This window comes from Pleurodeles waltl, chromosome 4_1, assembly GCF_031143425.1.
Source record: "Pleurodeles waltl isolate 20211129_DDA chromosome 4_1, aPleWal1.hap1.20221129, whole genome shotgun sequence".
Lineage (NCBI taxonomy): Eukaryota > Metazoa > Chordata > Amphibia > Caudata > Salamandridae > Pleurodeles > Pleurodeles waltl.
The window spans coordinates 60,033,063-60,177,241 of NC_090442.1; the positions used below are offsets into that span (position 1 = coordinate 60,033,063).

The window sequence follows — 144,179 nt, forward strand, 5'->3', positions numbered from 1 at the left end:
GCGATTACACGACTGACCTTTGGCTGGACACCCCGCATTCTGTCGATGTTCATAGCCACAAATCCCACAAACTCCCTCACCGGGTCTGCTGGGGTTCAACTTGCGAGGTGTGGCCGGACGTGTCTGGATAGCCTCTACTTGTTCCTCCTTGATTTGAACAGCACGAGTCGAAGAAGCAGCAGCCAACGACTGGCCTCTCACCGCCGCCATCGCATCAGCTCGCACTGCCGACAACTCATGTGACCTTGCTAAAATCAGAATATCGTCAAGGGACATGCCCTGTTGCCGAAGGATAAGCTTCCTTAACGCATTGGACCGACATCCTTGAATCATCTGCGCTCGGATTTCTTCTTGCTGGTTCAGTCCTGTGCACGAACTCGCTAGTTTCCTCAATCGAGCGTAAAACATATCCATAGACTCTACTTCAGTCTGTTGCGCCTTTCTCAATTTGAACCTTTCATAATCCGAGTTAAGTTGAGGATCAAAATATCTATTCAACGCCGTCACTGCTGCAGGAAAATCCGACCTGTCACCTGTATCCGGCAACGAATCAAACAACTCTTGTAACTCGTCTCCCCCCATCAACAGCATCACTGACCTGCGTACTTCACCATCCGTTTCTCGGGTAGCAGAAAAATAGTTTTCTAGGCGATTAATCCACAGACGCCACCTTGGCGCAGCAGTGGCGGGGTCAATCAGCTGGCTAAACGGTGGTAAAGAAGTAATCGAGGAGTGAACGCTATTGTGTAGTGGAGCTGGCAGACGGGGATTCCCTGGTGGTGGAGGGGGATTGGCATTATTTGCATTGTCTGGCGGTGGCGCACTCATTTTTACACCCCTTCAATGTAGGGTTTTACACGAGTCACTAATGTTCCTTACTTATTTTTCTGTTGTACAAGTCCTTTGTTTATTTGTTGCCTTTTTTTCAAACAACCAAAAAACCTTCTCTTTTTTTTTTTTTTTTTTAACACGTTCCCATATACGTGTCAATTACAGCTGAGGCCCTTTCCTGGGCAGCGCTCAGCTTGCCGTTCCTCCTTCAGCACATCCGCTGCTTCCTCCAGCAAGCGGAGTGCTATATGCAGCCTCGTGGCCCCACGTGGCAGACACGCTGTCTCGCTCCAGCGAGCAGAGCCCTTTTCGGGCCGCAGAACCCCACGTGATGGACGCGCTGCTTCGCTCCGGCGAGCAGAGCGTCGTATCAGGGCCTCGGGACCCCACGTGACAGACGCGCTGCTTCGCTCCCGCGAGCAGAGCGTTCTTTCGTATATCAAGAATCGCTGCCCCACGTGGCAGTACACCAAGGCGGGGCCAGGCCGGGCTTCCAGCTACAGCTGCTCCGGCAGCCGCAAGGACACGCCCGACGGGGCGGGGCTGGGCTCACCGTCTTGGGCTTCCCCGATCGGGAAGCCAACCGCACCACCTCCGCCGACAGGACTCCGCACGAGGCGCCCGGGCACCACCCGCGGTCTTCGCCTCTTCTCAGCGCCGACACCGCACCACGTGGTCTTCTTCGTGTTTTTTTTTTCGGGACCAACGCTACACCACGTTTCAGGTACGTGTTATGCGTGAATCATCTCTTGACTTTCGGTTAATTGTAACACCATGTTCTTGGATCCCACCTTCGTCGCCATTGTAGACACGTGGCGCCGCGCTGCATGTAAAGACCACGCACAGACCTCGTCGTGTTGCAGCCACACTAGGAACTGCGTCACCGCAGTTCCGTCCTTTATTTATACACTCGTGCTCCGTGCCCCTCCCGGACACGTTGAGCACGTTAACATAATGCAGAGAGCCCGTATGGCTCTCTGCTCCTCTTTACACCTGGCTTCACAGTGCAGAACCCCACCTTCCTCCTGTCAGCCGAAGGCACCTGAAGATTGCCATTAACCATCCAGGATGGTTTTCTTCCAGCAAGAAGTATGGGGAATGTGCTTGCTAATTTAGAACAGCATAGGCATGTGGTTCCCCAAAGAGCCTGCCTACTTTGCTGTCTGGGCAGCATAAAGTCAGCATCTTGGAAGTGTTCCACCACAAAATTAGTTGTTTCTCCACCATACTGGCTATACCAAGTTTGGGAGGATAGGTACCATTCTCAGCAGAAAACCTTTTCCAGAAAATGCAGTTTGGATCTCTGCTGGAGGAATTGCATCTTCCAACTATGATCATGTTTATTTCCCTAAGACGATGGGAATTGTTTCCTAGCACTCAGTGGACACCATTTAGCTTCTTATGACAGATTGTTGGATAAGCCACCCTCAGACATGCAGGTGATCAGCCATCTTTTATGCCGCATTAACCTCTAAATCATAGTGGATTCATGGGGATGTCCGCTTTGTGCGGTGGTGTTGGTGTAATATCTAGCAAAAACCTGTACTTTGCCTATGCACTGTGTGCTGAGCTTACTCCCAACAGGGTTTGTGAAAAATAAGCACATGTGAAATTTGAATCACACCAGTGTATTTTGTGTAATTTTGAGAATGTTGTATTACTCTTGATATGTAAAATTCCATAAATGATGCCAATAAGCCAGTTGTGCAGTTATGATGCTGTTCAGAGTTAAAATATCATGGAGGAGCGTTGGAACAAGCAGAAACAACCCAGACGCGATTGACCCAAACACCTTAAGCAACCACAAGCCTATATTACTTTGATCTTTTTCTGTAAAAATCCAAGAAAAGGCAATTAACCTTATATCATGCCACACACCTTACCACACTAAACTATACCAGACCCCATAGTATACCACACAAAAGACACCATACAGTAGCACACGCCATACCATCCCATACTGCACACCATACCACGCACCATAACATACTAAACCATATACACCATGCCATACCATGTCGTACCATGTCATACCATACCTCACACCATACCATAACATACCATACCAGACCATAACACACAACATATCATACCAAACACCATAATGTGCAAAATATGCCATACACTATGCCATGCATTACCATGCCCTATTAAGCCCAGTAACATGCCAAAGCATATACACCATACAATACCACACAAAATTCCATACCATAATAGACAATTAGAGCATACTATACTATACCATACTATACCATACAATGACATATGACACCCTACCATACTGTGAGAAATTGGGTTGTTGGTTGACTGGGATGTGAACCCTGGTCAAGCAGCAACCACATTCCTTGTCAGGATGAGACACAAGCCAACCCCAAGTCAACCTGTGCTCACCCTCTGGTATCTTGGCACAGAGCAATCAAACCTAACTTGAAGGCAATGAGTAAAGAATGGGTGCAACACTTCAATAAGTAAAACAGTGAAAACACCACACAAAAAGGACCCAACACCAGGTTAAAAAATAGAGCTTAATTTAATAACTAAAACAAGACAAAAACAATAACGCACCATCCAGTAGAACTTTAGATATGATTTGTTTAAAGGATAAACTGTAAAGTACTGCTTAGAAACACAAAGCGCCAGCTGGGGATATCTGGTCGCACTGGACTGGGGTAACATCTAAAATTCAGGCCGACCATGATGGAGCGCAGGCCGGTTGCAAGGACCCAGTGAGGCCCACTGAACAAAGTTCCTTAAATCCTGGTTGCGGAGCGTTGCGTGGATCCGAGGTGAAGATGTGTTGCGTAACCCATGTGATGCGTTGGTTCTGAGATGCAGCATGGCTGCAGTGCAAGGTCGTGTTGCGTTGTCAACTATCCCGTCGACAGGACTTTCAATGCGAAGGCCAGTGTCAGGGGTGTGTTGCGTAGCCAAGGCGATGAATCAGTTCCGATGAGCGGTGAAGCCGTTATACGGAGTTTGGCATCGTTGATGGGGCTGCCACCAACCAGGGATGCAAGGACCTGCTCCAAGGAAGCATTGTGCAGTGGAAGCTCCAAGAGCATTGTGTGGAACTCACGATGCAGGATGCGGCAACAATGTGAGTCATCTGTGCTGGGTCCAATCCACACAGCAACAGCAATTGGCATTGGTTCTGCTCGAGGATGCACTGTTCAGCCAATAAAATGCATCGATTCTGCTCGGGTATGCACCACACCGCAGAGAGGATGCATTGGTTCCACTGGTAAGCACCTTAGGCTCACTTCCAAGGGTCCAGGACACTTGGCAGGGAAGAATCACAGATAGAAGAGTCCAGGTGCAGAAGCAGGATGGATGGAAATATTTTGTCTACCTGAGACTTCAGACCAGGTGGATAACCAAGTAGCCATTTGAATCAGTTTGGGTCCTGGTTTGGAGAGATGTATGTCCACTCCTTCTCACTCCCAGGTAAGAGGGTAGGCAGGCAACAGGTCAGCACAGCAACACAAGAGTCAGGCACAGTACAGCCCAGTAGAGTGACAGTCCTTCAGCAGCACAGCAGTTCTTCTTTCTGAAAGATTATCCACAGGTCCAGAAGTGTACGGAAGTGGTTGTGTCTGAGATCCACTTCTTATACTCAGTGGCGCCTTTGATATGGAGGAGAGTTCAAAGACATGCCTTTAAAGTGCACAGATGTCCTGCCCTTCCTGTCCTGGCTCCAGACTAACTACATGGGGTATGCAACCCTTTGTGTGTGGGCAGGACACAGCCTATTCAAGTGTAAGTGAGGCTGGGTCCAGCTCCTTCCTCCTATCCTGCTCAGAATGGCCCATCAAGTCACACCTAAGCCCCCATTGCGTGTGGCTGTCTAGGAGAGTTGTACAACCCAACTGCCATCTGCACCCAGTCATGTGATCAGAGACAGCACAAGTGGCCTGGCAGCTTTCACTGCCTATGGCCCTGGTCTGAACTCAGGCCAGGGCCATAGGCAGTGAAAGAAAGCTGCTGTTTCAGGCCTCTTGTGCACCGGCCTGCCCCGTGTGCACTGCACATGGGACAGGCCGGTGGACAAGAGGCCTGAAACAGTAGCTTTCACTGCCAAGACCCTCTCCTGAATTCGCCCAATCTCAGAAGAGCTAAGCAGAGTTGGGCCTGGCTGAAGTTTTTTTTCAACTCTGCGGAATTCTGCAGAGTGGAACTCTGTGAACTCCCCCATGCCTACTTATGAGTAAATTAAATATGCCAATTGGGTATATGCCAATATCACCATATTTTAGTTGAAAAGCACAAGCACTTTAGAACTGGTTTGCAGTGGTAAAGTGTGCACAATCCTAAGGCTAAAAAAATGAAGTCAATAAAAACAATGAGGCAAAAAACTCGGGGAAACCCTGTCAAAGATGCCACTTCAAACACATACCATACCATTAACTTGACATAACACACTATAGCGTACCATACCAAACATTGACAAGCCATACCATACCACACCAAACCATACCAAACCATATATACCTTAAATATCACATGCAATACCATACTGTGCACCATACCATACTATACCTTACCATACCGTTACCATACCATAGCACACAACATTCCATACCACACACCGTAAAATGCAAAACAATTCCACATTCATATCATACCCTACCATACCATACATACAATACCATTCAATAGACAGTAGTATGGAAAATTATACAACACACCATAGCAGGCACCATACCATACCAAACCATATACAGAATCCCATCCCATAGAAGACCACCCGTTCATACTACTTTGACAGTAAGGTGCCACACTGTTAGACTTGGCATCCTTGGCGTGGTCTCCCTTAACTTTTTGCCTCTGTTTCCAAAGTTGTTGATGTATGCTGGACTATGTTTTTGCTGTTTTTGTTGCTCTGGGCACTTTACCACTGCTATACAGTGCTAAAGTGCAAGTGCTCCTATGTAAAATGTATGTGTAATTGACTTTCCATGATTGACATACTTGATTCACTAGTAAGTCCCCAGTATGGTGCACTAGAGGTGCCCAGGGCCTGTAAATCAAATGCTACTAGTGGCCATGCAGCACTGGTTGTGCGACCACATTCATAGCCCTGAAAACATGGCTCAGACCTGCCACTGCAGTGTCTGTGTGTGCAAATTTAAACTTCCAATTTGACTTGGCAAATGTACCCACTTGCCACGCCTAAACCTTCCCTTTTTATACATGTAAGGCACCCCTAAAGTAGGCCCTAGGTAGCCCCATGGGCAGGGTGCAGTGTATGTTAAAGGTGGGACATGCACTTATGTGTGTCCTGACAGTGAAATACTGCCAAATTGGGTTTTCACTGTTGCAAGGCCTATCTCTCTCATAGGTTAACATGGGGGCTGCCTTTAAATATTATTAAAGTGCAGATTCCCTTTGGGAGCAGATAGAAATTTGGAGTTTAGGGTCCCTGAACTCACAATTTAAAAATACATCTTTTAGTAAAATTTGTTTTTAGATTGTGTGTTTGAAAATGCCACTTTTAGAAAGTAGGCATTTTCTTGCTTAAATCATTCTGTGACTCTGCTTGTTTGTGGATTCCCTGTCTGGGTCATTTTGACAGCTGAGCTGTTTGCACCTCTCCTCTAGACAGTGACACAAAGGGAGCTGGGGTGTACCCTGCATATCCCGTTGGGCCAACTGGCCTCGAGGGGAGGGGAGGAGTAGTCACTTACACCTGAAAGGGCTGTGCCTGCCCTCACACAATGCATTCTTCAACCCCGTGGTGTGTGTCTGGGGCCTGGCCTGGGCAAGGCAGGATCTTGAAAACAACTGAGACTTCTCTTTGAAGTAGGCCTACTTCAAAGGCAGAAAGGGGTTTAAAAGAGCACCCAAACCCCCTGAAACTCAGATCACTTCTGGAATCAAGAGGAACCTCTGTCAAGGAGAAGAGCTGAAGAGCTGAGGAGAAGTGCTGCCCCTGACTGTGCCTGTGCTTTGTTGGGCTAACCTGCAGTTGCTGCTAAAGCCTGTGAATGGGACAAAGACTGGACTTTGCTGTGCATTCTTGCTTGAGAAGAATCTCCAAGGGCTTGAACTGAGCTTCCTTCCTGTTGTTTAAGTCTCAGGGCCATCAAAGACTTCCCCTGCCAGCACCTGGACTCTCTGCTGATACTCCTGCCCTGCTAAGTCGTGCCCTATCCGTTCCCTGGGCCCTTGAGAGGTGAAGCTGGCAGCTAAGAACTGAAATTCCATGCAAAGACCGGTGTGCATGGAAACTTTCGACACACCACCCACCTTGTGGCTGATAAACGAAGCACCACCGGCCTTGCGGCTAACGTTGTCACTCCATCCACCTGCATTGAGGCTGGAAGATCGACGCAACACGGCTGGAGAAATGACACACAACACCAAGAGCGACTGCTGTTAACGACGAAAGCCCCCCGGCAGCGCAGTTTCTTGTCATCGTGCGACCGGATTTCAGCGCAACATCGATGGGTGCGGAAAATCAACGCAAAGCCTGCCCGGACCCAAGGTGCCCATCCGTATCTACGCATCGCTGTCTTGCGGGAGAGAAGAAACGATGCACGCCGACCCGACCGAAGGAGGAACGACGCACATTCTCGACACATAGCTGGCCTTTTTTGATGCACACTCGCCTGTTTTGACGCTACCCAGGTACTTTTGTTAAATAACAGCGTTCTCACTGTTTTCTAAGGATTAAGACTCTTTTTCTCTTTAAATTCATAACTTGACTTTGGTATGTGGGATTTTTGTCGTTTTAGTCTTGTTTCATATTGTAGGAAAGTACCATCTTGCCTGGCATGTTACCCCCATTTTTCACTGTATATATGTTGTTTTAGTTGTATGTGTCACTGGGACCCTGGTAACCCAGGGCCCCAGTGCTCATAAGTGTGCCTGAATGTGTTATCTGTGTAGTGACTAACTGTCTCACTGAGGCTCTGCTAATCAGAACCTCAGTGGTTATGCTCTCTCATTTCTTTCCAAATTGTCACTGACAGGCTAGTGACCATTTTTACCAATTTACATTGGCTTACTGGAACACCCTTATAATTCCCTAGTATATGGTACTGAGGTACCCAGGGTACTGGGGTTCCAGGAGATCCCTATGGGCTGCAGCAATTCTTTTGCCACCCATAGGGAGCTCTGACAATTCTTACACAGGCCTGCCACTGCAGCCTGAGTGAAATAACGTCCACGTTATTTCACAGCCATTTTACACTGCACTTAAGTAACTTATAAGTCACCTATATGTCTAACCTTTACCTGGTAAAGGTTGGGTGCAAAGTTACTTAGTGTGAGGGCACCCTGGCACTAGCCAAGGTGCCCCCACATTGTTCAGAGCCAATTCCCTGCACTTTGTGAGTGCGGGGACACCATTACACGCGTGCACTACATATAGGTCACTACCTATATGTAGCTTCACCATGGTAACTCCGAATATGGCCATGTAACATGTCTATGATCATGGAATTGTCCCCTCTATACCATCCTGGCATAGTTGGCACAATCCCATGATCCCAGTGGTCTATAGCACAGACCCTGGTACTGCCAAACTGCCCTTCCTGGGGTTTCACTGCAGCTGCTGCTGCTGCCAACCCCTCAGACAGGCAGCTGCCCTCCTGGGGTCCAGCCAGGCCTGGCCCAGGATGGCAGAACAAAGAACTTCCTCTGGGAGAGGGTGTGACACCCTCTCCCTTTGGAAAATGGTGTGAAGGCAGGGGAGGAGTAGCCTCCCCCAGCCTCTGGAAATGCTTTCTTGGGCACAGATGTGCCCAATTCTGCATAAGCCAGTCTACACCGGTTCAGGGACCCCTTAGCCCCTGCTCTGGCGCGAAACTGGACAAAGGAAAGGGGAGTGACCACTCCCCTGACCTGCACCTCCCCTGGGAGGTGTCCAGAGCTCCTCCAGTGTGCTCCAGACCTCTGCCATCTTGGAAACAGAGGTGCTGCTGGCACACTGGACTGCTCTGAGTGGCCAGTGCCACCAGGTGACGTCAGAGACTCCTGCTGATAGGCTCCTTCAGGTGTTAGTAGCCTATCCTCTCTCCTAGGTAGCCAAACCCTCTTTTCTGGCTATTTAGGGTCTCTGTCTCTGGGGAAACTTTAGATAACGAATGCATGAGCTCAGCCGAGTTCCTCTGCATCTCCCTCTTCACCTTCTGATAAGGAATCGACCGCTGACCGCGCTGGAAGCCTGCAAACCTGCAACATAGTAGCAAAGACGACTACTGCAACTCTGTAACGCTGATCCTGCCGCCTTCTCGACTGTTTTCCTGCTTGTGCATGCTGTGGGGGTAGTCTGCCTCCTCTCTGCACCAGAAGCTCCGAAGAAATCTCCCGTGGGTTGACGGAATCTTCCCCCTGCAACCGCAGGCACCAAAAAGCTGCATTACCGGTCCCTTGGGTCTCCTCTCAGCACGACGAGTGAGGTCCCTCGAATCCAGCAAGGCTGTCCAAGTGACCCCCACAGTCCAGTGACTCTTCAGCCCAAGTTTGGGGGAGGTAAGTCCTTGCCTCACCTCGCTGGGCTGCATTGCTGGGAACCGCGACTTTGCAGCTGCTCCGGCCCCTGTGCACTTCCGGCGGAAATCCTTCATGCACAGCCAAGCCTGGGTCCACGGCACTCTAACCTCCATTGCACGACTTTCTAAGTTGGTCTCCGGCGACGGGGGACTCCTTTGTGCAACTTCGGCGAGCACTGTTTCACGCATCCTCGTAGTGCCTGTTTCTGGCACTTCTCCGAGTGCTACCTGCTTCAGTGAGGGCTTTTTGTCTTGCTCGACGTCCCCTCTCTCTTCAGGTCCAATTTGCGACCTCCTGGTCCCTCCTGGGCCCCAGCAGCGTCCAAAAACGCCAAACTCACGATTTGCATGTAGCAAGGCTTGTTGGCGTCCTTCCGGCGGGAAAACACTTCTGCACGACTCTCCAAGGCGAGGGGGATCCGTCCACCAAAGGGGAAGTCTCTAGCCCTTTTCGTTCCTGCAGAAACCTCAGCTTCTTCTGTCCAGTTGAAGCTTCTTTGCACCCGCAGCTGGCATTTCCTGGGCATCTTCCCATCTCCGACTTGCTTGTGACTTTTGGACTTGGTCCCCTTGTTCCACAGGTACCCTAGATTGGAAATCCACAGTTGTTGCATTGCTGGTTTGTGTCTTTCCTGCATTATTCCTCTAACACGACTACTTTGTCCTTAGGGGAACTTTAGTGCACTTTGCACTCACTTTTCAGGGTCTTGGGGAGGGTTATCTTTCTAACTCTCACTATTTTCTAATAGTCCCAGCGACCCTCTACAAGGTCACATAGGTTTGGGGTCCATTCGTGGTTCGCATTCCACTTTTGGAGTATATGGTTTGTGTTGCCCCTATCCCTATGTTTCCCCATTGCATCCTATTGTAACTATACATTGTTTGCACTGTTTTCTAAGACTATACTGCATATTTTTGCTATTGTGTATATATATCTTGTGTATATTTCCTATCCTCTCACTGAGGGCACACTCTAAGATACTTTGGCATATTGTCATAAAAATAAAGTACCTTTATTTTTAGTATAACTGTGTATTGTGTTTTCTTGTGATATTGTGCATATGACACTAAGTGGTACTGTAGTAGCTTCACACGTCTCCTAGTTCAGCCTAAGCTGCTCTGCTAAGCTACCATTATCTATCAGCCTAAGCTGCTAGACACCCTATACACTAATAAGGGATAACTGGGCCTGGTGCAAGGTGCAAGTACCCCTTGGCACTCACTACAAGCCAGTCCAGCCTCCTACATTGGTTGTGCAGTGGTGGGATAAGTGCTTGAGACTGCTTACCACTCTTGTCATTGTACTTTTCATAAGAGAAAAATATACAAAACAAGGTCAGTGTATATACACATAGCCAAAAAGTTTTGCATTTCCTCTTTTCACTCTTTTCTAAGTGCTGAAAAGTACTTCTAAAACTTTAAAAAAGTTCTTAAAAGTTTAAAAAGTTTTTTCTGTCTTTCCAAAAAGTTCTGAAAACTTTTTTCTCTTTTTCTATCACTTTAACTCTCTCTAAAAATGTCTGGCACAGGCCAAAATGTTGAGCTGTTCAAACTTGCATATGATCACCTTAGCTGGAAAGGAGCAAGGAGTCTCTGCATAGAGAGAGGTTTGAGTGTAGGGAAGAATCCTTCCTTAGAACTGTTAATTAACATGCTTAGAGTACAGGATAAGGCCATAAGTGCCCAATCTGTTGAAAAAGTAGCTAATGGTTCTCAATCTGATCCAGGGACTCCCCCAGGAAAAGATTCAGGAAAGAAACTTCTCAGCCTGCCCATTACTAGACAGTCTAGCATAGTTGGTACAGAGGTTGAATCACACCATACTGATGGTGTGCTCTCACATTATACTGTTAGCCAAGCTGTTAGGGTGCCCTCTGTAAGGGACAGATCTCCTTCTGTTCATTCCCATCATACCTCTGTATCTAGAAATGTCCCTCCCACCCACCCTGATGACAGATTGTTAGAAAGGGAGCTCAATAGATTGAGAGTGGAACAAACCAGACTGAAGCTCAAGAAGCAACAGCTGGATTTGGATAGACAGTCTTTAGAATTAGAGAAGGAAAGACAGAAGTTGGGTTTAGATACCCATGGTGGCAGCAGCAGTATTCCCCATAGTCATCCTGCGAAAGAGCATGATTCCAGGAATCTGCACAAGATAGTTCCCCCTTATAAGGAGGGGGATGACATTAACAAGTGGTTTGCTGCACTTGAGAGGGCCTGTGCTGTACAGGATGTCCCTCAAAAGCAGTGGGCTGCTATCCTATGGCTATCATTTAGTGGAAAAGGTAGGGATAGGCTCCTTACTGTAAAAGAAAATGATGCTAATAATTTCCAAGTTCTTAAGAATGCACTCCTGGATGGTTATGGCTTAACCACTGAACAGTACAGGATAAAGTTCAGAGAGACCAAAAAGGAGTCTTCACAAGACTGGGTTGATTTCATTGACCAGGCAGTGAAGGCCTTGGAGGGGTGGTTACATGGCAGTAAAGTTACTGATTATGACAGCCTGTATAACTTGATCCTGAGAGAGCATATTCTTAATAATTGTGTGTCTGATTTGTTGCACCAGTACTTGGTGGACTCTGATCTGACCTCTCCCCAAGAATTGGGAAAGAAGGCAGACAAATGGGTCAGAACAAGAGTGAACAGAAAAGTTCATACAGGGGGTGACAAAGATGGCAACAAAAAGAAGGATGGTAAGTCTTCTGACAAGGGTGGGGACAAATCTAAAAATGAGTCTTCATCAGGCCCACAAAAACACTCTGGTGGGGGTGGTGGGTCCAAATCCTCCTTTAATCAGAACAAGGAAAAGAAACCATGGTGCTATTTATGTAAAATAAAAGGCCATTGGACAACAGATCCCAGTTGTCCAAAGAAAGGCACCACAGCTCCTACCACTACAACCCCTACTGCTACACCTAGTGTCCCTACTAATAGCAGTGGTGGTGGGAGCAAACCTACTAATAGCCAATCCAAGGGAGTAGCTGGGCTCACTTTTGGTAATTTAGTTGGGGTTGGTCTGATTAGGGAGACCACAGAGGCTACTTTAGTCTCTGAAGGGGCTGTTGATTTAGCCACTTTGGTTGCTTGCCCCCATAACTTGGAGAAGTACAAGCAACTAACCCTAATAAATGGTGTTGAGGTCCAGGCCTACAGGGACACAGGTGCCAGTGTCACAATGGTGATTGAGAAACTGGTGCACCCTGAACAACACATACTTGGACACCAGTACCAAGTAACCGATGCTCACAACATAACACAAAGCCACCCCATGGCTGTTGTAAATCTCAACTGGGGGGGGGTATCTGGTCCAAAGAAAGTTGTGGTAGCTTCAGATTTACCTGTAGACTGTCTATTAGGGAATGATTTGGAGACATCAGCTTGGTCAGATGTGGAGTTGGAGGCCCATGCAGCAATGCTGGGCATCCCAGGGCATATTTTTGCTTTGACAAGGGCTCAGGCCAAAAAGCAAAAAGGACAGGGAAGCTTGGATCCTGGAACAATGGACCAAGTGCTCCCTAAAGCTAGGGCTAGTAGAAGCAAACCACTTCCTACTATCCCTCCCTCTACAGTGGATTCTACTTCTGAGGAAGAAGAATTCCCTCCCTGTGCAGAACCTACACCAGAGGAGCTGGAAGCAGACACTGCTGAGCTTTTGGGTGAAGGGGGGCCTGCCAGAGAGGAGCTGAGTGTGGCACAGCAAACCTGTCCCACATTAGAGGGTCTCAGACAGCAAGCTGTCAAACAGGCTAATGGGGATGTCAGTGACTCTCACAGAGTTTACTGGGAGGACAACCTCTTGTACACTGAGCATAGGGATCCTAAACCTGGAGCTGCCAGGAGATTAGTGATTCCTCAGGAGTACAGAAAGTTCCTCCTAACACTGGCACATGACATTCCCTTAGCTGGGCATCTAGGACAAATGAAAACTTGGGACAGACTTGTTCCCCTGTTTCATTGGCCTAGGATGTCTGAGGACACAAAGGAATTTTGTAAGTCCTGTGAAACCTGTCAAGCCAGTGGCAAGACAGGTGGCACCCCAAAGGCACCCCTTATCCCACTGCCTGTGGTTGGGGTTCCCTTTGAAAGGGTAGGGGTTGACATCGTTGGCCCCCTTGACCCTCCTACTGCTTCAGGGAATAGGTTTATCTTAGTGGTAGTGGACCATGCCACAAGATATCCTGAAGCTATTCCTTTAAGGACCACTACAGCACCTGCAGTGGCAAAGGCCCTCCTGGGAATATTTTCCAGGGTGGGCTTCCCAAAGGAAGTAGTATCAGACAGGGGAAGCAATTTCATGTCTGCATACTTAAAGGCCATGTGGAAGGAGTGTGGTGTAACGTACAAGTTCACAACACCCTATCATCCACAAACAAATGGACTGGTGGAGAGATTTAATAAAACTCTCAAAGGCATGATTATGGGTCTCCCTGAAAAACTCCGCAGGAGATGGGATATCCTTCTACCATGCCTCCTTTTTGCCTACAGGGAGGTACCCCAGAAAGGAGTGGGCTTCAGCCCCTTTGAACCTCTTTTTGGACACCCTGTTAGGGGTCCACTCACACTTGTAAAGGAGGGTTGGGAACAACCTTTAAAAGCTCCTAAGCAGGATATTGTGGACTATGTACTTGGCCTCAGATCAAGGATGGCTGAGTACATGAAAAAGGCCAGTAAAAACCTTCAGGCCAGCCAAGAGCTCCAGAAGCAATGGCATGATCAGAAGGCTGTTTTGGTTCAGTACCAACCAGGGCAGAAAGTGTGGGTCTTGGAGCCTGTGGCCCCAAGAGCACTCCAAGATAAATGGAGTGGTCCCCACACAATTTTTGAAAAGAAGGGTGAAGTCACCTACTTGGTTGACTTAGGCACTGCCAGGAGTCCCCTTAGGGTGCTCCATGTCAACCGCCTGAAACCCTACTATGACAGGGCTGATCTCACCCTGCTCATGGCAACAGATGAGGGACAGGAAGAAGACAGTGATCCTCTACCTGATCTCTTTTCTTCCACAGAACAAGATGCTCTTGTGGAAGGTGTAGTTTTGGCAGATTGTCTTACTGCTGAGCAGAAAGACAATTGCATAAATCTCCTAGGACAATTTTCAGAACTCTTCTCTACTGTGCCAGGCACCACTTCTTGGTGTGAGCACACTATAGATACTGGAGACAGTTTACCTGTCAAAAGTAAGATCTATAGGCAGCCTGACCATGTCAGGGACTGCATAAAGCAAGAAGTTCAGAAAATGTTGGAACTAGGAGTAGTTGAGCACTCTGACAGTCCATGGGCTTCTCCTGTGGTACTGGTACCAAAACCCAATTCTAAAGATGGAAAGAAGGAAATGAGGTTTTGTGTAGACTATAGAGGTCTCAACTTGGTAACCAAAACTGATGCTCACCCTATACCCAGGGCAGATGAGCTCATAGATACACTGGCATCTGCCAAGTATCTAAGCACTTTTGATTTGACTGCAGGGTATTGGCAGATCAAATTGTCAGAAGATGCTAAACCTAAGACTGCATTTTCTACCATTGGAGGACATTACCAGTTTACTGTAATGCCTTTTGGTTTGAAAAATGCACCTGCCACTTTTCAGAGGTTGGTGAACACAGTCCTGCAAGGGCTGGAAGCTTTCAGTGCGCATATTTGGACGATATAGCTGTCTTTAGCTCCAGCTGGGATGATCACCTGGTCCACCTATGGAAAGTTTTGGAGGCCCTGCAAAAGGCAGGCCTCACTATCAAGGCTTCAAAGTGCCAGATAGGGCAGGGTAAGGTGGTTTATCTGGGACACCTTGTTGGTGGGGAACAGATTGCACCACTTCAGGGGAAAATCCAAACTATCATTGATTGGGTTCCCCCTACCACTCAGACTCAGGTGAGAGCCTTCCTAGGCCTCACTGGGTATTACAGGAGGTTCATTAAGAACTATGGCTCCATTGCAGCCCCTCTTAATGACCTCACATCCAAGAAAATGCCTAAAAAGGTATTATGGACAGCAAACTGTCAGAAAGCTTTTGAGGAGCTGAAGCAGGCCATGTGCTCTGCACCTGTCCTGAAAAGCCCTTGTTACTCTAAAAAATTCTATGTCCAAACTGATGCATCTGAATTAGGAGTAGGGGCAGTCCTATCACAACTTAATTCTGAGGGCCAGGATCAACCTGTTGCTTTTATTAGTAGAAGGTTGACCCCTAGAGAAAAGCGTTGGTCTGCCATTGAGAGGGAGGCCTTTGCTGTGGTCTGGGCTCTGAAGAAGTTGAGGCCATACCTGTTTGGCACTCACTTCATTGTTCAGACAGACCACAAACCTCTACTTTGGCTAAAACAAATGAAAGGTGAAAATCCTAAATTGTTGAGGTGGTCCATATCCCTACAGGGAATGGACTATACAGTGGAACATAGACCTGGGAGTAGCCACTCCAATGCAGATGGACTCTCCAGATATTTCCACTTAGACAATGAAGACTCATCAGGTAATGGCTAGTCTTATTGTCCTTCGTTTGGGGGGGGGTTGTGTAGGAAAGTACCATCTTGCCTGGCATGTTACCCCCATTTTTCACTGTATATATGTTGTTTTAGTTGTATGTGTCACTGGGACCCTGGTAACCCAGGGCCCCAGTGCTCATAAGTGTGCCTGAATGTGTTACCTGTGTAGTGACTAACTGTCTCACTGAGGCTCTGCTAATCAGAACCTCAGTGGTTATGCTCTCTCATTTCTTTCCAAATTGTCACTGACAGGCTAGTGACCATTTTTACCAATTTACATTGGCTTACTGGAACACCCTTATAATTCCCTAGTATATGGTACTGAGGTACCCAGGGTATTGGGGTTCCAGGAGATCCCTATGGGCTGCAGCAATTCTTTTGCCACCCATAGGGAGCTCTGACAATTCTTACACAGGCCTGCCACTGCAGCCTGAGTGAAATAACGTCCACGTTATTTCACAGCCATTTTACACTGCACTTAAGTAACTTATAAGTCACCTATATGTCTAACCTTTACCTGGTAAAGGTTGGGTGCAAAGTTACTTAGTGTGAGGGCACCCTGGCACTAGCCAAGGTGCCCCCACATTGTTCAGAGCCAATTCCCTGCACTTTGTGAGTGCGGGGACACCATTACACGCGTGCACTACATATAGGTCACTACCTATATGTAGCTTCACCATGGTAACTCCGAATATGGCCATGTAACATGTCTATGATCATGGAATTGCCCCCTCTATACCATCCTGGCATAGTTGGCACAATCCCATGATCCCAGTGGTCTATAGCACAGACCCTGGTACTGCCAAACTGCCCTTCCTGGGGTTTCACTGCAGCTGCTGCTGCTGCCAACCCCTCAGACAGGCAGCTGCCCTCCTGGGGTCCAGCCAGGCCTGGCCCAGGATGGCAGAACAAAGAACTTCCTCTGAGAGAGGGTGTGACACCCTCTCCCTTTGGAAAATGGTGTGAAGGCAGGGGAGGAGTAGCCTCCCCCAGCCTCTGGAAATGCTTTCTTGGGCACAGATGTGCCCAATTCTGCATAAGCCAGTCTACACCGGTTCAGGGACCCCTTAGCCCCTGCTCTGGCGCGAAACTGGACAAAGGAAAGGGGAGTGACCACTCCCCTGACCTGCACCTCCCCTGGGAGGTGTCCAGAGCTCCTCCAGTGTGCTCCAGACCTCTGCCATCTTGGAAACAGAGGTGCTGCTGGCACACTGGACTGCTCTGAGTGGCCAGTGCCACCAGGTGACGTCAGAGACTCCTGCTGATAGGCTCCTTCAGGTGTTAGTAGCCTATCCTCTCTCCTAGGTAGCCAAACCCTCTTTTCTGGCTATTTAGGGTCTCTGTCTCTGGGGAAACTTTAGATAACGAATGCATGAGCTCAGCCGAGTTCCTCTGCATCTCCCTCTTCACCTTCTGATAAGGAATCGACCGCTGACCGCGCTGGAAGCCTGCAAACCTGCAACATAGTAGCAAAGACGACTACTGCAACTCTGTAACGCTGATCCTGCCGCCTTCTCGACTGTTTTCCTGCTTGTGCATGCTGTGGGGGTAGTCTGCCTCCTCTCTGCACCAGAAGCTCCGAAGAAATCTCCCGTGGGTCGACGGAATCTTCCCCCTGCAACCGCAGGCACCAAAAAGCTGCATTACCGGTCCCTTGGGTCTCCTCTCAGCACGATGAGCGAGGTCCCTCGAATCCAGCGACGCTGTCCAAGTGACCCCCACAGTCCAGTGACTCTTCAGCCCAAGTTTGGTGGAGGTAAGTCCTTGCCTCACCTCGCTGGGCTGCATTGCTGGGAACCGCGACTTTGCAGCTACTCCGGCCCCTGTGCACTTCCGGCGGAAATCCTTCGTGCACAGCCAAGCCTGGGTCCACGGCACTCTAACCTGCATTGCACGACTTTCTAAGTTGGTCTCCGGCGACGGGGGACTCCTTTGTGCAACTTCGGCGAGCACCGTTTCACGCATCCTCGTAGTGCCTGTTTCTGGCACTTCTCCGGGTGCTACGTGCTTCAGTGAGGGCTCTTTGTCTTGCTCGACGTCCCCTCTCTCTTCAGGTCCAATTTGCGACCTCCTGGTCCCTCCTGGGCCCCAGCAGTGTCCAAAAACGCCAAACGCACGATTTGCATGTAGTAAGGCTTGTTGGCGTCCTTCCGGCGGGAAAACACTTCTGCACAACTCTCCAAGCCGAGAGGGATCCGTCCACGAAAGGGGAAGTCTCTAGCCCTTTTTGTTCCTGCAGTAACCTCAGCTTCTTCTGTCCAGTCGAAGCTTCTTTGCACCCGCAGCTGGCATTTCCTGGGCATCTGCCCATCTCCGACTTGCTTGTGACTTTTGGACTTGGTCCCCTTGTTCCACAGGTACCCTAGATTGGAAATCCACAGTTGTTGCATTGCTGGTTTGTGTCTTTCCTGCATTATTCCTCTAACACGACTACTTTGTCCTTAGGGGAACTTTAGTGCACTTTGCACTCACTTTTCAGGGTCTTGGGGAGGGTTATCTTTCTAACTCTCACTATTTTCTAATAGTCCCAGCGACCCTCTACAAGGTCACATAGGTTTGGGGTCCATTCGTGGTTCGCATTCCACTTTTGGAGTATATGGTTTGTGTTGCCCCTATCCCTATGTTTCCCCATTGCATCCTATTGTAACTATACATTGTTTGCACTGTTTTCTAAGACTATACTGCATATTTTTGCTATTGTGTATATATATCTTGTGTATATTTCCTATCCTCTCACTGAGGGTACACTCTAAGATACTTTGGCATATTGTCATAAAAATAAAGTACCTTTATTTTTAGTATAACTGTGTATTGTGTTTTCTTGTGATATTGTGCATATGACACTAAGTGGTACTGTAGTAGCTTCACACGTCTCCTAGTTCAGCCTAAGCTGCTCTGCTAAGCTACCATTATCTATCAGCCTAAGCTGCTAGACACCCTATACACTAATAAGGGATAACTGGGCCTGGTGCAAGGTGCAAGTACCCCTTGGCACTCACTACAAGCCAGTCCAGCCTCCTACACATATAGATAAATATTAACTATTTTTCTACTGTGTGTGTTAGCACAAATACTTTACACATTGCCTCTGCTCATGCCAAGCTACCAAGAGGGTGAGCGGGGGTGAGCTGAGGGTGATTCTTCTTTACCCTGACTAGAGTGAGGGTCCTTGCTTGGACAGGGTGTAACCTGACTGCCAGCCAAAGACCCCATTTCTAACATACACCTAATGGCTTGCTATATTCAGCATGTGGACAAGGGTGGTCTGTGACTAGAAATAGATGTACGGTGCATTAATTACATTCACTGTGCAATGAGTTACAAAAGGCTTCATCTGCAATAAAGACACCTAACCACTGCTAACCAGTGCTAACGTGCTTGTGGCCTCTCCCTTAAACCTGGTGAAATTGGCTTACACCCAACTGGCACATTTAATTTACTTGTAAGTCCCTAGTGAAGTTGTACTATATGTTCCTATAGCCTGTAAATTAAATTCTACAAGTGGGCCTGCAGGATTGATTGTGCCAAAAACTTAAGTAGCACCTTTAAACATGTCTCAGGCCTGTCATTGGAGCCTATGCATGCAAGTTGACATCAAGCTCATTGACCCCAGAAAGTTTGCAAAGGAGGTGGATCTCGGAATTAGTACCAGAGTGTCCAAGAAGGTACCTGGGAGTAACCCCAAAAAGGGTGGCTCAGGTTTCCCCCAGCAGAGTGAGGGGGTGGTTAAGGAAGACAAAGACAAGACCCAGAATAAAGCAGGTGGAAAGGGGTCCCATGCTTCTTCTGAGAAACAGGGGTGGGGGGAGGGGGGTTTAAGGTTCTATTGGGCAATGGCCCTGGGCCTCCCATTTCCAACTCCACTGCTTTGAGTGTTCCCAGTTAGGACACCAGAAGAGGGACCCTGTCTATTCTAAGAAACCACCCATGGGTGGAACTCTACAGGGATTGCCAATGTGGCTTTAGGGGTAAGTAGCCCCCAGGGGCAGATCATAGACCATGCCATGAGGGTGAGCTGGTGAAGTGGGACCCATCACTTCCAGGTGGAGTCATCACTTTCAGGTGAAATGAATGGGATCCCTGTTACTGCTTTCAGGGACACCACGGCTAGCCCTATCATGATAGTGGAAAGGCTGGTTTCTCCAGACCAGTACACTTGCCAGGTGTGCAGGGTAACTCAGGTTGAGGACTTTTGCTACCTCTTGGCCCTAGTATCCCTGGAGTGTGGTGGGGTGAATACCCAGAGGTCATAGTTAGTCCACAGATGCCCAAAAACTGCATTCTGGAGAATGGGTTGCCCCTAGTGGCAGGAGAGCTGGGAGGTGCAACTGCCTTGGGTGCCCCGACATGTCAGTTTTCTGGTGGGATCACTTGCAAGCAGAAGGTATGGGAGCCGAGATGTAGGGGTAGGGTGAGGAAAGACTCACACCTGTCCCCGGTCAGCCTCAGGGTACAGGCCCCTGCAGTGGATCCAGCAGAGGACTCCATCTCTGTGGGCTCCCCCCTCTCCTCTGGAGCCATTGCCAAGTCATTTCCTTCCTCCTCCTTACCATTCCCACGGCCACAGGCCTCTTGGTGCCCTCAATCTGGGGTCAGGAGTAAAAAGGGCCCTCCTTCCTCTAATCCTAAAAGTAAGCATCCTCCTCAGCGCCATCACCCTCTGGGTCCTCTGGGGGTATTCCATACCAGAGTTTCACCTCAAAATCATACAGGGCTGGCTAGAGGTCTTGCTTAGTGGACCCCTTCTCCATAACCAGCTCCCTCTGGTTGCAGAACCTCCTCAGCTCCTTCATTGTGGAATAATTCAGGCAGTGGGATCCATTTCCATTCTGGCAAGGTATCACAAGTGTAACAGCAAAAGTGTCCTAAGTGTATGAAGGTGAAGCAGGAGTCAAATCTGGAAAAACATTTACCAAATGAGAGAAAATAGAGAAATAAAAAAGTTCATAATAGTCTTAAATATGGGATGGTAGTGGACACCAAATCAGTGTATGGCACTGCACAAGCACGATTCCCAGTGCTTAATTTGTAAATTAAAACATGATGGTGCCCAAAGCTCTCCTCTTAAACACATGGCTGCTGCATTTGAATGTGCAAGCAGAGAATACTGAGGCAGTGTAATCCTGAAGCCATCTTGGGCCTGTTTAATCCATTTACAGCCACTCCCCACCCCTTCAGCTTACTCTGGAAGATTTATGCTTTCTCCCTTTGTGACGCTTTTTCGTTTTTCTCTTCCTCCTTCTTTCCCATTAGTGTCTTTTGCTCGCAGTAACTGTTTGATGCAGAAAGATGAGCCGGCCCTCAAAAATAGGTGCCGGTGCCCCGCACAGGAAACTACAGGCTCAAATTAAGCACTGATAACTCCTATCCTCCCTGCTGATCGCTAATGTTAGAAATTGGGTTATTAGTTGACTGGGTATAAGCCCTGGTCAAGCAGCAACCACACTCCAAATCACGGTAGGACACAAGCAAACCCCACATAAACCTATGTCCAACCCCCTGGAAGCTTGGCACAGAGCAGTTAGGCTTAACCTAGAGGCAATGTGTAAAGCATTTGTGCAACAATGGAAACAGTAAAACAGTGAGGATTCCACACAAGAATATCTCACACCAGGTTAAAAAAATAAAACTGCCCATGCAGGGTATGAAATGGCAGGCCTGAGATATGTTTAAGGGGCTACGTAAGTGGGTGGCACAGTCAGTGCTGTAGACCCACTACTAGAGTTTAATTTACAGGCCCTGGACACATGAAGTGCCACTTTACTAGGGACTTATAAGTAAATTAAATATGCAAATTGAGTATATTCCAATTCCACCATGTTTAGAGTAGAGAGCTCAAGCACATTAGCAGTGGTAAAGTGCACAAAGTCCTAAAGCCAACAAAACAAATTCAGCCAAAGGTAGGAAGAGGAAGGCAAGAGGTTTATGGTTGACCCTGCAAAAACAGCCAAGTCCAACACCCCACCTGGAGGATTCACCTGGCAGTTAATGGTTGGGCCTGACTCTTAACACTGACAGCTGTCAGTGGCTTCTGTTGGTTGCTGGCTTTATGGGCAGAATTTCGTTGCGTTGGGGACAGAAGTCTGATCCAAGAGATAGAGTGGGCCACATCACTTTGTTGGCCATGGTGCTACTGTCTGGGTACAAGGATGCATCTGTGAACAAGATAAGGTTAGGTGCTGCACAGATGGGGTCCACAAGTGAGGAGAAGGGTTCCCCATGGGTAAGTCCAGTGGGACAGGAGAGTGTAGCGAGGGGGCTCTAACTGAGTTTAGGGAGGCTTAGAACTGACATGTGCCCCTACATATCAGGGCCTTCATTCATGTTCTATTGCATAAGCAGAGAAGCCCATCAAGGTATGGATTAGTCTACCTTGGCTTTTGGCTGGAGGGAGGCATGTTGGACTTGGCCTTTTCTGCAAGGCCATCCCCAAAATGTTCTACCTTCATTCTCCTGTGCTCTGAACCAGTTTGTGTTCTATTTTTGGACTTTGCACCCTTTACCGCTCACGTGCTTGTGGTCTCTCCTTTAAACCTGGAGGAATTTGCTTAGACTCAATTGGCAAATTTAATTTACTTGTAAATCCCTATTAAAGTGGTAATACATGCACTCAGGGCCTACTACTAGAAGGCCTGCAGCACTCATTGCACACTCACTTAAATAGCCCTTTTAAACATTTCTCTTATCTGCATTTACAGCCTGTGTGTGCAGTTTTAAACTGCCATTTCGACCTAGTGAAATAAACCTTTTGCCAGGCCTAAACCTATGTCTGTAATACATATAACTCACCCCTAGGGTTGGCTCTGAATAGCCCATAGTGCAGGATGCAGTGTATTTAAAAAATTGGACATGTACTTTTAACTTCTATATGTCCTGATAATAAAAAACTCTAAAATGAGGTTTCACTATGGCCAGGACGGCCTCTCCCATAGGATAACGTGGGATAACGTGGGATTCATTTATTACATTTAATAAATGATACTTAATTGTGAGCAGGTGGGAATCAGAGTTTGGTGTCTAAAGAGTTACAATTTTAAACCCCTCTTTATTGGTAAAATCGGATTTTAAGTCACAATTCTGAAAAGTTTTAGAATGTTGGCATTTGTCCCAAACATTTGGTGCCTGCAGCCTGTAATCTGGGTCAAATGACTAAGTGTAGCTGCCAGCTGCTCTTTGCGTATTGCTCCCAGACAGTGAGACAGAGGGGGATAGGTGTTGGCAGGATGGGCCAGCTTTGACTTGGTGGGAGTAGCTGTCACCTAAAACAATTGCACGTCAAAGAGGCTTTGCCCAGCACACTCACAAAGGCTTTTGTCACTAGTCTTTTTTGACCCCAGGCAAGCTGGGCCCAGGGCAGGGAGGCAGGAAATTCGAAACATCTCTGGGGTTGGAAACTTCCAGAATGTTCTCTTACTTCTAAGAGGGCACAAGGTATAAATAATGGACCCTCAGATCCAACTCTTCAGTACACCTCTGGACCTGCAGAAGACTCAGAAAGGCCTACTGCGCTGTTCTGCAAGGACAGCGACTACTCCACTGCCGTACCGCCTGCGAGAGAATGATTGGACTTGTATCTTGAACCCAGGACCACCAGAGTGCCTCCAAGGGCTAGTTGGCTGGCCCTCTGATCAAAGCCTCAGGGTCTGAAAAGGCTCCAACCACCTTGTACTCAGCACCTGGACTCTACCTGCTGTGAGCACCCTCCCGCCCCAAGTGGTGCCACCCCAGTGTTGGACCCTTGGAAGTGAGCCTGAAGGTGCTCTGCCAGCCCAGCTGTGGTCCTGTAAACAGGACCGAAGCAGCGTGACGCACCTCCTAGCAGCCACTCCGGAATCGCTGCATTGCGATGAATCCCTGACACTGGCCCTCGCATTGCTGCTTCCTGGAAACATTCCGCAAATCAGGATTCAAGGTAATCTGTTCAGTGGGCCTAACTTGGACAATGCATCTGACCCAGACTCCATCACGGTCAGCCTGAATTTGTGACCTTGATCTGGTCCTGCGTGACGAGATAACCACAGTTGGAGTGTATTACTTATAGGTACTATTTTTACTTAAAACTTTGAAATTGCCTATCTTCAGTAGTACCGATTGGATGTTTGTCATTTTTGATTTTTCAAAATTTTTCTAAATTTTTCTAAATTGGTGTGGAATTATTCTCATGTTGTGATTTCACTTTATTACAGTTTGAAGTGCTGCATAAATACTTTGCACACTGCCACGCATTGCGCCACTTTGTAAACCCTTGCGCCACATTATACCTGCACCAGGCATAATGTATGCAAGAGGGGTGTTCCCACGTAGGGTGGCCCAGGAAAATGGTGCAGTGAAATTTGCTAGATTTCACTGCGCCATGTTTAGTGTCATTATTAACTCCGGCCTAAGGCATTTAAAACAATGGGCCTCCCTGTGCTTTTGCTGCATTAGCGCTATAATTTATGGTGCTAATCCAGCAAAAGTGCCACATTAGCGACATAAATTATGGCGCTAAGGTGCACAAGACCGCCGTGGTGCACCCTATTGTAAATACGGCGCACACATGGTGTTGATAGGGGGATGCAAATCAGATGTGGTAATGTTTGTTACCAACCTCAGAAGGAGGAAGAACTGAGTCAGTCCAGCCAAGACTCCAAACTAGAAGATGCAGAGGCCTCTGCAATGAGTGAATGTAACCAATGAACTACTCACAAGATGCGCACACGTACAGCTTCCGCAGGAGCCTCGAAGCTGAAGTGAAAGTTCCATACAAAGGGCTGCAGGGCTGTTGTTGTATGCACCTGGTTGTAACATAACTTAGTGTAACATAATGTAACACGACCTAATGAAACATGGCAATGACATGGCGTAAGTCAACATACCTCACTCAGAAGCCTCATACTAGGTACCATTTTGTCTACTGTACCTTGGTCTGGGAAAGTAACTTATTTAAACACAGCTCCGCTTCCCGACCTCGTGCATTGTCTCCCCACGCCCAAGATGCATTGCAAGCTTCTCCCTGGGTTTGCACCATGGAACACCTGCTTCTAGCATCAATTACTCCAAGCAAAAACTCCCAATAGTTTCAGAGGCCGCGATTCCCAAAACTATTTGCATCTGAAAATTGGGTTTCACCTGCAAATAGCATTTTAACCAGCGAAATAAGATTTGGGACTGACACAAATTATTTTGGTATCCATACATGGGCTTATGCACGCAAAGGTCTGTGTAGGTAAATCCATGAACAGGAGTAGCGACTGGGCCCTGCGGGGCATGCCTGCCCTGGGGGTTTATGCACACTGACCAACATACTCACCTGTAGGTACTCACAACCCTCCCCCCGCCCCCCCCGCCCCCCCACCACACCCTACCCTAGATACGGTCAGAACTTTACTTCTGACAATGACAGGAGTAAATCCATTTTCAGGAGAGAAAGGGAAGGCAACAACAGTAAAACTAATGGGGAAGTAAAGGAAGTAATTTTTCTACAGAGAAAAACATTTTCTAAGTGGAGGGAAAAAGTGCCATTGCATAATGCTACAGCGTGCACAAGTGCTTGTGCATTGTCACGAATAGGAATGCCAAAATTATTTTCTAAAACTGCTCTGTCGCAGGCTTACAGGCGGGCTTGTGGGGAACCGCTGAAATCCTGAAAGTCACAGCTATTTGTAACACGATGTGTCAGTTTATAGGCACTTATGATGAGTGCTCATATAAATATGGTAGTGCCTTCCATATGACCTCTCAGAGATCGTCAACAATCACAGACACGTTTCACACTGCAAGAGGCCAGTGGTAGACAGTGGAATGTCTGTGACATTAAAGCTCATTGACTGGAAGTGAAAAGACTCCAGTGCGCATGTCCTGCAGGGAGCAGTCAGATCTCTGAGATACCAATCACATTTAATCTCTCTTCTCTCGACAGCTGACAGAAATCTTAAGCAAACAATTTGGAGAAACCTTGCAAGAGGTACAAGTCGTAGGATTCCGGTAAGTGTCACATGTACTGCGTGATTGGAGGCTGTTGTGATTCCATAAACCTCCTCTTACCCCACAATATGTGATCGCCCCTTTGTTCCTCCTCAGGAGATCTCTCCCTAGCCGAGTCTCCAGTACTCAGACACGCTTGTGTTGTATGTGATGGGTGAAGTCGCGCCCTGGGCGCTTACTCTCTGGAGCCTTCAGCACTGATATTCTGTTGAATGACATCCCCCCAGAGAGGGCAGCACTCCAGTCGTATAAACACACTGCTCTCACTTAGGTTTTTAGAAGGTTGGACTCAACCCTTAGAACATTACTAAATGTAGGCAACAAGGGTTCCATGCCTCCTGGCCCCCACCACAGCCCCGAGGACCACCACCTTCCCTGGGTGACTTTTGCCATATATGTGGAGGGCCTGCAGCACCCCACAGCCCCGGGTCCCTCACCTCCCTGGGTAAAAGACTAAAAATATGGAAAGGGGGTCTCTTTCAGACCCCCAAGCTCCAGAGATCGCCACCTCTCCGGGGCTATGTGCATGTTGGAGGGGGGCCGCCTCATGGAGCAAATAATGGCTCTGGGCACCACCACCACCCCCTAGGGCCGGCTCCTGCTATGTCTGGGGTGCCCACCCCTGGGACATAGCTGTTTGCTGTGGCTTGGCTGCAGCCACGCCACAGCAAACACTGTGCTGTTTGATCATGGGCCTGTCAAACAGGTCCGGCTCTCAAACAGCCGAGCTTTCATCTCTGTTCCCTGCTCAGAGATGAAATGCCTCAGCAAGCAGGAAGCTGCTGTTAAAGCAGCTCCCTGCTTGCTGAAGCAATGGCACCGCAGTGCCAGATAGCCTGTAAAGGGCATCTTGTAAAAATTATATTTTAAAAATAAATGAATATGTAGAGAACGCGGGGGAGAATTTGAGGGCGCCCTAACGGTCCCAGATAGCCCATAAAGAGCTAAATAATATAACGTCAAATTATTATATTTTTTTTAAATGCAAATGCATGTATTTTTTTAAATTGTACACAAATATCTCATTCTAAGTATATCAGACATCAAAGCCTAAAAAACTCTGTCTCTCTCTCTCTCTCACATTTTCTTTCTGTCTTTCTGTCTCCTTTTCAATGAATGTCTCCCACTGATACACCCACTCAGACACTTATGCACCCACTCACAGACCCACTCAGACACTCACGCATCCACTCACAGACCCACTCAGACCCTCATGCACTCACAGCCCCAGTCAGACCCTCACACACCCACTTACAGACCCACTCAGACAGTTATGCACCCACTCACACACCCACTCACAGACCCAGTGACACCCTCATGCACCCACTCACAGACCCATGCATATACTGACACACCCACTGAACACTGATGTACACACTCTCAGACCCAGACAGACACTCTAACAGCCACTTTCACCCCCAGATACAGCCTCTCACACCTATTCTCACACCCAGAGAGGCCGCGGCTAACTTCTGACATGCATGCACAAAGGGCCTTGCACGGCATAGGGTTGGGTGGTTAAGGGGGTTGGCAGCAGGGACTGGCTACAGGCCAGCCCTTGCAGACAACCCCTACTGCACACGGGAGAAGGCCCTCCACGGTGCAAGGTTGGGTGCCTATAGGGAGCTGGCCTCAGGCCCGGCCGCCGGCCAGGCCCTTTGGCCAACCGCCGCCACGCAAGGCCGAAGTGGTTGGATTAATGTATAGTGATGAAAATTACTATACGTTCAAAAAGCCATAGAAATTCACTGAAAAAAAAAAAAAGGTTAGAGGGACGTTATAGTTAGGTTCTGAATTCACTCGTACAAAGCCATAGAAATTCAGCAGTTATAGTTAGAGTTCTTCCAAGTAACTATAGCTTGCGTCCTAAGGTAACTATAACTCGGGCCTTCGACACGCACAGCTAATTACTCCATATGTTAAATCATTAATGACATCTTCGACGCCATCTTTCATAGTCTCACTACAACATTTGCAATAAAATTATTGATGAGAGAACTGTGCGTGGTAAGGGTGTAGGAGGCTGGACTGGCTTGTAGTGAGTACCAAGGGGTACTTGCACCTTGCACCAGGCCCAGTTATCCCTTATTAGTGTATAGGGTGTCTAGCAGCTTAGGCTGATAGATAATGGTAGCTTAGCAGAGCAGCTTAGGCTGAACTAGGAGACGTGTGAAGCTACTACAGTACCACTTAGTGTCATATGCACAATATCATAAGAAAACACAATACACAGTTATACTAAAAATAAAGGTACTTTATTTTTATGACAATATGCCAAAGTATCTTAGAGTGTACCCTCAGTGAGAGGATAGGAAATATACACAAGATATATATACACAATAGCAAAAATATGCAGTATAGTCTTAGAAAACAGTGCAAACAATGTATAGTTACAATAGGATGCAATGGGGAAACATAGGGATAGGGGCAACACAAACCATATACTCCAAAAGTGGAATGTGAACCACGAATGGACCCCAAACCTATGTGACCTTGTAGAGGGTCGCTGGGACTATTAGAAAATAGTGAGAGTTAGAAAAATAACCCTCCCCAAGACCCTGAAAAGTGAGTGCAAAGTGCACTAAAGTTCCCCTAAGGACAAAAGAGTCGTGTTAGAGGAATAATGCAGGAAAGACACAAACCAGCAATGCAACAACTGTGGATTTCCAATCTAGGGTACCTGTGGAACAAGGGGACCAAGTCCAAAAGTCACAAGCAAGTCGGAGATGGGCAGATGCCCAGGAAATGCCAGCTGCGGGTGCAAAGAAGCTTCGACTGGACAGAAGAAGCTGAGGTTTCTGCAGGAACGAAAAGGGCTAGAGACTTCCCCTTTGGTGGACGGATCCCTCTCGCCTTGGAGAGTTGTGCAAAAGTGTTTTCCCGCCAGAAGGACGCCAACAAGCCTTGCTACACGCAAATCGTGCCTTTGGCGTTTTTGGACGCTGCTGGGGCCCAGGAGGGACCAGGAGGTCGCAAATTGGACCTGAAGAGAGAGGGGACGTCGAGCAAGACAAAGAGCCCTCACTGAAGCAGGTAGCACCCGGAGAAGTGCCAGAAACAGGCACTACGAGGATGCGTGAAACGGTGCTCGCCGAAGTTGCACAAAGGAGTCCCACGTCGCCGGAGACCAACTTAGAAAGTCGTGCAATGCAGGTTAGAGTGCCGTGGACCCAGGCTTGGCTGTGCACGAAGGATTTCCACCGGAAGTGCACAGGGGCCGGAGTAGCTGCAAAGTCGCGGTTCCCAGCAATGCAGCCCAGCGAGGTGAGGCAAGGACTTACCTCCACCAAACTTGGGCTGAAGAGTCACTGGACTGTGGGGGTCACTTGGACAGCGTCGCTGGATTCGAGGGACCTCGCTCGTCGTGCTGAGAGGAGACCCAAGGGACCGGTGATGCAGCTTTTTGGTGCCTGCGGTTGCAGGGGGAAGATTCCGTCGACCCACGGGAGATTTCTTCGGAGCTTCTGGTGCAGAGAGGAGGCAGGCTACCCCCACAGCATGCACAAGCAGGAAAACAGTCGAGAAGGCGGCAGGATCAGCGTTACAGAGTTGCAGTAGTCGTCTTTGCTACTATGTTGCAGGTTTGCAGGCTTCCAGCGCGGTCAGCGGTCGTTTCCTTATCAGAAGGTGAAGAGAGAGATGCAGAGGAACTCGGCTGAGCTCATGCATTCGTTATCTAAAGTTTCCCCAGAGACAGAGACCCTAAATAGCCAGAAAAGAGGGTTTGGCTACCTAGGAGTGAGGAAAGGCTACTAACACCTGAAGGAGCCTATCAGCAGGAGTCTCTGACGTCACCTGGTGGCACTGGCCACTCAGAGCAGTCCAGTGTGCCAGCAGCACCTCTGTTTCCAAGATGGCAGAGGTCTGGAGCACACTGGAGGAGCTCTGGACACCTCCCAGGGGAGGTGCAGGTCAGGGGAGTGGTCACTCCCCTTTCCTTTGTCCAGTTTCGCGCCAGAGCAGGGGCTAAGGGGTCCCTGAACCGGTGTAGACTGGCTTATGCAGAATTGGGCACATCTGTGCCCAACAAAGCATTTCCAGAGGCTGGGGGAGGCTACTCCTCCCCTGCCTTCACACCATTTTCCAAAGGGAGAGGGTGTCACACCCTCTCTCAGAGGAAGTTCTTTGTTCTGCCATCCTGGGCCAGGCCTGGCTGGACCCCAGGAGGGCAGCTGCCTGTCTGAGGGGTTGGCAGCAGCAGCAGCTGCAGTGAAACCCCAGGAAGGGCAGTCTGGCAGTACCAGGGTCTGTGCTACAGACCACTGGGATCATGGAATTGTACCAACAATGCCAGGATGGCATAGAGGGGGCAATTCCATGATCATAGACATGTTACATGGCCATATTCGGAGTTACCATGGTGAAGCTACATATAGGTAGTGACCTATATGTAGTGCACGCGTGTAATGGTGTCCCCGCACTCACAAAGTTCAGTGAATTGGCTCTGAACAATGTGGGGGCACCTTGGCTAGTGCCAGGGTGCCCTCACACTAAGTAACTTTGCACCTAACCTTTACCAGGTAAAGGTTAGACATATAGGTGACTTATAAGTTACTTAAGTGCAGTGTAAAATGGCTGTGAAATAACGTGGACGTTATTTCACTCAGGCTGCAGTGGCAGGCATGTGTAAGAATTGTCAGAGCTCCCTATGGGTGGCAAAAGAAATGCTGCAGCCCATAGGGATCTCCTTGAACCCCAATACCCTGGGTACCTCAGTACCATATACTAGGGAATTATAAGGGTGTTCCAGTAAGCCAATTTAAATTGGTAAAAATGGTCACTAGCCTGTCAGTGACAATTTGGAAAGAAATGAGAGAGCATAACCACTGAGGTTCTGATTAGCAGAGCCTCAGTGAGACAGTTAGTCACTACACAGGTAACACATTCAGGCACACTTATGAGCACTGGGGCCCTGGGTTACCAGGGTCCCAGTGACACATACAACTAAAACAACATATATACAGTGAAAAATGGGGGTAACATGCCAGGCAAGATGGTACTTTCCTACAAAGGGCACGAGTTATAGTTACCTTAGGGAGCAAGTTATAGTTACATAGTTACAGAGTTACAGATTACAGGGACGTTATAGTTAGGCTCACATTTTAAACATACAAAACCATAGAAATTCACCTATTATAGTTACGGTTAAGGTAACTGTTGGAGGCTGGCCTGGTTTGTAGTGGGTACCAATGGTACATACACCTTATAACAGGTCCAGTTATCCCTTATTAGTAGAGTGTAGTAGTGTTCTAGCAGCTTAGGCTGATAGAGGTAGCTATAGCAGAGCAGCCAAAGCTGAACTAGGAGACATGCAAAGCTCATGCAATACCACTTATATCATATAGGTACTATATCATAAGAAAGACAATACTCATAGTTACTAAAAATAAAGGTACTTTATTTTAGTGACAATGTGCCAAAAATATCTCAGTGGATATACTCCCTTAGGATGTAAGTAACATACACAAAATATACACAACTAACCAAATCAGGTAAGTAAAACAGTCTGAAAGTAGTGCAAACACTGTAAAACACAATAGGATGCAATAGGCCTAGGGGCAACACAAACCATATAATAAGTAAGTGGAATGCGAACCACAAATGCACCCCTAGGCAAGTGTAGTGTGTAGAGGGTTGCTGGGAGTGTAAGAAAACACCAAGGGTGTAAAGAAGACCCAACCCCAGGACCCAGGAAAGCAGGAGTAAAGTACTATTATTTCCCCCAAAACACACTAAAGTCGTGATAAAGGATTTTGCAGGGACCACAACAGACTGCAAAGCACTGAAGACGGGTTCCTGGACCTGAAGACCTGTAAAGGAAGGGGACCAAGTCCAAGAGTCGCTAAAGTGTCCAGGGGGGCAGGAGCCCACTAAACCCTGGATGAAGGTGCAAAATGACTGCCTCTGGTTGGAAGAAGATGCTGGTTTTGCACCAACGAAAGGAGGTAGGAGGTTCTGCTTTGTACAGAAGATGTCCCACTGTGTGCAGGTGGATGCAGAGTTTTTTCCTCAGCAAAATACTGCAAACAAGCCTTGCTACCTGCAAGAGTCGCGGTTGAAGAAAAAGGGTGCTGCCCGGGCCAAGGAAGGACCAGGATGTCGCTACTCAAGAGAGGAGACAGAGGGGGCCCTCAGCAACATAGAGAGCCCACTGAAAGGAGGAAAGCACCCACAGGAGTCCTTGAAAGGTTCCATGACACCGGAGGTCAACTCAGGGAGCTGAGCATCGCAGGACAGAGTGCTGGGGACCTAGGCTCAGCTGTGCATGCAGGATTTCTTGGAAATGTGCACTGAAGCCCTTGTAGCTACAGATCACTGTGTGCACAGGATTACTGTCTGGGGAGGGGAGGCAAGGACTTACCTCCTCCAAATTCGGACAGTTGGACCACTGGACAGTCGGGGTCACTTGGGTCCACCACCTGTGTTCCAGGGTCCATGCTTGTCAGGATGAGAGGGGACCCAGAGTACCGGTGAAGCTGTTGTTTGGTGCCTGATGGAGCAGGGGGAAGATTCAGTCGACCCACTGGAGATTTCTTCATGGCTTCCAGTGCAGGGTGAAGGCAGGTAGCCCCCAGAGCATGCACCACCAGGAAACAGTCGAGAAAGCCGGCAGGAATAGGTGCTACAATGTCTCTGGTAGTCTTTTGGCTACTTTGTTGCAGTTTTGCAGGCGTCCTGGAGCAGTCAGCGGTCGATCCTTGGCAGAAGTCAAAGAGAGAAGTGCAGAGGAGTCCGGATGGATTCTTGCAAGTCGTAATCTGATGAGAAGCCCACAGGAGAAACTCTAAATAGACCTGAGAGGAGGATTGGCGACCTACCCAGGTATGCACCTATCAGGAGGGGTCTCTGACGTCACCTGTTGGCACTGGCTACTCAGAGGCCTCCAGAGTGTCCTCACACCTCTGAAAACAACATGGTAGAGGTCTGAGACACACTGGAGGAGCTCTGGGCACCACCCCTGGGGTGGTGATGGACAGGGGAGTGGTCACTCCTCTTTCCTTTGTCCAGTTTCGTGCCAGAGCAGGGACTGGGGTTCTCTAAACTGGTGTAGACTGGCTTATGCAAGGAGGGCACCATCTGTGCCCTTCAAAGCATTTCCAGAGGCTGAGGGAGGCTACCCCTCCCCAGCCTGTAACACCTATTTCCAAAGGGAGAGGGTGTAACACCCTGCTCTCAGAGGAAATGCTTTGTTCTGCCTTCCTGGGACTGGGCTGCCCACACCCCAGGAGGGCAGAACCCTGTCAGTGAGGTGGCAGCAGCTGTAGCTGCAGTGCAAGCCTCAGAGAGCTGGTTTGGCAGTACTAGGGGTCTATAGTGGAGCCCCGAGGATGCATGTAATTCGCTCCCCAATACCATATTTGGAATGGGGGGACAGTTCCATGATCTTAGACATGTTACATGGCCATATTCAGAGTTACCAATGTGAAGCTACATATAGGTATTGACCTGTATGTAGTGCACGCGTGTAATGGTGTCCGCGCACTCACAAAGTCTGGGGAAATGGCCCTGAACTATGTGGGGGCGCCTTTGCTAGTGAAAGGGTGCCCTTACATTTAGTAACTTTGCACCTAACCTTCAGCAAGTGAAGGTTAAACATATAGGTGACTTATAAGTTACTTAAGTGCAGTGAAAATGGCTGTGAAATAACGTGTGCGTTATTTCACGCAGGCTGCAATGGCAGTCCTATGTAAGGGTTTGTCTGAGCTCCCTATGCGTGGCAAAAGAAATGCTGCAGCCCATATGGATCTCCTGGAACCCCAATGCCCTGGGCACCTAGGTACCATATACTAGGGACTTATAAAGGGGGACCAGTATGCCAATTGAAATTGGTAAATGTAGTCACTAGCCTATAGTGACAAATTTAAAGGCAGAGAGAGCATGAGCACTGAGGTTCCGATTAGCAGAGCCTCAGTGACACAGCTAGGCACTACACAGGCATACACATTCAGGCCACAAACTATGAGCACTGGGGTCCTGGCTAGCAGGATCCCAGTGCAACAGGCAAAAACATACTGACATACATGTAAAATTGGGGGTAACATGCCAAGAAAGATGTTACTTTCGTACAGTAACTATAACTTGTGCCCCCCACCTGCACAGTTTTCTTATGAAAAATTTTAGAACAAATGTTACAGTGATATTATAAATGATGTAAAAAAAGATGTCATGAGTTCTGTGCTATCACGGGTATTTAGCAGTGCATGGTGAGAGTGTGAGTTATAGTTACCTTGGGCACGAGTTATAGTTACTTGAAATAACTATAACTATAACAGGTGAATTTCTAATGTTTTGTACCTTTAAACTGAGATCCTAACTATAATGTCCATGTAACCTTTGTGTTTTTTAAAGTGAATTGCAATGTTTTTTAATTCTATTTCCTAACTATAATGTCCCTGTAGCCTTTGATTTTTGCAGTGAATTTCTAGTTTTTTTTTAATGCAAAGTAATTTGAATTATTATAGTTTAATCCAACCACTGCCGCGCACAGCCCTTGGCCGTACGTGGAAATTGGCCGCAGGGCCTCACCTGCAGCCAGGCCTACCAGCCAATCCCTACAACCACCCAACCCTGCAACATGCACTAGTTTTGGCTGTGCACTGTGAGGGTTGGGCCTCAGCAGAGGTTGAAAAGAAAGAACCCACTTGTCACAGTCACTATAAGAGATATTGTGCTAGAAAAAAGCAAGGATGCAAACACCTCCATCAAGGATAACAGATAACTTTTCAAGGGGGAAATGCAGAGAAAAAACACATACTTTGCCTTGAACATGTGCATTCAATTGGAACGATTAGTACCTTACAGAAGTGGACCTCGAACATTGAGGCACCTGCTGTGTTTATATTTGTAAGTGCTTTCCACAGAGGTTTGATTTCTGTCAAATGAGTATCATGCCAGAATTAATGCTGCCCTGTTTATTTATCTAAGAAGAGGCAACCATTTTGTGCAGAATGTCTAGCCAACTGGAATACTTTCTACTAGGTAATTAGTAAGTGCTACCTTATTGGGTATATGTATAGCGCATCTCTTCTGCTACAGCTACTGAAAAGACGCTGTGGTAATGTGTTGTGTGACCTTCTGTACCTGTAACTTTGCCAATGTTATTGTTCTTTGAGCTTCTTTATCAGATACATTTTCAAGGTGGAACTGCAGATCTGCACTTCCACCTTGAAAATATTTTTCTTTTAGTTTTTCTTCTCTGGGACTGTGGGGGGAGCCTCAAAGCCCCCTCGGCCCTAGCCGGCTCCCATCGCCACCGGGACCTGACGTTGCTCCTGCATGCAGGGAGCTGCTTTGAATATCAGCTCCCTGCTTGCGGGAGCAATAATTACATCTATTTCCCTGCATGCATGTTAGCATGCAGGGAAAGAGATGACAATGTTGCTTTCAGCAAGCAAGAACTGTTTGACAGTGCCTGATTTCTGAAAGCAGAGTTATGTTTGCGTGTGCCTGACAAGAGCTGTCAGCTCTCCCCAAGCAAAAACAAACAGCTTCCCCTCGAGGGTTGGCACCTCAGGAGGTAGCAGGAGCCGGATGTGGGGGGTGGCTGTCCCATGGCCATATAAGGCTCCACAAAGGGGCCACATGGAGGTGGTGGTCCCCGGGGCCTTGTAGGGTGCACAGGCCCCTGCATAAATAACATTTATTGCCCCGGGGAAGTGGCAGTCCCCAGGGCATGGAAGGCCGCATGGGCCCCACTGCATACATAACAATTGATTGCCCTGTGGAGGCGGTGGCCCAGGGGCTACCACGCATTCCCCCCACATACATTATATGCATTGCCCAAGGAGGTGGCGGTCCCTGGGGTGCAGGGTGCTGTTATAGGTAAATGTTGACATAGATTAAAAACGAATATTTATAAACAAAACAAACACTGACATTTGCAGTTACAGTTCAGTGATCTAACTGTAGCTTGCACCCTGCCATGAACAGCTTATTACCCCATATATTACATCAATCATGACATGATAAATTACTTCATGGATGACATAACTGATGACATCTCAAATTATATCATTGATGCCATCTCTAATGAGATCACTTATGACATCTTCAAACCTAAGGCACCTCAAATTACTCATGCTGGATAACACTGTGCAATGGTGGTAAGCATGTGAAGGGAAGACAGGGTGTGACGAAAAGGTCTATATTAAATCTTATAGTAGAGTTTTAGGAAAAAGTGTGAAAAATAGACAGATTGAGAGGTTATGGTTCCCACAGGTATCCAAACAGAGTGGTGGTGAGCCAAGGAAAGATATAAAAGGTGAGAGGGAAGGGATTCTGACAAATCGCTCAAAAGAATTATTACAAGTGTGTGGAAGGTAAACAGGGTGAGAAGGAAGGTGGTAAGCTTATGAAGGTCAGATACTGTGACAATACAAAGTTCCTTACTGATCCATCCCATAGAAGATAACCCTTATATAGATATGAGTCTCCTCATGCCATAATTAAACCAGCCTTTTAAAATCTTCTTTTCCCAGGAATGGTTCGGTAATTGCTGATTTCAAAATGGTCTTTAAAAATGGCACAGAAGTTCCTCTGCCAAAGGAAATTATGGAGTTGATCTATGAGGCGTATAAAAGTGGTGCATTTGGGGACTTGGTGATTGATCCTTCCAGCATCGTGTCCGAAGGTAGGTGAATAAATGGCCATATTGTTTTTTCTCTTGCAGTGTCGATAAAAAGGAGACAATGTGGTAGCTAAATGGGTATGAAGCACACAAAGGCTTTAGATCCACCATCTATTACATCAAAGACCATACTAACCTACAATGACAAGCTTCTGACACACTGATATAAATCTTAGGCTTTGGACATCTGCGGAAGAGGAACATGAGGAAGATCCTCCTTCCAACATGTCAAGTGTAATCAAAGTGTTTTAAATATACCAAAAGAGTGGCCCTCCAATCAAAGAACAAGATGGGAACCAACAATAAGACCCTCAGTCTACCAAGTCATGGAAAATCCGAGTCAGCAGCCTGACAACCAAAGACCATGATGGAAACCAGCAACAATAATTTGCAGATTTCACATGCTATTTACAACCCAAGGCAGCGGCCCTCCAACCTAAAATGAGATGGAAACCAACAACAGGAAGGCTGTGATTCTACATGGCATTTACAATCCAATACAAGACAGCAGGACAAAAACCAAAGAACTAGATGGAAACCAACAATAAGAAGACTCTGATTAAACGTCATTTACATTCCAAGGCAGCAGCCCAACCACCAAAGACCAAGATGAAAACCAGCAACAAGAAAAAGTTTATTCCACAAATCATTTACAATCCATGATAGCAGCCCTCCAACCAAAGAATGAGATGGAAACCAACAAAAAGGAGGCTCTGATTTTACATGGGATTTACAATTGAAGACAGCAACCCTCCACCCAATAACCTAGAGGGAAACCGCCACCAAGACGACTCTGATTCTACATTTCATTTACAATCCAAGACCGCAGCCCTCCAACTAAAGAATAAGATGGAAAACAACAACAAGAATCTGATTCCACATGTCATTTTCAAGCCAAGACAGCAGCCTAACAACCAATGACTGAGAGGGAACCCAACAACAACAAGAACCAGACCATGACATGGCATAGTGCACATTCACACTACACCCTTTTTTGAACAGGTTAAGCAGCTCAATAAAATAGAGGGCTGTGACATCATCAGTCTCAGCATCTGAACACCTCCAATTCAGAGACAGAATTGACAGTGTCAAGCTACGCAACTTACATGCCAACATTCCTAGAACAGGTAAGAGGGAGATTTAGAAAAAAAGCTTGGGGAATTTTATTTCATTTTTGCATTTAGAGTGGGAGAATGGTAAAATACATTGTTTTATTGCTTAAAAACTCAGCAGCCTCTCTAGCAGTAACCACACCTAGTAAAATTAAATGCCTCAACACTGGAATAAACCAAAACTTTAAGATTAAGAACATTTATTTGAATCACATTGAGCACGTCCTCAAAAGCTGTCTTTTACCTCATGAAGATGGGCGTGTGCTGTATAAAGCAGGCCACTGGCTCTACATCACATCACATGACCAGTCCAATGGATAAGAAGGAATCAACAGCCAGATATAAGAATATCTTGTCATAAGTTACTGGTTGTAAATTCCAACCAATATCTTTATGAACAGTACAGATTTTTAAGAACGAACGTATGTACTAATATGTCAGTCCTCAAAATCCAAATTGTAATAAGTCACGATCCTACCTACTATTCGAATATTAATAAAGTTGGTCACAAACTATGATGCACTACGGTTGGAGGCCTTCACATCAGACCACCATGTCTGTGACTCCTTTTAAATAAAAGAACCTCTTTTTGAATACATCCCATTTCCCAAAAAGGAAATGGGACTGTGTTTAAAAAGAATATTTTTTTTTTTCTAAAGTTTATTTGAGTTGTTAGTGGGCTCCTGGACTACTGCCTACTCTTCAATAATCATTTTTCCTTTAATTAACAAAGGGGAAGGGGTCTCAAGGGGACTTCTTCCCTTTTGCAATTCGGCTACTGTAGGAGGCTGGACTGGCTTGTAGTGAGTACCAAGGGGTACTTGCACCTTGCACCAGGCCCAGTTATCCCTTATTAGTGTATAGGGTGTCTAGCAGCTTAGGCTGATAGATAATGGTAGCTTAGCAGAGCAGCTTAGGCTGAACTAGGAGACGTGTGAAGCTACTACAGTACCACTTAGTGTCATATGCACAATATCATAAGAAAACACAATACACAGTTATACTAAAAATAAAGGTACTTTATTTTTATGGCAATATGCCAAAGTCTCTTAGAGTGTACCCTCAGTGAGAGGATAGGAAATATACACAAGATATATATACACAATAGCAAAAATATGCAGTATAGTCTTAGAAAACAGTGCAAACAATGTATAGTTACAATAGGATGCAATGGGGAAACATAGGGATAGGGGCAACACAAACCATATACTCCAAAAGTGGAATGCGAACCACGAATGGACCCCAAACCTATGTGACCTTGTAGAGGGTCGCTGGGACTATTAAAAAATAGTGAGAGTTAGAAAAATAACCCTCCCCAAGACCCTGAAAAGTGAGTGCAAAGTGCACTAAAGTTCCCCTAAGGACAAAGAAGTCGTGTTAGAGGAATAATGCAGGAAAGACACAAACCAGCAATGCAACAACTGTGGATTTCCAATCTAGGGTACCTGTGGAACAAGGGGACCGAGTCCAAAAGTCACAAGCAAGTCGGAGATGGGCAGATGCCCAGGAAATGCCAGCTGCGGGTGCAAAGAAGCTTCTACCTGACAGAAGAAGCTGAGGTTTCTGCAGGAACGAAAAGGGCTAGAGACTTCCCCTTTGGTGGAAGGATCCCTCTCGCCGTGGAGAGTCGTGCAGAAGTGTTTTCCCGCCGAAAGAACGCCAACAAGCCTTGCTAGCTGCAAATCGTGCGTTTGGCGTTTTTGGACGCTGCTGGGGCCCAGGAGGGACCAGGAGGTCGCAAATTGGACCTGAAGAGAGAGGGGACGTCGAGCAAGACAAAGAGCCTTCACTGAAGCAGGTAGCACCCAGAGAAGTGCCAGAAACAGGCACTACAAGGATGCGTGAAACGGTGCTCGCCGAAGTTGCACAAAGGAGTCCCACGTCGCCGGAGACCAACTTAGAAAGTCGTGCAATGCAGGTTAGAGTGCCGTGGACCCAGGCTTGGTTGTGCACAAAGGATTTCCGCCGGAAGTGCACAGGGGCCGGAGTAGCTGCAAAGTCGCGGTTCCCAGCAATGCAGCCCAGCGAGGTGAGGCAAGGACTTACCTCCACCAAACTTGGACTGAAGAGTCACTGGACTGTGGGGGTCACTTGGACAGAGTCGCTGGATTCGAGGGACCTCGCTCGTCGTGCTGAGAGGAGACCCAAGGGACCGGTAATGCAGCTTTTTGGTGCCTGCGGTTGCAGGGGGAAGATTCCGTCGACCCACGGGAGATTTCTTCGGAGCTTCTGGTGCAGAGAGGAGGCAGGCTACCCCCACAGCATGCACAAGCAGGAAAACAGTCGAGAAGGCGGCAGGATCAGCGTTACAGAGTTGCAGTAGTCGTCTTTGCTACTATGTTGCAGGTTTGCAGGCTTCCAGCGCGGTCAGCAGTCGATTCCTTATCAGAAGGTGAAGAGAGAGATGCAGAGGAACTCGGATGAGCTCTTGCATTCGTTATCTGAAGTTTCCCCAGAGACAGAGACCCTAAATAGCCAGAAAAGAGGGTTTGGCTACCTAGGAGAGAGAATAGGCTACTAACACCTGAAGGAGCCTATCAGCAGGAGTCTCTGACGTCACCTGGTGGCACTGGCCACTCAGAGCAGTCCAGTGTGCCAGCAGCACCTCTGTTTCCAAGATGGCAGAGGTCTGGAGCACACTGGAGGAGCTCTGGACACCTCCCAGGGGAGGTGCAGGTCAGGGGAGTGGTCACTCCCCTTTCCTTTGTCCAGTTTCGCGCCAGAGCAGGGGCTAAGGGGTCCCTGAACCGGTGTAGACTGGCTTATGCAGAATTGGGCACATCTGTGCCCAAGAAAGCATTTCCAGAGGCTGGGGGAGGCTACTCCTCCCCTGCCTTCACACCATTTTCCAAAGGGAGAGGGTGTCACACCCTCTCTCAGAGGAAGTTCTTTGTTCTGCCATCCTGGGCCAGGCCTGGCTGGACCCCAGGAGGGCAGATGCCTGTCTGAGGGGCTGGCAGCAGCAGCAGCTGCAGTGAAACCCCAGGAAGGGCAGTTTGGCAGTACCAGGGTCTGTGCTACAGACCACTGGGATCATGGGATTGTGCCAACTATGCCAGGATGGCATAGAGGGGGCAATTCCATGATCATAGACATGTTACATGGCCATATTCGGAGTTACCATTGTGAAGCTACATATAGGTAGTGACCTATATGTAGTGCACGCGTGTAATGGTGTCCCCGCACTCACAAAGTTCAGGGAATTGGCTCTGAACAATGTGGGGGCACCTTGGCTAGTGCCAGGGTGCCCTCACACTAAGTAACTTTGCACCTAACCTTTACCAGGTAAAGGTTAGACATATAGGTGACTTATAAGTTACTTAAGTGCAGTGTAAAATGGCTGTGAAATAACGTGGACGTTATTTCACTCAGGCTGCAGTGGCAGGCCTGTGTAAGAATTGTCAGAGCTCCCTATGGGTGGCAAAAGAAATGCTGCAGCCCATAGGGATCTCCTGGAACCCCAATACCCTGGGTACCTCAGTACCATATACTAGGGAATTATAAGGGTGTTCCAGTAAGCCAATGTAAATTGGTAAAAATGGTCACTAGCCTGTTAGTGACAATTTGGAAAGAAATGAGAGAGCATAACCACTGAGGTTCTGATTAGCAGAGCCTCAGTGAGACAGTTAGTCACTACACAGGTAACACATTCAGGCACACTTATGAGCACTGGAGCCCTGGGTTACCAGGGTCCGAGTGACACATACAACTAAAACAACATATATACAGTGAAAAATGGGGGTAACAGTCTTCATTGTCTAAGTGGAAATATCTGGAGAGTCCATCTGCATTGGAGTGGCTACTCCCAGGTCTATGTTCCACTGTATAGTCCATTCCCTGTAGGGATATGGACCACCTCAACAATTTAGGATTTTCACCTTTCATTTGTTTTAGCCAAAGTAGAGGTTTGTGGTCTGTCTGAACAATGAAGTGAGTGCCAAACAGGTATGGCCTCAACTTCTTCAGAGCCCAGACCACAGCAAAGGCCTCCCTCTCAATGGCAGACCAACGCTTTTCTCTAGGAGTCAACCTTCTACTAATAAAAGCAACATGTTGATCCTGGCCCTCAGAATTAAGTTGTGATAGGACTGCCCCTACTCCTAATTCAGATGCATCAGTTTGGACATAGAATTTTTTAGAGTAACAAGGGCTTTTCAGGACAGGTGCAGAGCACATGGCCTGCTTCAGCTCCTCAAAAGCTTTCTGACAGTTTGCTGTCCATAGTACCTTTTTAGGCATTTTCTTGGATGTGAGGTCATTAAGAGGGGCTGCAATGGAGCCATAGTTCTTAATGAACCTCCTGTAATACCCAGTGAGGCCTAGGAAGGCTCTCACCTGAGTCTGAGTGGTAGGGGGAACCCAATCAATAATAGTTTGGATTTTCCCCTGAAGTGGTGCAATCTGTTCCCCACCAACAAGGTGTCCCAGATAAACCACCTTACCCTGCCATATCTGGCACTTTGAAGCCTTGATAGTGAGGCCTGCCTTTTGCAGGGCCTCCAAAACTTTCCATAGGTGGACCAGGTGATCATCCCAGCTGGAGCTAAAGACAGCTATATCGTCCAAATATGCTGCACTGAAAGCTTCCAGCCCTTGCAGGACTGTGTTCACCAACCTCTGAAAAGTGGCAGGTGCATTTTTCAAACCAAAAGGCATTACAGTAAACTGGTAATGTCCTCCAATGGTAGAAAATGCAGTCTTAGGTTTAGCATCTTCTGACAATTTGATCTGCCAATACCCTGCAGTCAAATCAAAAGTGCTTAGATACTTGGCAGATGCCAGTGTATCTATGAGCTCATCTGCCCTGGGTATAGGGTGAGCATCAGTTTTGGTTACCAAGTTGAGACCTCTATAGTCTACACAAAACCGCATTTCCTTCTTTCCATCTTTGGAATGGGGTTTTGGTACCAGTACCACAGGAGAAGCCCATGGACTGTCAGAGTGCTCAACCACTCCTAGTTCTAACATTTTCTGGACCTCTTGCTTTATGCAGTCCCTGACATGGTCAGGCTGCCTATAGATCTTACCTTTGACAGGTAAACTGTCTCCAGTATCTATAGTGTGCTCACACCAAGAAGTGGTACCTGGCACAGTAGAGAGGAGTTCAGAGAATTGATCTAGGAGATTTATGCAATTGTCTTTCTGCTCAGCAGTAAGACAATCAGCCAAAACTACACCTTCCACAAGAGCATCTTGATCTGTGGAAGAGAAGAGATCAGGTAGAGGATCACTGTCTTCTTCCTGTCCCTCATCAGTTGCCATGAGCAGGGTGAGATCAGCCCTGTCATAATAGGGTTTCAGGCGGTTGACATGGAGCACTCTAAGGGGACTCCTGGCAGTGCCTAAGTCAACTAAATAGGTGACTTCTCCCTTCTTTTCAACAATTGTGTGGGGACCGCTCCATTTATCTTGGAGTGCTCTTGGGGCCACAGGCTCCAAGACCCACACTTTCTGCCCTGGTTGGTACTGAACCAAAACAGCCTTCTGATCATGCCATTGCTTCTGGAGCTCTTGGCTGGCCTGAAGGTTTTTACTGGCCTTTTTCATGTACTCAGCCATCCTTGATCTGAGGCCAAGTACATAATCCACAATATCCTGCTTAGGAGCTTTTAAAGGTTGTTCCCAACCCTCCTTTACAAGTGTGAGTGGACCCCTAACAGGGTGTCCAAAAAGAAGTTCAAAGGGGCTGAAGCCCACTCCTTTCTGGGGTACCTCCCTGTAGGCAAAAAGGAGGCATGGTAGGAGGATATCCCATCTCCTGCGGAGTTTTTCAGGGAGACCCATAATCATGCCTTTGAGAGTTTTATTAAATCTCTCCACCAGTCCATTTGTTTGTGGATGATAGGGTGTTGTGAACTTGTACGTTACACCACACTCCTTCCACATGGCCTTTAAGTATGCAGACATGAAATTGCTTCCTCTGTCTGATACTACTTCCTTTGGGAAGCCCACCCTGGAAAATATTCCCAGGAGGGCCTTTGCCACTGCAGGAGCTGTAGTGGTCCTTAAAGGAATAGCTTCAGGATATCTTGTGGCATGGTCCACTACCACCAAGATAAACCTATTGCCTGAAGCAGTTGGAGGGTCAAGGGGGCCAACTATGTCAACCCCTACCCTTTCAAAGGGAACCCCAACCACAGGCAGTGGGATAAGGGGTGCCTTTGGGGTGCCACCTGTCTTGCCACTGGCTTGACAGGTTTCACAGGACTTACAAAATTCTTTTGTGTCCTCAGACATCATAGGCCAATGAAACAGGGGAACAAGCCTGTCCCAAGTTTTCATTTGTCCTAGATGCCCAGCTAAGGGAATGTCATGTGCCAGTGTTAGGAGGAACTTTCTGTACTCCTGAGGAATCACTAATCTCCTGGCAGCTCCAGCTTTAGGATCCCTATGCTCAGTGTACAAGAGGTTGTCCTCCCAGTAAACTCTGTGAGAGTCACTGACATCCCCATTAGCCTGTTTGACAGCTTGCTGTCTGAGACCCTCTAATGTGGGACAGGTTTGCTGTGCCACACTCAGCTCCTCTCTGGCAGGCCCCCCTTCACCCAAAAGCTCAGCAGTGTCTGCTTCCAGCTCCTCTGGTGTAGGTTCTGCACAGGGAGGGAATTCTTCTTCCTCAGAAGTTGAATCCACTGTAGAGGGAGGGATAGTAGGAAGTGCTTTGCTTCTACTAGCCCTAGCTTTAGGGAGCACTTGGTCCATTGTTCCAGGATCCAAACTTCCCTGTCCTTTTTGCTTTTTGGCCTGAGCCCTTGTCAAAGCAAAAATATGCCCTGGAATGCCCAGCATTGCTGCATGGGCCTCCAACTCCACATCTGACCAAGCTGATGTCTCCAAATCATTCCCTAATAGACAGTCTACAGGTAAATCTGAAGCTACCACAACTTTCTTTGGCCCAGTTACCCCCCCCCAGTTGAGATTTACAACAGCCATGGGGTGGCTTTGTGTTATGTTGTGAGCATCGGTTACTTGGTACTGGTGTCCAAGTATGTGTTGTTCAGGGTGCACCAGTTCCTCAATCACCATTGTGACACTGGCACCTGTGTCCCTGTAGGCCTGGACCTCAACACCATTTATTAGGGTTAGTTGCTTGTACTTCTCCAAGTTATGGGGGCAAGCAACCAAAGTGGCTAAATCAATAGCCCCTTCAGAGACTAAAGTAGCCTCTGTGGTCTCCCTAATCAGACCAACCCCAACTAAGTTACCAATAGTGAGCCCAGCTACTCCCTTGGATTGGCTATTAGTAGGTTTGCTCCCACCACCACTGCTATTAGTAGGGACACTAGGTGTAGCAGTAGGGGTTGTAGTGGTAGGAGCTGTGGTGCCTTTCTTTGGACAACTGGGATCTGTTGTCCAATGGCCTTTTATTTTACATAAATAGCACCATGGTTTCTTTTCCTTGTTCTGATTAAAGGAGGATTTGGACCCACCACCCCCACCAGAGTGTTTTTGTGGGCCTGATGAAGACTCATTTTTAGATTTGTCCCCACCCTTGTCTGAAGACTTACTATCCTTCTTTTTGTTGCCATCTTTGTCACCCCCTGTATGAACTTTTCTGTTCACTCTTGTTCTGACCCATTTGTCTGCCTTCTTTCCCAATTCTTGGGGAGAGGTCAGATCAGAGTCCACCAAGTACTGGTGCAACAAATCAGACACACAATTATTAAGAATATGCTCTCTCAGGATTAAGTTATACAGGCTGTCATAATCAGTAACTTTACTGCCATGTAACCACCCCTCCAAGGCCTTCACTGAATGGTCAATAAAATCAACCCAGTCTTGTGAAGACTCCTTTTTGGTCTCTCTGAACTTTATCCTGTACTGTTCAGTGGTTAAGCCATAACCATCCAGGAGTGCATTCTTAAGAACTTGGAAATTATTAGCATCATTTTCTTTCACAGTAAGGAGCCTATCCCTACCTTTTCCACTAAATGATAGCCATAGGATAGCAGCCCACTGCCTTTGAGGGACATCCTGTACAACACAGGCCCTCTCAAGTGCAGCAAACCACTTGTTAATGTCATCCCCCTCCTTATAAGGGGGAACTATCTTGTGCAGATTCCTGGAATCATGCACTTTTGCAGGATGACTATGGGGAATACTGCTGCTGCCACCCATGTAGGAGGCTGGACTGGCTTGTAGTGAGTACCAAGGGGTACTTGCACCTTGCACCAGGCCCAGTTATCCCTTATTAGTGTATAGGGTGTCTAGCAGCTTAGGCTGATAGATAATGGTAGCTTAGCAGAGCAGCTTAGGCTGAACTAGGAGACGTGTGAAGCTACTACAGTACCACTTAGTGTCATATGCACAATATCATAAGAAAACACAATACACAGTTATACTAAAAATAAAGGTACTTTATTTTTATGGCAATATGCCAAAGTCTCTTAGAGTGTACCCTCAGTGAGAGGATAGGAAATATACACAAGATATATATACACAATAGCAAAAATATGCAGTATAGTCTTAGAAAACAGTGCAAACAATGTATAGTTACAATAGGATGCAATGGGGAAACATAGGGATAGGGGCAACACAAACCATATACTCCAAAAGTGGAATGCGAACCACGAATGGACCCCAAACCTATGTGACCTTGTAGAGGGTCGCTGGGACTATTAGAAAATAGTGAGAGTTAGAAAAATAACCCTCCCCAAGACCCTGAAAAGTGAGTGCAAAGTGCACTAAAGTTCCCCTAAGGACAAAGAAGTCGTGTTAGAGGAATAATGCAGGAAAGACACAAACCAGCAATGCAACAACTGTGGATTTCCAATCTAGGGTACCTGTGGAACAAGGGGACCGAGTCCAAAAGTCACAAGCAAGTCGGAGATGGGCAGATGCCCAGGAAATGCCAGCTGCGGGTGCAAAGAAGCTTCTACTGGACAGAAGAAGCTGAGGTTTCTGCAGGAACGAAAAGGGCTAGAGACTTCCCCTTTGGTGGACGGATCCCTCTCGCCGTGGAGAGTCGTGCAGAAGTGTTTTCCCGCCGAAAAAACGCCAACAAGCCTTGCTAGCTGCAAATCGTGCGTTTGGCGTTTTTGGACGCTGCTGGGGCCCAGGAGGGACCCGGAGGGGCCAGGAGGTCGCAAATTGGACCTGAAGAGAGAGGGGACGTCGAGCAAGACAAAGAGCCCTCACTGAAGCAGGTAGCACCCGGAGAAGTGCCAGAAACAGGCACTACGAGGATGCGTGAAACGGTGCTCGCCGAAGTTGCACAAAGGAGTCCCACGTCGCCGGAGACCAACTTAGAAAGTCGTGCAATGCAGGTTAGAGTGCCGTGGACCCAGGCTTGGCTGTGCACAAAGGATTTCCGCCAGAAGTGCACAGGGGCCGGAGTAGCTGCAAAGTCGCGGTTCCCAGCAACGCAGCCCAGCGAGGTGAGGCAAGGACTTACCTCCACCAAACTTGGGCTGAAGAGTCACTGGACTGTGGGGGTCACTTGGACAGAGTCGCTGGATTCGAGGGACCTCGCTCGTCGTGCTGAGAGGAGACCCAAGGGACCGGTAATGCAGCTTTTTGGTGCCTGCGGTTGCAGGGGGAAGATTCCGTCGACCCACGGGAGATTTCTTCGGAGCTTCTGGTGCAGAGAGGAGGCAGGCTACCCCCACAGCATGCACAAGCAGGAAAACAGTCGAGAAGGCGGCAGGATCAGCGTTACAGAGTTGCAGTAGTCGTCTTTGCTACTATGTTGCAGGTTTGCAGGCTTCCAGCGCGGTCAGCAGTCGATTCCTTATCAGAAGGTGAAGAGAGAGATGCAGAGGAACTCGGATGAGCTCTTGCATTCGTTATCTGAAGTTTCCCCAGAGACAGAGACCCTAAATAGCCAGAAAAGAGGGTTTGGCTACCTAGGAGAGAGGATAGGCTACTAACACCTGAAGGAGCCTATCAGCAGGAGTCTCTGACGTCACCTGGTGGCACTGGCCACTCAGAGCAGTCCAGTGTGCCAGCAGCACCTCTGTTTCCAAGATGGCAGAGGTCTGGAGCACACTGGAGGAGCTCTGGACACCTCCCAGGGGAGGTGCAGGTCAGGGGAGTGGTCACTCCCCTTTCCTTTGTCCAGTTTCGCGCCAGAGCAGGGGCTAAGGGGTCCCTGAACCGGTGTAGACTGGCTTATGCAGAATTGGGCACATCTGTGCCCAAGAAAGCATTTCCAGAGGCTGGGGGAGGCTACTCCTCCCCTGCCTTCACACCATTTTCCAAAGGGAGAGGGTGTCACACCCTCTCTCAGAGGAAGTTCTTTGTTCTGCCATCCTGGGCCAGGCCTGGCTGGACCCCAGGAGGGCAGATGCCTGTCTGAGGGGTTGGCAGCAGCTGCAGTGAAACCCCAGGAAGGGCAGTTTGGCAGTACCAGGGTCTGTGCTACAGACCACTGGGATCATGGGATTGTGCCAACTATGCCAGGATGGCATAGAGGGGGCAATTCCATGATCATAGACATGTTACATGGCCATATTCGGAGTTACCATTGTGAAGCTACATATAGGTAGTGACCTATATGTAGTGCACGCGTGTAATGGTGTCCCCGCACTCACAAAGTTCAGGGAATTGGCTCTGAACAATGTGGGGGCACCTTGGCTAGTGCCAGGGTGCCCTCACACTAAGTAACTTTGCACCTAACCTTTACCAGGTAAAGGTTAGACATATAGGTGACTTATAAGTTACTTAAGTGCAGTGTAAAATGGCTGTGAAATAACGTGGACGTTATTTCACTCAGGCTGCAGTGGCAGGCCTGTGTAAGAATTGTCAGAGCTCCCTATGGGTGGCAAAAGAAATGCTGCAGCCCATAGGGATCTCCTGGAACCCCAATACCCTGGGTACCTCAGTACCATATACTAGGGAATTATAAGGGTGTTCCAGTAAGCCAATGTAAATTGGTAAAAATGGTCACTAGCCTGTTAGTGACAATTTGGAAAGAAATGAGAGAGCATAACCACTGAGGTTCTGATTAGCAGAGCCTCAGTGAGACAGTTAGTCACTACACAGGTAACACATTCAGGCACACTTATGAGCACTGGGGCCCTGGGTTACCAGGGTCCCAGTGACACATACAACTAAAACAACATATATACAGTGAAAAATGGGGGTAACATGCCAGGCAAGATGGTACTTTCCTACAGCTACCAACTCCTTTGAGGTCTAGGTAACTTGTCAATGTTTTGCAACCAGATTATGGCTGAAAAACTTTGACACATCCTTGCTGTGATCTATTGAAAGCCATCCTCTGAACCAAGCTTTTGTTTCCATCCATCGGTACCTGTGACCCCGGGGTCCCTCCGCCACTAGGCTGGTGGGAGGGATGGGGTGCGTGCCATTGGGAAGCTGCCTCCACCATGTGCAGTGTGGCATGGGGGCTTCCACCTCTTGCCCTGCCTTGCCTTGTGCAGGGATGGAGGCATGACCCCACCCAAGTCAGAAGGGTCATCAGATGGCTGGAGAGGGTACCTGTGGAACCGCCTGACGACAAGAAGCCAATCTGTGGCTCGAGGAAGGAACCTCCTGTGTGCTAGCCTTGTCGTTGGCTGCTGCCCAGGCACTCTGGTCACCAGGTCGCACTGAGTCACCTGGTCGCTGAGGTGGGTGACCAGATGACTGGCCTGTGGCTGTCGACCATATGGCTGGGGTCCCAAGCGGCTAACTCTGACTATAGTCCTCCCCCCCCCCAGGTTCTGTAAGCCCACACTATGCGGGTGCTTAATAGTTGAGAAAAAATAGCTTTCCAGGCAGGCCAAGGGGATAGGGAGGTTGGTTGGGGGCTGAACACTCCTTATTACAACCATGTTTGGGCACTAGGAAGGTGGCCAATGGACTGGGGGTGACAGTCCCTACCCAGGAATTGATGGCTGCAGACTGTGGAGAACCCTTATGCACTTCCAGGGAGTGGAGACTCGACCCAGCGTGAACGCTCAGCCATTACCGGTCCAGGGTGGTATTGGACCGGGGAGGAGTTTGGGGTTCTTGTGGGCTAGACAACTCCCATAATCCCCCATCATAGGCAGGTGAAGCCATGGCTCCATGTACCAGGCAGGGCCACCTTCTGTACCTGGGTCAGGGTGTTGTAGGACCAGGGAGGAGTCTGGGGCTCCTGAAAGCTGGACGGCTGCTGTTTTACCCCTATGAACGCCAGGCAAAGCCATGGCTTTCAGCGGGCACACTTGTGGCCTCAGATTCCACTAGAGGGAACCTTTTGATGAATGAGACATTGTCAAAAGAGTCACAGACTTTTTAATAGACTTCAGGGAACAGGTGTGAGGTTCTGTAGATAGTAAAGATATATACAGTGCCTGGCAAATCAATAATAGTGCGTGTGAAGGGTCAAACCACTCTGTAAAGATTGTAAAGGTTGAGCATGCAGTGACCAGGTTTTTTGGATTGTGACAAAAGATGTTTGCAGGGACAATTCAAGAAAAGAGCACTCAAAGTGTAAAACCTATCAGCAAAGATTGAAAATACAGTGATCATGTGTTGGGGTACATCAAGAAGAGTACATGTGAGGGAAAATCATTAAATTGTTCTTTGGTTTCTCAGGTGAACAGCTTAACTCCACTGCAACTGCAGCCCGAACAACAAGCATAAGCAGCAAGGCACCAGCCTTAACTACAATATCTGCAGAACCAGCCACAGGTGCAGCACCTGGAACTAGTGCAGAACCGGTAACCCTCATAGCAACTGAAACAATTACTGAACCTGCCGTCAATGGGGCATCTGGAACAAGTACAGAACCTGCAATCACTGGGGCATCTGGAATAAGTACAGAAATTGCCATCATCGGGGCATCTGGGACAAGTACTGAACCTGCCATCACTGAGGCATCTGCTACAAGTACAAAATCTGCTGTCACTGGGGCATCTGCCACAAGAACTGAAACTGACACCACTGGGGCATCTGGAACAAGTACAGAACCTGCAATCACTGGGACATCTGGAACAAGTAAAGAACCTGACATCATTGGGGCATCTGGAACAAGTAAAGAACCTGCCATCACTACTGGGGCATCTGAAACAAGTGCAGAACCTGCCATCCCTGGGGCATCTGGAACAGGAACAGAACCTGTCATCACCTGGGCATCTGGAACAAGTACAAAACCTTCCCTAACTTGGGTATCTTTGACAAGTACCAAAACTGGCATTACTGGGGCATCTAAAACAAGTGCAGAACCTGCCATCCCTGGGGCATCTGGAACAAGTATAGAACCTGATTTCACTGGGGCATCTGGAACAAGTACCAAAACTGCCATCACTGGGGCATCTGGAATAAGTACAGAACGTGCCATTAATGGGGCATCTGGAACAAGTACAGAACATGCCATCATTGGGGCATCTGGAACAGGTACAGAACCTGTCATCAGTGGGGCATCTGGAACAAGTACAAAACCTGCTCTCACTGAGGCATCTGGGACAAGTACCAAAACTTCCATCACTGGGGCATCTGGAACAAGTACAGAACCTGCCATCACTGGGGCATCTGGAACAAGTACACACACCAGAGCGAAAACAACATCTGTAACTTGGTCAGACTCTTCAACACGGGCAGAAGCTGGAACAAGAATAGAAGCTAGTGCACAATGGCGAGCTAGTTCAACAAATGACAATACAGCAGCATCTGGAACAAGTGAGGGCTTTTCAAAGAGTACAGTGTCATGGACAAGTGCAGAACCAGGTGTTAGTGCAGCACCTGAAGCAAGCACAGAACCTACAAACAGTGCAGCGTCTAGAGAAAGTACAAAACCCTCAGTTACTGCAACATCAGGAACAAGCTCAGGGCCTACAACTCATATAGGACAAGGAAAAAATACCGAGGCTACAGCCAGTAAATCTTATGGAGCAAGGACAGAAATTGAAACTCATGCATCATCTCTAACAACTACAGAACCTAGAACCAATGCAACATCTGAAAAACATGTAGAATCTACACGAAATGCAGCCTCCGCAACCCGTGTGGTCTCTGCAACAACAGAAATTACAGACAGTGCAAAATATACCAGTGCAGGAACCAGAAGAAGCTGGGAAACTGCAACCAATACAGAAACTGGAACAAGTTCAGATCCTCCAACTGGTGGTGCATCTGGAATGAATATAGAATCCAGAGTGACATCAGAAACAAATGCAGGATCATCAACCACTGCAGCTTTTGAAACAAATACAGAACCTGGAACCAATGAAAGATTTGGAACATGGGTAGGTATTACAACTAGTACATCATCTGAAAGAAATCCAGACCCTACTATCAGTGCAGCATCTAAAGCATGGGACTATCTTACAGCTAGCAAAGCATCTGAAAGAAATTTAGACCCTACAACCAATGCATCATCTAAAACAGAAATAAATATTACAGCTAGTACAGCATCCGAAAGAAATTCAGACCCTACAACAAATGCATCATCTAAAACAGAAATAAATATTACAGCTAGTACAGCATCTGACAGACATTCAGACCCTATAACCAATGCATCATCTAGAACAAGCATAAATATTACAACTGGCACCTCATTTGAAACAAATTCAGACCCTACAATCAGTGCAACATCTAGACCATGGGAATATCCTACAACTAGCACAGAATCCAAAAGAAATTCTAACCCTACAACCACTGCATCATCTAAAACACAAGTAAATATTATAGCTAGTACAGCATCTGAAATAACTTCAAGCCCTACAATCAGTGCAACATCTAGGACATTGGAATATATTACAGCTAGCACAGAATCTGAACGACATCCTGACCCCACAACCAGTATGCCTTCTAAAGCAAAAGCAAATAGTACAGCTAGTACAGCATCTGGAAGAAATTCAGACCCTACAGCCAGTGCATTGTTTGGAACAAGTGCAGACTCTTCATCCAGTGACCCATTTGTAGGTTCTATACCACCTGGAATAAAGGCAGACCCTACATCCAGTAAAGAGTCTGAAACAAGTGGAGATTCTACCACATCAGAATTCAATACATTGTCTGCAATTAGTATAACACGTAGAACTGACATAGACACTATAAGTACAACAGCTATAACAGATGATGGAATTGCCACCAATGCACAATCAGCCACAAAGGGAGAATCTACATCTTTTAAAGCATTCAGAACAAGCACAGAAACTGCAACCAGCTCAACACCAGCATTTAGTACAGCATATGAAATCAGAGCATTCGAAACAAGCACAAGTCCTGAAACAAGAGCAACATTTTTATTGACCACTGCACCTAGAACTAGTGATGAAGTCAGAAGAAATTCAGAACCTACATCCAGTGCAGCATCTAAAGCAAACTCAGAACCAACCCCTCTCTCTGCATCTGAACCAAGTGTAGGACCTCTAATCAGGGTGACAACTATACCAGGTACATCATCTAGAACAAAAAAGACATCTGCATTTGGTACTTCATTTACAACTAGTGGAGCATACAGAGCACACGCAGAACACACAACCATTGCAGCAGCAAAAGCAAGCTCAGAACCCACCCCTATCTCTTCATCTGAAACAAGTGGAGAAACTGCAACCAGGCCAAAATCTGTATCAGCTACAGCACCTAGAACAAGGGCATCAGTTCTATTTACCACTGCATCTATCACTAGTAGTGCAACCAGAATAAGTTCAGAACCTACAACCATTGCAGCAGCAACAACAATGTCAGAAACAACCCCTCTCCCTGCATCTGAAACAAGTGGAGAACCTGCAACCAGGGCAACATCTGTTCTGGGTACATCATCTAGAACAAAAGAGGCATCTGCATTTGATACTTCATTTACAACTAGTGGGGCAAGGAGAACACACACAGAATCTACATCCAGTGCAGCAGCAAAAGTAAGCTCAGAGCCCACCCATATCTCTGCATCTGAAACAAGTGGAGTACCTGCAATCAGAACAACATCCGCATCAAATACTGCATCTGGAGCAAGTGCAGCAGCTGTGATTGCTACGTGGTTTACAACTAGTGGGGCAAACAGAACAGGCTCAGAATCAACATCCAGTGCAGCATCCAAAACAAGCGCAGAACCTGGGACTAAAGCAGGCTCTGGATCAACTGCAAGATTTAGAACAAGTGTGGAAGCTGTGTTTGGTTCTTCGTCTAGAACAACTGGAGTATACTGGAGTGGTTCGGAATTTACAACCGCAGCAGCAGCTGAAGCAAGAACAGAACCTGAAACCAGGACAACATCTGTATCAGTTACAACAGCTGCAGAAAGCACAGAACCTGCTGCCAGGGCAACATCTGTATCAGCTACAGCAGCTGCGGCAAGCACAAAATCTGCAACCAATGCAACATCTGTATCAGTTACAGCAGCTGCAGCAAGCACAGAACCTGCAACCGGGGCAACACTCGTATCAGTTACAGCAGCAATCACTGAACCAACCTCCATCTCTGCAGAACCTACCATCGGGGAAGGATCTGGAACAGCTACAGCACCTGGATCAAGTGAAGAACCTCCAACTACTGCAAAACCTGCAAGCACTGAAGCATCTGTAGCAAGTGCAGGAACCACAATACCCAGAACCACCATGGAACCTGGAACACAAGTTAGCGCAGGTGCAGTAACCCCACCAACACCATCCCCTGTGACTGCTGTACATTCTGCACGAAACAATATGAGGAACCTGTCCTTCAGGATCCTGAACAAGAACTTTACAGAGGAGCTGAGGAACCCCTCGTCAGAGGAACACAGAACCATGAGTGCAGAGCTTGAGGCACTGGTGAGTGGATATTAAAAGCAAGGCTCCCAGTTTTCTGTTTTCACTGATTTTTACAGATACATTCAGACATAAAACAATGTGCTTACTGTCTGTACTTATTTTTAAAAGCGGAAAAATACAGAATATTGTTCTTTTGTGAGAGATTCTTCCTGTTGTTCTTGATGAGTCCATGCCAAACACTGAGCAGGTAGAAAGCACGGGGAGTTAAAAAACAGTATGGGATTTCCTTAAATATAGGCATTTGTTATCATATATTTGTATATATTGCTAATATTTATCTGTGGGTTTGCTTGCTTAATTTGATAAACAGGCATTGTAGTTTGAGTGCATGTTTATCAGTTAAAAAATATGGAAATATACAATTGTACGACCGTTAATTATTAAAACACTAAATAAATATTGAAAAAAAACAATAATTTGGGGAACAAATAAACACGGATAAGTACAGATAGAAATGTTTAAAAAATAGATACCCTAAACCGGGAGCCTTAATTTAAAGGTACAACATGAAATGCACTGAACAGGTGAAACTTCGCAAGCCCAGGTGTTAGGCAAGAACTGTTCAAGGGTCCAACTCACACTCAGGGGGAGCCCCTGTAGGATAAGAGCTCACTTGAGGCCCTGATAGCAGACGTGGCTCCTTCGTAATGACAACGGAGCGTCTCCCCTCTGGCTAAGAGCCAGCAGCTGAAAAATAAAACAATATTTTACTATTGTTTCATTTTTTTAGCTGCTGGCTCAGCCAGCATGTTCAGGGAGGGGCAGGGTTGGGCCATGGGTGGTGGGAGGAGGAGTTGAGTTCACTTAAGTGCACATGTCAGTTTGGCTGGCCGCCTTCGGCCGGCCAAAGTGACATGCACACTTAGGTTTCTCCAACCCAGCTGTGTTGCACAGTCGGGTTGGGGAAACTGCACAGACTCCAGTGAACTGTCTGAGCGGCAGACCAAGCTGTGACCATTTCTCTAATGATCGACTTGTGAACAAGCTGAAGGATTCTTTCCACTTGTCAGGATATATGACAATATTTATTTATATTTTTTGTATCTATCAACAGGTGAATAAGATTTTAAGCACTAGATTTCCTGGTGCCTTTGAGACTGTGAACGTGACAGGATTTTGGTAAGTGCCAGAAGCTCACACAGAGCGTCAGTCTGCGAGGGGATTCAAAGGGACTCGCATGATCCTGACATGGGCCCTCTTCCCTGTTCTTCTCAGGAGTCTCAGCTCTTGCACTCTCTGTTCCTCTGGAACGTAGCCTCTCTCACTCTATTCTTGAGGGCCTAGACTCTTCCACTCTCTCCTCCGGCTCTCATCTCCTCCACTCTCTCCTCTGGGATGTACCCTCTTCTTCCCTCTGCAGTGTAACCTCTTTTAATCTGTTCTCTAGGGTTTAACCTCTTCTACTCTATTTTCACGGTTATAATATTTTTAACGCTTTTCTCAGGGACCTAACCCCTTCCATTTTCTTCTCGGGACAGAGGAGTCTAAATTCTTTCATTCTTTCCTCCTTTTCAGGGTCCTAGCCTCTTCCTCTCGGTTCTCAGAGATCTAACACCCTCCACTCTCTTCTCAAGAGGCTAACCTCTTCCATCGCCTTGTCAGGGGTCTGACCTCTTCCATTTACTCTTTGGAGACCCAACCCCAGTCCCTGCTACTATTGTTCTCTCCAACTCAGCAGTTTCTCACAGTTCCTGCTTGTTCCATCCAGAGTCCCAGCTCGGAATCTTCTCCCATCGGCATACCCCCATTCCTTCAGCCGCTGCCAGAAGCCCTCCTCCTCTACATCCTGCCCTTGGCCATCCCCTCCCACCAACCATTTTCGGGGCTATCCTACAATTGTTGCCCCATATATACCCCTAGGGCCATATTTATGAGGGAGTTGCATCGCTCTTGCACCATGCAAAGTTGTGCATGTGCGACACAACTCCAAATTGTGATTTATTAAGTCACACAAGGCCACCTGAGTAATGCACAAATTGCTGTGTTGCGTTACCCTGCCTCCGTGAGGTATTCCATGGGTGTTATGTGGCTGTTCTCCAGCAACACCCATGGATTTTGGTGCATTTCAGATTTGGCAAAAGTAGTAGACCTGGTAGACCAGGGAATGCACAAATAATGCTGCTCCTCCCAGGTGAGCAGTAATGAGCAGAAATACCTTTATTTCTCCTTGTTTTTTCCTATTTCTGTCTGTGCTGCATTCTACAGTGCACATAGATTTGCATGTTTTAGGGTGCAGGGGTGCCTGTGTTGTCTCTAGGCAGCCAAAATGGCACAAGCAAAGGGAAAAGACTGGAATGTGCCATATTCTTCTGAATACCTGCCCTTTCCCTGTCACGCAGCACAACAAAGTGACTTGCTGTGCTGTGTGGCTTTCTCATAAATATGTCCCTTAGTGTCTACTTATGACAGTCTCTGCTTACGGCCTCCCTCCACCCTCTGTGGCTGCATAGGTAAGAAGATTGACACCTCACTGAGCCAACAAGATGGCTGCTTGAGTTAATGGTCACTGTTGCTCTGAGTTCTGCGGTGATTGGGAGGTCACACCTTTCATCCTTTGGTAAATTAAGTGCCAGTAAAGTGGGTCAAATGTCACTGTGGCAGACAGAATTACTGATGCATTTGCTGCTTAATTTAGAACTTTGTACAGCAATTGGAGCATTTTCAGTTACCACTCATCTCCACATCAAGCTTTAAGGGCCTTACACACCTCTGGTCTCGATCTCCTGCCTTTAGTGTTGTTTATAGGCCTTGTATATGATGAAGGGGACCTACAGACGGGCATTTGAGGAAAGAAGCTGTGAGAACCTCATACCTTTAGGTACATTCTCATCTCCTGACCCTCTGTTTGCAGGAGTGGCTCTGTTGTGGCTGGCATGGTGCTTCACTTTTCGGAGGGCACAGAGACCCCACTCCCCGCGGACATTCTGTTCGCCATCCTCAATGCATTGACCAATGGAAACATGCTGGGTAGCTTTCAAATTGATCCCTCCTCTCTGGAATCTGACGGTAAGTGATCTCTCTGATGGTAAGTGATCAATGAGTGTGAAATTGAGAATGTTGTGATTTATTATTACGAGTTGGCTGTCTTCTGGAAATGGATACTAGTCGCATAGGGATAAGGAATCATGATACCTGGACAGAAAAATCAAGTCACCAGTCAGTTGGTACCTTATTAGTTATTAGGGACCATCTGCAATTATTTGGGAACTACCACCTTGCGCACAGGTTCTGTTGCCCGTTCGTTTCCACTCTGTCACTGGAACCAGCCATATAAGCCTCTGGAAAAGAGTACTTTTCTGTGATTGAAGAACTGAGTAGAGTCTTCCCACCCAACACTCGCGCTCTTGTATTTATCTATACATTTCTGGGGAGATGGTGACTTATTCCAGGCCAGGTCACCACTCGGTAAATTAGATGGTTGAATTACTCTTCCCATATAGTCCACTTGCCCCCACTAGGGTGGGGCGACAGGAATAGGAGCCATTTTATGTGGTTGTATCTCACTGCATTGAGGCCAACAATCCCAAAATATTACATCCAATATCTCTTCTACCAGAACATCCTCAAGGTAGGTATATATCTATTGTTCTTCATGCCGCAGTCTCCTACCTTGACATGACAGTTCATGCAGTGGGTGTGATATTTTTTATTGTGCATTATAATGACAGCCTCACTGTAAAGAAGGCTACCTGCATTCCTATCCTATTTTTATTTACATTGTAGCACAGGGCAGAAAGGTTGAAATAAAATAACACTTCCTCTTTGTCACTGATCAGCTTTTCGCAGATCAGTGTTAGAAATACACACAGAAGATCTTCAAGAGAGTGAATAAAAGACACGTTTTGGACACACACACCCTGCCCTTTCCTATGTGCCTCAATAGTTTGGTCACTCTTGAAAGTCATTGAGTTGACCATTGGGGGCTTGCAGCAGACACCAGTGCAGACCCCATCCATGCATGAAATATCTGGTTATAAGATGTCTTCTTAGAGGCCCCTGAGACTTCTTTTCCACTTTGCAATAAAGAGATACACAACCTTTTCTGGGGCAAGGGTGGCTTCCCCACACAGACAGGTGGGCACATGACTTAGACCTCAATCCTTAAGAATCGTCCTGTTCTCAACCTATAGAAACCAACAGTCGAGTTAATGGTTCCATCGAGAGGCCATCCTCTGCAGATTCTTGAAGCCTGTGTCAGCCTCAAGCACTAATACTCATGCTTTGGGTAGTAACTTTTGTGCCAACTGAGTATTTCCATGGAGGTAACAGTGGTTATGGAAGCAGCCTCATTGGTCTCAATCCTTCATGCTTGTGGCCAAGCCAGGACTGAGCTGGTATCATTGCAAACACTCCAGCCAGATGCAGCCTGTGGTTTCATCCCTGCACTGATGCCAAAGGTGAAGAACAGCCCTTTCCTTCTCCCTTTCCTTCTGACAGTGGCAAGTTCTCTTGGGCTCCTCTAAAATGGCCACTGCAGACCAGCATCCCTGCTTTGTACCAAATCTCTTTTCAACTTTTGAATATTTAAGATTGTTCCCTTCCTGTAACGTGAGGCAGGAATGAGGTGTTGATGGATCTTTTCTCCTCTAGCATTACTAGGAATACATCTTTATTCTTGTAGTGTTCTGGTGTGAGCTTTGAGTTCTTCATCTGTTTTAACTGTTGTTGAAATGTTTTAGCTGGCTTTCGCACCCCATCGCCTTCTGCTCAGTTAGCCATTGCCATGGGGATGCCAGGAATCTCTGGTATCCTTTAGAGAGTGCGTAAAAGTGCCCTTTACCGGCGGGTGATCCCTGTATTCCCTTATTGAGGTCCTCTTTTCATTCCAAAGAAGAAACAAAGGGGCAGGTTAATCTATAGTGGCTCTTCACCGAGTGCAGCAACACTTTCCCTGCGTGCATTAGCACCTCCCTAACTCCACCATGTTTGCGCTGTATTTAAAATAAGGAGCAGCTTGGCGTAGGGTAGGGGGCAATGGTGTCATTTTTTATGACGCTATTGATGTACTCTGCAGGAGTAGCACCAAACTATTGGCACTACTCCTGAAGAGTACCCAGGGGCCCATTCTAAAGAATGGAAGCCCCTTTAACGCCTGCTCTTGAGCAGGCGTTAAAAGTGCCCTAATAAATAGCCCAAGGAAATCTCATAGATTTCCTTTCACCATTTTACCGGCTCCGCTAACGGGGGAACGCCTCCTTTGCATACATTATGCCTGGCGCAGGCATAATGTAGTGCAAAGGGTTACAGGGTGACGCAATTAATCCACTCTGTAAATATGGCGCGGGGACTTTGGCCTCGTTGGACCACATTAACGTAAGAATAAATGATGTTAATATGGCACAAGGTGGCGCGAGGGGCCTATAAATATGCCCCACAGAGCAAAGGCAGCCACTGCTCCTTCTGGGATCAGGACACACATGGAGCTAGAGCTGGTCCTTTTCTGTGATGTCATCAACACCTTGACGTGGCTTCTCTTTCCTCTCAAAATGGAGCGCTAGCAGACAGAGCAGCAAGGAGCAGGAAGTCAACACTGCTTGAATGCAGAGGGAACCTCTGAGGAGAAGAACGTTGCAGTAGCAGTCCACTTCCGCTCCCGGATCCCAGCTACCTCCTGTCACCCGTTGACGGTGTACTTGCCTTTTATCCTGTACAGCACTCTGCTGCCTTTCACTAGGTTTGCACTCTACAAATACCACATACACACATCCCTTCACGTATGTCTAGTGTAGAGAGGTGACTCAAAACGAAATGAATTAAACTTTGCTCCAGCTAATTAGAACTGATGGCCTTTGAGAAATAGAAAACAGACTAGAAAGGCTCAATAAAAAGAAGCATCTTGCTTTATGAGCCCGCAGCAACCTCCAGAATGAGGCACATGAACACACACCCGGGCGGTCCGTAGTCCAAAGGACTGATTCATGAAGCCGTTGATAAAAGTACATTCAACTTGGATGTGCACTTACGAGGGAAAATCTCACTGCTTGTTCACAGAATCAAGAAGTGTTGGCGTTTACTCCATAAAACAATCCAACACTGTGTTGAAATAGCCATGCTTGTGGAAGTAACCCAGAAATTGTTAGTGCACACCCACAAACTTGGAAGTGTGTGAGTACTCACATAACTTCTGTAGGGAATTTCCAAACCTAAAGACAATTATACATTAACTCCTGTGGAGGAGAGGAGTAAATGTGCATTAAGGATGACTTTAGGGGCATGTATTAGCGGGTGTGAAGGTTAAGCGATTTCCAAGCTGTGAAATATAGCACACCTGTCATGAACCAAAAAGAACAGGAGATTTGGTTTAGGGGAGGTGTTTGGGGTGTGACCCTCCCAAATAAATGCATTTCTGCCCGTTAGGCGGGTCTGGGGCCCTGTGTTGGATCTGCTATATCTTTGTCATTTTTTCTCATCCTTCAAATTTTTCTTAGAGGTTTTAATTTGTCGATTTATTGGATCATCACCTTAAATATACAAATAGTGATGGGGTTATCAAAACAGTAGCAAATTCACACCCACGTTTTTAGAATTCACTACCATTGGCAGTAGCAGGCTTGGAAAGCTATGCAGTCTTAGGTTTCTTGGCATACTACCGGCAAACACCCAAAAGTTGATGGGAAAAATGCTTTAACTAGTCTAACCACTGGCAATCCCTTGGGGTGGCATTCCAAACCATCATTTTTAAGGTACTGTGCCACTGTGGAGAAAGGGTGTGATTTGGGGTTTGGCAGAGTTCCAAGTAAAGGAAGACAGGGTGGTGGATTACTTAATGGCCTCCCACTTGCCTTTACTTCGCCTACCAAATTTAGAGGTGTCCACCGGCCCCACGGACATCTCTGTACATTAGCAGGAACTGCTGCCATGGCAGTTCCTGTTAGTGTGGAAAAGTTGGATGGACAGCTCTGTCAAACATGATGGCTTGCTGTCAAAACTTTTTCAGAGTTTTTTATTTTCCAAAAACAACTCCCAAAGCAGGAGTTTGTTCTTGAAACTTAAAGAAAGTTAATGAGCTCCACTTTTTACTGTCCATCACCACAAGGGTATACCTGGCTGTGATGGACAATAAAAAAAGACATCCAACCGTCCACTCTAATTAGGGTGGATGGTCAGATGGCTTACCTCTCACAATGCCTATTCCATCGGGCTGTCGGAGGAAGTTTTACACTGAGGCCATAAATTTTACTTCCTCTACATAATAATTGATCCACCCTACTCAAAATTGGTTGGGCAGACCTTTAGTTTGGCAGACAGAGTACTCTGTCACCATTTCAGTGGAGTACCTGTCCACAGATCTCTTAAATAGGCTCCAGAGACATGCTTGTTCATCTCACTCATTCATCCTGCAGTCCACTGCTTTTTTTAGTTGGGAAATTTGACATCCCCCCAAAATGAATCTCACTAACCAAACTATGCCCTTGAAAAACAATGCTCTTATAACAGGAAGTTAATGAGCAGATCAGGCAATTGTACTGTATTGCATCTGCATTTATATAGTGCTTCCTACCCCTGAGTAAGTGATTTAGGAATAGTAGCACGCTACTCCTTGGGAGCGTCATGGTGAAAGAGCGTGTGTATTTTATAGCTTGTGTCGGTAGTGGAGGTATCCGTGTGAAGACCAGAGGTGTCCTCTCTTCCTGTTTGTGTTCCTGCGTCAATGAAAGTGCCTCAGGCAGGGATACTGTGTGACTGGGTGGTTCTACATATAGGATGGTCTCATGCAGACAGACATGTAATATGTTAAACAGTCTGCCTTGTGTAGGGCCGTGCCAGCGGTCATGCAAGAGGTCATGCTAGCAGTCATGTAATATGTCATGCAAGGCTGTGGTTATCATCTGTCAAAATGCATGTATGTAGCTACTGTGGTGTTACCTTGGCAAGCCCCCTATGTACAACACACTCCTAAATCTGCAAAAACGTTCTTCCTGCAGGTGTACGACTCAGCCTGACCACGACAAGTGCAGTACCCACAACACCCACATCCATAGCAATTAACGAATCAGCAACCATGACAGCATTTAAAGCTATTGCAGAAACATCAGCCAGCACAATATCTGAAGCTATTACAGAAACATCAACCACCACAACACCTAAAGCTATTGTGGTAACAACAACCACCACAATACCTAAAGCTATTGCAGAAACATCAACCACCACATCTAAAGATATCACAGAAATATTAACCGCCACAACTAAAGCTATCACAGAAACATCAACCACTGCAATACCTAAAGTTATCGCAGAAACATCAGCCAGAACAATATTTAAAGCCACAGAAACATCAACCACTGCAAATTCTAAAGCTATTGCAGAAACACCAACCACCACAACATCTAAAGTTATCGCAGAAACATCAACCACGACTTCTAAAGCTATTGCAGAAACATCAGCCATCACAACATCTAAAGCTATTGCAGAAACACCAACCACCACAACATCTAAGGCTTTCGCAGAAACATCAACCACTACATCTAAAGCTATAGCAGAAATACCAACCACCGCAATACCTAAAGTTATTGCAGAAACATCATCCAGCACAATATCTAAAGCTACCACAGAAACATCAACCACTGCAACATCTAAAGCTATTGCAGAACCACCAACCACCACAACATCTAAAGCTATTGCAGAAACATCAACCACAATATCTAATGCTGTCACAAAAGCATCAATCGCTACAACATCTAAAGCTGTCACAGAAACATCAACTACCACAACATCTGGGGCAAGTATAGTATCTGCACCCAGCACAGCATCTGGAACAAGTGAAGTATCTGGATCAAGTGCAGACTCTACACTAAGCGCAGCACCTACAACCACTGCAGCACCTGGAACAAGTAGGGCATCTGGAGTAAGCATAGCACTTATTCACAGTGCAGCGTCTGGAACAGGTTCAACTGTTGCACCCAGTGCAGCATCTGGGACACGTACTGCATCGGGGACAAATGAAGTATCTGGATCAAGTGCAGACTCTGCAACAAGCACAGAGCTTATAACTGGTGCAGCACCTGGAACAAGGAAGGCATCTGGAGAAATTACTGAATTTTCAACAAATGCAACCTTTGCAACAAGTGCAAAACCTACAGTTAGTGAAGAACTTGCAATCAGTGCAGCAACTAAAACTAGTTCAGAAACTAGCTCAGAATCTAAAGTCACTACAACATCTGAAAGTAGAGCTGCTTCTGCAACAAGTGTGGCATTTACAACAAATTCAGCATCTGGAAAACATGCAGTATCTGGGACAAGTGTAGAATCTACAACCAGTGCAGTATTCGGGACAAGTGCAGTACATACAGTCAGAGCAGCTTCTGAAATACTTGCAGCACCTGCAACTGGGGTGACAACTTTAACAAGTGCAACTGATACAACTAGTGTAGCATCTGAAACAAATGCAATGTCTGGAAAAAGTGCAGTTTATGTAGCAACTTCAGCATCAGAAACAAGTGCAGCACTTAGAACAAGTGCAGTGTCAACCAAAAGTTCATCTGTCATGACCGTAGCCTCTGCAACAACACAATCTATAACCAGTGCAGCATTTGATACAGCATCTACAACCAGTACAGCACTTGGAAAAAGTGCAGCCCCTACAATGATTGCAATAGCTGGAACAAGTGTGGCATCTGGAATAAGTGTAGCACATACAACAGATGCAGTGTCTACAGAAAGTGCATCATATGCCACAATCCTAGATTCTGTAACAACACAATCTATAACCAGTGCAGCATTTAATACAGCAACTACAACCAGTGCAGCACTTGGAAAAAGTGCAGTCCCTGCAATGAGTGCAATATCTGGAGCAAGTGTGGCATCTGGAATAAGTGCAGCACATAGAACGGTTGCAGTCTCTACAGAAAGTGCATCATCTGCCTCAATCCTATTTTCTGTAACAACACAATCTACAGCCAGTGCAGCATCTGAAACAAGTGCAGAACCTACAACCAGTGCAGCACTTTGCAAAAGTGCAGCACCTACATCTAGTGCACTATCTGGAACTAGTGTGGCATCTGGAATAAGTGCAGCAGCTAGAGCAGGTGCAACCTCTACAGAAAGTGCATCTTCTGTCACGACCGTCGCCTCTGCAGTAAATCTATCTACAACCAATTCAGCGTCTGAAACAAGTGCAGCACTTGGGAAAAGTGCAGCACCTACACCTAGTGCACTCTCTGGAAAAAATGCACCAACGGCAATTAGTACAGCTTCCATTACAAGTACAGCCTCTACAAAAGGTGCAGCACCAGAAGAAGGTACAGCATCTGAAAGAAGTGCAGCACCTACAACCAATGCAGCACCTGGAAAAAGTGCAGCACCTGCAACTAGAGCATTATCTGGAACAAATGCACCAACTGCAACCAGTACAGCTTCCACTACAAGTACAGCCTCTACAAAAGGTACAGCACAAGGAGAAGGTGCAGCATCTGAAACAAGTGCAGCACCTACAATCAGTGCAGCACTTGGAAAAAGCACAGCGCCTACAACTAGAGCACTATCTGTCAGTGCAACTGCAGTGTCAACCAAAAGTTCATCTGCCATGACCGTAGCAACATCTGGAACAAGTGCAGCACCTGGAGCAAGTGGACTCTCTATAACAGCTGCAGCATCTGCAGCAACTGTAGCCCCTAAAAAGATGCAACCTACAACTGGTGCGGTATCAGGAACACATGCACCAGCTACAACCAGTGCAGCTTCCAGAGCAAGTGCAAAGTCTGCAACAAGTGCGACACCTGGATCAAGTGCAGAGTCTAAGACCAGCGCAGCAACTGGGACAAGTGTGATCCCTGCAATCAGGACCACAGCCAAGGGCTCTACTGCACCCACTCGCTCATCAAGCACCCCAAGTCCCTCTAGACCTTCACCTGTACTATCCATCATCAGCTCATCCTCATCACCTGGACCAACAACATCACAGTCCACCGGTGCCACCCGGGGCTCAACCGCATCCACACTACTGATCTCCCCAGGTATGAACACAGCAGATCTGTGCTGCACATCCGTGGGAGTGTCACCCATCAGAAGAGGTAGAAAGAAAACCAGGAAGACTGCAGTACAAAGAGACAGAAGCAGATCAGAGGCAGCAGGAGAGGTAGAATGAAAACCAGCAAGAGTGCAGTAAAAAGGGCCAGAAGCAGAGAAGAGGCAGCAGGAGAGGTATGAACAAAACCAGCAAGAGGGCAGTAAAAACACCTAGAGGCAGAGAAGAGGCAGCAGAAGAAGTAGAAGCAAAATCAGCAACAGGGCAGTAAAAAGAGGCAGAAGCAGATCAGAGGCAGCAGGAGAGGTAGAACGAAAACCAGCAAGAGTGCAGTGAAAAGAGCCAGAACCAGAGAAAAGGCATCAGAGGAGGTAGAAACAAAACCAGGAAGAGGGCAGTAAAAGACCGAGAGGCAAAGAAGAGGCAGCAGTAGAGGTAGAAACAAAACCAGCAAGAGTGCGGTAAAATAGCCAGAAGCAGAGAAGAGGCAGCAGAAGAGGTAGAAACAAAACCAGCAAGAGTGCAGTACATTGCCAGAAGTAGATAAGAGGCAGCAGAAGAGGTAAAACTAAAACTAGCAAGAGTGCAGTAAGGAGAGCCAGAAGCAGATAAGAGGTAGAAGGAAAACCAGCAAGAGTGCGGTAAAAAGAGCCTGAAGCAGATGAGAGGCAGCAGAAGAAGTAGAAAAACCCAGCAAGAGTGCAGTAAAAAGACCCAGAAGCAGATAAGAAGCAACAGAAGAGGTAGAAACAAAATCAGCAAGAGTGCAATAAAAAGAGCCAGAAGCAGAGAAGAGTCTGCAGGAGAGGTAGAAACAAGACCAGCAAGTGGGCAGTAAAAAGACCCAGAGGCAGAGAAGAGGCAGCTGAAGAGGTAGAAACAAAACCAGCAAGAGGGCATTCAAAAGACCCAGCGGCAGAGACGAGGCAGCAGAAGAAGTAGAAAAACCTAGCGAGAGTGCAGTAAAAAGACCCAGAAGCAGATAAGAAGCAGCAGAAGAGATAGAAACAAAACCAGCAAGAGTGCAGTAAAAAGGGCCAGAAGCCGATAAGAGGCAGAAGAAGAGGTAGAAAGAAAACCAGCAAAAGTGCAGTAAAAAGGGCCAGAAGCAGAGAAGATTCAGCAGGAGAGGTAGAAACAAAACCAGCAAGTGGGCAGTAAAAAGACCCAGAGGCAGAGAAGAGGCAGCAGAAGAGGTAGAAACAAAACCAGCAAGAGGGCATTCAAAAGACCCAGCGGAAGAGACGAGGCAGAAGAAGAGGCAGGAAGAAAACCAGCAAGAGTGTGGTAAAAAGAACCAGAAGCAGATAAGAAGCAGCAGAAGGGGTAGAAACAAAATCAGCAAGAGTGCAGTAAAAAGATCCAGAAGAAGGGAAGATGCAGCAGAAGAGGTAGAACCAAAACCAGCAAGAGGGCAGTAAAAAGGGCCAGAAGCAGATAAGAGGCAGAAGAAGAGTTAGAAAGAAAACCAGAAAAAGTGCAGTAAAAAGGGCCAAAAGCAGAGATGAGTCTGCAAAGGAGGTTGACAGAAAACCAGCAAGAGTGCAGTAAAAAGATACAGAAGCAGATAAGAGGCAGCAGAAGAGGAAGAACAAACCCAGCAAGAATGCAGTAAAAGGAACCAGAAGCAGATAAGCAGCAGAAGAGGTAGAAACAAAATCAGGAACAGTGCAGTAAAAAGAGCCAGAAGCAGAGAAGAGTCAGCAGAAGGGGTAAAAACAAAGCCAGCATGAGTGCAGGAAAAACATCCAGAAGCAGATGAGAGGCAGCAGAAGTAGAAAAAACCCAGCAAGAGTGCAGTAAAAAGAACCAGAAGCAGAAAAGAAGCAGCCGCTAAGGTGGAAACAAAATTAGCAAGAGTGCAATAAAAAGAGCCAGAAGCAAAGAAGAGTCAGCAGAAGAGGTAAAAACAAAATCAGCAAGAGTGCAGTAAAAAGGGTCAGAAGCAGATAAGAGGCAGAAGAAGAGGTAGAAAGAAAACCAGCAAAAGTGCATTAAAAAGGGACAGAAGCAGATAAGAGCAGCAGAAGAGGAAGAAACAAAATCATAAAAAGTGCAGTAAAAAGAACTAAAAACAGAGAGGAGTCAGCTGAAGAGGTAAAAACAAAACCAGCAAGAGTGCAGTAAAAGAGCCAAAAGCAGAGAAGAGGCAGAATAAGAGGTAGGAAGAAAACCAGCAAAAGTGCAATAAAAAGGGCCAGAAGCAGATAAGAGGCAGAAGAAGATGTAGAAACAAAATCAGCAACAGGGCAGTAAAAAGAGGCAGCAGGAGAGGTAGTACGATAACCAGCAAGAGTGCAGTAAAAAGAGCCAGAAGCATAGAAAAGGCATCAGAGGAGGTAGAAACAAAACCAGCAAGAGGGCAGTAAAAGACCGAGAGGCAAAGAAGAGGCAGCAGGAGAGGTAGAAACAAAACCAGCAAGAGGGCAGTATAAAAGACCTAGAGGCAGAGAAGAAGCAGCACAAGAGGTAGAAACAGAACCAGCAAGAGTGCGGTAAAATAGCCAGAAGCAGAGAAGAGGCAGCAGAAGAGCTAGAAATAAAACCAGCAACAGTGCAATACATTGCCAGAAGCAGATAAGAGGCAGCAGAAGAGGTAAAACCAAAACTAGCAAGAGTGCAGTAAAGAGAGCCAGAAGCAGATGAGAGGCAGCAGAAGAGGTAGAAGGAAAACCAGCAAGAGTACGGTAAAAAGAGCCTGAAGCAGATGAGAGGCAGCAGAAGAAGTAGAAAAACCCAGCGAGAGTGCAGTAAAAAGACCCAGAAGCAGATAAGAAGCAGCAGAAGAGGTAGAAACAAAATCAGCAAGAGTGCAGTAAAGAGAGCCAGAAGCAGAGAAGAGTCAGCAGAAGAGGTAGAAACAAAACCAGCAAGAGTGCAGTAAAAAGGGCCAGAAGCAGATAAGAGGCAGAAGAAGAGGTAGAAAAAAACCAGCAAGAGTGTAGTAAAAAGAACAAGAAGCAGATAAGAGCAGCAGAAGAGGAAGAAACAAAATCATCAAAAGTGCAGTAAAAAGAGCCCAAAACAGTGAGGAGTCAGCTGAAGAGGTAAAAACAAAACCAGCAAGAGTGCAGTAAAAGAGCCAAAAGCAGAGAAGAGGCAGAAGAAGAGGTAGGAAGAAAACCAGCAAAAGTGCAGTAAAAAAGACCAGACGCAGAGAAGAGTCAGCAGAAGAGGTAGAAACAAAACCAGAAGACTGCAGTAAAAAGGGCTAGAAACAGATTAGAGGCAGCAGAAGAGGTAGAAACAAAACCAGTAAGTGCAGTATAAATAGCCAGAAGCAGGTAAGAGGTAACAGAAGTAGAAACAAAACCAGCAAGAGTGCTGTAAAAAGGGCCAGAAGCAGATAAGCGGCAGAAGAAGATGTAGAAACAAAACCAACAAGCATGCAGTAAAAAGGGCCTGAAGCAGATAAGAGGCAGAAGAAGATGTAGAAACAAAACCAGCAAGCATGCAGTAAAAAGGGTCAGAAGCGGATAAGAGGCAGAAGAAGATGTAGAAACAAAACCAGCAAGCATGCAGTAAAAAGAGCCAGAAGCAGAGAAGAGAAAGCAGAAAAGGTAGACTGAAAACCATGAAACATACAGTAAAAACAGCCAGAAGCAGAGGACAGGCAGCAGAAGGAACCCCTGAAACATTCAGTAAAAAGAGACAAAGGAAGAGAGGGAAGACGAAACCAGTAAACATGCAGTAAGAAAAAGCCATAGGGCAACGGGAGGGTGCAGAAGAGATAGAATGAAAGCCAGCAGATGTGCAGTAAAAAAAAGCTAGGAGCAGGAGGGGTAGAAACAAATCAGCAAAGTGCAGCAACAAGAAACAGGGAAGGCATGACGGGGCAGAAGAGAGCAGGAACAAAACCAGGAAAAATGCAGTTATGAGAGCCAGGGGCAGACAGGAGAGTGCAATGAGATACAATCAAAATCAGCATAGGTAAAAAGACCCAGGGGCACAACGGAAGGGAGTGAAAAGGTAATAACAAATATAGTAAAAGCTCAGTAAAAAGCACCTGGGGTAGACAAGGGGGGGGCAGAAAAAGTAGAAGCCAAACCACATAACAGGCCGTAAAAGTAGCCAAGGACAGACAAGAGAGGAAGAGAGGTAGAAACAAAACCAGTGAAGATGCAATAAATGGACCTTGGGGCAGAATAGTGGAAAAGCAAAGAAAAAACTACAAGTTAAGCAAGGTTTGTAAACTGAGCCCTGGACAGTTAAATGGGTAGGACTGGCTATCGTGAGCTTCCACACTATCTGTTCCTAGATAATATTCTTGCTTATACAAGAATTTGCATTTTCACTCTAAAACTATATGATATGATTGGTGGAATTGTAAAATGTGAATAATTTTTTTTTAAATTAATTATTTAACTTCCAATCATTTTTAAAGGTTTCAAATACTTTGGAGCTTATGTAAGATGTTGGTTCTTAAATGGTTCTCAAAGGCATTTGTTATGTTTCCTAACATTTTATTGATAAAGTTTTTCTCACACCCCAGGGAGTATTATATTCTTACATTTTCAGGTGGTTTGGCCTGTTGAAATTTATAAATGTGAATAATAATGTTTTGCAAAAGAACAACAGGACTAACACATTTTATTTTTGATATGAAGCTGGCATTGGTTGGTGACATTTTAGTAAAGATATTTAAATTTACATACAACATTTCCAACTTAATAAAAGATTTAAACGTTGATTTCTTTGCTGTACTAACAGTACGTTTATTTAAAAAAAATATGTTTCATTGTTACTGGATAGTGATTTTTTATATTCTTAATGTAATGCCATTTTTAGATTCCTTTCAAGTATCATGCATTTTACTACTTCATTTAGTGATGGAACAAATTCAATTATAGACTATTTTTTGGCAAACAAATCTACACAATTGTATTTTATTTCGAATATTTACAACTTTTAGTCACAGGAAGTGTAAGTGGTATACCCAGAACCCCTGGTACCTCATTTCCAAATTCAACCCTTTAGAATTGCAACCACATCTCTCCATCCTGTGTTTCACATGTCTCCGTAGGGGTTCAGCCCAATAGGCACTCAGGGCTGTGCTTGTGTATCATGGAGGTAGTGGGTGAGTTGCTGCTGAGAGATCTGCTGTTGGATCTCACAGGGATTGAGTTGAGCCAGTGGCACCGAACCCTGAAAGTGCCAAGAGGAGAGTCTGGAAAGGGTCTCAGTCTATTAAAGACAACAGGTGCTTTCACCCAAACATCTCTGACTTCTGGCCTCTTGTCTGTTCTTGTTTTCTGATGCAGCGACTAACGACCTGGGAGCGGGAGCAGGCATTTGGCCGAATTTTCCTTCATATGCCATTGCTCTTATCGTCATCTTTGGTCTCCTGATTGCTGTCCCTCTCATAGTCGTCATTGTGGTAAGTTACTATGCAGCCCCTTACATTGCTTGGGAAGGACCTATGAATTTCGCCCATGAGACTCCCATTGTGTACTAGATGAGGTGTAGCATGAATTAAACCCCAAGAACGTTAAAGGAATGGAAGAGTCATTGTATGTATGCTGGATCTTTAAGTCAGGTGTACCAGGAACCAAAACCCAAGAACGTTAAAGGAATGGAAGACTCATTGTATGTATGCTGGATCTTTAAGTCAGGTGTACCAGGAACCAAAACCCAAGAACATTAAAGGAATGGAAGAGTCATGATATGTATGCTGGATTTTTATGTAACAAGCGCCATCTCTCAGAAAACTGCCTCAAAGATAGTCTTTCACCAGTGGTGCCAGAGAGAACTGTGTGAGAGAGGCTGCATTAAGAGACAGTCTGCTAAGCAGTCGCTATCCAGTGCAAAGATGCTAGATCTCTTCAGACACTCATGCACCACCAATTCACCAACGGTAAGAAAACAAAATGTCTACTTGTTTTATAATGTCTCATTGAGTTTTAGATGATGTAGTGGTTCTCTGTTTTTATTACATGTTTTGGGTTTTATAGTCTATATTTTGTTCCTCTGCTTGGTGATATTTTATTGGGTTGTATGGTCTATATTTTCCCGTTTGTTGGCATCTTGTTGGGTTTTTCAGCAAATAATGTTTGCTGTTGACATCTTGGTAGGGTTTATAATCTATAATGTTCTGGTGTTTGATGGCATCTTGTTGAGCTTCAGATTCTATAATGTTTGTTTGCTTGATAACATCTTATTGGATTTTAGAGACTATAAAGTTTCTTTGTCTAATGAGTGTGTACCCTAAATACTGACTCAAAAATATCATAGCTAAAATCGCTTAACTACAAAAAATGTCAACAGAAATATTGCAGGTAAATACATATTTTATTTTACATTTTTACTATAGTTTTGCAGTTCAACATACAGTTTATTATTAAATAACTGTATTTTATTCTATTGTATTATGTTTTTATGCCATCATGTATGTTATTGCAGAAGTATTTTTCATTATTTCTAAGTAATGTATACCTAAGGTATTATTTTTGAAGGTTTATTGAGGATTGGTGGGTGGTGTTTTTACAATTATTCATTGATTATTTTGATATTTTTATGTATTTATTTAGGTACATCTTTAAAAAAATCATTACATTATATATTACATTTTGATTTCAGGATGAGTTTTTTCACGGTTTGGGAGGGTAGTTTTTTTAATGATTTATTCAATAATTTAAATGATTGATTTGGGGTTGATTGTTATTCATTTGTTTTCTATTTTATTAAAGATTTATATTATTTAATTAATATTTATTATAAGTTCATTGTGGGATTGGGTGGGAAGTGTTTAGGTAAAATATATTTAATGAAAAATTACTATGTATCAATTATGGTGAAACACTAGTTTTAAGTTTTTAACTGTAATGTTTAATTGTTTTTAGTTTACACCAAAATGTGTGCATGTTTATATATGTATATATTCAGTGAAAAAAACAAAGGTTACAGGGATGTTATAGTTAGGCTCACATTTCAAACGTACAAAACCATAGAAATTCAGTAGTATGAGCTATTTCAAGTAACTATAACTCGTGCACAGTTTTCTCATCAATAATTTTACTGCATATATTGCAGTGATATATCAATAATGTAGAAGATGTTATCAGTGATGTATTATATGGGATAGTTAGCAGTGCCTGGTGAGGGCTTAAGTTGTAGTTACCTTAGGGCATGAGTTATAGTTACTTGAAATACCTCTAACTATAACTGCTAAATTTCTGTGATTTTGTACGTTTGAAATGTGCACCTAACTGTAACGTCCCTGTAACATTTGGTTTTGTTAAGTGAATTTCCATGGGTTTTTAAAAATTCTATTTCCTAAATATAACGTACCTGTAACATTTGTTTTTTTCAGTGAATTTCTAGGTTTTTTTTTAACGTTAAGTAATTGTAATTACTTCACGTTAATCCAACCACTGCTGTGCACTGCCTTTGGCCGTCCGCGGTGGGGGTTGGCCACGGGGCCTGGCCATTGGCCAGACCCTGCGGCCAACCCCCTATAACCACCCAACCCTGTGCCACATATGGCCTTCAGCCATATACAGCGGAGATTGACAGCAGGATGTGGCCTACACCCAGGCCCTGCGGCCTACCTCCTATAACCACCCAACCCCCCCACCAGGCAGCGGGGGCTGTCCACAGGTCCTGGCCTGCAGTCATGCCCTGAGATCTATCCTCTATAATCACTCAAACCTGCACCATGCACAACCTCTAGCCGTGCACGGTGTGGGTTGGCCGCAGGGTATGGCCTTCAACCGAGTCCTGCAGCCTACCACCTACAACCACACAACCCCACATCACTCATGAAGTTTGGTGGAGATGTGATCATATTCCTGAACATTAAGAATGTGTCTCCAAAATCAGCAGGAAATGAACTTGGGTGTCTATCATCCTGGGAAAATGGTGGGAAGACGTTGCATACCACTGTTGTATATGGGCTGGGGCCAAACAGGCGGGGGTACCTGTAGTTTTTAAAGGGGAGAACATGATCTCTGGTCTCAGCAGCAGATGACAAAAAATAACCCACTTGTCACAGCCACTACATGAGATATTGAGCTAAATAAAGCAAGGATGCAAACACCTCCGTCATGGTTTACAGATAACTTTTCAAGCTGGAAATGCAGAGAAAAAAACACTTGTTTTGTCTTGACCATGTGCAAGTAATTTGGGTGATTAGTACTTTACAGAAGTGGAGCTTCAACTTGGGCACCTGCTTTGTAAGTGCTTCCCACTGATGTTTAATTTCTGTGAAATGAGCATCATGCCAGGATAAATCCTGCCCTGTATATTTATCCAAGAAGAGGCCACCGTTTTGTGGATAATGTCTACCCACATAGAGTACTTTCAAACTGGCTAATTAGCAAGCGCTACCTCATTGGGTGAATGTAGAGTCTCCTACACTACAGCTACATAAAGGGTGCTGAGGTAATGTCTCCAGTGACCTTGTGTGTCTGTAACTTTGCCAATATGATTGTTCCTCAAGCATCTTGATCAGATAATTTTTCAAGGTGGAACTGCAGAGAAAACACAATTGTGACTTGATGATTTATATTTTACATATGTAAGTGCTTCTATTTTTGGTGAAGATGTGATCATATTCCTCTGCACCAAGAAAACGTGTTAGAAATGGGGTCTTTGGTTGGCAGTCAGGTTACCCCCTGTCCAAGCAAGGACCCTCACTCTAGTCAGGGTAAGTCACCCACAATCCAAATTGTTCTGTGCCCACCCTGTGGTAGCTTGGCACTGAGCTTAACTTAGAAGGCAATGTGTAAAGTATTTGTGCAATAAATCACGCAATAACACAGTAGAACACCACAAAAATACACCACACAGTGTTTAGAAAAATATATAATATTTATCTGGTAAGATGCAGGTCAAAACGATTAAGATGCAATAAGTATATGTTGAAATATCACTGTAAAAATTATATACAGTGTTTTTAGTCCCTTAAAAGCAACAAATGTCTCTTGCAAGCACAAAGTACCTGGTGTGCGTAAAAATTCTCCGCAGGGGACCGCAGAGGAGGAGATGTATGGAAAACGGGGAGGTGTGCGTCGATTTTTCTGGCGCACACAGGCAATGGGTCGTCGAGTTTTCAGCAAGGACAGGCTTTGCGTCGATTTCCAGCACATAGACTGGGATCCTCTTCGGGTTGCAGGGTTTTCACCCCCCCAGACGATTTGTTGAAATCTGGCGCTTGCAGGACGAAGTCACAGGGGCTGCGTCGATCCGGTGGGTGTTGCGTGAAAATTTCTACCGCACGGCAGGCGCTGCACCGATTCCCCTCAGGAAGTCAGGCTGCATCATTCCGGCTCAGCTTTGCGTCGATCCAGTGGACAGTGCGGCGAATTTACGGTCGCTATGCTGGCGATCTTCTCCTTAAGAAGTCGGGCTGCGTCATTCCGGTTCGGTGTGCGATGATTTGCTCACCACGATGCAGGCTGTGTGTCGTTTCTGGCAAGCTGTGCATTGATTTTCGCCGCACAGGGAGTTCTTCTTGCACAAATGAAGTCTTTTTAGTCCTGAGACTTCAGGGATCAGGAGGCAAGCTATCTCCAAGCCCTTGGAGAGCACTTCTTCAGCACAACCAGAGAGCAGAAAGGCAGCAGGGCAACAGCAAGGTAGCAGTCCTTCTTAGAAAAGCAGTCAGGTGAGTCCTTTGGGCAGCCAGGCAGTTCTTCTTGGCATGTTGCAGGTTCTGGTTCAGGTTCTCTTCTCCAGGAAGTGTCTGTGACAAGAGTGTCTTGGCAAGAAGTGTCTGAGTTGGTAGAGGCAGAGACCCTGTTTAAATACCCAAATGTAACATCACAAAACAAAATTAAATGATGGACGGAGTGTCGAAACCTTTCAAACACTCACCCCAGTCACAGACCTGGGTTTAATCCATCGTTATTTTGCTCACCACGTTTGGACCCAGCCCTATGCAAATCAGTCTTGACCCTGTTCCCCATAGGAACAGTCCAGCCCGAACTGCTAGGCCAGGTTCTCCCTGGAGAGAAAACAAGCATCCAGGGACCCGTTTCAGGGTATCACCCTTCATCAGCCAGGCTAGCTTGAATCCAGTGGCGCAGCGAACAAGGGACCCATGTCTGGGCATACCCCTGCCACTTAGGGCGCACGAAGCAACATCACAAAACAAAATAAAATGATGGACGGAGTGTCAAAACGTTTCAAACACTCAACCAAATGTGTTTTTCAATGGTGCAAGGCCTATCTCTCTCATATGTTAACATAGGGGCTGCCTTTAAATACGATTAAAGCACAGATTCCGCTTGGGAGCAGATGGACATGTGGAGTTTGGGGTCTCTGAACTCACAATTTAAAACTGCATCTTTTAGTGAAGTTGGTTTTTACATTGTGTGTTTGAAAATGCCACTGTTAGAAAGTTGGACTGTTTGCATCTCTCCTCTAGGCAGTGGCATAAAGGGAGCTGGGGTGTAGTGTGCACATCCTTATGGGCCATCTGGGCTGAGGGGAGGGAAGGAGTGGTCACTTACACCTGAAAGGGCTGTGCCTGCCCTCACACAATGCAGTTTCCAACCACCTGGTGTGTGTCCGGGGCCTGGCTTGGGCAAGGCAGAATCTTGAAAACGGCAGAGGCTTTCCTTTGAAGAAGTCCTACTTCAAAGGCAGAAAGGAGTATAAGGAGAGCACCTAAAACCCCTGAAAATCAGATTACTTCTGAAACCAAGAGGACCTCTGCCAAGGAGAAGAACTGGAGAAGCTGGAGGAGGAGTACTGCCCCTTTGCCTGTGACTGTGCTTTGCTGGGTTGGCCTGCAGTAGCAGCTTCTGCCTGAGAGAGGACAAAGACTGATTTTTGTGTGAATTCCCACTGGTGAAGAATTTCCAAGGGCTTGAATTGAGCTTACCTCCTATTGTTGAAGTCTAAGGGACAACAAAGACTTCTCTCTGCCAGCACTTGGGCTTTCTGCTGAGAGTCCTGTCTGCCAGGTGGTGCCCTAACCTGTCTCTGGGCCCTTGAAAAGTGCAGCTGGAGGAAAAAGACAGAAATCCACGGCAAGACCAACGTGTGGGAAATTTTTTGACGCACCACCCGCTTCGTTGCTGAAAAACGACACGCTGCTGGCCTCGCAGCTAAAATCAACGCTCCACCTGCATCGCAGCTGGGAGATCGATGCAATGTGGCTGGAGAAACGACGCGCAACACCTGCAGCGGCTGCTGTTAACGACGCAAACCCCCACACAGCGCAGTTTCTTGAGACTGTGTGACCGGATTTCGACACAGCATCGCTGGGCGTGGAAAATCAATGCAATGCCTGCCCGGACTCAAGGTGCCCATCCAGATCGATGCCTCGCTCTCTTGCGGGAGAGAAGAAACGACGCACGCGGACCTGACCAGAGGAGAAATGACGTAGGCTCTTGCTTGGGAGTGAGAAATTGATGCATCACTTGCCTTTTCCGTTGCACACTTGCTCATGCAGCTTTATTTTAACGCTACCCGGGTACTTTTGTACGTTAACAATGTTCTCACTGTTTTCTAAAAGATTTAAGACTCTTTTCCTTTTTATTTTCATAACTTGACTTGCGTATGTTGGATTTTTGTCATTTTGGTCTAGTTTTGTTTAGATATATATTACCTATGTTTCTAAACCTCTGTTGTATCATTTTGGATCACCCCAAAACTTTCCATATACATGAAGATCTTAGAAGACACTTTTTTGGAAAACTTCTTGAAGATTCATCAAACAGCGCCAACGATATAGCCAATTCAAAAAATGTTTTTCTGATGGAAACTAGGTCCTAACTATAACTGCATATGGTATGCATTTTTATGGCTAATGCACTTTCACCAATATTTGTTATATTGGAGTTAAAATAGTAAATTTGACATCCTAATTTATGTTCTTTATCCAATATTTATTAAACTGGGATTAGATTACTAAATTTCACCATCTCAATATATGCACTTTCTTTAAGGATTATTAGACTGGAATTAGAATGTTAAATTGGACACCAAATGTATGCACTTTCCCCAATCTTTGTTTGATCTGTCTTAGAATAGTAAATCTGATGCGCCCCACCAATGTATGTGCTTCCCCAAAGATAGTTAGATTGGAGTTGTTGAGATTTTGAACACCCAATGTGTGCATTTTCTCAATTTGTGTAGGATTTTAGTTACAACGTTTTACTTGATTTTTTATATGTTTATTTTTTTCACATACATATTGCGAAGTTTCTGGTGCACCCTGCATCCTACAGCATTGCCGCCGGCCCGATTACGAGCCTGAGACAATGCTGTAGGCTGTTTCCCACTAGGCCAGGGTGCAGAAACTCAGGTTTCCGCCCACTGACCCAGCAAAAAAGTCTTAATGGGTCTGGCTGGGAGGTAGCCACTATGGCGGCAACCTACCTGTCAGAAGTTTGGCGGATGAACTCATAATAAAGCCCTTAGGGGGCCATTACAACCCTGGCGGACGGTGTTAAAGTGGCGGTAAGACCGCCAACAGGCCGGCGGTAAAAAAATGGGAATTATGACCATGGCGGAAACCGCCAACAAAGACAGCCACTTTAACACTCCGACCGTCACGGCGGTACTGACAAACAGCTTGGCGGTCACCGCCAACAGACAGGCGGGAGACAATGTACCGCCCACAGTATCACAACCTACCAATCCACCACCTTTTCCGGGGCGGATTCACCGCAGATAAAAACACGGCGGAAACAGCCATTTCAAAGGTAAAAAGCTTACCTCTACACACTCCACGAGGAAGGAGGGCACCATGGAGCCGGAACTCCAAATTCTCCCTGCGATAGTCTTCCTGCTCCTACACGCCGATCATCAACGCCGGCGGCGAAGACAACGGTGAGTACTGCACCTACGACATAGGGGAGGGGGAGGCAAAAGACAGGGACATACACACGCAACACCCCACCCCCACCCTCACCCACTACAACACACACACCAATGCATATCCAAACATTACAGTAACACCCCCCAAACTCCCCGGAAGAGTGCAAAGACAAAAGGAAATGAGTTCAACCATTGTAATATATCAAAATACAGTAACCAAATATATACAGATATATATACACATTCAACAAAATATACATCACAATTAGTAGTGCAGGTAATACACCATTCATTGTCCGTGGACCACTGGGCCCAAAATGCATGGGCGAGGCCCACACCAGATACCTGATCAAAACGGAGAGAACACTGCTGGGGCATCAGATAGAAATACAACAGGCACCTCAGGGGGAAGGGAAGGGGGGGCACCTCAGCCGGATGAGTGCACCATGCCAGATCCACGAGGGGGCTCCATGCCCATTGAAGTATCCTGGGGAGTGCAAAGCCACAGTCTCTCAAATCTCTACAGTGGGTGGGTTGCCCACTGTACCATCCTGGGGAGTGCAAAGCCGCAGTCTCTCAAGTCTCTACAGTGGGTGGTTTGCCCACTGTACCATCCTGGGGAGTGCAAAGCCACAGTCTCTCAAGTCTCTACAGTGGGTGGTATGCCCACTGTACCATCCTGGGGAGTGCAAAGCCACAGTCTCTCAAGTCTCTACAGTGGGTGGGTTGCCCACTGTACCATCCTGGGGAGTGCAAAACCACAGTCTCTCAAGTGGATAACAGTCTCCACAGGTTCTGGAGGGGGACTGGTGCCCAGAGTGCTTCATCCTGTGAAGGACAGATGGAGTGGATGCATGTCTCCTCTGGTTCTGGAGGGGGACTGGTGCCCAGAGTGTTTCATCCTGTGAAGGACAGATGGAGTGGATGCATGTCTCCACTGGTTCTTGAGGGGGACTGGTGCCCAGAGTGCTTCATCCTATGAAGGACAGATGGAATGGATGCATGTCTCCACTGGTTCTGGAGGGGGACTGGTGCTCAGAGTGCATCACTCACCCCGTGACGGTCCCAGTTGCGTCACTGCCCCTGCCGCCCATGGGCTAGCGGTGCTTGCGTTGGCGGTCTTTGTCCTGTTCAGCGGTGCTTGCCCTGTTCAGCGGTGCTTGCCATGGCGGTCTTTGCCCTGTTCAGCAGTGCTTGCCATGGCGGTCTTTGCCCTGTTCAGCTGTGCTTGAGTTTGCAGTTTCTGACCTGTTCAGCGGTGCTTGCCATGGCGGTCTTTGCCCTGTTCAGCGGTGCTTGAGTTTGCAGTTTCTGACCTGTTCAGCGGTGCTTGCCCTGTTCAGCGGTGCTTGCCATGGCGGTCTTTGCCCTGTTCAGCAGTGCTTGCCCTGTTCAGCGGTGCTTGCCATGGCGGTCCTTTATTGCCCAGCTGGACTGGGGCTGGCAGTCCTTCATTGGGCAGCTGGGCTGTGGCTGCTGGGGCCCTCCTGGGCAGCTGGGCTGTGGCTGGCGGTGGCCTCCTGGGCACTGACTCTGGCGGTGGCCTCCTGGCCAGTGACGATTGGGCTGCCCTCCTGGGCACTGACTCTGGCAGTGATCGGGCTGCCCTCCTGGGCAAAGACTCTGGCGGTGGCATCCTGGCCAGTGACGATCCGGCTGCCCTCCTGAGCACTGACTCTGGCGGTGGCCTCCTGGCCAGTGACGATCGGGCTGCCCTCCTGGGCACTGACTCTGGCGGTGGCCTCCTGGCCAGTGACGATTGGGCTGGCGGTGGCCTCCTGGGCATCGGGGATGATGGCGGTCTTCTCCGCCGTGCTGCTCCTCCCAGACTTTGGAGATTTCTTCTGCCCCTTTCCCACCTTGGGAGGAGTCACAGCTGAGTCGACACTCCCCCCGGGACCCTTGTGAGCGGCTTTGCTGGCTGGAGTCTTCACCCTCTCCCGCCGGGCACTGTCCAACTTCTGGTGCTTCACAGGGAGGGGACTGGCTGTGCTGTGGCTCCGTGTCACACTGGCTGTCCTGGTGGCCGGTGCACTCCACATACCTGTAACAACAGGCACCACTGGTCCCGGAGATTTTTTGGCTGAGGTGCTAGTACGGGACCTAGGATTTGGAGGGGGGTGGGGTGGGAAAGAGGTCAAGCTTGGTCAGGAAAAGTTTCTTAGGAACACTGGGACGGGTAGGTGGAGGGGGTTTGGGAGTGGAGGAAGAGGTAGTGGTTGTAGGAGGTGTACGTTTGGTGAGTTTGGATGAAGGTGCATGCACTGGAGGCTGTTGTGAGGTGGATGGCTGTTGGGTGGGTGTGTGCCTGCGTTTGTGTATCTTGGGATGGGGCGTCACAGATACACTGGGAGAGGACACAGGGAACGTGTAAATGGGAGTGGGGGTGGTGAGTGCACGTGAGCGTGGTGGTGGGTGTGCTGGTGCGGGACGTAGTGGCTGTAGTGGTAGTGCATGCAGGTGAGAGTGTAGACGACACTGGGAGGGAGGAGGGAGACGAGGAGGAGGGGGACACAGTGGAGGCAGTGGATGTTGGAGTGTCTGCATGTGTGTGATGCTTGAGTGCCTGTGGGATGTATGGTGCTTATGTTTGCCTGAGCTTCCCTTGTGTGTTGACGTGTGTGCATGCTGGTCTGATAGTGTGCTTGGGATAGGCTGGGGTACAGGGGATTGGGCATGGGTGGAGGAAGTTGGAGGGGGGAGGCTAGACACCGGGACAATGGCTGCCATCAGTGCTGAGGCCAGAGTTTGCAGGGTTCGATGAAGGGCAGCCTGACCAGAATGAATGCCCTCCAGGAATGCATTTGTGTGTTGCAATTCCCTTTCTACACCCTGGATGGCATTCAAAATGGTAGACTGCCCAACAGTGAGTGACCTGAGGAGGTCAATGGCCTCCTCACTGAGGGCAGCAGAGGTGACAGGGGCAGGGGCTGAGGTGCCTGGGGCAAAGGTGATGCCCACCCTCCTGTGTGAGCGGGCACGGGGCAAAGGCTGAGGGGTTGCTGGGAGGGCGGTGCTGGTAGGGGGGTGGCGGCTGTACCTGTAGAAGTGGGGGGCACAGATTTTGCCACCACCACAAGGGAGCTCCCATCGGAGGACGAGTCCGTGTCGCTGGTTGCTGATCCTGTGACCGCCGTGAAGCTCCCCTCGCCCTCCGTCCCACTGGTGTATCCCGAGTCTGTGGTGTGGCCCTCCATGGCCATGTGGGATGCAGCTCCCTCGTGCTCCAGTGCCACTGTACCTCCGTCTGATGATGCTGATGCACACAAGAACAGGGAGACCACAAAAAGTGGGGGGGACAGTAGAAAGACAGGTTGAGTGCATGGCTTACCGCTACCGTTGGCGGACAATACAGACACAGAAGCCCCCTGCACTACACCGCGCTGTTGGGCTCTACAGATGCAATTCCTGGGATATATCCCACATGGCTATAGTCGACATCTGCACACATAGATGACACAGGGGCATGTATACCTGTACTTGCCACTCTACAGAGGTGGGGTGGGGTGCCACATGGCCTGCATTACGGAGGGGCCTAGCCTACGTAACTCGCCCTGGCCTAGGGAAACCCACAGCCCTCCTCCCCATCCAGACACCTTCACTGCACGCAAAGTCCGCTGAGTGTTGCTGTACTCACCCCCTTGTGTCTGCTGTGATGCCCTCAAGCGCCCATCCAAGTCAGGGTAGGCCACCGCCAGGATCCGGAACATCAGGGGGGTCATGGTTCGACGGGCACCCCTCCCACGTTGGGAGGCCATCCCCAGCTAAGCCTCCGCCGTCTTCTTGCTCCAGCGGCGAATGTCCTCCCATCTTTTCCGGCAGTGGGTGCTCCGTCTGTGGTGGACCCCCAGGGTCCAGACGTCCTTGGCGATGGCACGCCAAATATCCTTCTTCTGGTGGGCGCTGACCTACATGAAATGTACAGGGGAAGAAGAGAAGTCATTACCAACTGCACCGTCGAAGTGAGTGGCCCACATCCCTACCCTTGCCATGTGGCACATGCATTCACAGTCCTTCATGCACGCAGAACTGTGCCCCCTTCCTTCTTACAACCAGCCCTCTCCACACAGGCATAGCCCATACAACGTGCTCCCTGTGTACTTACCTGTTGGTCTGTAGGACCGTAGAGTAGCGTGTACTGGGGGAGGACCCCGTCCACGAGCTTCTCCAACTCCTCTGCAGTGAAGGCAGGGGACCTTTCCCCAGACGCACGAGCCATTGTCTCTTCCAGACCGAGGTCACAGCAGCACTTGCAGTGTAGGTCCTCTAATGTTGAAGATCAGGTATCGAGTGATTGAAGTGATAGAAAATGGCGGACACGTCCGCGGCGGTCACATCCGCGGCGGTGCGTAGCATTACCGCCGGCGTACGTCATTGACTCCTGGGACCCATAGGGTCCAATGTTAACCAATGCAGCATTGCGCCGCGGTCTACGACCGCCTACCGCGACGGTGTACCACGCCAGCGCAGTTACCTCACATCCCATTGTCCCACTTTAGAGGTCAGGCAGCCGCCATTTCAGGGGCCCACATGGCCTGATTCACAACTGCGTCACACAGACCTAGGCCTTGTCGCACAACACAAATACAGGGCAGATTCTGTGTATGAATGGTGTTCTATGTAGACTGTGGGTACATACCTCTGAGTTGTTTGACTCTGTGGTCGCTGTTGTCCTTCCTAGGCACCGTCCGCTGGGACATGTGAGGAGATGGCGGAATCCTCTGGTGTACCGACCGCTGGTGGACCTGTTGACAATGGAGGAGTGACATTTGATCATCACCTACAGGTTTGACCATGCCACAATCCAGGAACTGTGTACCCAGTTGGAGCCAGACCTGATGTCAGCAATCCGCCATCCCACAGGGATCCCCCCTCAAGTGCAGGTGCTATCAGTGCTCCATTTCCTTGCAAGTGGGTCATTTTAAACAACAGTGGCCATGGCATCAGGGATGTCCCAGCCTATGTTTTCCAACGTGTTGTCCAGAGTGTTGTCTGCCCTTCTGAAACACATGCGGAGCTACATCGTTTTCCCTCAGGTGGAGGTTTTGGCTACAGTTAAAGGTGACTTCTATGCCCTTGGACATATCCCCAACATCATAGTTGCCACTGATGGGACCCATGTAGCTCTGGTCCCTCCCCACAGGAGTGAACAGGTGTACAGGAACCGGAAGAGTTATCATTCGATGAATGTGCAAATGGTATGTTTGGCAGACCAGTACATCTCCCAGGTAAATGCTATGTTCCCTGGCTCTGTGCATGACGCCTACATTCTGCAGAATAGCAGCATCCCTTATGTGATGGGTCAACTCCAGAGGCACCGGGTGTGGCTATTAGGGGACTCTGGTTACCCCAACATGTCATGGCTACTGACCCCAGTGAGGAATCCCAGGACCAGGCAGAGGAACGCTACAATGAGGCCCATGGTTGGACTAGGAGGGTGATCGAACGCACCTTCGGCCTCCTGAAGGCCAGGTTCAGGTGCCTCCATATGACAGGTGGTTCCCTATTCTACTCACCAAGGAAGGTGTGCCAGATCATCGTGGCCTGCTGTATGCTTCACAATCTGGCTTTGCGACGACAGGTGCCTTTTCTGCAGGAGGATGGTCCAGAGGACGGTGTTGTGGCAGCTGTGGAGCCTGTGGACAGTGATGAGGAGGAAGCAGAGGAAGAAGACATTGACAACAGGGACTCAGTTATCCAGCAATAGTTCAAGTGACACACAGGTGAGAACACATTCCTGCCTACTACAAGTACTTTCACACTTCTACCTCTATCCTGTCTGTCGATTTCAACCAGTATATTTTAACTGAGTTGTACATTTCCATTACGGTTTCACAGGTGTGGTTACCAACGTGTGTCATCTGCTTACATTCCTCATGGACTTGAGATGTGTGACATAGGTATGTTGACATTCCATTTGAAACAGCATTTTGTCACTGTCACTGCTAATACACATTTTCAAAATCACAGACTGACTCCAGATTGTTTTGTGCTTCAAGGGTGTTTATTGAAGTGCTAAATATTGGAGGGGAGTGCTAAAATGGTGAGGGGTGATGGTGGAGGAATGTCCATGGCAGAGTCCAGTCTATTAGTCTCACAAGTGCACTGCCCATATGGGCATAGGAAGTGGAGCTGGGGCAGTTCCAATATGGACAGGGTTACAAAGTGGGACAGTGGGATGACAATCAGGGTGGTCTCATTTCTTGACGGGGGTCTTGGCATCGTGCTCTGTCCTGTTCCTGGATCTTAGGGACCGCTTGCGGGGTGGTTCTCCGTCTGCAGGGGGTGGGGTGCTGGTGTGGTGGTCCTGTGGCAGTGCCTCCTGTCCACTAGCGCCGGCAGAGGTGGTGGGCAGTTCATCGTCCAGGCTAGTGTCAGGGGCCCCTTGGAGTGCCACAGTGTCCCTCCTGGTGTTAAGTATCTCCTTCAGCACCCCTACGATGGTGCCCAGGGCGGTGCTGATGGTTCTGAGTTCCTCCCTGAGCCCCAAATACTGTTCCTCCTGCATGCGCTGGGTCTCCTGAAACTTGGCAAGGACCGTTGCCGTCGTCTCCTGAGAGTGGTGGTATGCTCCCATGTTCCCCTGTGTTCCTGGGCCTCCGTCCCCTGGACCGTGTACCCACTGCCACTGCCCCCAGGTCCCTGTTGTTGTTGGGGTGGTGGGTTATCCTGGGTTCCCTGTAGTGGTGGACACACAGCTGATTGACGTGTCCTGGTACGGAGGTATGGGCCCACTGGGTGGGTGCTGTGCTGGTATTACCAGAGGGTGGAAGGTCTGTGGTGGCTTGTGACTGGGTGTGGGGAACCGACTGTCCCAAGGCCCACAAAGGTCCGGGCTGGTCATCTGGATCCAGTTGGACAGAGCTGCTGTCATCACTGTGGGCCTCTTCTGTGGGTGGGGTAGAGATGTCTGGACCCTCCTGTCTGGTTACGTTGGGTAGTGGTCGTGCAGGGGTGTAAAAACATGATTATTGCATCTGTGTGTGTCATGGTGTGCAATGGGTGGGTGGCCGTGTACCCCAGTGCTAGCATTCCTGTGTGGGGGCTTGTGTGATGATGGTTGAGGGGGGTGTTATGGGTATGTGCAGTGGGCAGGCTTTAGTGATAGGTGTTCATGCTTTGTTGTGTCATGCAGGGCTTGGTGTTGGGATGGGTGGTTTGTGTTAGTAGTACATATGTGAGGAGTTGGAGTGATAGGGGAGGGGGTGAGGGTGGGGGTCTGTGATAGCATGCAGGTAGGGTGGGGGATATGATAGTTAAGATTTGACTTACCAGAGTCCATTCCTCCACCGACTCCCGCGAGGCCCTCAGGATGCATGATAGTGAAGACCTGCTCCTCCCATGTTGTTGTGGGGGAGGAGGTGGGGGTCCGCCGCCAGTCCGCTGTACCGCGATGTTGTGTCTCGAGACCACGGAACGCACCTTCCCCCGTAGGTCATTCCACCTCTTCCTGATGTCGTCCTGATTTCTTGGGTGCTGTCCCACTGCGTTGACCCTGTCGACTATTGTTCGCCATAGCTCCATCTTCCTAGCTATGGAGGTGTGCTGCACCTGTGATCCAAATAGCTGTGGCTCTACCTGTACGATTTCCTCCACCATGACCCTGAGCTCCTCCTCCGAGAACCTGGGGTGTCTTTGCCGTGCCATGGGGTGGTGTAGGTGATGTGTGGGATGGTGTTTGTGGTGATAAGTGTGGTGATATGTAGTGGTGTGTGGTGTTTTGTGCGTGGAAGTAGTGTGGGTGATGGTGTTGTGTGCCTCTGTATGGTGAGGTTGTCTATGCTGTGCTGTCTCTCTGGCCTTCGTCTACATTTTTGGTCGTAGGGGTTTGTGGGTGATGTGGGTGTGTGTTTTATATAGTATTGATTGTGTGGGAGTGGTGTGTGTATGTGTATCAGGTGTGTGTATTTCGAATTGTCCAATGTGGTGGTGTTTTGGAGATGTGTGTGTATTTTGAGCGCGGCGGTGTGTACCACCAATGGAGTACCGCGGTTGAAAGACCGCTGCGTGGATTCGTGGATCGTGATAGCATGGGCGTATTTCTGTTGGCGTGACGGTGGAGGTTTAGTTTTCGCCAGTTTATCACTGACCTTTGGTGTGGCGGACTTGTGTGGGTGTCTGATTTTTGGCGGATTTCGGGATGTGTGTCATAATAGCTGTGGCGGATTTCCGCAGCCACGGCGGTGTGTTGGCGGTCTTCTGCACGGCGGTAAGCGGCTTTTACCGCCAATGTTGTAATGACCCCCTTAGTCTTTATTATAAATTACAATTATTATATATTTTTATAAATACATATATGATGTGTATAATACATTGATTTAATTTATAAGCTAATGTCAGTAATATACATAATTATTCTAGTAATTTATAAGTGTATATCAATATATCAAATATATGAATTTTAGAACACAATAAGGCAACTCTTATTAAATTATATTGCTAATTGCAATCAAATATATACTTAGAATTAGAATTGGAACTAGAATTAGAATTAAAATGTGAATACTTTGGGCCATGATTTTTAATATGTTTGTACTTTTCAACTGTAAGTGTGTTAAGTCAATATTTTTACCAAGTTGTTTTGGTACCAGGATATGTTTTATTATATTTTAGCCCCTTTGCTTTATGTCACCTGGATGTATGTTAAATTCTTGAGCCCCCCCCTTTGTTTTATCTAGTATTTTTAGTTTCCATTTGTTTGCAGTTGTTTCATTGGCTTTTGAGTTCCAGAATGTTCAGTTATGTTTGCTTGGTTTTAAGACATCAGAACTCCCTTTTTTCATGGTGTCTCATTGAGTTTTTGGTTGCAGAATGTCACTTTGATGGTGTATGCCTATATTTTAGATTCTATAATGGCTTTTTTGATTGTAACATGTTAAGGTTTAGATGACATCCTGAAGGTTTAAGTTCCAGACGTATGCCAAAAACCATCTGGGTGCTCATGATTTGGTTGTCAAGGATTTAACCAAGACATCCCCAAGTACTTAGTTGCAGAGAGGTGCAGACGCACATGGTATTGTGCTTCAGAGAGGTGTTGAAACACTCAGTTAAAAGGAAAGGGTGCCAGGCACATTCATTTTATGAATAATACATAACTTGGTATATTCTTATATCAGGTTGTGCACATCAGTGAAGGCTAGGCCTTATAAAACATATGAGAAATAATAACAATAGACAGAAGTGATGAAGTGCTATATCCGTAATGAGAGTAGTTCAGATTGTAGTACCAATAGCTTGCCAGCGACTTTATGCATTCAGAGAAGGAAAGAGTTTTCCCCTCATGGCCTGTCAGTGGTATTCTCACTGCCTGGGCAGTTCTGGTGCCTTTGCTCTAGGTCTGATGTAGAAATCTGATCAGTCCGTGGAGTTTGCAAATCTCAGCCACTCTGCGCTACATGAAGTAGTGCGGGGTTCCCGAATTCCACTCTCCGGTTCAGAGCAGAGTTAGTTCGCACTCGCGAGTTTGGGTTTTGGCACTCTCCCAAGTGCAACAATTCTCCAGGGCCGCTAGCGAGCACAAGACCTTGCGTTCTCTCACGTTGCTTCCAGCCAGGCCATTGGCCAAAACGGGCTGCTCGCAAGCACAAACTCACTTCTGAAGTAGATTTTCTACTCCAGGGCCACTAAAGTTAGTCAAAATGAGCTTTTTTTTACTAGATTGTCTTCTCCAATGGGCCCTGCAATTAATGTTTCAGACTGAAAAGCCTTTTTTTTCAAACTGGAAGAAAGTGAGTCAGAGACTCCAAATTCCTGCTCCCGTCTAACAGGCTTCTCCCAGTGCTTTGTCCTTCCCCTGGTCACTTTTCACTTGGATGTCAAGGTGGAAGGATCACTCCCTTTGTCTCCTGGATATACTTTTGGTTTTAAGGACTTCGTTTTTGTGAAATCATCACACAAGTAAGTTCTAGAACTATATTGATTAAGGGTGTTGTTGTTTGTTTGCTTGGGCACGCACCAGTATTTCTTTGAACTTTAATTTGATTTAAAAATGTATAGTGGTGGGTGGCCTGGAGTTTAAGTATGGGTCTAGTTATTATTTATTTTGCATTTCAATGATTTTTCACCTTTTGTAGAGGAAAATTGTTGCGAAGCTCAGTACCTTTTCTACATGTTTCCATTTGCAATATTTTAGTATGTGGCCTAGATGTCCAAAGGGCCATTAAGGCAGTTGATCCAGGCCAGTTCTAGTAGTCACCAGTGTATGAAATAAATGTTTCAGTGGCATATGTTTTTAAAACTTCATTTAGGGCAGGGATGGCATTGGATTAATTTAAATTTAAAATGCTAGATATTGTTTGCATTTCATTTATTTTCAAAAAGTTTATATATTGTTGGGTAATAATATTTTAAGACATAGGAGGATGTAGTTTCACCATGTATCCAGCCAGTGTCCTTTGCCATAGGCTTGCATATGTTCTTGTTGGCCATGCCTCCTTGCTCCTTGCTGTTGTTTGACAATGTGGCAGCCATTTTGCCCATCCAGCCAGTGTCTTTGCCATAGACTTGCATGTGTTCTTTTTTGCCATGCCTCCTTGCTCCTTGTTGTTGTTGTTTGACCATATTGCTGGCAGTCATTTTGTGCAAGCAGTGTGCCTTTGCTATAGGCTTGCATGTGTTCTTCTTTGTTCCCCATGCTCCTTAATGTTGTTTGACCATGTGGCTGGCTGGCAGCCATTTTGTCCATGCAGCCAGTGTCCCTTGCCATAGGCTTTCATGTGTTCTTTGGACTCCATGCTTCCTCCTTGCTCCTTGTTGTTGTTGTTTGACCATCTGGCTGGCTGGCAGCCATTTTATCCATCCAGCCAGTGTTCTTTGCCATAGGTTTGCATGTGTTCTTTGTTTGCCATGCCTCCTTGCTCCCTGTTTTTGTTATTTGACCATGTGGCTGCTTGGCAGGCATTTTGTCCATCTAGCCTGTGTCCTTTGCCATAGGCTTGCATGTGTTCTTTGTTTGCCATGCCTCCGTGGTCCCTGTTGTTGTTGTTTGACCATGTGGCTGGCAGCCATTTTGTGCATGCAGCCATTAACTCTTTGCTATAGGCTTGCATCTGTTCTTCTTTATTCCCCATACTCCTTGTTGTTTTTGTTTGACCATGCCTTTACAATAAATACAAGGTATATTACATAAGTCATCAACCATACTAGGATTGCATTTTTCTGTACTATTTTCAAACTGCTGCAACAATGGCATGCCACATTTCATTAACTACATGTTTTTCTTGCAACATCTGTTTGAGCGGTACAAATAGATCAATGACATAGTCATTGATAGAGCAGCTGATTAAATTGGGAAAGCTATGACCATGGATGTGGACAAATGAGGCCTAGTCAAATGCTTCACACAGATGCTTCTCCCTTTTGAGGTTTTCATGTGGGAACTTAGGAAGGAGGACAGTACAATGGGCCAACTTGTCCCATTATTACATCTGCTACAGAAGCAGCTAAAGGAGGTGTCTGAAAGGTTTGCATTCGGGATGCAAACAAAAACCCAGAAGCACATGGCTTACTTACTAGCCTAAGCTATTGCTTGACTTGTAATGCAAGACTGAAAAATGATGACATCTCGTTCAAAGAGTACATCTGTGCCAGCCTACTTGATTCAGGCTATAAAAAAATTCTTCCCATTATCATTCCTTTTTCTGAAGGGGAAGTTTCACAATACAAGAGGTGGATTACTGAACAAGCAGAAGAACCGGAAGAAGAATGGCTGGAACTTACAGTCCCACTCCCCAGATCTGGAGTGCCACCTTCAACTTCCACAGAGGGAAGTCTTATCTCGCATCTGCCAACCCCACCAACAAGAAATCCGGCGACAACAACAACAGAAGAATTGGACCCAAACTCTGCATTGGCTTGGTTTCAAGTGGCAGGTCTTAAGTCCAGTGCAGAGGTGAAGGAAAAAGGGGTTGAGCAGGTCGCAGAACCAATGACCATTGAGCGGATGTTCCAGGAGCATCTGGATGACCCGAAAGAGGTATATGTGGATCAAAACCCATTGATGTATTGGTATGGAAAGATGCGCCAATGGCCAGAGCTCAGCAGGGTGGCAATAAAGTTTCTGGCTTGTCCTGTAGCCAGGGTGTCTGCTGAACGTGTATTCAGTGCAGCTGGTGCAGTTGTGACAGTGAGAAGGACCAGTCTGTCTCCTCAAAATGTGGATAGATTGACCATGATCAAAATTAACCAGCATTTCATACACCATGCCTGAAACACGACAGGAGGAGGAAGAGGATGATTGGTCCGAATCAAGCATGTTAGCTGACCAAGTTCTGGGTGAACCACCAGAGTTTGAGGATGAACTTTATTTTTCCAGAATGAGTAAGTCAGTGCTACCACCACAGAACTTTTTTTCATTATTTCTCATTCAGCTTATTTTTCTCTTTCTTTGTATTAAAAAGTTTTAAAAAAAATGCTAGTGCAACATTATTTTTGTGTCAGATTTATGCTGCTCCACCATTGATTTTATAGTCACACACAAGCCCAGATTGGAGTTGGACCCGTGTGCAGTGAAGAAGCTCCCAGAAACCCTTCAGGACTTTTGAGATGCTGCCTCCCTCATTGACATGCCATTGCCTATCCTATACATCATCTAGCAAGGCTGCCCTAGAAGATCATTGATTAAAAGACTGCCAGTGCCAATGTCTAATTCCAATGTGTGGAAACCATCAAAGAGGAGGTATTTTGTTCAACCACCGTGCTTGGATTGGAAGAGGTCACTAAGTAACTATTGCACCAATGAGTGGTGATATATTGATTGTGATTGTGAATTTGTGAGTGATAACTGGTGTATGTGATGGCTGACATTGAGGAAGCCAGTTCAACAAAACTGGGTCTACTCCTTTTTTCTGGTTCCTTGTAACAATCTAGCCACCTTAATTTCAAAACACAAATCTACACAAAAAATACTACAGTTCTGTTGCTGACTTTGGGACTGGAACAGAGTTACTCTGAATCTAGAGGAGGAAGATAGAAGGATTCAGGGTGACCTACCTCAGTAGCTAGAAAGGAGAACATTTTTGACTTCAAAGAGAATCCATGATGATGGTTACCACTCAATAAATGTCCAGATGGTGTGCCTTGCTGATCAAGACATCTCCCACGTCACTGCCAAGTTTCCTGGATCTGTGCATGATGCCTATGTATTGAGGAATAGCAGCTTCTCAAGGATGATGGCATGACTAGAGAGGCACAGAGTGTGGCTCATAGGTGAGCTTTAGTCTCCACACAATGTATGTCAGTGTATGCCTACTGGAGTTGTACTCCTTTCCATTGTACATGGCTAATGTGGGTCCCTCACGTCTTCCAGGTGACTCCAGCTACCCAAGCCTGTCCTGGCTGTTGACCCCTGTTAGGAATCCAAGAACAGGGGCTGAAAATCGGTACAATGAAGCACATGGCCATACCAGGCAGGTTGTAGAATGCACATTTGGCCTACTGAAAGACAGGTTCCGGTGCCTCCATTTAACAGGTGGATCCCTATGCTATGCCCCTAAGAAGGTCTGCCAGATTGTCATGGTCTGCTGCATGCGGCACAATTTGGCCCTCAGACACCATGTGCCCTACCTGCAGGAGGAGGGGGGTGACAATGCACCTGTGGCAGCAGTGGACACTGAGTATAGTGAGGAGAAGGAAGAGGAGGATGTGGACAACAGGAAACATATCATACAGCAGTACTTTCAATGAAACTCAGGTATGACCTTTTGATCTGTTCATGCCTCTATTTTAGTTGAGTGCTGTGTGCCAGCTGTGTTGTGCCAATCACTACCTTTGCATTACAATTGACTGCCACTTATGCCTTCCCTTTTTGCAGATGTTGGTGTGGTTACAACTGTGTATTGATGTGATGACTACAGACTGCTAAAACACATTTGTTGGATGGATTCACACATTACAGGACATTTGCAGAGGATAATATAAGTCAATACATTGCACATTTCTGTCTGATAAAGCACTTATGCTCCATTTGTGTTCAAGGGTGTTTATTGAGGTGAAAAAAATGAAGGGATGGCACAATAGAGTGGGGTGTTGTTGGGGCAAACGTTCAGAGTAGTGGCCCAGTTTGTTTGTAGCACAGGTCCAGTGTCCATGGGGCCATAGGAAGAGGAGCAATGGCAGTCCAAAGTGTACAAGGTTACTCAGTGGGACACAAGGGGGACATTCTGGAGGGGTTCATTCCTGGTGGTGGTCTTGGTCTTTGCAACAGTCTCTGATGTCTGTCTGGGTCGCAGGGAACGTTTTCTGGGTGGTTTACCTTCTGCAGGGGGAGGGGTGCTGGTGGCCTGTGGGTCTTGTGGCAGGTCCTCCTGTCCACTATCTGCAGCAGATGTTGATGGCTGTTGAGTGGTGTGGCTAGTGTAAGAGGGACGCTTTTGTTCTCTGTTCTCCTGCATAGTATTGGACATGTCACCCAGCACCCCTACAATGGAGGCCATGTTGGCATTTAGGCCCTGCAACTGCTGCATGACCTCCTGGTGGTGTACCCCGTCAGCCGCTGGTTCTCCTGCATGATGGTGATCGCCTGGCCCGTCTTCTCCTGGGATTTTTGGTATGCCCACAGGACATGTGTGAGTGCCTCCTGGTCCGTCAGTTCCCTGGGCCTGGACTCCCCCAGGCGCACAGCTGAACTCCCACTGTCCCTGGCCCCCTGTGTCTGTATCACCTAAACAGTCTGCCCACTCCCACTTACACCGGACCTTCATTGTCTTGCCTTTGTGGTGTTGACTGTAGTCCCTGTACAGGTGGGCACACTGTTGATCTACGTCTTCTGGGGAAAGGGGTCTGGGGACATTGATCGCCTGCTGTAGTGTTGGAGTCAGAGGGTGGTGGGCCTGTGATGTACTGGGTGTGGTATGTGGAAGCCGACTGACCAGTGGTCCCAGATGGGCCAGGGAGTTCATCCAGCTCGGGACTTCTAGAGTTGCTATCATCACTGAGGGCATCTTCTAGTGGAGGACTGGCTTGCCATGGCTCCTGCTCGCCACTGACATTGGCTGGGGCACCTGTGGGGATGTAAGTGTTTTGTCAAGGTCATTGTCTGTCACGTATTGCACATTTCTTCCTTTCCCTATGGGTTTGGTGTTGTCCTTCCACCTTTGGTAGTGTATGGTGATGGACTGTGGGATTTGTAGTTCTACATGCTGTCCATGCATTGCTGGTGGGTGTGCATGCAGAGCTGGGAGGGGCGTGCTTGCAGTGGGTACGGCATGCAAAGGTACACATTTAGGTGTGGTAATTGGGGGATGCACTGTGTGGGATGGAGTAGGGTGTAGGGAGTCGGGGTGGGGGGGTGCCCTGCCAGGCAGGTATCAGTGGAGGTAGTGTAGTAATCGTGACTTACCAGTGTTCAGCCCTCCGGTGACTCCAGTTAGGCCATCAGGGTGCAGGATTGCCAAGACTTGTTCCTTCCATTCTGTCAACTGTGGGGGAGGAGGTGGGGGTCGACCGTCAGTCCTCATGATGGCAACCTGGTGCCTTGATACAATGGAAAGCACCTTCCCCGTAGGTCATTCCACCTCTTTTAAGTGTTGTGCCTTGTTTGTGGATATTGTCCCATGGAGTCCACCCTATCCACGATCCTCCGCCATAGCACCATCTTCCTGGCAATGGAGATATGCTGAACCTGTGCACCAAACATCTGTGGCTCAACTCCTACGATTTCCTCCACCATCACCCCCAACTCCTCATCTGTGGAACGGAGGTGCTTTTTTGGGGACATGCCTGAAGTGTGTTGTGTGTGTTTTGCAGAGGTTGTTTAGTGTTGTGGTGGGGTGTGTGATGGGGTGTGTGATGCATGATGGATGAATAGGTAGTTGTGTGCATGTGCAATTCTCAATGTCTCGGTCTTTTTGTGTTTGCAATGGATTGTGGGTTATGTGGTTTTTTTTGTATAGTGCTGTCGATGGGTGTATATGGTGTGTGTATTTGTGTCAGGTGTGGGTTATTTTTTTGTTCTGGCCAATGTTGGCTTGAAGTGCTTTTGGGTGCCCAATTCTGCTGCGGCGCTGTGCACCGCCAATGGTTGACCACTGTTGAATGTCTGCTGGGGTGATTCGTGGGTTATAATTTGGAGGGCGGTGTTTTGCTGGTGTAGCAGTGAGGGTGATGGGTTTGTGTGTCATAATCTGGTGGGAGGATTACCTCCTCCGGGGGCGGTCTGTTGGCTGACGTCACCACAGCAGTCTTCGGAACAGCCCGCCAATGTCATAATGACCACCTATGTGTCAATGAAAGGCAAATTATGCAACATAAAGAGGAACAATTTTTAATATTATTAGTTCACTATTTTGACCTTTTTACACATGGTAATAGTGTCTGGTCACACATTTCACCTCGTTATCTTCAAAGTAACAACTAAATGTAGAAAGAGGAAAATGAGATATGACCAGTTAACCTTTGTGAAGGGCCTTCCACTGAGCGTGAACTTTTGATCTGTTTGACGTAGAAACTATTTTTTTGTTAAAATCTGCACATTATGCAGCAGACAATGGATTTTGTGGCAAATTAATAATTATGTGAAGACCGCTGCAGCTGTAGAATCTTATAATTCCAGTGGTACTGGCTGTCATGTATCATCTGTTTTTAGAAATCATGACTCAATTTGCTCCGTTGACATTATTCTATCAAATGATGTATATCACGAGAAAACACAAAATAATTCAATCAAGCTCCAATTAGTGAAAGAAAAAGAAGCAAAGTTACCCAAAAGGACATTGTAGCAATCAGAAAAAATAGCACTCCTTATCTCACTGATAGGGATATTCAGAGGGAATTAAGATGCTTGTGGTTGGGGGTAGGTAACTTTGTCCCCATCTGCGAGAACCCCAGATGTAGTGTGAACAAGGTGGCGAATGTTGAGAACGATCTTTTTAGTGTGTGTCTGGTTGTATCTGTATTGGGAAGGTATTTGCCTTTTTATGCATTTTTGGAACATGTGCCAGGCTGTGTGTGTTAAGAATATGGTTATAACTGTCCTAAACCCATATCTGCCAATGTCCATACATGATAGGTGTAAAATGTGGGTGGGGCAGAACACCTAAGGTTAAGAGGAGTCTTGATCCAAACAAGTGAGGGACACATCACTAACTGGGCACAGATATCACTCAGGTCACACATGAAATGAAGGAATTGCTGGACGTAAGTTAGAGTAGGTTTTTTACCTAGCTGGTAATGGGCACTACTTTTTGGAGAATCTAGTCCAAAGTACTTTGGCTACATTTATCTCACGGGTAATTCCATAACAAGAAATACCTCTGTGATCAGGCAACTCAAATAATTAGGTTCTGGCAAAAAGACACTGCAAATCTGTGACAAAATCATAGAGTTGACAAAAGGGACTTTGAGCACAGTTCTTGAGTTTTGGGGCAGTGTTCTTAGGTCTGCAAAATTCAGTGGCTTTAGTCACCTGGATTCCGCTTGCATTAATAAGCCGGTGATTTTCAAAGGATAGCCGACAGCTGGACCCTTACTCACACCAACTGGATCTCTTGTTTGAGAGCCAGGTGGACCTCGGACCTCAAGATGCCCGGTCAGTTTAATGGTGGGTGCTGGAAATCTTTATTGTCGAGTGTATCAGCCCATGATAGCCATGGTTAGAAAATTCTAATGGCCGCTGGATCCTACTGATCAGCAGAGTCCGAAGGCACCAGTAATGAACACAGAGAACCAGGAAAAGGGCTAGATGTCCACTGGATCCCAGATGGCTCATGTGGGCAGGCTCAATGCCAATACATCACAGAGCAATAACCTGCACCTGGAGTCACAGGTCCCACCTCAATGCCATTCCTGGTCTAAACAGCAGCTCCGGGCATGATGGGATTTAAAGATAACAAAGGTGGTGCCGGGGACATGAAAGCCTCCCAAGCAGGGTGACTCCACGAGGCAGCTCACAGACACTTCATGCCTTGCCTTTAAGCATGTAAGCCTGGGGCTTATCCCAATGGATCTCCAGTGGTCCAATCCAGGTCTCCTCCAATGTTGGACAGCCAAGCAAGACAGCTGGGACTTGGCTTCAGGAATGGGGTATGTTAGACCTGGCCCTTTTTGCAGGTCCATCCCCAGACTTTTTGCCATCTTCTTCCTATTTTTTCTGACCTCTTGCTGTTGGCTCTAGGATTCTGAGCACTTTACCACTGCTTATCAGTGCTAAAGTGCAGGTGCTCTCCCTTCTAAAGCTGGTATGATCGGCCTATACCTAATTAGCATATTTAATTTACCTGTAAGTCACTTGTACAGTGGTATCTCTATACCCAGGGCCTTTAAATTAAATGCTACTAGTGGGCCTGCAGCGCTGCTTGCGCCACCCACTGAAGTAGCCTTTCAAACCTGTCTCAGGCCTACTAGCGCAGGACCTGCATGCGCAGTTTTCTGCCACAGGGACCTGGCATCTAAATTTACTTACCAGGCCCAGAACTCCCCTTTTACTACATGTAAGTCACCCCTAAGGTAGGCCCTAAGAGCAGGGTACTATGTATGTAGAAGGCAGCTCATGTGTGTGGTTGCGTGGCCTGTCCCGGTAGTGACAAACAGACAATTTGGTTTCTCACTGTTGTGAGGGTTGCCTTCTCATAGGATTGCATTGGAAATGCCCTGCCTTATGTGTAGGGGTTATTGTCTGATTTATGAGGGGTAGCGTATTGGTATGGTTGTAATGGTAGTAAGAAATGCTGCTTACTGGTTTAGGTGGATTTTTTATTATCATTACCGAAATGCCACTTCTAGAAAGTGAGCATTTCTCTGTGCTTACGACTCTGATGTTTTGCAGCTTGACTCCAATCCACGTCTGGGGAGAGTGACAGTTCGGCTTTGTGCATAGTTTTCAGACAACCTGTACACAGGGAGGGTGGGGGTGTCACAGAGGTGCATCTGCATTTTGAATGGTCTTCCAGGGCTGAGAGAAGGGGGGGGGGCGGGGCACACTTGCATCTGTAAAGGCTGTGCCCCAGCGTCACACAAAGGGCTCATTTACCCCCAACTGATGTTTGGAGCCTGTAGTGGAGGAGGGAGGGGGCACTCCCAGAACCAGCTGTAACTGGTTCGAACCTCCTCTTCCCTTCTTTGTTAACCCTCTGCAAAACTGAGTATAGGTACAGGGGATTTTTCCCCACTATTTGGGAACACTTTGGGAATACTTTGAGGACACAGAATGCTGCTGGAGGGACTCACTAGGAACCGCCTTGGACTGCTGCTGCTGTGCTGATCTTTGACCTGCTAGGTCACTTGGATGAACTGACACTGTCTGCAACCCCTTTGTGCCAGTGTGTGCTGGGCCCTGCCGCTCTGTGCTTCCTTCTGTGCCCACAGATGCTGGGTGCTGTGGCCCCTGCCCTCTGCAACCATTTATTTCCGAGTTTGAGGTCAGCGCTGGGTTTCAAAAGCTCCTGTACTGGGGGTGTGGCAATTGGTGAGCGATTTTCTTAGTTTTCTGAAGCGCCTGGCTTTGATCCCTTGGGTGTCTAGGAAGCGCTGTGCCTGGTTGCTTCCCCTGCGCTGCACAAGCACTTTTGCTGGTTTGGGGATGTGGCACGAGGGAAGTGCCTGGTCCATGTACCGGGAGAGAGGCTCACTGCCGCGACCCGGGCAGATCAAACGAAATCCAGCACGCATGGGGAAGATCTTTTGTTAGTGCCCCCAGGGCACAGGAGTGTTGGAGAGAGTGGCCCCGGGACACCTGCAAGCCCCGTTTAGGGTGCAAGGATCGTCACGGCTCGGGCCACCCCCTGCCTGTGTCAGCAAGGGGTGAGGAGGCTGGTGGGCACTTGCGGGATGGTCGGAAGCCTTAACTGAGGACCCGTCCTTTGAAGGGCAGAAGAGAATCCTGTCTCTCGAACTGGCCTGAGAGTGAGGCACTATAGCCCTAGGCATCAGCCGGGCCTGGTGCGAGTGCTGGGGGACATAACGTGGTGAGTCTAGGAGAGCTCCGGACGCCTGGAATGGGGTGGCAGTGAGATGGTGAGCCGCTCCTCCCCCTTTGTTGGTCTTCGCCCCCTCAGGCTCTAATTGACATTTCTGCTATTTTTAGGAGCAGCCCGGATTAGAGAAGGCATCATTTTGCGGGTCAGCCAGGAAGCCTCAACCGAGGACCGGTCCCACAAAGGGCAAGTCTGAGACCAATGATGTTCGGAGCACGAGGAGCTCCCGAATCAGGACATGTCGTCCCTGGTGTCATCTAGGGGATGCAGCCCTAGCTATTAGGATGACCTAAGCCCCCCTGGGAAACATGGTATCTTCTTATGTGCACAATGGGGCAACATGCTGATGACCCACACCCCTGATGCATGTGTAATGATATGTTTTCTGCCTATCACTTGCCATATGCATCTGCTAATGTTCCTTTTATGGGCATGCTATGCTAATATGTTTTCATGACTTGCTGTATGTTTTCTAATGGTCCGTATGGTCATTTATGATACTTTTTATGACAAGTGCATTTTTATAGCAATGTTTTCCTGACTACTGCTAATGTTGCAGAATAATGAGTAACCTATGTGTCATGTATTGCTACTGCTGATTTCTGCAGAGTAACACTATTGTGAAACATTCTGACAACTGCTTGGGTACCAAGGTATTACTGACGTGTTGTGTTTGGTCTCATAATGTTGTGTACAATACAGTTTATTTTGATATAACTGAGTGTTGTGTTTCCTTTGTGGTGGGGATAGTGCGTCATGTGTGTTGTCTGTGTTATGCAAATGCTTTACACATTGCCTCTGGAATAGGCCTGTCTGCTCATGCCAAGCTACCAAGGGGGTGAGCAGGGTTATCTTGGACGTGTAACTCCCTTGCCCTGACTAGAGTGGGTGGGTTCTGCCCGGCATAGGTGCATACGCTAGCCAACCAAAAACCCCATTTCTAAAAGGGTATCAACTCCTTTTTAAGGCATGAGCCACGTGGACAGTTGCACAGGACCTCCACATTCCAAACCCCACCTGGCAAACAGATTAATTTTAATTTGAAAGGAACCTTATTGTGCATGTCTGGCTTGCAATCTCATGCAGACATCAGCAATAAAATTAAAATAATATTTTGTCACTACTCTCTCCTTACACCATCATAGCCTTCTGTCTCTCTATCTCAGCTCTCTTTGCCTCACCTGTCTACCTCATCTATCTAGCAATCCACCTCACACTAATCCACCTCTCTCCATCTTCCTTTCAGCTCTCTTTCTGTCACTCACTGTGCCTGCCTATATAGCCCTACCCATTCTGTCTTCCTCACCTCTTTCTACCTCACCCTGCTATCTCTGTACCTCACTACTCTTTTTCCATCTCACCTCTCTGTATCTCTTCTCCATCTACTACACCACTTTCTCACCCTCACCTCCACCATTTCCCTCTAGCTTACATCTTTATATCTATTTCACCTTTATCAATATCTCAGAACTCTCTGCCTCACCTGAATGACTATTTCATTTTCCTACCTCACATCTTTTACCATCTCTTCTCTCTATCTTACTTCTTTTTCTCTCTCTTTCCCTCCCATTGCGCAACCTCTCAGATTGCATCATTATTCATTCCCTTCTTCACCTTTCCACCTCTCAAGTCTCTTTCTGCCTATGTGCCCCAAATCACACTTCTTTCACTATCTTACGTCTTTCTCACTACCTCTTGTTTTCTACCTCACTACCTTATTCTATGGCTGTGATTATCACTTCTCCCTCACTCTTTTCTTGCTGCACCTCCTTCTCTATTTCAATTCACTTTCTCTACTTCTACTGTCTTTTCATCCATCAGTATCTTCTCTACCTTTCTCTCTACTTCACCTCCCTTAACCCCCTTTCTTTACATCGCTGTATTTCACTAGTATCTCATCCTCTCTTCCAACCTCACTATTGCTCTACTTTTGTGTCAACCTCCTCGCATTTCTTTCTGTACCTCACCTTTGCCTCTTGCCTTTACCTCTTATCTTCTCTTGCCTTTACCTTTTATCTTTCCACCATCTAATGTTTCTTTCATTAACCTTTTTAAATGAGCAGCCCTTCTATACTTCTTATTTTCCCACACTGTCCACATCACCACTAATGTCCTACCTTATGTAAATCTATACTTCATGTTAGACTTGGCCCTCTCTTCAGGGTGGTCTTTCCCCAAACCTTGTGCCTACTTACCTCCAATTTTTGATGGATGTTGTTTATGTTGCTCTTAAGACTCTGTGCACTTTACCACTGCTAACAAGTGCTAAAGTGGGATATATGATGGAACAACGCATGCACTAACAACGCATGCCTTCACCACGCAGTAAGTACAATGCATGGTCATTACCACGCATGCACTCGCCGCAAAATGTTTTTACAATGCATATGCTTTTACCACGAATGTCTTTACCACAAAACGTTCGTAGTAAAGGCATAGTTGGTGAAAGAATATGCATGGTAAAAACTAGAGGTAAGTATAACATACATTATTATATATATATATATATATATATATATATATATATATATAGACACACACACACCTTTCCACCCAAAACCCCTACCTACCCTAAACCCTAAAAATTACCTTACCACCCCAAGACCCATACCTACCCTAAAACCTAAACACCCCTTACCACCCCAAATACCATGCTCACCTTAAAAACTAAAAAAGCCCTTACCACCCCAAAACCCATTCCCACCCTAAAACCTAAAAATGCCCCTACCACCCAAACCCACACTAAAACCTAAAAATGCCCTTACCACCCCAAAACCCAAATCCACCCTCAAACCTAAAAATGCCCTTACCACCCCAAAACCCATACCCACCCTCAAACCTAAAAATGCCCTTACCACCCGGAAACCATACCCACCCTAAAACCTAAAAATAACCTTACCACCCCAAAACCCAACCCCACCCTAAAACCTAAAAATGCCCTTACCACCCCAAAACCCAAACCCACCCTCAAACCTAAAAATGCCCTTACCACCCCAAAACCCATACCCACCCTCAAACCTAAAAATGCCCTTACCACCCCAAAACCCATACCCACCCTAAAACCTACAAATAACCTTACCACCCCAAAACCCATGTACACCCTCAAACCTAAAAATGCCCTTACCACACCACAACCTGTATCAACACTAAACACCCCTTACCACCCCGAAACCCATACCCACCCTAAAACCTAAAAATAACCTTACCACCCCAAAACCCAACCCCACCCTAAAACCTAAAAATTTCCTTACCACCCCAAAACCCATACCCACCCTAAAACCTAAAATTAACCTTACCACCCCGAAACCCATAACCACCATAAAACCTAAAAATGCCCTTACCACCCGGTAACCCATACCCACCCTAAAACCTAAAAATAACCTTACCACCCCAAAACCCAACCCCACCCTAAAACCTAAAAATGCCCTTACCACCCCAAAACCCAAACCCACCCTCAAACCTAAAAATGCCCTTACCACCCCAAAACCCATACCCACCCTCAAACCTAAAAATGCCCTTACCACCCCAAAACCCATACCCACCCTAAAACCTAAAAATAACCTTACCACCCAAAACCCATACACACCCTCAAACCTAAAAATGCCCTTACCACCCCAAAACCCATACCCACCCTAAAAACGAAACACCCCTTACCACCCCAAAACCCATACCCACCCTAAAACCTAAAAATAACCTTACCACCCCAAAACCCATAACCACCCTAAAACCTAAAAATGCCCTTACCACCCCAAAACCCATACCCACCTTAAAACCCAAAATTAACTTTATCACCCCAAAACCCATAACCTCCCTAAACCTAAAAATGCCCTTACCACCCCAAAACCCATACCCACTCTAAAAACTAAACACCCATTACCACCCCAAAACCCATACCCACCTTAAAACCTAAAATTAACCTTATCACCCCAAAACCCATAACCACCCTAAAACCTAAAAATGCCCTTACCACCCCAAAACCCATACCCACCCTAAAAACGAAACACCCCTTACCACCCCAAAACCCATACCCACCCTAAAACCAAAAAATAACCTTACCACCCCAAAACCCATACCCACCCTAAAACCTAAAAATGCCCTTACCACCCCAAAACCCATACCCACCTTAAAACCCAAAATTAACCTTATCACCCCAAAACCCATAACCACCCTAAAACCTAAAAATGCCCTTACCACCCCAAAACCCATACCCACCCTAAAACCTATATATATATATATATATATATATAAAATCACTCAACCCACCTAATACTTACCTGTACTTACCTTTAAAACCTTTACTATGCATACACCTTTACCATTCATGCCTTTACAATGAAATTAGTTGTAAAGGCATGCGTGGTAAAGGTATATTCGTGGTAAAGGCATGTGCGGTAAAGCCACGCTTGGTAAACGCATATGCGTTGTAAATGCATCGTGGTAAATGCATTTCATTGCATTCAGCGCGATGTAAGTGATTTTTCCTCTAAAGTGCTTGTGCTCACGTATCTAAACATAGTTTGGTTGTCCTATACCTGGTAAGTTCCAAGTAGAGTAGCATACTATATACCCAGAGACTGTAAATTAAATGCTACCAATGGGGTTACAGCACTTACAGCTACCCACTTAAGTATCCTTCCAAAACATGTGTCAAGTTTCCCATTGCAGCCTGAATGCAGTGTCACATCGACTTACACCCCCTTGCCAAGCCTTAAACTCCCCTTTGATTACATATTAGTCATTTCTGAGGAAGGCCCTAGGTAGCCCATAAGGCAGGGTGCTGTTTAATTAAAAGGTTGGACATGCACATTAAGGTTTTACATGTCATGGTAGTGAAAAACTGCCAAATTTGTTTTTCAATAGTGTAGGCCTACCCCTCTCATAGGGTAACATTGAGGATTCCTTATTACATTTAATATGCTGCAATTCCTAATTGGGAGCAGGTACATATCTCATGTTTGGTACCTATTAAATTGTAATGATAAGCCTCCTTTACTGTTAAAGACAGATTTTTCATTGCAATTCTGAAAAAGCAACTTTTAGAAAGTTGGCATTTTTCTGCCCGGTGTGCCTGGAGCCTGTTTTGAGTCACATGACTGGGTGTAGCTGACAGTTGAACTTTGTGTATTCCTCCCAGACAGTCACACAATACAAGTATTAGGTGTGCCTCAATGGGACATCTGTTGGTAGGATGAGGGGCAGAGCTCATCACAGCCCCGCTGACACTTGAATAGCCTGTGCTCTGCCTTCGCACAAAGTGCCTAACAACCCTCTATTGTCACTGCAGCCAGCTTGGAGCCAGGGCAGGGGAGTCAGGAAATTCCAGGCACTTCAAAGAACCTTTCCAGAAGCTTCTCTCACATTCCAAAAGTAGGTCAATAGGGTATAAAATATAGAACCTTCAGACCCATTGTTCAGTTCACTGTGGAGTCTGAGGAAGGACTCTGAGAGGACTCCCCTCTTCTGTGACCTGCTGTGTACTCTGCCAGACTGCTGCTGTACCTGGAAGGACGGCTTTTCTACCTAGAGGCTGCATTGGACCCTCAGAGGCCAGCCCTGCTGTTGAGCCCTACAACTTCACCTGCAGCCAGAAACACTAGAAGTGACTCAAAGGGCTGGTTTGCTGACCACGTGTTCAGAACAACAGGGACATAAAAGGCTCCCACCATCTTGAGCCCACACCTGGCCCCAGCCTGAGTGTTTCCTGAGCCAACAAGAGGTCCCCCTCCAATCCTGGACCCTTGGTTCTACTGCTAAAAGTGCACAGATGGCCACTTTCCAAAACTGATAACAGGCATAATTTGACCTAAAAGTGCTCTGAGAACCAGGAGGAGAGCGGACCAACCTGCTTGCCTGTCCTCCCGAGGTGCATCACCGGATGGATTAACATCACAGCTTCGGCCACTACATTTTTCCCTGCGGCAGCAAATCAGTATCAGCGGTCCTTCGCCAAAGGGGTATCAGACCTTGTGAAACTGTCTTCAGCTACAGCCCTCTGTGTCATCCTGCTGGTGTTTTTCGACTTCCATTTTGGCAACTAAGTTTGAATGTAGAAATCTTCACCATGGCTTTGACCCAAGGCCATCTGACGATGACCCTCCCACCTTGTGCACCCCCAGCAGCCTTGCCCAGGTGAATTTTACCTTCTCAGACATTTTTCTTCAAGAGTTTTTGAATGTCTGAAGATAATCTCTGACCAGGCACAATCCACTTCTTGTATCCGAACTGCGTGCCAGCACAGTTCGCCTTGACTTAGTTTTGACTTTGAACCAGTCTTGAGTGAATGGATGTCTGCAGTTGATCTTTTAGGAAATTTCACTTAAAACTTTAAAAATTCATAACCCTGGTTCTACAGATTGGATTTTTGTTGTTCTGATGTCAAATAATTTATTAAAATGTACTCTATTTTCCTAAGTTGGTTTGGGATTTATTTTGTGTTGTGTTTACACTTTATTACTGTTTGTGTGCTGCATAAATACTTTAAACATTGCCTCTAAGTTAAGCCTGGCTGCTTTTTGCGGATAGCTACACCCCAGCAGCTAACTTACAGCTCATTTTCTCACAGGTGTATAGCGTACTTCTGCGTGTTTCACATCCTGATTCTTTTGTCCATATGTGTTCTATTATGCTGAGATGTGTTTTCCAGTTGTAGAAGGTGTGTATGTCTTTCGACTGCATGTTTATTGGATTTCTTTCAAGGTGGGTGTTGAGTTGCTGGTTGTTTATTTGTTTCTATTATTTGTACGAGCATTTGTTCTTGTTGTTTTTTGTTGTCTTCAAAGTTTTGTTATTGATAGATGCCTGTAGCAGTGATCCTCTGTGGCAGGCGCATATGCATTCTGCCTGAGACACAGCAAGTTATCTTATATATGAATGAGAGCACACTTGCATAATATAAAACGTTAAATAAAGTTGCTATATATATATATATATATATACATATTTGTGTGTCTCTGTGTAATACAAAAGAGAAAGTTGGGGTCACACAATAACATTATGTATGCGTGTACAATTTTAAGACATGATGCTCAGCCCTTTTGGAGTGAGATAGCTCACTCATTAGTTTAGACAGCCTTCTCAGTCACAGCTGAGGGACTGGCTACAGGAACAGGGGTAGTGACTCCTGCTGTTTGCTGGTACAAGTTTCACTTGACTGATGAAGAGAAGTGAAACCTGCTTGAATTCTGGAACTGGAAAGCTTTTCTATAATTAGAAGACTCACTGATCATCCTAGGACAAATGGGTGTGGGTGTGGGAAGGCAGGTCTGTTCCCATTGAAGTTTATCTGCTGTTGTTAGTTCCTTCACTTGAGATTAAAAAAAAAAGTGTGGGAAATCCTAGGAATAGAGACGTTTCTATCTGAAATAAAAGCAGCAAGACCTGTGATGACTGGCTTTTTGGCTGTGAGATTAAGAGAGTGTGGACAAATGTTGTCCCACTCAAATCCTGAGTTTGGAGACGCTTGGAGCACCAGGGAAGATATCAGGGAGCCTTGAAGACCTGGACATCACTCCTAATTCCTATTTCCTTATGTTTTCATTTGAATAATGCAAAGATTTGGTTTGGGAATGCCGCCTGGCAATTCTCCACTGTAATGCTCTTTGGTGGTATTCATGTACCACCTGCAGTTTCCTCTGTGGATGGTCTTGCTGCCCAGAAACATGTTCAACTCTTAGGACTGGGATTGCTTTGATTCTGTGGGAGTTCTGCCACAGTTCATCACAAGACTGTGTCCTGTCTCCCCTCCAGTGTAACAATTCATTGATCCGCCTGGGAGTTTGGGAAGGCACAGGGAGGAGAACTGGAGCAAAGTACAGAGGGAGCACCAAGAGAAGAGGGAGGAGTGAAAGAAGGAGAGCAGTGGCTACAAGGAGTAGTAGGGAGATTGCAACGTGTGTAGAGGGTAGTGGGTGCAGGAGCATAGCTGCAGCATTACTTACTGTCACATGCTAGTGGATGAGGTAGCAGTAGCCTGTAAGGAGGTGACACTACGTTTAAGGGTCATCGGTAACTCGTCATCTACGTCTCATCTCTTTCTGTCCTTGCAGGCTGCTGTTCACAATATTAACATTCAAAGTGCTGCAAGGGAAGATGGGGGGCTTAGAACTCTGGAATCTCTGCTTAGTTTCTTTTTTCAAAGTCTATGTTGGGGACTAGAGGAAAACTTTGGTAGTTTTTGGTTTTAACCGATAAATCAAGTTATAGGCAGTACACTTTAACCAGTGGTAATCAGTTAAAACCAAAAGCTGTCAAAGGTTACCTTGGGTCTGGAGAATCAGTCACCATGCAGGGAGCCTGACTGGCCATGCACCTGAGTATGACCGTGCTAAGGGTCACTGCTGCTTATCAGACACTCTTGCTGCTTTTGTATTTCAGATATTTTGGGGCAGGATCGGCAATGCTACTGTGGGGGTCCTTACCTCAACATCGAGCTACAACCCCGAATTAGGGGCGAGAGTCCCCTCCACAGAAACCACCATGCCAAGCCTCAGTGTAAGTTACATCACCACATCCTACTTCTAGATAACAAGGTGATGAAGTAATCTAACAACACCCTCCTCCACTTCTAACGACCATGGTTGATTTGTGGATTATTGTGATCTCTGTGCACTGCTACGGGTGTACATGGAATGCTTGTGGTCACTGTGCACTGACCTGTGACATAGTTTCTTAGTGCTGTATAGTAAAGACCTAACACAGACAATCATGCAACAGAAGGCAAGAACTGCAAAAGGGGAGAAAGGTCTAGAACCGAGAAGCTAATAATAAAAACAAGGTGGAAGCAGTGAGAAGTAATATGGTGGCCCTCAACATGCTACATTCAGATAGATACCCTAGAGTGTTGGATGTAGGACATTGTAAGGTTGATTCGATAGTAAGGAGCCTTGACTTGTCAGACAACTGTTCTACAGAGCCTGCCAGACAGGGATCCACCTCACCCAAACAGGAATTCACCATACTGGACAGTTCCTTAAAGCATAACAATAAACTTAATAGGCGACATCAATGTCTCATCCACTACCCCCCAACCTCACCTACAAAGTCTTGATCTCTTCTTTCATGGATCTTCTCTGATGGAAGATATTGTCACCTCTCGCTGAAGTAGTTGAGACACAGAGTGTTGCAGATTCTGACTTTTGGGAAAACCGGCATGGATGTTGATGCAGCCACTACCACTTCAGGGGAACAGGGTCAAGACTGACTTGCATATGGCTTGGTCCAAACTGGAATGGCATGGCAAGCAAAATAACTGATGGATTAAACCCAGATCTATGATTCGGGTGAATGTTTGATTTGATCTACATTCCGTCCATCAACTGTTCTATTTGCATTTGCCACTACCACTTCAGGCACCACAGACTCAGTACAGACCATATTGGCTTACAAAATTTAGCTAATGAGTTAAAATGATCATGCGGCTTAGCTTACCTTACTATAGCAAACTTTCAAAGAAGTATCTACGAAACCTGGATCTAATGTAGAGTCTAACTGCCCTTTCTTGTGAAGTGTACTTGCAAAGTGAGGAGTAGGTAGGGACGAAGAGTTAGACATCACTTTTAAATGTTCTGTGTAGTCTGACAGGCACAGCTTTACGTCCATGCTGTACTTTTCAGGGTGTTTGCTATCTTCGGATTATTGAATAGGCGATATATTGGTCACAGAGTGCACAAAAACTACAGTCCTACAACTTCTAACAGCAGCATTATATATATATTTCTCAAAACACATTTTGGAATCACTCAAGGGGTGTATTGCCTTCAGCATGGTGAGGATGCACACTTGAAAAAAAGTGACCATAAGATTCAAAGGCAACCAATGGTGTTCTTAGCAGCATATTAATGTAGAGAAAATAGAATATAGAAAACACCAGCAGCCATTTTTTTTTCTATGATGCTGCTCTAAACCAAATATCAAATATGGAACAACTCAGTTACAGTCGTGGCTGGTGTAGGGGCAAAGTGGCAGGGTGGGGGAGTATGCAAAACAGAAACAGAAAAAAAACTTACCTTCCATCGCTGCATCACCATAGTGGAGGAGCCTCCGCTGCTCAGATATTAATTTAAAAAAAAGTAATGTATAAAAGTAGCAAGTAAGAGCCAGTGTTGGAATCAGGGCCAAGCTTTGGGTAAGCCTTACCATTGTTAAAGTTGGGCATATATCAGGGTAAGCTTACCAGTGCTGGAATCAGACACAGTTTTAGGGTAAGCATTGCCAGGGTCAGACTTGGGCATAGGTTTAGGGTAAGTTTTGTCAGAGTCAGGCATAGGTTTAGGGTAAGCATCACCAGTGCTAGAGTCGACCATAAATTCAGGATAAGGGTCACCAGTGCTAGACGTGGGCATAGGTTTAGGGCCATTGTCATCAGTATTAAGGGCAGGCACAGGTTGAGAATAATGGTCACTAATTTTAGAGTCAGGCATAGTTTTAGAGTATTTGTTACCAGTTTTAGAGTTGCCATACATTTACAGTAATCGTCACCAGTGTTAGAATCAGGTATGGGTTTAGGGTATCACCAGTGTTACCAGTGTTATAGTTGTGCATAGGTTTAGCATAATCGTTAAGGTTGCAGCTAGGATTAAAGTTTGGGTCAATGTAATTGAACAGTAAAATGTTAGGGCTTGGAAAGGAACTGATCTAGAATTAGGGTATAAGGTTAGTATTAGGATTAGCAGTATTAGAGTAAACATATGTGTTAGGGTTAAGAAAAGGCTCGCAATCAATGGAAGGGTCAAGCCATGTGTTGGCATTAGAGTTATAGATAGGACTTAAAATAGGCCTGACTAGGGTATGGAAATGATTTTTAGTGGAATGTGATAAAGAAGTTTGTTATTCTTGGATAAGTAACATTTATTTTCATTTCCACCAAATGTGGTTTATTGTATGTTTTTTTTCAAAGAAATATCTTGCTGTTGAGAGTTCTTTATTATGTGCTAGAACATTACAAACAGAAATATCGAAATACAAAAATATTGTAGCCTAAATATCGTAATCAAAATATCATGACACCAAGTATATATTAGTAAAGATTTACTGTTCAACATGCATGTACCATTAAATATCTATTATCAAGGTACAAGTATGTGGAGCTAAGTATAGTAAGGATATATTCATATACAGACCTTCATAATATCCCCGTCGCTGCCAGGCCTTTTCCCCCTCCTGTGCCGAGCCTTTTTTTGGCTATTTGGGGCAGTTCGCGCTTAGGCCCTCATATCTTTTTGTTCACATAAGCTACCCACGCCAAATTTGCGTCCTTTTTTTTCAACATCCTAGGGATTCTAGAGGTACCCAGACTTTGTGGGTTCCCCTGAAGGAGACCAAGAAATTAGCCATAATACAGTGTAAAGTTTTTTTTTTTTTTTTAAATGGGAAAAAAGGGCTGCAGAGGGCAGCTTGTGGTTTTTTCCCTGAAAATGGCATCAACAAAGGGTTTGCGGTGGCAAGATCACCATCTTCCCAGCTTTCAGGAACAGACAGACTTGAATTGGAAAACCCAATTTTTCAATACAATTTTGACATTTTACTGGGACATACCCCATTTTTACTATTGTTTGTGCTTTCAGCCTCCTTCCAGTTAGTGACAAAAATGGGTGAGAAACCAATGCTGGATTCCAGAAAGCTAAACATTTCTGAAAAGTAGATAAAATTCTGAATTCAGCAAGGGGTCATTTGTGTACATCCTGCAAGTGTTTCCTACAGAAAATAACAGCTGAAATAAACAAATATTGAAATTGAGGTGAAAAAAACAGCCATTTTTCTCCACGTTTTACTCTGTAACTTTTTCCTGCGATGTCAGATTTTTGAAAGCAATATACCGTTACGTCAGCTGGACTCTTCTGGTTGCGGGGATATATAGGCCTTGTAGGTTCATCAAGAACTCTAGGTACCCAGAGCCAATAAATGAGCTGCACCTTGCAATGGGTTTTTATTCTATACCGGGTATACAGCAATTCATTTGCTGAAATATAAATAGTGAAAAATAGGTATCAAGAAAACCTTTGTATTTCCAAAATGGCCACAAGATAAGGTGTTGAGAAGCAGTGGTTATTTGCACATCTCTGAATTCCGGGCTGCCCATACTAGCATGTGAATTACTGGGCATTTCTCAAATAGATGTGTTTTTAACACACTGCCTTACATTTGGAAGGAAAAAATGTAGAGAAAGACAAGGGGCAATAACACTTCTTTTGCTATTCTGTGTTCCCCCAAGTCTCCCGATAAAAATGGTACCTCACTTGTGTGGGTAGGCCTAGCGCCCACAAAAGGAAATGGCTCAAAACACAACGTGGACACATCACATTTTTTCACAGAAAACAGAGGTGTTTTTTGCAAAGTGCCTAGCTGTGGATTTTGGCCTCTAGCTCAGCCGGCACCTGGGGAAACCTAGCATACCAGGGCATTTTTTTAAACTAGACACCTAGGGGAATCCAAGATGGGGTGACTTGTGGGGCTCTGCCCAGGTTATGTTACCCAGAATCCTTTGCAAACCTCAAAATTGGACCAAAAAAACACTTTTTCCTCTCATTTCGGTGACAGAAAGTTCTGGAATCTAAGAGGAGCCACAAATTTCCTTCCACCCAGCGTTCCCCACAGTCTCCCGATAAAAATGGTAACTCACTGGTGTGGGTAGGCCTAGCTCCCACGAAAGGAAATGGCCCAAAACACAACGTGGACACATCACATTTTTTCACAGAAAAGAGAGGTGTTTTTTGCAAAGTGCCTACCTGTGGATTTTGGCCTCTAGCTCAGCCGGCACCTGGGGAAACCTAGCAAACCAGCACATTTTTTAAAACTAGACACCTAGGGGAATCCAAGATGGGGTGACTTGTGGGGCTCATTTCGGGGACAGAAAGTTCTGGAATCTAAGAGGAGCCACAAATTTCCTTCCACCCAGCGTTCCCCCAAGTCTCCCGATAAAAATTGTACCTCTCTGGTGTGGGTAGGCCTAGCGCTCACGAAAGGAAATGGCCCAAAACACAACGTGGACACATCACATTTTTTCACAGAAAACAGAGGTGTTTTTTACAAAGTGCTTACCTGTGGATTTTGGCCTCTAGCTCAGCCGGCACCTGAGGAAACCTAGCAAACCAGTGCATTTTCTAAAACTAGACACCTAGCGGAATTCAAGATGGGGTGACTTGTGGGGCTCTGACCAGGTTCTGTTACCCAGAATCCTTTGCAAACCTCAAAATTTGACCAAAAAAACACCTTTTCCTCTCATTTCGGTGACAGAAAGTTCTGGAATCTGAAAGGAGCCACAAATTTCCTTCTACCCAGCGTTCCCCCAAGTCTCCCGATAAAAATGGTACCTCACTTGTGTGGATAGGCCTAGCGCCCACGAAAGGAAATGGCCCAAAACACAATGTGGACACATCAAATTTTTTACAGAAAACAGAGGTGTTTTTTGAAAAGTGCCTACCAGTGGATTTTGGCCTCTAGCTCAGCCGGCCCCAGGGGGGGCAGAAATGGCCTAAAATAAATTTTCACCCCAACCCCCCCGGGGAGCGATCCTTGCCTACGGGGTCGCTCCCCCTGCATGACATTGGCGCAAAAAAAAGATCCCCGGTGCCTAGTTGTTTGATTTACCTAAAATCGGCCGATCTGCCCCCAAGGGGGGCAGAAATGGTCTAAATACAATTTGCCCCCCAGGGGAGCGACCCTTGCCTAATGGGTCGCTCCCCATCTCTAAAAAAACAAACAAACAAAAACACAAAAAAAAAATGTGCCCTGGCGCCTGGAGGTTTCTGCCCCTCCTGGTGGCAGATCGGCCTAATAACAATAGGCCGATCTGCCCCCGGGGGGCAGAAATGGCCTAAAATAAATTTGCCCCCTTCTCCCCAAACCCCCCCCCCTGGGGAGCGACCCTTGCCTACGGGGTCGCTCCCCATGTGCGACATTGGCGGAAAAAAAAAATATCCCCAGTACCTAGTTGTTTCACCTAAAATGGTCTAAATACAATTTGCCCCCCAGGGGAGTGACCCTTGCCTAATGGGGCGCTCCCCATCTCTAAAAAACAAACGAACACAAAAAAAACAAAAAAACTAAATTTGCCCTAGCACCTAGAGGTTTCTGCCCCCCCTGGGGGCAGATCGGCCTAATAACAATAGGCCGATCTGCCCCCGGGGGGCAGAAATGGCCTAAAATAAATTTGCCCCCCCGAGGAGCGACCTTTGCCTACAGGGTCGCACCCCTTGCGTGGCTTAGGTGCAAAAAAAAAGATCCCTGGTGCCTAGTGGTTTCTGCCCCCCTTGGGGGCAGATTGACCTAAAATCGTCCGATCTGCCCCCAAGGGGGGCAGAAATGGCCTAAATACAATTTGCTCCCCATCTGCAAAACAACAACAACAAAAATTCCCGGTGCCTAGTGGTTTCTGCCCCTCTTGGGGGCAGATCCGCCTAATTAAAATAGGCTGATCTGCCCCCCGGGGGGCAGAAATGGCCTAAAATAAATTTGCCCACCAGGGGAACGACCCTTGCCTAAGGGGTTGCTCCCCTTGCGTGAAATTCACAGAAAGAAAAAAACTCCCTGGTGTCTAGTGGTTTCTGTCCCCCTTGGGGGCAGATTGGCCTCATAAAAATAGGCCAATCTGCCCCCAAGGGGGACAGAAATGGCCTAACTATAATTTGCCCCCTAGGGGAGTGACCCTTGCCTAAGGGGTCGCTCCCCACCTCAAAAAAAAAAAAAAGATCCCTGGTGCCTAGAGGTTTCTGCCTCCGGGGGGCAGAAAAGGCCTTTAAAAAAATGCCCAAACCCCCCCCCCCCCCGGAGCGACCCTTCCCCAAGGGGTCGCTCCCTTATGCCAATTTCCTTTAAAAAATTAAATCCCTGGTGTCTAGTGGGCGTTTTAGGAGGCGGATTGCTTGCAATCCGGCTGCTAAAACGCTGAGAGAGACTTCAAAGGGAAGGAAATTCCTTTCCTTCCCTTTAAAGCCTCTCCGGCCTCCTCCACATGATCGGAAGAGAAATGCGTTGCATTTCTCTTCGGATCGTGCTGGAAGCTGAGCTTCCAGCGTGATGGGAGGAGGCCTTGTAACAATCAGCGTGCGATCACGCGCTGATGTCACAGGGGGGGGGGGGTGGGGGGGTCAGGGGTGGAAGGGGAAGGGCTTCCCCTTCCATCCCTGCCTTGGGGGGTGTGGGGGGAACCCCACAGAGGGAGCGCTAGCGCGCCCTCTGGGCTCTGTGCCCAGGACGTGATGGTTACGTCCTGGGCACACGAGCACTGTGCCTCAGGACGTAACCATTATGTCCTGGGCACAGAAGGGGATATCTTGGTACTTGATATGTTAGCCATGATATTTTGGTAGGAGGATATAACTGATCTGCGCTTTAGACAGACAGCGACCTATCACCACAGTGTACCTCACAACTCTCCAAAATCTGTTGATACTCCTATTCTTCCTTGATGCCACCTCCACAAGTCTCTTAAAATGACATAGCTGCTCGATACTCTGAAGCCTCTGATGTTGATCTCTCTGGTTCCTTCTTAGGGTTTCTCCAAAACTCCAACAGTCTGAGGGGTCTTCAAAGGAGAAGGAGTTGGAGCAAGGACACCGTCCACTTCCAGCCAAGGGCTAGTGCTGGACAGAGAACCCACACAAGGTCCACACTTTTACACGTGAGCGTGTGGTACAAGCAGGCAAGAAGACTCCAGTGAGTTAGATGAGGTTTGGGGTCAGTGCTTTGTGGTGTTCAGAAGACTCCTTGTTGTACAAAGATTTCACGCTCATCCATGTCTTCTCAGAGGGCACCAGGAGAACTCGCCTACACCTCTACCGAGAGCAGAATGTTATGGTACATGCTAAACATGCACTGGCCTAGCATCTGTTTCTAAAGCTTTTTTGTATTGCATAGATGACAATATGAATCAGATGTAGAATAAAGTAAATTAATTAAATGGACTGCTTTATATATTCAAGTACTAACTATATTTACATGCATTAAAATAGGTATGATCAATGAAGAAATCAAGTGTCATTAATGGTTTGTACTAAGTCAACCTGTTAAGGTTATTAATCAGAGAGATGCATTCTATTCCAATATGGGAGCAGGGGCTTTTCGATGGACCCCTATCAATGTAAATGTGAAAGGGGGTATTCTGAGAGATGTGCAGCTGGTGAGAAAGTTTAAGAAAGTCTGATAGAGAGGTGCATGCTAAAGAACCCCAGCTTTTCAACCTGTGCAGCTGGTGAGACATTGTAAGGCTTTTCACTATATCCATGTGAGACCAGTTTCCGTAGTTCCAGGGCAACCATGCGTTCCTGGGCTCCTATGGCGACAACTTGAGTAATTTACAAATGATGCCCCGGGGTCTGTCGGACCCTCAACTGAAGTACTCATCGAGCTGCCATTAACTCTTGAGTCTGACAGGACAGCCAGCCAGAGGAGTCCAAGGCTTGCTTCAGGAGGTGATGAGGGTTCGACGCTCAGTATACATATGATGCAGTAATATCACTCACGAAGGCTACATTAATGCTATAGTCAATGCTGTACTTACTTAAGAGAAGTAGTTTAATACACATAACATTAAATACTATGGGGGTGATTCTAACTTTGCCGGGCGGCGGAGGCCGCCCGCCAAAGTTCCGCCGGCAGAATACCGCTACGCGGTCAGAAGACCGCCGCGGTAATTCTGAGTTTCCCGCTGGGCTGGCGGGCGACCGCCAGAAGGCCGCCCGCCAGCACAGCGGGAAACCCCTTCCCACGAGGATGCCGGCTCCGAATGGTGCCGGCGGAGTGGGAAGGGTGCGACGGGTGCCCTGTTATGGGGCCCCACGACACCCGTTACTGCCAGCCAGGTTCTGGCGGTCAAAACCGCCAGAACCAGGCTGGCGGTAAGGGGGTCGGAATCCCCATGGCAGCGCTGCCTGCAGCGCCGCCACGGAGGATTCCTCAGGGCAGCGGGAAACCGGCGGGACACCGCCGGTTTTCTGTTTCTGACCGGGGCTGTACCGCCGCGGTCAGAATGCCCTGGGATGCACCGCCAGCCTGTTGGCGGTACATCCGCGGTCGTTGGCCCTGGCGGTAGTCTCCCGCTGGGTCAGAATGACCCCCTATATGTAACCTAAGTACATGCAATGAAACATAGAGCTCTCCTGCTCCTTCCTAGCCAGATACATGACTCCAAACTTTCTCACTACATTTTCCCCTCATGGCAGCAGAGGCATAGCACCAGGGAGGGTGTTTGCGGTGTTAAACCCCCTAAAAACTGCTGTCTGTAATAAATAGTTGGGTGCAAGTGCTTTCAGTCGGGTATGGTGAGGTGTCTGTTGGATTTCACCTGGGATTTTTACATGCCCACACTGACAAAAACACACACACACTTTCTCATCTATGGTTTGAAGGCCTTAAAAATGTTGATTAGTTGGAAAAATATTGTGTTTTAAGTACCCTTAACAATCTGCTCTCCTCTCGCTTTCCACTGCCCTGACGGGTTTCGGCCCACATTAGTACATTCCTCTCAGAAATTCAAATTTGTGGTTGTGAATTTTAAAACTGAATTTTCACTATTAAGTCACGCCCTTTACAGGGGAATGTTCCACGGACACGTGCAAAAGATTTGGAGACCCCCCCTAGAGTGTCCGCGACCTTCCTCAGGGCTGAAATCCATCAGTGCAACAACCTTCATACGTAATTCATCTACAATTGTGCATTCATAACCTTGCCAAACAGTGGTACTCCCATGAGACAACATCTAGACACTATTGGATAAGAGCTTGGCAGCATGTCAAAGACCAACCTATGAGAGCAATCAATACATTGCATTACATTGTATTGTGGCATTTCTACAGAGCTTTCCCACCTCTTGTCAAAGCAGAGCTCACCAACAATTACAGCAAGTAGTTACCCAATGTTACAGTGCATAGAGGAGGAAAGGTAGTGGGGCCATCTTTTAATGTTGAGTTTTGGTGTTGTGTGTGAGGTCTAGAGCAGTATGCTCCAGTCTTGGTTCAACAGCATCCACATTTGTCTTATGCCTGAAGCAGAAGCCAGAGTGTGAGAGTAGCTTCTCAGGGAGCATATCCAAAACCAGTATAATTTGAGGTCTGCAGTGACTTATGCTCAGTGGTGTAGGAACACTAAAAGTGTAAGGCATATGCAACAAGTATATTTTTAAGATTCAACATGCTGCTACATCAAAAGCATTGGAAGGCCCTATTTTTATTAATTCTCTATATACACCCTTTCAAGGTTCATAGGGGTGCTGCTAGTATCCCTCGCATCCCTGGTTCCAGCACCACAGAAAATGTTGGGGGCACCCAAGTCTTTGTTGCTGTTCTGAATACGAAGTAACTTTAGATGATCACTGTTCTCTTTGCAATCATTCTCCAAGGCTTGCAGGTTGGTGTAGGATTCAGGTGACATTCAACCCTGGGAAGGCAGGAGCTCAAGTCCCTGGAGGCACTGTTTAGCCACCACTTAAAAGCACTAAATTGAGCCCACTGGTAGTGTTGGTGAGCCTGTTGCTGCCACTGAATGCTTTGCTACGGTGTGTGAATGTTCTCCTGTATAGTTATGAGATGGGTGGAGTTGATGTTGGAAGATCTTTTCTGTCACCAGAATGAAGCTGTCACAAGGGCTGCAGTAAATTAGGTTATGCAACTTTAAGTGTATGTGCGTCCCATTCCTGGTGCCATCCTGCTCCTGTTGGCAGAGCTGCAAAGAGGAGATCAGCGTCCCTACCTGTAATCAAGTGATCTTTGTCCTGGAGGGGCCCCATCCGGATTCTTCCAGACATTTTGAGAAGCCCACCTTGTCAGGGAGGCAGGCTGCGTCTTTAGTTGTCTCTCTGATGTTCCCCTGTGTGGTGGCAAAGGTGTACATTATTACTATTGATTCCCTCAATATTGAAGGTGTACACCCTTAATATTGAGTCCTTCAATATTGGAGGTGTGCACCCTTAGGCCCTCATTATGCATCTGGCGGTCCTAGGACCGCCAGACTTGCGGTGGTGGTCTGACCGCAGTGTCCAGTGGTCAGACCGCCACATTATGACCGTTGCGGTTTGGCCACAGTCGGACTACCAGCACTGCCAGTTTTTCCTCCACAGAGGGACTGGCGGTGCTGGCAGTCCTAATCTGCCAGGGCAGCACTGCATGTAGCGCTGCCCTGGGGATTACGACCCCCCTTTCCGCCCGCTTTTGCATGGCAGGTGCACCGCCATGTAAAACCTGGCAGAGATGGGGCACTCAGCATGGGCAGTGCAGGGGCCCCCATGGACAGCTCAGTCGCACTTTTCACTGTCTGCTTATTGGGAGATTTTCCGTGCACTTGCTCTTGCCTTTCAGTAACCTGCAATCTTACAATATGAACAAGGCATTTTTTTGGTTGTGTGTAAACTTGCAGCTAATTGCCTTTAGTATTAGTGGTGCATGGTGGTTTCATAATTTATTCTAACAACTTTTCCCCTGAGTCATGGTGTCTGTCACAATTACTGTAACTCAACCTCAGTACTTGCTTGTTTCTCCAGGTGAACCTATCACAAAATTGCCTGAGTGGAAGGAATATTTTTTTAACTATTGGTACACAATTAAAGAATTCACCTAAAATAAAGATAAATGGCCTGATTTAGAGTTATGCGGATGGGTTATTCCATCACAAATGCAACCGATATCCTGTCCGCATTATTGCGATTGCCATAGAATATAATGGGATCATATTATGGTGGACAGCATATCCATCATGTTTGCGACAGAGTAACCCCATTTGCCAAACTCTAAATCAGGCCCCCAAATCTTCTCACACTCTTAAGTCCAGAAGGACTGAGGGTGGAGTTGCCACCTGACCAATTTTGCACTCGTCTGACCAGTATTTTAATGTTCCAGCCCATACAGAAATTAGAAAAATCATGCAAAGCTGCTAATTTTTCCCTTTTTTAGTACATACTTTGCACAGTAAATATAAGAGAAAAGCAGATTAAAATGTGTTCCAGATCTGCCTTAACAATCCCTGGCTAACAGGCCAAGTTGAAAATGGATACAGATGATTTTTTGGTAAGTTCTATTTAAGTATCATGTCCGGGCTTCTGCAGAATCTTAAACAATGAACAAATTGCTGGAATTTTTATTCTAGGCAAAGTGGCAACCCCAACTGAGGATATAATCACATTTAAATAAAACCTAGAATGAAAGCAGAGACCAATGCATTTAAAAAAAACATGGTTGATTTCACAGACCCTATAGCATGCATAGCCATAGATGGGCTTAGTTTTGCAAGGTGTTTCATAGAACATTGCTGACTATGGGCCTGATTTACATCTCGATGGGAGATCCATCATCCTGCTGTGATGGCGGTTCCAAGTAATCCATCAAGCTGACAGAGTTCTGACCACTGTATTAAGATGCATTTGCTGAACCTCTGTCCACGTTGACACAGTGGACTCTGCCACGTACTTGGTTTCCCACTGCCCACAAGACAGACTCCAATGCTGGCTAATAGTACTCCAAAGCAGCGAAGATGGTGGGATTGCACCAAGCATATCTAGATTTCACAGTTATGCTGGCATTGTTCTGGCTGCGGATTCCTGATGGCGGGAGTCCGTTTGGGGCCCCGCTCCACATTGTGCAATTTCTGTGGCTATCCAATGGATGCCAGCAGAACACACCTGATGTTTATTGGCCAATTGTGAACACCTGCATACCACACTATAAAACACACTCTTGCAGACCACGATCCTTTACCATTCAAATGCAGCAGACCATTTTGATGCTGAATTTGCTACTCAGATGCCAGGTTTCCTTTTTTTGTTACTCCCTCTGGTTAGTTGTCATTTGTCTCATTTTAAATTGTTGTCATTACATTGTGGGCCACTATTTCATTTATTTTTTAGTTACTTATAATGGCAGGGAGAAAAGCATCCCCAGTTCAGAGAGGAAGAACTGCCAGTCATGGTAGATGAAATCCTTAGAGTAGAGCCCCAGTTGTTTGGAGCCCAAGTACACAATACAACCATATCTCAGAAAGGGCAAATGTGGTACGGAATAGTTGACAAAGTGAATACTATAGAAAACAACCTGCGCACACAGGAGGAAATTAGCAAGAGTTGGAATGAACTGCAGGGGAGAGTGTGTTCTCTGGCCTCCAAGCGTCACCTGGAGGCCCAGAGGACTGACGGTGGCTCTCCCAGCCTCCCATTACATCTTTTTTCCTGGGAGGAGAAGGTCTTGAAGGTTCTACATCTTGAAGGCTTGACAGGAATCCCTGGTGGAGTGCAGACTGGTAAGTTAGAATTGTGTATGTCTCACTAAACAGACATGTTGTTTGTGCCTTTAAGTTAGCTTTGCATAATGTGGTTTCCACCTTTTTAAACACAATTTAAAAAATCATAGACCTATTGTCATGATCAAATTATTAGTATTATGGTGCCCTTAATCCTTTTACTAGTGGGAAATATGTGTGGTCAATATTTGTGTTCTTCATTGATCATGACTTGTATGTAAATGTTTGTTTGTTTGAATGTACTTTTGTTGTACTTAAGATAACAGGTTCGAAACCCCTTCCATTATGCCACGAATGTATGGTGCTTGTAAGTCTTTTTTCACTTTTTAACAAATTTCACATATGTCATAATTTAGTAAATGTGGGTGTATATCTTAACTGCACATAGTTTACTAGCAATGTTCAACTTACAATTTTCCAAATATTGGTAATGTCAAATTGAAAGGGCTACCACTACCATGATGTCTTGTTTTTGTATATGGGAAATATGTTTGCATTGTGATGTTGCACATTCTTCCATATATGCACATATGTCGACATGTCAGGCCTTTCTCAAACCACATAGTGTGGAATGAATAATAAGTGGATTATTTTGCGTAATTTTGTATGTTGTCCCTTTATTGTCATTTCATTGAAGTGATGTAATTGGTTTCTCAACTCAAAGTATGTTGACCTAAAGATTTTATATCATGTTATGTTGTATGCAGAATATGAGTAGCAATGATAATAATTTTCCTTTGCACATTTCATATGATGACCATTAATCCTTCTAAGCTGTACAATAGTCTGAATTTTAGCCTGCTAGGTCTTGGAATGGTTAACTTCTCATTTGTCCTCTATACTGAGTTGGGTTGAATATGTGGTATCATTTATGTACACTTCCTAAGTAATCTGTTTTCTTTTTAGGGCATCTCTTCACATACCTTTTTAAAGTTTGTATGTGTGTAATTTATAATGTTTGGGTAATTACCAAAACTACATTGAAAGGTCCAAACATACTTTAAATACCAATTATTTTTAGTTGGCTTCATTTGTAGCCCAAAACACATTTGATGCATAATCCAGATTTTTACAATTCATTTTCTTGTAATTCATATTAGGTCCTAAACTCGTTGTACGTGGACAAACATCAGCCAATGAGGATACCACTGCTCCAGACCAGGATCAGGCCTTCAGTGAGGACTCCACTCCTGCAAGTCCGGATGATGTGTAGCAGCCTGGTCCATCTGGTCTGTCTGAGCAGATAGCTTCAGTGAGTCTTACTAAGCCCACACCTACACCTCCCACCCCAGCTGTTACAACACCTCAGCCAATGAACACCTTCACTTCCTGTGTCCAACGGACCATCACCCTAAACTTGTGCCCCACAGTCCTGGTTGCTGTTGAGCCAACATTGCCCCCACCACCTCCAGTTCAGCCAGGACTCTGGAGGATGGGGCCTACTGACTCAAGGGCACAGGGTAGTGGGGGTAAGGTATGTGGGAGGGAATCTGTGGGCCAGAAAAGTGAGGCCACTAAGTTCACTGTCACCCAGACCACCATTAAAGTCTTGGGATCCCTACATCAGTCCCAAGACATGGTACGCCAGGTCCTTACAGAGCTCCTGGACATGAAGCAGTTGCAGAGGGAACACAATGCAGGGATGCAAACTCTAAACTCAAATTTGAGCTCCCTGATTGGGGTGCTGTTTGACATTTACCACCATATGTGCAGGGCTTTCCCAGTAACATCTACTTCTTTCTGTGGCCCTACAACATCTGGGCCCACTACACCTGCCTCAGCAACAGAAAGGGAGTCCCTGGCACAAGCAGAAACACCTGCAACCACCCCAGGCCCTGGAACTGTGCCCCCCACCCTCAGAGGGGACATTCATCCGGACTGGATGGCAAGACCTCATCCACCACCAGCAAGAGACAATGAAAAGAAGAATAGAGATGAAGAACCTAATTTCCTCCAGTGTGTGATTACCATTCACTCTGTGGATTAGATTCTGGTAACATTTATCTTTTATATGCCAGCTGTATTTTGTACATTTGGCTTCAAACTTTTTTGACTCTAAAATTAAGGTTTTATTCACGATTGTCTCTTATTTTGCGTTTTGCAACTTATGAGCATTTTGCAAATGTGAAAGTAGATTAGTTTGCTATGGATCGACTTACACATGTAGTCAGAGCACGTTAAGCAGCTCTTATTGCCTTGGGGTCAACATTAAAAAGAAAGCAAGTCTAATGCAATCACATAACCTTCTATTCAATCACTGTGCAAGTTATCTTTGTACAAGGTATGTACATCCATAGTGTGTGTGTTTTTCACAAATTAAACCCATGTTCACTTTGTACTTTGCAAAAGCAGCATATAACAGTAAAACTTACAACTTTGAAATGCCCAAATGAAGATAGCATGGTGAAGGTCAAAAAACAGAATAACAAGAAAAAATAATTAATTTACATGACAAAATAGACACATTACATATGCCAAATAACAGGGACACATTTTCTTAGAACAATCAAAGTTAAACAATGTAACTAGTTAATGTGCCAGAAATCTCAATAACAAACGTTTTTTGCCATGGAATTTCCTAAACTGCCCATTCCTAAAAAATGTCCTGCACAGACTGATATGTTATTTATATTACAAGTTATTTGGACATTAACTGTACCCTTAGGTAAAGAACATGTACACTTGTGAAGAAGTTGTCAATAAAATCTTGACGTATGCCAGTTCTTTCCCCTTCGCCACTATCATCTTCATTTGGCATTTCAATATCCTGGCTTGGCAGTTCGGTCTGGACTGTTCCCATGAGGAACAGGGTCAAGACTGATTTGCATATGGCTGGGTCCAAACTGGGGTGGCATGGTGAGCAAAAGAACGATGGATTAAACCCAGATCTATGACTGGGGGTGAGTGTTTGACAATGTTCAGCATTCCGTCCATCACTTGTTGTTTTTGCTTTGTCGCCCTAAGTGGGAAGGGTATGCCCAGACGTGGGTCCCGTGCTTCCCATGCCACTGGATTCAAGCTAGCCTGGCTGATGAGGGGTGAAACCCCGAAACCGGTCCCAGGATGCTTGTTTCCGGTCCAGTGAGGACCTGGCTTGGCAGTTCGGTCTGGACTGTTCCCATGAGGAACGGGGTCAAGACTGATTTGCATATGGCTGGGTCCAAACTGGGGTGGCATGGTGAGCAAAAGAACGATGGATTAAACCCAGATCTATGACTGGGGGTGAGTGTTTGACAATGTTCAGCATTCCGTCCATCACTTGTTGTTTTTGCTTTGTCGCCCTAAGTGGGAAGGGTATGCCCAGACGTGGGTCCCGTGCTTCCCATGCCACTGGATTCAAGCTAGCCTGGCTGATGAGGGGTGAAACCCCGAAACCGGTCCCAGGATGCTTGTTTCCGGTCCAGTGAGGACCTGGCTTGGCAGTTCGGTCTGGACTGTTCCCATGAGGAACGGGGTCAAGACTGATTTGCATATGGCTGGGTCCAAACTGGGGTGGCATGGTGAGCAAAAGAACGATGGATTAAACCCAGATCTATGACTGGGGGTGAGTGTTTGACAATGTTCAGCATTCCGTCCATCACTTGTTGTTTTTGCTTTGTCGCCCTAAGTGGGAAGGGTATGCCCAGACGTGGGTCCCGTGCTTCCCATGCCACTGGATTCAAGCTAGCCTGGCTAATGAGGGGTGAAACCCCGAAACAGGTCCCAGGATGCTTGTTTCCGGTCCAGTGAGGACCTGGCTTGGCAGTTCGGTCTGGACTGTTCCCATGAGGAACGGGGTCAAGACTGATTTGCATATGGCTGGGTCCAAACTGGGGTGGCATGGTGAGCAAAAGAACGATGGATTAAACCCAGATCTATGACTGGGGGTGAGTGTTTGACAATGTTCAGCATTCCGTCCATCACTTGTTGTTTTTGCTTTGTCACCCTAAGTGGGAAGGGTATGCCCAGACGTGGGTCCCGTGCTTCCCATGCCACTGGATTCAAGCTAGCCTGGCTGATGAGGGGTGAAACCCCGAAACCGGTCCCAGGATGCTTGTTTCCGGTCCAGTGAGGACCTGGCTTGGCAGTTCGGTCTGGACTGTTCCCATGAGGAACGGGTTCAAGACTGATTTGCATATGGCTGGGTCCAAACTGGGGTGGCATGGTGAGCAAAAGAACGATGGATTAAACCCAGATCTATGACTGGGGGTGAGTGTTTGACAATGTTCAGCATTCCGTCCATCACTTGTTGTTTTTGCTTTGTCGCCCTAAGTGGGAAGGGTATGCCCAGACGTGGGTCCCGTGCTTCCCATGCCACTGGATTCAAGCTAGCCTGGCTGATGAGGGGTGAAACCCCGAAACCGGTCACAGGATGCTTGTTTCCGGTCCAGTGAGGACCTGGCTTGGCAGTTCGGTCTGGACTGTTCCCATGAGGAACGGGGTCAAGACTGATTTGCATATGGCTGGGTCCAAACTGGGGTGGCATGGTGAGCAAAAGAACGATGGATTAAACCCAGATCTATGACTGGGGGTGAGTGTTTGACAATGTTCAGCATTCCGTCCATCACTTGTTGTTTTTGCTTTGTCGCCCTAAGTGGGAAGGGTATGCCCAGACGTGGGTCCCGTGCTTCCCATGCCACTGGATTCAAGCTAGCCTGGCTGATGAGGGGTGAAACCCCGAAACCGGTCCCAGGATGCTTGTTTCCGGTCCAGTGAGGACCTGGCTTGGCAGTTCGGTCTGGACTGTTCCCATGAGGAACGGGGTCAAGACTGATTTGCATATGGCTGGGTCCAAACTGGGGTGGCATGGTGAGCAAAAGAACGATGGATTAAACCCAGATCTATGACTGGGGGTGAGTGTTTGACAATGTTCAGCATTCCGTCCATCACTTGTTGTTTTTGCTTTGTCGCCCTAAGTGGGAAGGGTATGCCCAGACGTGGGTCCCGTGCTTCCCATGCCACTGGATTCAAGCTAGCCTGGCTGATGAGGGGTGAAACCCCGAAACCGGTCCCAGGATGCTTGTTTCCGGTCCAGTGAGGACCTGGCTTGGCAGTTCGGTCTGGACTGTTCCCATGAGGAACGGGGTCAAGACTGATTTGCATATGGCTGGGTCCAAACTGGGGTGGCATGGTGAGCAAAAGAACGATGGATTAAACCCAGATCTATGACTGGGGGTGAGTGTTTGACAATGTTCAGCATTCCGTCCATCACTTGTTGTTTTTGCTTTGTCGCCCTAAGTGGGAAGGGTATGCCCAGACGTGGGTCCCGTGCTTCCCATGCCACTGGATTCAAGCTAGCCTGGCTAATGAGGGGTGAAACCCCGAAACAGGTCCCAGGATGCTTGTTTCCGGTCCAGTGAGGACCTGGCTTGGCAGTTCGGTCTGGACTGTTCCCATGAGGAACGGGGTCAAGACTGATTTGCATATGGCTGGGTCCAAACTGGGGTGGCATGGTGAGCAAAAGAACGATGGATTAAACCCAGATCTATGACTGGGGGTGAGTGTTTGACAATGTTCAGCATTCCGTCCATCACTTGTTGTTTTTGCTTTGTCACCCTAAGTGGGAAGGGTATGCCCAGACGTGGGTCCCGTGCTTCCCATGCCACTGGATTCAAGCTAGCCTGGCTGATGAGGGGTGAAACCCCGAAACCGGTCCCAGGATGCTTGTTTCCGGTCCAGTGAGGACCTGGCTTGGCAGTTCGGTCTGGACTGTTCCCATGAGGAACGGGTTCAAGACTGATTTGCATATGGCTGGGTCCAAACTGGGGTGGCATGGTGAGCAAAAGAACGATGGATTAAACCCAGATCTATGACTGGGGGTGAGTGTTTGACAATGTTCAGCATTCCGTCCATCACTTGTTGTTTTTGCTTTGTCGCCCTAAGTGGGAAGGGTATGCCCAGACGTGGGTCCCGTGCTTCCCATGCCACTGGATTCAAGCTAGCCTGGCTGATGAGGGGTGAAACCCCGAAACCGGTCACAGGATGCTTGTTTCCGGTCCAGTGAGGACCTGGCTTGGCAGTTCGGTCTGGACTGTTCCCATGAGGAACGGGGTCAAGACTGATTTGCATATGGCTGGGTCCAAACTGGGGTGGCATGGTGAGCAAAAGAACGATGGATTAAACCCAGATCTATGACTGGGGGTGAGTGTTTGACAATGTTCAGCATTCCGTCCATCACTTGTTGTTTTTGCTTTGTCGCCCTAAGTGGGAAGGGTATGCCCAGACGTGGGTCCCGTGCTTCCCATGCCACTGGATTCAAGCTAGCCTGGCTGATGAGGGGTGAAACCCCGAAACCGGTCCCAGGATGCTTGTTTCCGGTCCAGTGAGGACCTGGCTTGGCAGTTCGGTCTGGACTGTTCCCATGAGGAACGGGGTCAAGACTGATTTGCATATGGCTGGGTCCAAACTGGGGTGGCATGGTGAGCAAAAGAACGATGGATTAAACACAGATCTATGACTGGGGGTGAGTGTTTGACAATGTTCAGCATTCCGTCCATCACTTGTTGTTTTTGCTTTGTCGCCCTAAGTGGGAAGGGTATGCCCAGACGTGGGTCCCGTGCTTCCCATGCCACTGGATTCAAGCTAGCCTGGCTGATGAGGGGTGAAACCCCGAAACCGGTCCCAGGATGCTTGTTTCTGGTCCAGTGAGGACCTGGCTTGGCAGTTCGGTCTGGACTGTTCCCATGAGGAACGGGGTCAAGACTGATTTGCATATGGCTGGGTCCAAACTGGGGTGGCATGGTGAGCAAAAGAACGATGGATTAAACCCAGATCTATGACTGGGTGTGAGTGTTTGACAATGTTCAGCATTCCGTCCATCACTTGTTGTTTTTGCTTTGTCGCCCTAAGTGGGAAGGGTATGCCCAGACGTGGGTCCCGTGCTTCCCATGCCACTGGATTCAAGCTAGCCTGGCTGATGAGGGGTGAAACCCCGAAACCGGTCCCAGGATGCTTGTTTCCGGTCCAGTGAGGACCTGGCTTGGCAGTTCGGTCTGGACTGTTCCCATGAGGAACGGGGTCAAGACTGATTTGCATATGGCTGGGTCCAAACTGGGGTGTCATGGTGAGCAAAAGAACGATGGATTAAACCCAGATCTATGACTGGGGGTGAGTGTTTGACAATGTTCAGCATTCCGTCCATCACTTGTTGTTTTTGCTTTGTCGCCCTAAGTGGGAAGGGTATGCCCAGACGTGGGTCCCGTGCTTCCCATGCCACTGGATTCAAGCTAGCCTGGCTGATGAGGGGTGAAACCCCGAAACCGGTCCCAGGATGCTTGTTTCCAGTCCAGTGAGGACCTGGCTTGGCAGTTCGGTCTGGACTGTTCCCATGAGGAACGGGGTCAAGACTGATTTGCATATGGCTGGGTCCAAACTGGGGTGGCATGGTGAGCAAAAGAACGATGGATTAAACCCAGATCTATGACTGGGGGTGAGTGTTTGACAATGTTCAGCATTCCGTCCATCACTTGTTGTTTTTGCTTTGTCGCCCTAAGTGGGAAGGGTATGCCCAGACGTGGGTCCCGTGCTTCCCATGCCACTGGATTCAAGCTAGCCTGGCTGATGAGGGGTGAAACCCCGAAACCGGTCCCAGGATGCTTGTTTCCGGTCCAGTGAGGACCTGGCTTGGCAGTTCGGTCTGGACTGTTCCCATGAGGAACGGGGTCAAGACTGATTTGCATATGGCTGGGTCCAAACTGGGGTGGCATGGTGAGCAAAAGAACGATGGATTAAACCCAGATCTATGACTGGGGGTGAGTGTTTGACAATGTTCAGCATTCCGTCCATCACTTGTTGTTTTTGCTTTGTCGCCCTAAGTGGGAAGGGTATGCCCAGACGTGGGTCCCGTGCTTCCCATGCCACTGGATTCAAGCTAGCCTGGCTGATGAGGGGTGAAACCCCGAAACCGGTCCCAGGATGCTTGTTTCCGGTCCAGTGAGGACCTGGCTTGGCAGTTCGGTCTGGACTGTTCCCATGAGGAACGGGGTCAAGACTGATTTGCATATGGCTGGGTCCAAACTGGGGTGGCATGGTGAGCAAAAGAACAATGGATTAAACCCAGATCTATGACTGGGGGTGAGTGTTTGACAATGTTCAGCATTCTGTCCATCACTTGTTGTTTTTGCCATTTCAATATCCTCACCTGGTGGCTCATCATGCTCTTCATCCTCTGCAGTGTATGGGATGTTCCGTTGCAGGGTTATCTTGTACAACATGCAGCAGGCCATGGTGATTTTGCACACCTTATCGGGTGAGTAGAGGAGGGCTCCACCAGTTTTATCCAGACATCTAAATCTGGCCTTTAGGAGCCCAAATGTCCACTCCACTGGCCTCTGTGTTCTTCCATGGGCCTCACTGAAGTGGACTTGGCGTTGTTGGATTCCTCAGTGGTGCTAACAACCATCGTCGGTTAGGATAAGCTGAGTCTCCCATATGAAAAAATATATATATTGAACAAAAATATATAATCCCATTGTACATTCTTAAACTAGAAATTAAGTAAATAATCATATTGACAGATTGTACATACCAACAAGCCAGGCCCTCTCATTTCCAAGTTGTGACATTTGCAGGAGTATGCTGTTGTTCTGTGGTACAAAGGAATCATGTGTTGACCCAGGGAAATGGACACACATACTTCAGACAGACAAATCAGGTAAGCAGACAACTTGCAACTTGATTGAATGGAAGTTCTTCTGATTGTGGTATACCTGTTCCCTGGTTTGTGGTGGCACTAAGACAATGTGTGTGCCATCATTTAATCCAACCACATGTTGTATGCCACCCAAAGCATAAAAATCTCCCTTCACATTTGCAAAATCCTCGTTTTGTGGAAACTGGATGAAGGAAGCTGTTGATGTGACTCATCATTGAAGAAAGGACACCACTGAAAGGTGGTCGAGACTTGCCTCCAGATACTGCCAAAGTGTATCAGAAGGATCTTGTGGCCACAAAATGAAGTACTGCCATGATTTTCACTATTGGTGAACTTGTTGTGGAACTCCTATTTTGAGGCAGAAGACCTGGCTCCAGATGATGACATAAATCAAGAATAGTTTGCCTAGTCATTCTGATTTTTTTTTATAATATCCCTTTCTTCCATGGAGGCAAGGCCTGAAAATGTTCTAAACACTTAAGGCTGTTGTCTTCCACCTCTCCCTGGGTTCATATGTCTGCATTTTAAAAGAAAAGATACAAATCTCTTTATATGGGCAGACAATACTTTGATAATCAATACACATCATATGTCTTTGTAATATTCAATATGTTGTTGTGACATATATGTACACATCATTTATGTGATGTTGTAACTTAGGATAACAATTTTTACATGTCTGATATTTATAAACAACGATGTGTGAATAATACAATTTAAATGTATTATTTACACATCTTTTGGGGGGGTGGTTTCTCTGAAATTCCATTAACAGAAAAATAAAATAAACCGCATTACTATCACATTTAAACAGAATAACATTTGCAATCAACCAACTGTCAGCGCAAGTTGATCGCATATGGGTGTAAACACTTCAACAGACACAGCCACCGGCTAACGTGTGTGACTGGAATGCCTGAAAGCCAATGGATGTATCTGTCTCCATTGATGATCAATTATTTCATGTACATGTATGCGGCGTTATGAAAACTGCAGCCAACAAACACTCCTCCTCTTTTGCTGCTGTTACCAACATCTAGGAGCCACAATGCCAGGCAAAGCAGGTGAAGGGCCCCTAACTTTTCTGCTGAGGAGTGGGAACTGCTCACCATGGAGGTCCTGTCCCTGTGCAGCCAGCTGTATGGAAACCCAGAGGAACAGGTATATGTTTGAATGGAAAATGTATTCCGAACTAACTTGTTTTTTTAAACACAGGATACATTGTCCGTTTTATTTCCAGTGTTGTGATTGGAGTGTAGTCAACTAAATAATTTAGCTTGGAAACAAAAAATGATGTTCAACAAAGTTTTTAAATGTCACAATTCAAAAATGTCCATTTACAAACTGCATGCCCCTTACTTCCAGTGTCAAGTAGAAAATGTGGCATAAGTATAGTTAAAAAATAAAGCCACATGTTGAAATGAGAGAAAAGTAAAGTGCAGGAAACAAATTTCTAGTTATAGACTGTCTGAATTTTTTATGCACTTTAAATTGTTCCCATTTTCAGATTAATGAGCATCTCTATTTATTATTCATGTAATGGTGCCACTTATGCGGAAAGGTATGCCCTGTGCTGCAAGTATATATGACACAGACTCTCAGTCACCTATACAAATATGTCCCATTCTTACACACAAATTTTCATACATCACCAAAACCTGTGTTCTGACTGACACACATGGCAGCCCTTCCATACCGCCCTTAGTCATAGTATGTGGTTCTAACCATAGTGTCTGCCTCTAAAAACATTAGGCATTTCACTAGTAAAGCTGGGTGCAGGGGTGTATGCTAATAATGTGCACATTTTTACCCTTCAGTAGGAAATGTTTCAGACCCCGGGTCTAGATGATGTTTGTGGCCTGTATTTGTAAAATGAAGACATTAAAAGTGTGGACGGTACTCAACATCCCACTACAAATAAGTCTTTCCTAGGATATAATTAATTTTAGAAAATAATCTGTACTAATGTTTTAGAAATGCTTGTGATAGATGTAACAAGATTGTGTCACATCAATACAAACAAGCAAAACCTCATGAAACATTTTTCCTCCCTTTTTTTGCATCCATACATGTCAAAGCTGATCAGAAGAAGGAGATATGGAAGGCCATCACCAAGAGGATGTGGACCCTGGGAGTATTCAAGTGGTGCAGCATTCACTGCAGAAAGAGGTGGGAGGTCCTACGACTCTGGACCAGGAAGCCATCTGAAGCCCGACTCAGCAAGTCCTCTCAACATAGCAAGTGTGTGTGCCGCACCCTGACCCCGCTAATGGTCTGCATACTTGCTGTGGTCTATCTGGACCTTGGTGCGCAGTTGAGAGCCTAACAGTAGCATCAAGGGGGTACGTTATTTTTTTAGTTCTAATTGATCGTTAACTGTCTTTTGTTACAGCACTAATTTATGGCATCGACATAAAGGCCGACACACAAGAATTTCTGGAAGGTGTAAGTTTTGCACAAGGTTTATGATGATGTATTTTTGTGTATTGATTTGTGGTAAATGTTTCCACTAGAATCCTTATCACTACCAAAGGACTGTTTTGTGCAGACACATGCCGGCCTAAGAAAAAAGAGGTACCTGGATTTTGTCTCTGTTATGAGGTACAGTCGTACCAAAAGGCCACAATTAATGATTCTGTTTGGTGTGATGCTCCATCACAATTGTGAGGAGATTATGTTGGCCATATCACAGGTGACATAGAATGCAATGCACATATGATACAATCGATGTTCCAGACTTCACATTGGTAAGTTGGTATAATGACCAGAAAATATTGAGCATGTGAACCAAAATGATTACAAACATGAGAGCAATGCCAACATTTCTTAGCAAAAACATTAATTAAATATGTTTTCACTGTAGTGCAGTTCATGTTAACAGTTGCAGATTGGCATGAAGCCTTACTCTTCCACAAATGTGCATGTAAGCCAGTCTGTTTCAACTAATGTGAATTTAGTAGGAAATAATTATTAATTGAAACAGATAGAAATGTTCCGAATACAGTATTTATCAATTGCCATAGTAATGTGTGCGCATTGGTGACAGAGTAACACATACCCAAAAAACACATTTTTGTGCTCTTTGTTATGTCTAGGTGATAATTCAATATTGAAGAAAAGGAGTTACTGAAAGTGACTTTTGCAGATGGACAATGTAGATGGTACAAAGCTTTCTTGCTACGTAATTTATTTTTGAGACATGAGTTCACAATTTCAAACAACCAATCAGTACCATTCTCAAGGTGATAAACATTTCCAAGAGAAATTTGAAGTGTTTAAGAGAAATGATAGAAAAATGAAATGGGAGTAATGATGGTAATTTGGAAAAGTGTGAACAAAATGGGTCTATAACATGTTCCCTACATGCCTGGGGTAACAGTAAAGAATACCTAAGTTTAAAAGTCTAGAAGAAGGTGAAACATTAAATTTAGGAAATGTTTTGTTAAACAACCTCTGATCATCCTCTTGATCATTGTTCTTTGCACAGGTACCATCAATCTAAATTACGTGTCTTTTCACCATCTTCAGGAGCAGGTGAAGAAGACATTTGCCACAAAGGTGGGGAAACAGCTGGCCACTGTGAATCCGGTGCAGAAACATCCTACACCAATGGAGTCAGTGGCATGGACAGTGAGGGCACTGGCATAGATGCCACAAGCTCTACATCATCATCAGAGGCCTCCATAAGTGACCAGTGCCTATTGGTATCGGACCCCACAGGACCTGTTCCATCGGCATCCTTGTCCGCCACCCAGATTCCCATTTCCATCCTCCCTCTTCCCCCCCCACTCATTTAGCCAAACCCACCCTCTTAAAAGGGCTTGGGTCTCCTTTGCCGCAGGCACCTCCCCCCATCCTCCCAACTGTGCTCAATGAGGAGGGTATTGACCTCTTATGCAGGATCTCTGTGAGCCAGACAGCGATTGTGCATGGCATCCAAGGGCTTGCTGCCTAAATGACACAAAGAATTGCATTCCTGGATGCCATTCATAGTTCAATGTCTGGCATGCAGAGATCGCTTTCAAAAATAGCCTCTGCACTGACCGCAGCCCCTCCAAACGGCCCAACCTTGTCCTCCTACTCCGGTCCCTTCCTCACCCCAAATCCCAACTGCTACCACAACCCCAAACACATTCACTTTACTGCACATACCCACTCACATAGACACAAGCAGCACACCCACACATAAGCACAAACTCACAAAAAAACACAAGCATGCATCCATCCAACATACACACACTACTGACACAACACCCACAGATACCACATCTACCATCACAGGCACTTCACCCACTACCACACCCACATGAACCACCACCACACCCACAACCACAATACCACAACCGCCACAACACCCACAACTACCAGGGTTGTAGTTATTCAGTAAGGTGGCCCTTTCTGCACAGAAACATTCCTGCCTACCATGAGGCATTGGCGCTAGGCTGCCAAAAAGGCGCAAGCACAGTGGGAAAGGACAGGGTGCGCCATAGTGCATAGATGCAGTGCATTCCTGCCCTTTCCTTTTGACGCAAAGCATTGCATCGCATATTTTAGAAAATATAAGTGTGCTGTTCAGTCTGTGACATACTTGCAGCATAACGTGAGTAGTGAAAGAATTAAACCTGAGGAAGAGTTGTTAAAATCCATCTGGTGTGCTCCTACTCCTAAAACAAGGATGATGTTAGGTCACTCCTAGGACTGTCCAAATTATTTAGGTTGTTATAGATCTTGCGGAGAACATACATGAGATGAGACAATTTCTGATGGTGAATAATATTTGAATGGAGCACAAGGTGCCAAAAAGACTTTGCAGTGGTTAATGAGGACATTTCTAATGCTCACCACTGCAACGTTGCGGCTCTATAGCAAAAACATCAGAACTAAAGGCAGACGGGGCAGGGGATAAGGAGCAGATAAGGAGCAGTACTTACCTGGCGGTCGACGTGTTGTATACATTCAAGTATACTTATACTGTGGTTCAAAGCCATTTCACTTGTTAGTTGCAGTGTCCTTTAAAAATCCTTGCTTGCTAGTGGTCAGTTCTGCCTCTTTGTCCTGCCTTTTTCTCTTTTTGAGCAGCACCAACTACTGTATTATTACGCTATATCCTGTTTATTTCTTCTGTAGGGGACTTTTTTTTTTAGTATTTGTCTGTTTGTTTTACTCTGTGGGTGCTTGTTTATGGATCAAATCTGTTTATTGTTATTTTCAATTATAAACATCACATATGCAACGCATCTGAATAATACAATTGCTTTGATATGCAGCATGTTCCATGCGCAGTGATATAAAACCTGAATACAACTTCAACTTTGTTTCCCCGCGACTGGCACGTCATACACCAATCAATCGATCCCAGGCCTCGTTCCAATGTAATCTTGGCCCTCCGTATACGTCTCCATTGCACACTCGCTCCCATTCGCTCAATTCAACTCCAGAACCCTCAAGTGGGCCAGACACGTCAATTCGGTGAACTCCGCGGACAGTATTTGTAAAAATGGTTGCCAAAGTAACTTAAAGTCACCACTGCGCTGCTGTGAAATCAAAGTGAGCTTTTCCATAGCAAGCATGAACCACAGCTTATGGAGCCATGATGTTACTGTCGGGATCTTGTCAGTCCCCCACACGGTTAATAGCAGCTGTAGTGCCGCATTTAAAGCCAAGGCCATCTGCCGTCCTTTCAAAGATCTCAGGGGGAAAGTGAGCAGATTAGGTAGGCCCAGCAGAGTGTACGCAGGAAATCTGGGGATCTGAGTATCAAACGCTGCGTCAATGTGTCTATTATATTCTCCCAGTACCTATGAAGCTTAGGGCAATGCCATAGTAGGTGAACAAGCGACCCTCCACCCCTGCACCCCCTCCAACAAAGGCTAGATTTAGTGGGATCCCAAGCATGAATCCTTGCTGGGGTGCAGTACCAATAGGAGGCCACTTTACAGGCTGTCTCTGTACCTGCTGCATTGTAAGCCGTGTGATGTGTTCTGAAAAAGATGCTCTCCCACTCTTCATCAGAGAGCTCCCTCTCCAGTTCCCTCTCCCACCTCAGCTGACCCTTAGTCTTAGGAGAACGGGCGTCCCCCTGTAAGAGAGCGTAAAGCTCCGAAATCACCTGCTTATCGTCCTTTTTCACTAAAATCCATTTTTCAAACGCCTATCTATTAATGCTCTATTGGCTGGCAACAGGGCCCAGTGTCGTATTTGATAATACATCATCCTGTCAGCCTCAATTAAGCCATATGTCTCCCTCATCTGGTCAAAGGGGATCACCCCCTGCTCGCCAAAAAGGTATCCTACCCTTTTGCAGCCCCCTTCATACCAGCGACGCAGTGCCTCCAATTGCAGGCCCGGACCAAAATCAGGGTGCGCACCCAGGGGGGTCATTGGGGACGGGAATGTCTTCAAGCCAAGTCTACTGGCCACCCCGTCCCTCACCTTCAGCGACACTTCCGTGACCGGGGATGCGTACAACCCCCACGCTCTGTGATGGTGCCTAAGCCAGGGCTTCATCTATATATGGGAGCCCGCCACTGCTTGGTCCATGAAGCACCAATGTTTCTCGGAAGACAGGCGACTCCATTCTAATAGAAAACGCAATTGTGCTGCCTGAAAGTATCGTAGAAGGCAGGGTACCGCCAATCCTCCCTCCTACTTAGGGCAATACAACACCTGACGTGGTAGCAGCGTCGCCTTGCCCTCCCAAATAAATCTTAGAACCGCTGTTTGAGGGGTTGCTATCGCTCGTGGCGGGGGCGCCACCGGAAGTGCCTGAAACACATAAAGTACGCGTGGTAGGATGGTCATCTTCACCGCCGCCACCCTACCCAACCACGACAGTTTAAGTCTCCCCCAGGTCTCTAGGTCTCGCTGCACCTCCCGAGTCAGTTTCGTGTAATTCAACGTCGCCATACGAGCGACAGTGGACCCTAACTCAACCCCCAAGTACTGGAGCATTCAGGAAGACCATATAAAGTGGAATCAGGCCTTCAGATCTCTTTCATGCTCGGCACTGATAAACCTGCTCATGGCCTGCGACTTTAGCATATTCATCCGGAATCCCGAGTCCCGAGACCCGTCCAAATTCCTCTAGTATACCCATTAGTACAGCCAGTGAGGTCGCGGGTTCCGCCAAAGATAGAATCACATCATCCGCGTACAATGAAATTATGTGGTCATCTCCCCCAAACTTCACGCCCGTGATCTGAGGGTTATCACAAAGCCGCTGCGCCATTTGCTCCATATAGAGCGCAAACAACTGAGGCGAAAGCGGGCACCCCTGCCGAGTCCCTCTTTGAATTGAGAATGGCAACGAGAGCGTCCCATTAACCCGGACCGACGCCCGAGGCGTCTGATAGATACAGCGGATCCATGCAATAAAACCCGGGCCCAGCCCAAAGCGCTCTAGCACGCTGAACAGGTATGGCCAATGAACCCTATTGAACGCCCTTTCGGCATCGACAGAAAGGAAGAGCGCCTCCCTGCGTGAGCGATCAGTTTTATCCAATAGATGAAGCAATCGCTTGGTATTATCACTACACTGCCTATGCAGTATAAATCCTGCTTGGTCGGGATCCACAAGGATCAATATTCAAGAGGGAGATCCGCCGGTATGAGGCGCACTCCTCGGGATCCTTCCCCGGCTTCGGGATAACCACGATAGTGGCATCCAACATGCTGGCCGTGAGAGCCCCCGTATGTCGAAAGGAATTAAAGAGTCGCACTAATATAGGTACAAGTTCCATACAGAAGGTCTTATAAAAAAGTGCGGAAAAACCATCGGGCCAGGTGACTTCCTGACCTCAAGCGCGCAATTGCTGATATGACCTCTTCCGCCCTTATAGGTTGATCTAAAGAAGTCGCCTCTCTCTCGGTCAAGGAAGTAATTGCTATACCCTCTAGAAAGGCCTCTGGAGTTGAATTACCGGGCTCCTCAGCCCCACATAGTCCCCGATAGAATTCCGCAAACGCAATTTGGTCGCTTGTGTGCGCTTCCGCTCCCGAGGGAGAGCGAACCATTTTTATCATTGACACCGCCCGCTGCGCTCGCAACCGATGTGCCAATAGCTTCCCACATCTATTACTTCCTATATAATACTTATGCTTAAGGCGCACTACCGCATACTCTGCCCTGTCCCAATCTAACCTCCTCAGCTACTTCCTTACTTTCTCAAGCTCTCGCCATACTCTCGGTGCACCGGTATGCTTATGTAAACGCTCCAATACCATCACTCTCTGTTCTAAATCCTCTCTGAGCAGTCTCCTTGCTTTATTATCCCTAGCGGACAGCGACATCACCTCACCCCCCAGTACAGCCTTCAGTGCCTCCCACAGCGTCGCCAAGCAAGTAGTCCCATCTTCATTAAGGCTAAGGTAGTCTATTATTGCACTACGAATCTCCTCTACTGTTGCACCGTTCTGAAGCATTGAGTCCCTAAATTGCCTCCCCGATGCGCCCACGCGCTCCATGTTCATATGAACCTCAACTGTAACCGGGGCGTGGTCCGACAGGGCTCGAGGCCCAATCACTGACTCCCTAACCCGGGAAAGAAACTCTTGCGAGGCCAAGAAAAGGTCAAGCCTAGCGTATGTCTTAGTCGCTGCCGAGTAAAAGGAATAGTCCCTTAACGTCAGGTGCGCCCTCCTCCACACATCCTCCAGGCCACTGACGACTCGCCACTGTCATTGACCCCGTCTGCCCATACCGGTGACCTGAACGATCCAAATCACCATCCATCACCAGGTTAAAATCGCCCCCCACCAGGATGGCACCGTCCGGGGATTGTAGCAGCGGGGTCAAAGCCTGTTTTAGGAAGATTTCCTGCTGGGAATTAGGCGCATATAGAGAAGCAATAGTGAAGGAAAAAAAACCTAGTCTCATTCTCATAGCTAGAAGCCTACCTTGCACCCTCATGCAGTTTTGTCACCACTTCCCCAGGGAATGAGCGCGCTAATAGTATCGCCACCCCTGCATGCTTTGATGGTGCCGAAGACCAGAACTGCCTAGGGAACCACTTAGAGCGCATACGATAAATGTCTTTTGGGACGAGATGTGTCTCCTGCAGCAGGCATATGTGACTCCCTGACCTCTCTAAGGCGGACAGGATGGCTAGCCTCTTGGTAGGACTATTGAGCCCACGGACATTCAAGATTGTACATTTAATAATCATACCCTAAAATGAGGGCAGCATGCAAGAAGAAAGGGACCTCACAGGAAGAACACCCCCGTGCCAGATTATGCACCACCTAAAACACCAAGGCCTGAGAATATCTCCACACAAAAGCCAGCGTCGCAGGGAAACACAACAACATTCAACCAATACGCACAACTGGTGGACACAACAAAGAAGTCCTCGAGCATCCATCTTCACGAGGAAAAGTCTCCACAGGACAGTAGATCCATCCATGTTTGGTAAACCAGGTCCATCGCCCCCGCCGCCCCGACCCGCTTCAACGGCCGGCATGCCGTTAGCATCAAGGCCATCCGCAGTTCGGGACCCCCCTGCACACCTCTTCTAGGCTGAGGTTCCGGTGGCCACGATGTTCAGAACGGATTCCCTCTCCAACCTCAGCTCCGAGGCCGTTGGGCGCTGCAGCTTCCTTCTTTTCTCCTTCCGCCGCAAAAGTGGAGGACCCCCATCAGGCAAGGTCGCCTTCTCGCTCACGTCCTGGCATATCTCCTCCAGGCCCAGGATCCGATTTGCTTCCGAAACTGATCTCACCTGCCGGAGCTGTTCCTCCCAACGGAAGACCAGGCGGAACGGGTGCTCCGTGATCGGTCTAAATTCTCTCCGCCTTTGCAAGGTCCGAACAGAGAGGTCATGGAATAATTGGAGCTCATGCCCTCTAAAAAGTACCTGCTGAAGATTGAGAGCCCGCTGTAGGATCTTTTCTTTAAGGACAAAATTGTGGAGACAGGCTAGAATATCCGGAGGGCGGTCTCCAGGGCTACCAGCGCGGCCGACACGGTGAACTCTATCCAGGACTATCTCCTGAGTCTCATCCGGGCCAAGCAGAGAGCGAAACAGGCCCACCACAAAGTCCCCAATGTCCTCCTTTTCCGCCCCCACCAAAGACCCTCTGATGCGGATATTTTGTCTCCTCGAACGATTTTCCAAATCCTCAATCGCTGTCTGGAGGGGGTCCTGCTGCTCCCGGAGGCGGACGACCTCCTTTTGCAGGCCCGCCACCTCTCCACCACGAGGAATCTCACCATCTTCCAGCTGCGACACTCGCTCTCCCAAGGAGGTAACCTCTCCTCGCAGCTCCTTCACCTCCTGGGAAATGTCCCTACGCAGCTACTGAATGTCGCTCCAAAGCTAATCAAACAGGGAGGTCAAAAAGCCCTTCGTGACTGGTGAACCCTCATCCGGATCCATCTCCGTCCGACCCTCCAGGGGTCTCGTCGCCGGTGAGTCCTCAGCCATACCACCCAATGTCAGGCGGGCCCCTGTCAGCATTTCTCTCACTGAGCGCTCTCGCTTAGATTTGGACGCCGCCATGGCACGCGGGCACAGTCTCTATTCGCCGGATCAGCCCCACAAGTCTCTCCAAAAGCTCTGTCTGGGACAAATCACCAGGCGTCGCCCTGTCAAAGATTGCCCCTGGCCTTAGCACTTTGTAGCCTCCTCTTACTGATCTTCGCTTTTTATAGCCTCTGCAGCCTCATGCAAGGGCCCGCACTTACTTGTACTCCTTGCGGGTGAGTATAGTAACCTCGGGGCAAAGCGATGGCCTCCCCCATCTCTGCTCGGAACTTCAGGCCTCTCCGCCGTCCTGTAGAGGCCCGCTGGGGTGGGGGGAGCCGACCTCCAGCCCCCGACCAGATCCTGTGTACGAGGGCGCCCTCCGTGCCCAGGGCGCCTGCAAGTCCTGGGGTCTAGGCCCCCACTGCGGTCCCGCTGCTCGCGGGGCCCAACACGAACCTTCTAGGGCTCTGGCCCCTCCGGCACCGGGACCAGGAAGCCGCCGGGGAAAGGCCCGCCTCGCGGCCCAGGCTGCCGCTCAAGCCGCTCCGCGGCCCCGATCGCGTTTCGGGGCCGGCCGCTCCTCTCCCAATGGGAGCAGCGTAGCGCACCTCGCAGCCTCTGCCGGGCGACCACCAGCCCACGCCAGTGCCCGTCGCGTCGGGGGGGCCTCAGGGGTCCCCCTGCCGGGCCAGTCAGCGGTGTTCCGGGCCAGGGCGGCAGAGCTCGGACAGGCGCGTCCTAGCGCGCCGCCATCTTGGCCACGCCCTGGGTGCTTGTTTAGTCCTTCCTCACCACCATCTCCTGTTGCAAACATAAAACCAAAAGCAGAGGGAGGCTTTTTCAGGGCCAGCTCGCCCTCCACTCGCTCTCTTTCTCTTGTTTTATTTTGCGGTCCATTGGTGCTTAAGAACAGAGGAAGCCATGCCTCCTCATACTTCTGCTCTGTCTAGTTTCAGTTCTCTCTGGCTCCAATGTGGAATTTTGAACAATGCAAATGCTGGAGCCAGGACAATGTCTGAGCTCACACCGAGCCCTTTCCCATCATTCTCTCAGCTCTGAATTGCTACCAGCAACAGGACCGGATGACCCTCTCACCCTCTCCTGCCTCGTTGTTTCGAAAAAATCCTTAGCTCTATTTCCCAGACTTTCAGTCGGGAACAGGTGTTTGATTTTACTGGTTTCCACAGAATTTCAAGGTGAGAATCCCAGCTGGTAAGGTGGGTGCAGGGACGCGTCCACGTCATCTATTTTGCATAACATATGAGGGTCATCGTTTACTAAGGCAGAGCTCGACAGTGCCCTACAATGCATAAAGATCCTCCGCTAACTGGGTTTGGTGGGAAGTGGTGGATGGGAATGATCGTGTTTTGAACATTGCACATCATGTCGGCCGGGTCAGGTTTTCTTTAAAGGGCCTAATTGTACCAGATTAGCTGAATACAACGTTATCTGGCGCACAGACAGCCTCGTTTGGAAGTTCAGCTGCACTCAACTCTCAACTCTCCTTGTTGCTCGATCCCACTTGCCCCCTAGCGCACTCTTGCTAGCTCCATCGCTGTTACTCCTCCGCATTGTTACTTGGTTTATCTGTTACTTGTCTGTAGGTATGTGTGGACGGGAGATTCATGAGGCTTTCAGTCACTTATTTCCCACAGGGAGTCTGCTCTAAAGCCCTATCAGTCCTTTGCCGATGTTCACCATAGATGCTGCTCTTGCAGCGCGAGACAGGCAAGAAAGAAAATGTACTTGAAATCGAACTTCAGGAAGAAAAATTAAATGAGTGAAAAAACTGGCAACAACACTGACTGATGAACCTAATTGGTCTGGTTCAATTTTGTTGTTGCTTGCCTTCTCGTTGTGCTCCGTTTTTCTGTTTGGATGCACTTAACCCACCTGGGTATTTCCTTGACTGACTTCAGTGCGCTGCAAGCGACGATAGCAGCAGTTCTATATGCACAGTCAATTATCGACTCGAAATGATGAAAGGCTGATGTGGCATTAAATGCACTAGAGCTCAAGACCTAGACAGAAGTCAGGGTGTATATATCAGGACCAAGGACTCACCTATCTTCCCAGGAACACATATCCGCGCATTTCTCACAAATAACTGCACTTCTTGACACTTTTTACACTAAAATACCCATTTACCCGTTTAACTTTCATTTATACCCACAATGAATTAAATACAGCTAGTTATCAGTGCGCCTGCCCAAGCCCACAGCTGCTTATTTTGCAACAAAATCTGCAAAAAACACCATACTCCAGAATGTAATTTGGAAATGCTATGATCTCCGTACATGATCGCTAGGTCATATTTTGCATTGCACAGGGCCAACTCAGCCATTCATAATCCTAAAGGCAATGAAAGGATTCCCGCTGACTTGAATAACACCACTGTCAAATATTGCGGTGCTCTCATAGTCCATCTGTTAAATGGGAGATTAAAGCAAGTTACTGATTGTAATTTCCATTTTTAACCTTCTTTTTAATGTTGTTACTTTAATTACATAAATACCATATTTTGACATCTGAGAATAGAGTACAAGTGGCAATTTTCCTTTCTCGGGGTGGCAACTAAATTTCTCACAATGCAAATATGAGATAATAAATTTTATTCCCAAATATTGCTTTATATCGCTCTGAGTCTCCAAAAAAGTGCCACAATGCTGCTCTGCAATTATTAAGTGGCATTGATGTACAAGTTAATGATACCAATGCTCATTTTACCTCTTTGGATTAAGGGCTGAAGGTGGAGTTGGCCCTGCAGGGATTACATTTAAATGTTGTGGTTTACAGGTAGATCTGTGTAGGAGGCTCTCTGCCCGGGCATCGCAGCACTCCAGAGGGTGCCATCCTGTGCATTGCAATTTAGTGAACACCAAGGAGTAACCAGTGGTATGCCTGAAAGTGCCTCACAACATGAGCCTCAGCTTCTTGCTGCTGGAAACTGCTTCCCTAAGCATATCAGTATTTTGCATAGTCTTTTATCCCTAGTAACTGGTATCTTCAGCTTTGTGTTACTCATGTTGCCTACCTCAATAAAATGGCCTGTGTGACTGGAACCTTTGATGTGCAAGTTTGTCTTCATCATGTGCATTAATCTACAGACCTAGCCTGTTTGACGAAATATCGGCCATTGTGATGATCAGACTCATTTGATCATTTCCAGCATAACAAGAACTGAAAAACCTACCTCCAGGTATTTTCATAGTGAGTACTCTTTGTACAATTAAAAAAACACACCTATGTCAAATTTTACAAAAAGATCACTCTTGGTACACAGTAAACCGACAGATGTTTGCACAACCTAGAATCGGTGGCACCATTTGCAGCCCTGTCTGATGCGTAAGCCCTCCCTCTCTTGGTGCTTAGGAGCCCTACATTTAGAAGCACTAGGGGAAAGCTTCATGACCAACTACATGCATATCTTGCTCGTATTCAAAGCATATGATCAACACACAGTCTGACTCTCTAAATATATAGGGGCTTGCAGTGGCAGATCTTCCCACTTCTTCAGGCCTATAGAACATTTTAAAAACTCTGGAAGTGCATCACATTCTGGTTCGGGTTCAACCCCACCTCTCACCAGTGGCCCTTCTTTTGGAAGCCATAAAATCACTTCATTGTGCCGATTATCAAATAATTGGGTTATTCGCTCATGCAATGTCATTCTTTCTGTCCCTTGAACAAAACCGGGTCAAATGATATTGTTAGAAATAGGGTCTCTAGCTGGCAGTCGTTTGCACCCTGTCCAAGTAGGGACCCTCACTCTAGTCAGGATAAGGAAGATACCTGCTCAGATAACCCCTGCTCACCCCCTTGGTAGCTTGGCATGAGCAGTCATGCTTATCTCAGAAGCAATGTGTAAAGCATTTGCAAATAACACACAGTAACAAACGAAGACACTATAAAGGGATACCACACCAGTTTTAGAAAAATAGCCAATATTTATCTATTTAAAACAAGACCAAATATGATAAAAATCCACCATACAGTAATGAATATATAAATTCTGCAAGATTTACTCAAAAATACAGTTCCTTGGAGTCAAAAGCTCCACTTGAGGCTATCACGACGTCGTGATCAACAAAACCAACAGTTCAGGCCAGCCACGGCATCATGGTGCAGGCAGCGGCTTGGTGAAGGCGTCCAGCGGCGTCGGTGAGACCAGGGCTGCAGGGCACTGCGATGTGCGGTGTCACCAGGTCACAATACAGGCAGCGGCATCACTGTTGCTGAAGTGCTGTCGCAGGTAGGCCCAAGCCAGTGGTGCCAGAGGTTCCTCTTGATTCCAGAAGGATTCTAAAAGTCTGATGTTTTGGGTCTTCTTCTTTACCCTGTTCTGCCTTTAAAGTTGGCAAACTTCAAAGCAAAGTCTCAAGTGTTTGCAAGATCCTTCCTTGTCCAGGCCAGGCCCCAGACGCACACCAGGGGGGTTGGAGACGGCATTGTGTGAGGGCAGGCACAGTCCTTTCAGGTGTAAGCAACCCCTCCTCCCTCCACTCTAGCTCAAATGGCCCTTCAGGATATGCAGGCTACACCCCATTCCCCTTTGTGTCACTGTCTAGAGGGAATTCACAACAGCCCAACTGTCAAACTAATCCAGACTTGGAATCCACAAACAGGCAGAGTCACAGAATGGTTTAAGCAAGAAAATGCCCACGTTCTAAAAGTGGCATTTTCAAACTCACAATCCAAAACCCAACTTCACTAAAAGATGTATTTTTAAATTGAGGGTTCAGAGACCCTAAACTCCATATTTCTATCTGCCCTCAAAGGGAATCTGCACTTTAAAGTTATTTAAAGGCAGCCACCCTGTTAACCTATGTGGGAGATAGGCCTTGCAACAGTGAAAAATGAATTTGGCAGTATTTCACTGTTAGGACATGTAAAACACACCAGTACTTGTCCTACCTTTTAAATAAACTGCTCCCTGCCCACGGGGCTACCTAAGGCCTACCTTAGTGGTGCCTTACATGTACCAAAAGGGAAGGTTTGGCCTGGCAAGTGGGTACACTTGCCAGGTCGAATTTGCAGTTTAAAACTGCACACACAGACACTGCAGTGGCAAGTCTGAGCCATGTTTACAGGGCTACTAATGTGGGTGGCATAACCAGTGCTGCAGGCCCACTAGTAGCATTTGATTTACAGGCCTTGGGCACCTCTAGTGTGCTTTACTAGAGACTTACTAGTAAATCAAATATGCCAATTAGGAATAAACCAATCAGTAATACAATTTACCTAGGGAGCACTTGCACTTTAGCACTGATCAGCAGTGATAAAGTGCGCAGAGACCATAAACCTGCAGAAACAGAGTCCAGTAAACCATAAAAGCACGAGGTCAGAAAGCAAAAAGACAGGGGAGACACACCAAAAAGCTGGCAGGTCTAACAGATAAAAATTTCAGGTTCATTTTTTTTTTGTGCTGTTGGATCAAAAGCACTCACTTTCATATCTTATAATGGTGACCAGTTTGTATGTCTCATTATAATGTTGTGATCTTTCGTCGAGAGACTAATAGCTAAGGCATTGTTGCTTCCCCAACCGAAACACTTCTGTATCTAGTTCAACCTTCTCGAGCTGTACTGGTGAGAGAGCCCCTATAAAGGATCTACAATTTACTTGGCTCAAAACGTGCAATAGGTGAGCGCCAAAACCATTTCTTAGGATCACTTTGGGGGTACGAGGCCGCTGAGTGAAACCAAACCAAACCACATAGTTAAAAGACATTGGCCCTCATTAAAACTTTGGCGGACAGCAACCGCTGCCCGCCAAGTTGTAACCGCCGCGCGGCCGCCAATGCTGGCGCACTTCCGCATTGGCCATTTCAACATCCCCGCTGGGCCAGCGGGCAGAAACTGAGTTTCCGCCCGCCGGCCCAGCAGGGATGTCGGCCGCAACACGGGAGCCGGCTCCAAATGGAGCCGGCGGTGTTGCCACAGTGCGACGGGTGCAGTTGCACCTGCCGCGCATTTCACTGTCTGCTATGCAGACAGTGAAAAGCTCCATGGGGCCGTGTCAGGGTGCCCCGCGACTCACCTTTC

General features: G+C 46.9%; 1 protein-coding gene across 1 annotated transcript; it reads left to right on the forward strand.

Moving 5' to 3' along the window:
• The first annotated feature begins 868 nt into the window (after positions 1–868).
• On the forward strand, positions 869–63,962 carry LOC138286985 (platelet binding protein GspB-like). Its single transcript, XM_069227349.1, has 9 exons — positions 869–892; positions 997–1,555; positions 21,056–21,113; positions 36,247–36,398; positions 50,033–54,186; positions 55,241–55,305; positions 57,038–57,192; positions 62,112–63,791; positions 63,898–63,962. Exons 1-9 carry the CDS (start codon positions 869–871, stop codon positions 63,960–63,962), a joined length of 6,912 nt encoding a protein of 2,303 aa, XP_069083450.1.
• Positions 63,963–144,179: the final 80,217 nt, after the last annotated feature.

What these genes read in the sequence shown, in the direction of transcription:
- LOC138286985 (XM_069227349.1), top strand. Translation starts at nt 869, where the DNA reads ATGTTCCTTACTTATTTTTCTGTT. An exon ending in TTCCAGCATCGTGTCCGAAG is followed by an intron (nt 36,399 to 50,032) that starts GTAGGTGAATAA and finishes TTGGTTTCTCAG; the next exon opens with GTGAACAGCTTAACTCCACT. An exon ending in GTGCAGAGCTTGAGGCACTG is followed by an intron (nt 54,187 to 55,240) that starts GTGAGTGGATAT and finishes ATCTATCAACAG; the next exon opens with GTGAATAAGATTTTAAGCAC.